The 117,028-nt window shown below is 39.2% G+C and overlaps 1 protein-coding gene and 2 long non-coding RNA genes across 4 annotated transcripts; 2 read left to right on the top strand and 1 right to left on the bottom strand.

The window, feature by feature from the left end:
- The first annotated feature begins 4,200 nt into the window (after nt 1-4,200).
- Nucleotides 4,201-5,174, top strand: LOC125265655. The gene is made up of 3 exons (XR_007184326.1): nt 4,201-4,257; nt 4,416-4,548; nt 5,026-5,174. It is a non-coding gene; the product is annotated as an uncharacterized LOC125265655 (long non-coding RNA).
- Nucleotides 5,175-9,786: 4,612 nt separating this feature from the next.
- LOC125265639 (sialoadhesin-like) lies at nt 9,787-96,045 on the top strand. Its single transcript, XM_048186002.1, has 13 exons — nt 9,787-9,814; nt 18,258-18,542; nt 35,432-35,713; nt 39,750-40,034; nt 52,323-52,604; nt 52,988-53,263; nt 53,425-53,703; nt 53,799-54,065; nt 54,141-54,419; nt 54,908-55,165; nt 58,158-58,403; nt 88,080-88,190; nt 92,613-96,045. Exons 2-13 carry the CDS (start codon nt 18,386-18,388, stop codon nt 92,669-92,671), a joined length of 2,781 nt encoding a protein of 926 aa, XP_048041959.1. The 5' UTR covers nt 9,787-9,814; nt 18,258-18,385; the 3' UTR covers nt 92,672-96,045.
- On the bottom strand, nt 16,970-52,402 carry LOC125265656. 2 transcript variants are annotated; one of them, XR_007184328.1, is made up of 4 exons: nt 51,416-52,402; nt 51,268-51,345; nt 17,922-18,066; nt 16,970-17,544 (listed from the first exon to the last, which is right to left on the bottom strand). It is a non-coding gene; the product is annotated as an uncharacterized LOC125265656 (long non-coding RNA). The 2 variants fall into 2 exon arrangements; XR_007184327.1 differs by having other exon boundaries at nt 51,268-51,336; nt 51,416-52,398.
- Nucleotides 96,046-117,028: the final 20,983 nt, after the last annotated feature.

Here is a 117,028-nt window from a genome sequence, read left to right as displayed (position 1 = left end):
TTATAATTGAGTCATTGAATCATTTATTCAAACCGATTTTTATAAGATAATTCATTCAAAATAATTAATGTTTTTTTTGTAAATAGACTGCAGCAACTAACATGATGTCAGAATCAGTAAATTACATTTTTTTTTTTTTTTTTTTTTAAATTCGGAATCGTGGGAGAATTGTGAACACTATTTAAAAAAAAAAAAATGGAAATGATTCTCAATTTCCAGAATCTTGCAGCTTATTGAGTAAAAATCAGCAGTTGAAATTATTTCAGCGAATATTAGAATAAAACTGCATGTTCAGGTAGCAATGTCTTTTTTTTTTTTTTTTAAACTCCATGTCTATGGTAACATCCTCAAAAAGTTTTATAAAATGATAAACATCAAATTTAAACCCTTTTAACCATGTTTAAGAAAAGGGATGAGTGAATATTAGTATATTTACATTATTATCCAAATTATTTTGCTTTTTAGAATGCACATCAGCTTCCTTTTGCATTAAAACTGGATTCCCTTTTAAATGTGTAATTGTTGATTTTCAAAGTATACTAAACTGAGTAGCCATCCAAAACATTCAGTTTTTAACCTGAGGACAAATGTATTTAAAACATTTGTGACCTGTTCAATTCAGTCTGCACCACATATGCAAATTCCTAGACAATGTATCTTTAATTTGGCCAAAATCAAACAGGTTATTTTCTCCAAGCAAAGATTCTGTTGAATTAACATGTTTGTGCCACACACAATTCATAAATGTTGTTCATTGTCCTTTCAATGTGCTTGCTTGATAATTAAGAAAATATTGTTGGGAGGAAACATGAAATAGGCCTGTTTAATGTTAGCATATTATATAATTGTATAATATTTTATATTTAAATATATCTGAAAAAAAAAACAATCCTTCCCATATAGAGTCCCCCCAGTGAATCTCAGCCATTTCCAGCCCTGTATGTACACCCACAAGCCATTCACCTAGGAACAGACGGCAATAGAAAAGACAGGTATGCACAGTACATCCCTCTTAAGAAAACTTTGAAAGCTTTGTTAAAAGATCCTATGGTGTGGCAGCAATGTGTGAAAACTCAAAATGTCCCTCCTACTGGTGTGTTAACTGATGTGTGTGATGGATCAGTGTTTAAGACCAATGTTCTGTGTATCCAGTCAGGTGTGAGTCTAAAGCTTATTCTGTACCAGGATGCTTTTGAAGTAGTCAACACTCTTGGCTCAGCAAAGAAGAAGCATAAGATTGTGGGAGTGTACTTTACACTTGCTAACTTTGAGCCATTCTATCAGTCAAGTGTTGATCACCTGCAGCTTTTGCTTTTGTGCACACTGCACAGAGCAGGACATGAAATACTTTGGACATGAGAAATTGTTTTCAAGAATGCTGTCGGACATGAGAGATCTAGAGAACAACGGTCTAGTCACTTCTTCAGGTCATACTGTACGCGCAACTGTCTTGTACATCGTTGGGGACAATTTGGGATCCCAGTGTATTGGAGGTTATGCTGTAAATTTCAGTACTTCTCATTTTTGTAGGTACTGCTTGGTACCCAGAGAGGAAATTGACAATGTGAATGTCGGTTTTCCAGTGAGGGCAGTTGAGAACTACAAAGAGGCAGTGCAGCTACTGAAAGACAGTAAGGAAACAACTGTAAATGGAGTGAAGTTTGATTCACTTTTCAATGGTCTTCAGTGTTTTCATGTGTCAGCCAGGCCTTCCACCATGCATAGGCCATGACTTATTTGAAGGAGTAGTTGCGTATGATCTTTCCACTTGCAGAAGTCAGTGAACGTGTTAATAAAATTGGTGGGTAGGCAGTCCAGAATTAGTGTTTGCAGAGACTCCTTCCCATCATTATTGGTGACAAAATCAAAGACATTCAGGACCCGGTATAGCAGCTAGTGATCATGCTAAAAGAAGTAGTTAAGCTAGTCTGTTCCCCCAAAATATCTGTTGCCCAAGTTAGTTTTCTTCTGGTCCACATTCAAGAATATCTTGAAAAAAGGAAGCATCTGTTTCTCTCTGACAAAGTGAAACCAAAGCATCACTACTTCCTCCACTATCCATCACTCATCATGAGGCTTGGCCCACTTGTTCACTTATGGACTTTGAGGTTTGAAAGCAAACATTCATATTTCAAGTGGTGTGTGAGGAGAACACAAAACTTCACAAATGTTTTCAAGAGTCGTGCAAACAATCACCAATTACTTCAGTCCTACATGAACTCCAGCTCCTTCTTTCCTCCAGTTTTGCAAGTGAAAGACTCCTCCCCTTACCATGCTGAGCTGTATAGCAGTAAGGTACGCAGTGCTATTGAGACAGGCTCGGTCACACCTGACTTTGTGTCCACAGAAGTGAACTTTAGGGGAACTCTATATAAAAAGGGGTCCATTCTATGCCTTAAGAATGATGAGTCTCTGGAATTTGGACAACTTGACCTTGTTCTGATGAAAGAAAACAAAGATGTGTATTTTCTTGTGATGCCACACTCATCATCTTGCATGCCAGAGTATGGGCTCCATAAAATTGGTGAAGCTGCAAAAGATATTATTTGCATTAATGTTGATCAGTGTCTCGATTTTTATCCACTGCCAGCATACGGTCTGTTTTCAATGAAAGTAATATCCCTGAAACATGGTGTTTTGGACCTGTAGCTACACAGCAAATGTCATGTTAAATTATCACTGCTCAGAGTTTATATGAGTAACTAACTCTGAAGCAGTGTTGAAGTTGATTAGTTAGTTAAGTGATGATTGAGCATTATTGAAGACACATGATGATAACAAGCAGAATCTGAAGGAAAGAGAAACACAAGAACTTCAGCTGACTTCAGCCACAGCATTAGATTAAATCAACTGAAGATGTTCATTTAACACTGAGGATTTTGCTGTGTATGATTCATTTTCACCGATCATTAATTTTCCCTTTTAGCCATGGATGATATAGCCGCTCTTATTAAAGAAGCACTTAAAAAGTTTAGCACACCAGAATTTAAGTAGTGTATTTACTTAGTCAGAATGTAATCTGACATTGATCTTTTTTAATGGATGTGCCTCTGTGCTTTTTAGATGTCTTCTCAGCTTCAAGCCACTCAAACATGGAGGAATATTTCCCAGTCTCACCCCAAACAATTATGACAACACCTCGGGTTAGTTCAAGCCCAAGCCCAAACTCAAGCCTACCTGTTACTTCACCAGGCTCATTTTCAACACCGACCTCCTCTCTGTCTGATACTGACAGCACAAGTTCTGCTACAAGACTGAGCAGTGAATTTTAAAATCCCTTGTAACATGTTGCCAGCTGTTTTGAGGAATAAATTGGACAATCAGGAGCAGCCAACAGCCAGGGAAAGGAGGGAAATGATTAGCATAATTTCAGGTGAAATCCTTGCCATTTGCAAAAAACCATCAAAGAAGCACCTTAATGAAATTGCACAAAAGATGGTCCTAGGATATCCAAAGTCTTTAAAAGATGTGATAGAAATTCTTGGAAGTGGCCATGATTCTTTAACACAACTACTTCAGTGCAGAGTTGATAACTACAAGCGAAATGAAATGCTGAACAGCGCAACAATACTCCTACAGAGGACACAAGCACTGTTCCAGAAAATAAGAAGAAACGGAAAGACTCCTATGGCTGTATTATGTTGGAGTCTGTGCCTGTGAATATGGATGCACAGATAAAGGGAAAAAAAAGAGATGCAAGAAATGTTCATGACAAATGACAGGAATGAAAAATGTATACAAGAGTTTTGACTGGTGTCCAGTTAATTGAGGAATTTGAAGAGGCCACGACAACTAAATTTGCAAGAGTTCTTGACTACTTTCAGTCTCTTCCAATTGAGAAGCCAGTCATAGCTGCAAAAGACAGAGCTGAAATCCGAGTGAGTGGTGGACCTTCAGGGGCAGTGTTGATGCTACTTTCACACTTCAAAGAGGATCGCACAAAAATGTGCCGCGTCATTGACAAAACATGCATTGCAGATGAGGTTGAGACCGAACTCCTGCCACCCACACCATGCATTATTGTATGTGGTAAGTGAGAGGCAACAGAATTTGTGTGCCATACATGGAAATAGACACATTTAAAGTAATGGATTTGCCTGTATGACTTTTTTCACACAAGTCCACTATCTGCAGCAGATTTCATGGTGGCAGCAGACCAGGAGGTGATAATAGAACATTTGACAAGCTTCACTGGTCAGCATGTTCAACATGCACTACCCTGTGGAACTTGGGGCCTTCGCTGGAGTTTCTTCAAAGGTAAATATGCCCTAATTCTCTTTTGATTGGGAATGTTTTTGGTTCTTTAAGCTAGATTCTTGATGGTCTCTGTATTTATGCTGTAATTTATTACTGTGAGTTGACATTTTGTTGATATCAAACAGTGTTTGTATTTTGTACTACTCCTTTACCAACAGGTGCATATTTAAGATCAATCCCGACAAGGGCTCCAAAGTTGAGCGTCTGGAAAAGAAGAAGAGCCATGTAGTGAACCCCAAAGTCCTGACCCTTATCACCCGCATTTCCGAGTTTGAATGGAGTTCTTAATTGGTAAGTTGCTTATTGTCACTTTGCATACACTTTGCATCATGACCTACTTTATTGTACATATGTAGTACATACATTTTTGAAAAATGAACGCTGAGTGTAGACGGCACAAGTGGCACAAATTTCATTTGAATTGGTATTATTAAATATGGATTACTATATCTGTCTCTGCAGTGTAGTTCATAGAAATGTAATGATCAGTACAATACAGACTGAAATAAAATATACACAACTAGTTTTCACTATCACTATTACTTTTGTTAATGCTAACTTCCTTGTCACACTACAATACTACAAACTACAATAGCTTACAAGCATTACAATAACTTCCAACTGCCATATAGAGAAAAATAGCCATTATGAAGGGTAACATGGCATAATACAGAAAAAAAAAAACAGATGATTAATTCAACTTGTGTACACCCATCTTGGTAAGATTAAAGTACCTCTAACATGTAACAACAAGCATATGTTCTCTAGATCCAAGGAGGATAATGTGCATGGGAACTGTCTAGGAGAACCTGTGGAAGTGATCCAAAATTCAAGAGATCCAAAATTCAAGATCCCCATAGACCAAGTCTTTTACAGGTTGGCACTTTTTTTTGTGCAGGTTGTAATGTTAGAAAAGTTCATTTCTGAATCTGGATTTTGAACGTAACAAAAGTGATTAAGCGGACCACTCCTGAAAGACTTGAAGCGGCGCTACACGCAGACTCAAAGACTTGCAGTGATAATGATAGGTTACACTTACAAATTTCTTGTTATCCTCTTGGACATCGATGTCCTCATGTTAAGACACTTTTTCTGTTCTGCGCCCCAGACCGCTTCCCTCCTCTGTCCATTTTGGACATGTGACTGTCCGTAACAGAGCACTCTTGTCGAAATGGTGAGCGGTTGATATCACTTAATATAATAATAATAATAAAGATTTTCAAAGAAGTTTTGGCACAATGGCGCCCCCCTCCGTGTGGCGCCCCTATGCACTGCATATATTGCATGCCCCATTTTTGCGCCACTGGAGCTCATAGTTGTGGTTTTTCTCTTCTGCTCTGTTTCTGCTCTGTGGTTTTAACCAGATTAGAGGAAATATTTATGCTTTTTTCCGCATCCTCACTTTCATAAGCTCAAAATACTCTAACAGCAAAAGATTCATTGCAACAAGTACATGTCATTTTCATTAACTTCCCATTTTTAGAAATCCATCTGTATTCAGGAAGGCCTGAATGATGCGCTTTTCACTTCTGAATGTAATCGCTGTCATGTTCTACCCTCCTTTTAGAAAAGAAATAAACATTTTACATGTTGTTGTAGTGAATCATCAGTCCATCTAATCTGAATCACTTTAGATCTTGTGTGTGACAGTATGCAATTCACTTTAAGTCATTTCTCTGTGTTGGTGTTCTGAGTCTCTGGCAATTTGAATGTACTAAAAGAGAAATGCAATATGATTCCTGTTTGTTTTCTTCATATTTCTATAGCAATCAAACTGTTGACAAATTGCAAAGTCTTCCATGTGAAATATGGTGATGCAATTTAGCAACAGAAAAGCGGTTGCAGATTTTTAACTGATCCTAGGCTATTACAGATGTCAAGTTTTTAACAAACGTAAAATAGATGGAAAATATGCAGACATTGGCGAAATGTAAAATGCTAACAGATTGGATCACGTGTCCGTTATATCAATCATCTGGCTATTCTCAAACACCCTTGCTTGTGGCCACCTACTGTCGTCTACATCAGTGGTTTTCAACCTGTTGCCTCAGCCCACTAGGGGTCCTCAGTGATCCTCCAGGGGGGGCCGCGAGATAACTTTAAAATTAATTTAAATATATTAATATAATTTATTAAATTTATTACGTTACATTTAAAAAATACATTTAAAACAAGGCACCATCTCTCTCGTATGTATTCTGTGATTGTTTCGGATCAGCAGGCCGTTTCTGTGAACAGACTGAACGGTGGCTCAAAACGCCCAACTGCTTCATACGCAAACTCTCTCAGTTGGAAAAAGAAAACCAGTGTCGCTAAAAAGGTTTTGATGGATGACGATTGTAATGAAGGTAAAGACAATTAGGCTACAGTGACATACAGGAGTTGTTCATAAGGCATGCATGAGTCCGTTATGCACAAACAAACCGCACATTTGATCGCTATAACATCGTATAACAACATTTCTGCACAGTTCAATATATTCGGCAAGTTGTCAAAATGAATGTACTGTGAATGTTTTATAACAGATGCTCGCCGAACAAGCGTGTTTTGGAGAAGTTTGAGAGGATCAGTGGTGTTATATGTTTATAATTTTGAATTGATCCGCATAGTATTTAAATTCAGTCCTTTAGTATATCCCCGTGGTCTTGTTTGGTATTGCAGGTTGACGGTGCTTATTTGTTTAAGTTAAAGGGTTAGTTCACCCAAAAATGAAAATTCTGTCATTTATTACTTACCCTCATGCCGTTCCACACCCGTAAGACCTTTGTTAATATTCGTAACACAAATTAAGATATTTTAGTTGAAATCCATTGGCTCTTTTTTTTTTTTTTTTTTTTTTTTTTTGCCGCACCAAAAATTTTCTCGTCGCTTTATAATATTCATATTGAACCACTGTGCTTATATGAAGAGATTTAAATATGTTTTTAGTACCTTTATGGATCTTGAGAGAGGAAATGTCATTGCTCCCTATGCAGGCCTCACGGAGCCAATGGATTTCAACTAAAATATCCTAATTTGTGTTCCGAACATTAACAAAGGTCTTACGGGTGTGGAACGGCATGAGGGTAAGTAATAAATGACAGAATTTTCATTTTTGGGTGAACTAACCCTTTAACTTACTACTGAGCAGAGTAAGTAGGCTACTTTTAAGTTTAGAATGTCTGCTATGTTCACAAAAAGAACTCTGAAGGTTTAAATCTATCTTGAGTTTCTTCTTTAAAGAAATAATAACATAGGGTTAAAACGTGATAACACTACAATACAAATGTTTTTGTGAATTAAAAAAAGGGGGTGGGGGGGTGGTGGGCTGTGCAGTCTGTTGATTCGAAGAGGAGGGGGGCCTTGGCGTAAAAAAGGTTGGGGACCAAAAGCGAGGCTTTTGGCATCTCAAACAAGCCTAATAACAATGGCTGAAGTGGAGCGATACTGAAACCAGAGAGCTACTCACAATCTGTGCAAATGCCTAAATTAACCACCAGCTCAGCCGCCGCCAGGAATCAGGCGCTGCAACTGTTTGTGAGAGAATAACTCAAATAAGAGCAGTCGAGCATACATGAATAGGCCTACATGCCTTGTCATGGATTCACTTTGTATTCACTGGACTGTCCGTGTGTGGCAGTGAGAACAGTGTGAGGAATACCTGAAGAACTAAGTCATTTAAAGAAGGCCTAGATGACAGAGCTTTACTTGCATGCATTATTACAGAGATCTCGTTGTCTCTTTCTTCGTGTTGTCTCTTTCTTCGTGTATTTCTGTGTCTCCTCCTCCCTTGTCTCTTCTTGAAGTGTTAATGACTGTTTAACAGGAAGTCTCTGTTTTAGCACTTACAGCACTGTTAAAACAGTGCATTAATGTGACAGTATGGGGTCCAGTGCACTGCCTCTCATACTCTGTGAGTATTTTAATCATATTCTATACTATGTTTCTGTTTTCTGCATTTAGCTAAAGATAAAATAATGGTTGTGCTCTAGGAGTGTCTGAATTCACAGTCTCACTTTTTATTGTTGTTTATTGTTTAAATTCAGTGTGATGTCACATGTTGATCAGATTAAGAGTTTTAGAAAACATGCATTTATCTGTGCTGCATGTGAAAGATGGAGGTGCCCTGTACAAAATGTTGCTTCCATGTACTTTGGCTTGTTTTTGTAACTCTTGTTCTTCCTATTTCAATTAGTTCAGATAAAGTTGTGTTAATATGCATTTGTATTGTATGTTTCTGTATCTTTAAATAAACTCTCCATTAGAGGCTCAGAGAGACTGAGAACAGTGATCGAATACACAATCAGCTTCTCTATCACTTTTTATTCTCTCTGCCTCACTTACTGCAAAAAAAAAAAAAAAAAAAAAAAAAAAAAATATATATATATATATATATATATATATATATATATATACATACACACAGACAGAAGTATTTGGACACTTAAATCACACTTAAAACAAAGTGGCTTCTGCCAAGAAATGATGCTCAAGATTTTCTCAGAAGTATAACTTCTCTTTTTTATGAGACACTTTTTCAGTTACTTTTAACCAGTTGATCTTAGTGTCATATTTATTGGATGTATGAAGTCAGGTCTTCTCAAGATCATACAGGACTCAGAATAACCACAGGTTTACATCAACATATGAGCATGTTCTACTAACACTTGACAGCCAGACAGTGTTCCATTTCTATGACATTTCCATTAATTATTTTGAGAAATGCTTTAATTGAAAACTTTGATTCTGCTATATTTCTTTAAAATGCCTCTACTTTTGATATATAATGCAAATATATTTATGCATTTTTTAGATTTAAAGGTGTTTTCAAAGACTGATGTAACATGCATGTCCACTTAAATGATCTCAGTGCTATAAAATAACTATACTTAGACCTTGTTTTGGGTCCTTTTGGTCCCTTTTCTGGTTCACTTTAAGAGAACTGGGGTTGGTTCATTTAAGTTGCACAAAATCACACTAAATGTCCAAATTATTTTGGGGCCACTATAGTCACAGTTAATTTGATGGTTCAATGTGAAACAGGAAATTATGTTGTGTGTCTCAAACACTTTGACCTGATAGTGAGGCAGTATGACAATTTTGTAAACTTCATTATCCTGAATGGTAAAATATTTATTCACAAATGTCAATTATCCAAATCTCCTCTTTTATATAAGGTTTTCTGTAACAAATTCATTCTTTTAATAGTCTCTTTAACTTGTGAAAACTGTAAAAGGTAATTCTATTGTTACATATTATGAGTCTGTATTTGGCGTCATGTGAATGTCCTTTTTTTAATTTACTCTCCCATTAATCTTTGGAACTTTGTCGTTGGTGCCTGTTTTTTGTACTGTTAATAAGTTCTTAATAAAAAAAAAAAAAAAAAAAAAAAAAAAAGATAGTGAGGCAGTAGTCTGGGGTGGAGTGCCCTCTGGTAGCTATCAAGGGCACTCCCACTGGTAATCTGGTAAAACACTTTACATTGTGTTGAATGAATGGAAATGTTTCATATCTGTGTTTCTTCTGCTTTTAGTGCTGGTGTCCCTCATCCACTCTGGACTCAATCAAGATGATGGAGGTACTGTGCATTACTATATATATATATATATATATATATATATATATATGTTGTAGTATTTATTTGTCTACATGATACATCAAGATCCCACATTTTTCTCTGCTGTTTTATGTTCTTATTTTGCTGTCATATTCACAGCATCTGTTTGTATAGGAGGTCCTTGGGCTGCTAAAACACTGAAAATCTCTGAAATCCAATCAATCAATCAATCAATCAGACCAGTGGTTCAGTAATGAATCTCAACTTTGTCTGATGCCCATTTAGTTAATTTAGTTTTTGTTGTTGTTGTTGTTGTTGTCTTTCTGATTATTCTGAAAACATGCAGACAGGTGAGTCACCTTCTGCCAGTGAGTTAATTTTATTTATTTATTTTTACATTTAATTATATTTTATTTATTATAAAAGTTACATTTAGAAATACAAGCAGTTTAATTCAACAATTTACACTGTAATTTATGACTGTGCCATTAAGATCTTGTGACCAACTATGCTTCGCTTTATTCATTCAGTATGGCTTTGGTTGTAAGAGATAAGAGGCTGTAAAACAAACACCTGTAGAAGTTAGACATAAGTTCTCTGTATTATTATTACCTCATCAGCTCTTAAAATAAGTGCTGATTTATTCTTACTCAAACCTTCGACTGAAAACAAGCCCCACCTGCCGGTCAGAACAGGAACTGTTCAACAGCTTTATAAACAGTAACACAAACCACACAAAACAATGGCTTTAAACACAGACTTTATAAGATAATTTCAGACAGATTATTTTTATTCTGATCAGTTAAACAATGTTTGAATTGTGTTCTCTTTCCATTGAGATACTTATATTGTTTATGATGTTTGCCAGGATAGTTTTCCATTGACTCTTCAGACTATGATGATGATGATGATGATGTCAAATTTTACTTTTAAATCTGCTGTTTTAATTTATTTCAGTAATATAGGGACATTTAGCCCTCCTAAAATGTTCATTAGCTGCCCATAAATTCATTTCCCACAAATAAATTAGAATATTAGTCAATATTGGCTATATACTGTAATTATTATTATTATTATTTTTTTTTTTTTTTGTCTACCATTGCTTCTTAACATCGAAAGTTGTTATCTTTTTACTTCCATATTGTGCTGTAAAGCAGCTTCTGGAATGAACAAATGTTGGAAAGGACTTGATTTTGTCCATAGACAATTGATTGCATTGTTGTGGTTTGCTATTGGTGGATCTCATGTGAGTAGCATGTTGTCCTGCCCTCGAGACAGTAAAAAAAAAATAAAAATAAAAATAAAAAAAAAATTAAATTTGCTGTTTCTGAAAAGTATGTGAAACACATTATGCAATGATAAACGAAATGTAACATGCATTGGTGTCACATGACCTCATAACACTTGTTTAATTCAGTGATTAGTGTTCAGTTATCAGCTCAAAAATTAAACCCCATCCATCAAATGAGCTCTATATCAGCAAACTTACTAAGAATACTTGACTAGTATTGAATGTTAAACATTACCAGGTGAAAAAAATAAAATAAAACATATGCATGGATCATCAATCATTCACAATGGGGTCAATAATATGCATTTAGTAAATAGACTGACAAAGTTTTTTTTTATGGTGTGATACAGCAAGACAGTAACTTTGCACTGCATTAGACTTGTGGTTGTTGCATGTGTTTGTGGGGGTTCTTGTTTATTATAATGTTCTTATGTTCTTGCAGTAACATTAATAGAATGTTTGTTTAACATTATCTGGTCTTTAGTTAAGTCCCGTCCTTCCCAGGCTTGGTACCAGGTCTTCTTCTTGCCCTCTAAGAGGTGTCTGGCTGTTGTTCTAGCATCTTTATCTGTTGGCGTTGTACACTTTGTTTGCGTTAGTCCGCCAAGATCCAATCAAAATGTATCAAGAGAAGGGTCCGGCCATAAACTGGGACCTTGATTGTGCTGTTTACCACAAGTGTTTCCTGTAGTTGGGCTCGTGACCCTTGATTGAGTTAGTTTTTCACCAGCTGTGTTGTGAAGGAAAGTATTCACTTTCTTGTAAATGGGAAGAGAAAAGAAGAAAAAAATTTTTTTTGGATAAAGCATAGATGCCTGCAGGACATCTAATCTGTCTCTGACCAGGTCTCCATCTTTATACACTTTTCTTATCAGCTGTTAACCAATGGGATTACAGCTCAATTTCTAAGTAATTTTCTAAGTTTCACCACCTGTTTCACACAATTAACTCCCACTCCCGTTGTCTTTCATCTAATTATGGAATCCTGCCAATTGACCATATGCATGCTTACTTCCTGCACTCTAAAAAAATCTGGGTTAAAAACACCACAAGTTGGGTTGAAAATGGAAAAACCCAGCAGTTGGGTTAAATGTTTGCCCAATGTGCTGGCCAGTTTTATTTAACCCAACTATTGTTTAAAAAGTACTATATGGTTGGCTTAAAATAAACCCTAAAAGGTTGAAAATTAAAAATCAGACAGATAATTACTAGAGACAACAATAATAACGAAATGGTGAACATTTATTAATAAGCAATTCAATAAATGTTTAAAATTTTCATTTTAAAGTGAAGTAATCCTTTAACAGTTGTCATGTGACCAACATCTCTTTACCACATTTAACATTCAACAATACATTTTATTTCCAAATCAAAAACACCACTTCAAATATCAATGACCAAATAAATAAATAAATAAATAAATGAACAAAAACAAGAAAGGAGTAAAATTAAGAGTTCAGTCAATCCTCAATATATATTAGTCTTTAGTTTATAAATCCAAAATGTCTCTGATTCAGTTTAAGTTCTCTGTTCCCTTTCCTAATAGTACTATTCACATGATCAGTACTTGTATTCTAAGGATAGATGGGTTACTATTATGCATTAGTTTAAAATGTTTTGCCATTGGATATTCTTCATTACCCCTCCTGATGGCATATTTATGTTCAGTCAGTTGATCCAGTAATTGTCTTTTTGTTCTCCCAATATAAAACACCTTACATTCCAATCTATAAGTAACATGAGTTTGACAAATAATAATAAAAAAAAAAAAAGTTTAATAAAATAGATATTGTGTGTTTGTACATCTAAAAACATTTTACCTTGTACATTACCACAGTTATTACAATGGTGGCAACTTATCATTGGAGGATCTGGGAATATATTCCTCAGATTGAACACTTTAAAAAAGTTTTTTAATAATTCCTTTATTTTTTTTTCCATCAATTGTACTGTATTTTGTCACAAAATAGACTTTGTTAGAACTTTTTTTTAAAATATCATAATTTGTATATAACAGATAGGATTATTTATGTATGTATAAGATTAAAATGAATGATAAATTAATAGCATTAATCTGTCAACTAATGTCTAAAAATACAATGATTATCTGCCTAACCTAACCTAACCAGCTTGGATAGTGTATGGAATATTATATAAATAGATTACCCAAATTGTATAAGCATGGATGTGTCTGCCACTGTCACAGTCCTGGTTGCAGCATGAAAGAGAAACATCAGGATCTTAATGCAGCAGTTACTTTAATCCACAAACTCTAAATACAGAAACACTTGACTTGGAAATCAAACAGAACAACCAAGTAAAGACAACACAGAACTCACAACTGGGGGGTATTCCAGAAAGCAGGTTATGTGACATACCTGGGTATGTTTAAGAGTAAGTAAGCGGATAACCTCAACTTTCGGTTCCAAAAACGGAGGTAACTTTTAGGGTATGTAAGTAACCATAGCAACTTGCTCTCTGAACATAACCTGCTCCGGAGCAGGTTATGTTCAAGGGTTAGTTAGCTTAAGAGGAATTTAGATGTGTGTTATATTATCAATATGGTTATATTAATGTATCTAAATTTGTTATATAGTTACAGTTATATACACAATGTTATATTATACAATATATAAATGTTTATTCAATTCTAATATATGAATTTTATTGTCATAGCACACATGGATCTACTTCTTCATCTTTATAACAGGACATTTTCTATGCTATAATTTCTATAATAAAATACATATCATATATGTGATATTTTATTAAATAATTAGCATCAAACAAACAATATTAAGATTAAAAATTATTGCACAACCACCCAATAGGTGGTGATGTGCACCAAGTAGGTTATGTAAATCGCCATTAAACAAAAGAAGAAGAATGAAGTAGAATGGCGCGCTTTTTCTTAGCGTCTTTTTCCATGGTGAATCATCGATTCGTCGCTCTGTTGAGAATGTCTTGTGTGTTAACCGGGAACATACTCTGGGTTGGCTGAACTTATTCCCGGATGCATTTTTGGAACCAGCATACCTCGAGTAAGCAAGGTTTGGGTTAATCAACCGAGAGTTCAGGGTATATGTGACAGTAAGTTAACCCTGCTTTCTGGAATACACCCCTGAACGGAACAAACAAGGGGTTTAAATACACAGAGAACAGAGGATCTAATGAGACTAAACAGACACAGCTGGGACAAATGAACTCAAATGAGGGTAACCATGGGAACAAAGGAGAACATGTGACTAAGGATAAAATAAACTCATACCAGAACAGAACAGGGAAACAAACTCAAAACTAAACACAACCCTGACAGCCACCACATGCTGCTTTAACTGTGCATTTTGCTTTGAGTTCATCATAACCCAGCTAACAGAATTTTGATACAAGAACATATTCAATGAAAATATTCAATGTTGGTTCTGGGAATGTAAAAAATGTCCAGTTTTCTTGACATTAGGTTTAAAATTCAACATTCTAGGAATATTGATTAGTAACATTCCAATAACATAAAAATGTCCAGTTTTCTTAATGTTAGTAAAATGTTATTTAAAGGTTAGTATGATGGTCCTAAAACATTCTTTCAATCATTCAATCACCTGCTGTGAACCAGCCCTGAACGAAAGAGAAAGAACACAAACTACGACTTTCTTCAGTCACAGCCTTAGATGAACTGAAGATAAAAGACATGAAATCTCTCAAGATCTGATTAAACAACTCCAGAAACAGCATTACCAGCTTCACTTATATTACTAAACACACTGACTTTATTTCTGTCACACGTCAACAGATGTTCTTATTGAGAATTAACAGAGGTTTAGATGTTGATGTTTTATTGAAAATGGTTTGAGGTCACCACCATGGTGATCAGTGTTTGCTTTAGTTGAGCTCTTGACCCTTGACTTTTGTTAAGTTGCTTTTTTTTATCAGCAATTGCAGGGGGTTATGGAAAATGTTTCTTCATTGATAAAGTTGATCAACATGTTTGCTTTAACAGTCAAACTGGACATTTTTATTTTCTTGGAATGTTACAAATCAATGTTCCTAGAATGATGAATTTTAAATCAAAATTAAGTTGAAAGAACGTTTGAGGAACATCCTTTCAAAAAAGTTTCTCTAACTTCAAGAAAATTGGACATTTTTTACATTCCCAGAACCAACACTGAATATTTAGAGAACGTTCTTATAACAAAATTCTGTTAGCTGGGAAGTTACTGAAAGACCCAAGTGATTACTTTTTACCCATTCAGCCATATGCCCGGAGAGTGTTTATTTATTTTTTAAAAACACAGATTTACGGTGAATGTTTGAGATTCTATTGCTATAGAAACAAAGATCTAATATGCAATCCGTGCAAATGTGAGGTTCTCTGCTGTTTCTTGTGAAATTTATTTAATTATTATAGCTATTAGTATTATCCACACAGCAAAAATGCTTGTTTGTTTAATTATTCAAGTATGTGTGGTGGGCCTACGTAAAATACGGGATGCATCATTTAACCTTTAAATCCCGTATTTTATGGGATGGGTGGCATTGTGGCAACCCTACGATAGAGGCCCTGTCCCAAATGGCACACTCCGGACTTGTGGACTTCCTCAGAGTCCACACTTTGGTGACGTCATGTAGTGCAGACCTATAGGGCCCTTGGCGTGAGTCCACGAGGGAGCATTGAGAGGTATTTTTGGGACAGACTCGATCGTCACGCCAGATTTGGGACAGGGCCAGAAGCAGTCCATTACTGAGGACCAGGCACGTGCACATAGACATAAAAGGGGGCTTGAGCACCTGCCCTTTTTCCTCCGCGAGAGAATGTGCCCTTTTTTCTGGGGTGTTTTTTTTTTTTTTTAATAAATGAATATATATTCCTGTTTACACACAGCTTCCCTGTTAAACAAATATATTTGCCCTCCCTCCGCGACACGCCATTCATTCCCGAACGCGCACACGTCCTGCCTCACCTCATGTTTGCTGCTGGCTGAAAACTTGTGACAACTATGCCCGGGAAAATACAAATGCTGTCTGGCGATGCGAAGCGAAAAAGAAAAAAAGCCCTAGATAGATCCATCCCGTGCATTTCTTTCAGGTAGCCTATATGTTCACAAACGTGAAATTTTTGGCTATTTAAGGGAGAGATTATTTATATGTTTAACGCCGCGTTAATAGTTGATCACCATCAACATATCTGCGTGATTTGACACTAATGCAATTTATATCATATTATCATTTAAATTATTTGAATGTGCTTTGCATTGCGTTTTGAACCATGGTAAAGATATCTGTAGGTCTGTCAATACCAGAAGAGGAGCTTTCCAAGGATGCACATCCATGATCCGCTTTATTAGACAGTTAAGGAGAAGAATGCACAATTTATTAAAACTATCATAATACAGCATTGCATAATGCTATTCTTAAATCTATGCTTACACATGATAATACATATAAAAGTTTAAACCCTCGCTCTGTCTTTGCATGTTTGATGTATGCCATATTCTTGTTAAAGAAATTACAGTGGCATTTCTATCACAAAAAAAAAAAAAAGGTGGCCGAGTATTATTATTTAACTAATGATATATTTTTAATTATGGTTGTTGGCTTTGATCGTGGATTTGATTGTGCTGTGCTGTGTAACTACAAAAATCAGCAGGCTTTTGGTGCCCTCTGCAGGCATTTGTTATAATATATAATGTATTTATAACATTTCAGGGGGGAAAACTCTTGATGTGTTTAAATATACAGATTAGCTTGTTTTGGTTAATTTAGAAGAAATCTACAGATGCAAACAGATGGATGGTAGTAGGCTTAAAACAAACACCATCTAAATGTGTAGAGTTAGGGTTAAGTTTTCTTTCCATTAGAGTAAAAGACATGGCAGCAAAAATTAACCAAAATCTTAAAATTGTCCCCTACATGAAAGAAGTATTCCAATAACACCAAAAGAATTAAAACGATTTATTGATTTGTGCAAAATAAACAAATTATTAGTGAAACTATGTCCCTCTCCTTGGTGCATCATTTATATAGCTACTTGAAAATAGTTGCTGTTGCCTGCTCTTGTGATAAACCTAGTGAATACTAAAGAAGAACATGGTCTCTGTGTGAACTAATTATTTTGTAGAAATCTGTGGAGTATAAAACAATTGTGTGAGTGTAAGGGAATTAAATAAATTGTCAGAGTTGTCTTAATATATTTAAGGGTTTATTATTTTTTAAAATAAATAATTATGAGAAGTGCCCTTTTTTCCACTTGAGCCCCTGCCCCCCAAAATGTCTGTGCACGTCCCTGCTGAGGACGCTCAGGGTTTGTGGGGATATTGTAAAACATTAATCCATTTCTTTGTGATTTGCTGTTATCACAGCCCACAGCACAGCAGATAGACGGCTTGTTGTAATTCAGTCCTACAAATGGCGCCCGTACCACTGTGTGACGTCACATGAAATCCATGAATAAGGGGCTTTCCCACTAGAAAAACGAGAGATTATTAGTGCATTCCAGTCATTATGTGATATATTGTAAGTTAAATCAGGAAAGCAGAGAAGAGCTCTTGCCGTAGATATCCTTGTTATACCACTTCACATTAAAATACCAAGTGTTACGTCATTCTCTTGAAGTCTGTACATGAGAACATGAAGGACATTTTATAGCTTATTCAGTCAAACTGACGGATAATGATTATTTGTAGTGAAACCTTATGATTTGAAATAATTTGTTTGTCTTTTTGAGTGTTATCTTCCCAAACCGGTCACTACAGGTTATATTCATTGAATACAAAAGGACTTGAGCGAGAGAGTTCAGTACAGATGAGTTTTGTACTGAAGTCAGAGAATGATGTGACTTACAATGATGTTAAATGAGTTCATGAAGTCTTCAGATAGTTTGTTGAAGATGATTCAGATTCAGTTGCTCCTCATATGAAGTTGTAGTTGGAGTCTTCATCTCTCCTTCACCAGGAGCTTCATTCTGAGGCAAGTCTGAGGTGTTTGTCTGAGGATGTACAGAGCCAGAGCTTCCTCAAAACAACTGACATGACAAAACTAATGAACAGCAAAACAGAACAAATACTATGAAATATGAGATAATGTATTAACTGTATAGTTTTGTAACACATTTACAAAATATGATTCTTTTAAATTCTTCTACTTTGAGTCACTTTATGTTTTCATCTTTTTTCACAGATTTGCCCACATCTACACTGACTGTGACACCAAACAGTCCTGTATTCACTGGAGAGACAGTCAATCTGAAGTGTGAGATAAACTCTGATCACAGTGACTGGAAATATGAGTGGTATAAAGACAGTTCAATGTTACAGACGTCTGAGCGTTACACTGTAAACAGAGACACTCTCAGTATTGTTGGAGCTGTTAAGACTGATAAGGGTCAGTACATGTGTAAAGGACATATAGATGGAAGACCAGTTTCATCACAATCAAGCTCTGCTGTTTCTCTCTCTGTGAAGGGTGAGTTGAACATCATTGTCCTCATACACTCACATGTACAAAAAATCCCCAGTGTTAAATTAACACTGCTCAGTGTTCAAATGTCCACAATACAGAGTGTTAAAATAACACTGAAGCAGTGTTGAAGTTAATGAGATAATTAAGTGATTTAATTAGGTGATGATTGACCATTATTGTAGACGGCTGATGTTAATAAGCAGAATCACTGAAGGAAAGAGAAAAAACAGCAGAAAAAAAAAGATGAGCAGAAACACAAGAACAAAAACTGACCATTCCAGCATTAACAGCTTCACTTATTACTAACCAGATTGACTTTATTTCTGTCACACGTCTATGGTTCTTTTTGAGAATTAACAGAGGTTTCGATTCTTAATTATTTAAGGGCACCTATTATGCCCATTTGTATAAGATGTAATTTAAGTCTCTTTTGTCCCCAGAATATGTCTGTGGAATTTGAGCTTAAAAACTTCACAGATCATTTATAAATCCATGTTGTAAATACCCATTTCTGACTAGTCAAGAACAGGCATGTGCCTTTATATCCAAATGAGCTGCTGTGCCCTGCTCCCTCTCCACGATCACAGTTCCTGCCTTACTCTGCCAAACACTTTCAAGACATCTGCTTGGTTTTGATTATCATCTATATTGCGATCATCACTCTCACGAATAGCATAGTTCTTCGTTCATCATTAAAGTTTATTATGTCCACACGTTTTAAAGCTGTATCAGTTTAAACTTCTAATGGATCATTTTCTGAGCACTTATCTGAAGCACATGCACACAGACAGCTCGCTGTTATACGTCAAGTCTCGTGAGTAACTTCTCTTTCTAGAGATGCACCGATTGCAATTTTCTTGGCCGATTCCGATTTCCGATTTTTTGTTAGTGTGATCTGCCGATACCGATTTTTGCCGATTCCAATTTTCTTTCTAAGAACAATAATTGACAACATATACAAACAAAAATCTACTTTTCTTCAACGCAAAGTTTTATTTTCATTAAACAAAAAACACAAGTAAAAAGTCAGTAATAAAATATAAAGCTCAAATAAATGCAGTAGAATTGTCATGAATGGGAAGCTCAGGCTGGAGATCCAAGTGCAGCGTTTTATTTACAGTGAGAATGGTCGTACAGGCAGAGTCAATCAGGAACAAACAGGAGCAGCAAAGGACAGGCAGGGTCGTAGTCAGAGTACAGGCGGTAGGTCAAAAGGCAGGCAGATATCACTCACAGAACAGTATGCAAGGCAAGGATCAGGACAGGCAGCAACGGATCAATAAACAGGAACAGACAAGGTCGAGAACAGACAGGCAAACAGGGAATAAACGCTCGGAAATTGCAACAGGATGTTAACAATACTTCGCGGTGAGGTGGTGTGTTTGGAAGTCCTTTATAGTCCTGTTAATGAGCTGCAGCTGGGTGTGGTAATCAGTGTGGTGTGCTAGGGTGGATGTGGCAACAGGTGATTGGTGTGAAGTGAACATGTGACTGGCAGGGAGGATTATGGGAAGTGTAGTCCGGGAACTGACAGGAGCAGACTGTGATCATGACATAACGCCCCCCTCCCGGAAGGCGCGTCCTCGCGACGTAAAGAAACAGCTAGGGAGGGGGGGTGGGTGCATTGGAGATCTAACAGCAGCGGGGAACGGGATCTCCAATGCAGCCCCAGGGACTCAGGCAGCCACGGCGGGTCAGGTGGCCTGGGCGGCCACGGCGGGTCAGGTGGCCTGGGCGGCCACGGCGGGTCAGGTGGCCTGGGCGGCCACGGCGGGTCAGGTGGCCTGGGCGGCCACGGCGGGTCAGGTGGCCTGGGCGGCCACGGCGGGTCAGGTGGCCTGGGCGGCCACGGCGGGTCAGGTGGCCTGGGCGGCCACGGCAGGTCAGGTGGTTCGGACGGCCACGGCAGGTCAGGTGGCTTGGACGGCCACGGCAGGACAGAGTCCATACATGGCCCTAGTGGCCTACAGTCCATGAATGGCCATAGTAGTTCAGAGGCCCTTAAAGGCCATGGTTGAGCAGGGTCCCCACCCACAAGCTCCCCACCCCTAGGTATACTGCCCCCCCCCAAAAAGTTCTTAGGGAAATCAACGGAGTGTGTAGCGGGTTGATGGGCAAGGAGCTCGGACGACGCCGGCAGGGCGAGGAGCTCGGGCGGCGCCGGCAGGGCGAGGAGCTCGGGTGGCGCCGGCAGGCCGAGGAGCTCGGGTGGCGCCGGCAGGGCAAGGCGCTTGGGCGGAGCAGGAGAGACCTCTGGAATGGTCTCCAGGCCCACAGCGGCCTCTTGAAGGGCGTCTGTGTCTTGAGGAGAGGAGGACGCCTTCTTCCTCCTCCTCCTCCTCCTCTTCTGAGGGTGAGGCGATGGTTCACTGGTTGGAGCGGATTCTGGAGCGGACTCAGTGGCTGGAGCGCCCCCTGCATCCTTACGCACCGCAGGGTGGCCATCTTGCCCGAGGGCACTGGCAAAGCAGCCCTTTTGTCCATCGTGTCCAGAGCGTTTGAACGCGTCGCAACCGGCGAGCTTGAGAGCGTTGCAACCGGCGAGCTTGAGAGCGTTGCAACCGGCGAGCTTGAGAGCGTTGCAACCGGCGAGCTTGAGAGCGTTGCAACCGGCGAGCTTGAGAGCGTTGCAACCGGCGAGCTTGAGAGCGTTGCAACCGGCGAGCTTGAGAGCGTTGCAACCGACGTGCTTGAGAGCGTTGCAACCGACGTGCTTGAGAGCGTTGCAACCGACGTGCTTGAGAGCGTTGCAACCGACGTGCTTGAGAGCGAGGCGGCCGCCGGGCTTGAGTGCGAAGCGGCCGCCGGGCTTGAGTGCGAAGCGGCCGCCGGGCTTGAGGGCGAAGCGGCCGGCTGACTTGAGAGCGAAGCGGTCGGCTGACTTGAGAGCGAAGCGGCCACCGGGCTTGAGAGCGAAGCGGCCGACTGATGCTTAGGAATTCCAGCCGCACGCGTTGAAATCAGCGGTGGATCAACCACACTGGAACGTAATCCTCGCCGTTCTCTGACTGATCCAGAGACGTGACGTGGCTCTGGGCGATCAGCGGCGACGTGACATTGCTCTGGGCGATCAGCGAAGGCGTGACGTTGCTCTGGGCGATCTGCGAAAGCGTGACGTTGCTCTGGGCGATCAGCGAAGGCGTGACGTTGCTCTGGGCGATCAGCGGAGACATGATGGGGCGTTGTAGCATCCGCCATTTTATGTGCACAGTCTGTAGCGGCCGCCATTATGTGGTTCAGCGTGGTGTCGCGTTCCTCCGCGACCCCCACAGTAAAAGTTGAACCAGCTGTGAGCAGGGCAAAGTCCAAGAACTCCACGAACGACCCTCGTGGACCATTGGTGAATACATAGTCCTTAAGTGGTTCGTTTAATCCATAAATAAAAAAGTCAATGAGGGCACAGTCAGGTAGATCAGATAGGTGGGCAATATCCAGAAACTTTTGAATATGTGCCTCCAGGGTACAGTTACCTTGACGAAGGCTGACAAGACATATGGCTGGGTCCATGCTGAGGCTGGAAACGCTTGTGGAAGCTGCTGGATCGTAGATGGCGAAGTATTCTGTCATGAATGGGAAGCTCAGGCTGGAGATCCAAGTGCAGCGTTTTATTTACAGTGAGAATGGTCGTACAGGCAGAGTCAATCAGGAACAAACAGGAGCAGCAAAGGACAGGCAGGGTCGTAGTCAGAGTACAGGCGGTAGGTCAAAAGGCAGGCAGATATCACTCACAGAACAGTATGCAAGGCAAGGATCAGGACAGGCAGCAACGGATCAATAAACAGGAACAGACAAGGTCGAGAACAGACAGGCAAACAGGGAATAAACGCTCGGAAATTGCAACAGGATGTTAACAATACTTCGCAGTGAGGTGGTGTGTTTGGAAGTCCTTTATAGTCCTGTTAATGAGCTGCAGCTGGGTGTGGTAATCAGTGTGGTGTGCTAGGGTGGATGTGGCAACAGGTGATTGGTGTGAAGTGAACATGTGACTGGCAGGGAGGATTATGGGAAGTGTAGTCCGGGAACTGACAGGAGCAGACTGTGATCATGACAAGAATAAAGAGAGCTATGAAACTAAGTTTTTCAGGTTAGCTGGGTTTTTATTCAGTTAAGAAACTACAGAAATTAAAGTAATCAAATGTAAAATAACACATTTAGTGTTATTGTACATTGGTTACCTTAAGTTCTGTAGTCTTTATTGTAAATATTAATACAGATCAATTCTTACCATTAAAGTTATAAAACGTATTCAGTCAAGAGCAGAAAGTGATTTTCTTTGTCTTTTGTTCCATGGATCGCAGAACCGGGGGGGGCCGGGTAACTTTTGAGGTTTGGTACAAATATGATACAGAAAAATACATAGGCTACAGGTCAGGTCATTAATCATTAAAATATTGCTATCGCGATTCAATACATCGTTTTAGTCCAAAAGTGTGCAAATTTGTAGAAATACACATTTACCTCAGATTTCATTATGGTTTCATAATTACCGAGGTCATAAAATATAGTTTGCTATGGGGGTTCGGGGGCATGCTCCCCCGAGAAAATTTAGATTTCTCTGGTGTACATATGTGCATTTTTAAGACGTTTTAAGGCCAACAAATTGGATAACAATAGCTTTAAAACCATGTTAACAAATACATGCATGCACAGTTTTGAGGCAGCTTTGTGGTAATTTCATGACTTAACTTACAACAGAGCAATGACGGTCATTGCTCGTATTCTTTTGGGCTTTATTTAAGCTATAATAAAGTAATTATGCAGCGAGCACAGAATAACGGCTGATCCTTTTTCTGAATTTTACTGACATAGTCTGACAACATCTCATCTGACCGCAGTTCACTGTTGTTCAACTGAAGCTCCATCATCGTCACTTGTAGCCTATCTTTTCCAATTTTCATTGATTCAACTTATTCGTTCAAAAAGCTGATTCATTCAGTAAAGAAACAGCGCCATTGGTTGCTCAGGGACGCAATACAATGCTCTGGATTTGATCTGAACTATATTCGTTGGCGAAATTGTGCAAAAACAGGCAATGATGTCTAAAATGTAAACATGAATAAAGTTTATATAACATTTGTTATGCTGATATCTGGAGAAAAACGGCACTCTTCATGTGATATTTGTTAACACAGTGAAAGCGTGCACTCTAAATGCCCACCGACACTCAGAGCCGGCCCGTTATATAGGCAGTATAGGCAAATGCTAAGGGCGCAATCTCGCTAGGGGGCGCCAAAGAGGCCGGATGCGTGGACAGGGGCGGATCTACTGGGGTGGCACGGGGTGGCATCTGCCACCCTAAGAAAAAGCTGCCACCCCAAAATTATCACAGAATAACATAAACAGTGTTTCAAGTATTGCTTTTCAGGAGCGGCGCTTCAAATGATGAGATGACTAAAAAAACACGTCTTTCAATAAACTGTGCATGATGGTTGCACGCAGTGCGCCCAGTGTGCTTCATTAACAAATGACTCTTATGAACCGGTTCTTTGAGAGTCAAAAACACAGTGCAGCCAAGTTCACTTACGATTTTTTCCCATATTTGTACGTGAATCGGAAAATTACTGCTTCCCGGCTAACTCAGAAGTCCTGTGAGAAATGTAGTCCCATCCGAATATGTCTGAGATTTTCGTAATTTTTTGGCGAGCTGATTCAGCGACCGCCCGCTCCACTTTCATCATGGATAAAGGTATTTTTGCCATCCGACGAACCAATAACATGAAATCAATACGGAGATCCCGATCACAGAAACTAATAGCAGAGTTGGGGTAAGAATCTAAACGTATTTTAGCTTTTCTCGATTGCTAACACATTAGAAGTGATTCAGTTGGCCCAGTTTCTCAAACCATTCCTTCAGTTTTCAAAACAAAGACACACGTTTAACAATGACAACATTAGGCAGTGCCGGCCCTAGCCTCTTTGGCGCCCTAGGCAAGATTTTTTTTTTGGCGCCCCCTTATATTGCGATTTATCTAAAGGGGCGAATCTAGAAAATTATTTATAGGGTGGCAAAGGGGTGGCATGAGGTCTATGAGGGGTGGCAACACCTAAGCAAGCGCCCATGCATACATACACAATTGTGTTCACAAACATTGCATTATCAGAAAGTATCTATATACTGTTTAAAATTAATAAATAAACAAAATTTCAATATCCATCATGGCACCAAGTAAATACACTATATGAAAAACTTCTAAATGAGTCTGAACTTGTATCACTAAAGGAGATGAGCAGTTTTATTAATATTACACAGGCTACTTCAATGGTATAAATCACATGTTTTACTGCAAGTTAAAGAGCAACAAAACAATTTTTGAGTTTCTGTTATTAGCAGAGGTGGGAATGTCTGTGTGTGTTCACCCAGAACACCCTATCAACTACATACTCTAGCAACACCCCAGCAACTGCATAACAAGAGCCTAGCAACCACCTAGCAACACTTTAGCAATCACCCAGAACATCTATTTTCTGGACTAACTGACCAAAGTTTTTACATTTTTTAAACAAGACTTGAAGTTGGGTTTATGACAAGCCAACATAAATTTGTCCTTCAAACTTTTCAGTCTCTATTGTTCTTCTTGATTGCTAATGCACAATTCATGAAACAATTCAACATTTTCTCACAACTAAACACAATATCAAAACTATTCACCAACTTGCACAAACCTCAAACGTCCAGGTCAAAATAAAATGTTCTAGTCAAAAACTTATTCTTGTCTGACAAAATCAAACTTTGGTATCAGATGACACACAAAACAAATACGCAGACTACTGCACTGCCTAGTGAACACTAGTGAGATCAATTCATATAACATGGTAACAAAAATACCTCTTTTTCATTTTACTATTATAAATTGATCTTGCAGTAGATGAAAAGCATGAGCAAAATAAGTATGAACTTGGTATGCACCACAATGCAGTATACTGTCAATTGCAGTAAAAGTAAATTCAGCATCCTCTGCACATTTGGCTAAATTGCATTACAGTACAGTACTATAGCAGTGTATTGGTCTTCTGACACAAGACTATATCACTAGGCAATCATTTCTCAGCGCTGCAAAAAAAAAAAAAAAAAATACGTACAACAAATGGCTACAAAGAAAGTTGACAATCACAACATTGAGGGTGTACAACGTGAAATTTCCCTCATCTAAAGTAGCCTACTGGTACTGTGTAAGTTTAAAACCCCTGTAAATTATTCATTCAGCTCTCTCAGATTTTTACTGGTGTGTGTCATCGGTTTTGCTACCTAATGTTGTCATTGTTAAACGTGTGTCTTTGTTTTGAAAACTGAAGGAATGGTTTGAGAAACTGGGCCAACTGAATCACTTCTAATGTGTTAGCAATCGAGAAAAGCTAAAATACGTTTAGATTCTTACCCCAACTCTGCTATTAGTTTCTGTGATCGGGATCTCCGTATTGATTTCATGTTATTGGTTCGTCGGATGGCAAAAATACCTTTATCCATGATGAAAGTGGAGCGGGCGGTCGCTGAATCAGCTCGCCAAAAAATTACGAAAATCTCAGACATATTCGGATGGGACTACATTTCTCACAGGACTTCTGAGTTAGCCGGGAAGCAGTAATTTTCCGATTCACGTACAAATATGGGAAAAAATCGTAAGTGAACTTGGCTGCGCTGTGTTTTTGACTCTCAAAGAACCGGTTCATAAGAGTCATTTGTTAATGAAGCACACTGGGCGCACTGCGTGCAACCATCATGCACAGTTTATTGAAAGACGTGTTTTCTTGCCATCACTTTGCGTTACGCAATTTTTTTAGTCATCTCATCATATTGAAGCGCCGCTCCTGAAAAGCAATACTTGAAACACTGCTTATATATTTTTATTCTGTGATAATTTTGGGGTGGCAGCTTTTTCTTAGGGTGGCAGATGCCACCCCGTGCCACCCCGGTAGATCCGCCCCTGTCCACGCATCCGGCCTCTTTGGCGCCCCCTAGCGAGATTGCACCCTTAGCATTTGCCTCTACTGCCTATATAACAGGCCGGCTCTGCGTTGAATATGGAAGACGGTCTGGCAGAAGCTCAACATTTGACTTCATAACTTGTTTAAATATTGATATTTTTTACACAAACGCATCGCTTCACTTCAGAAGGCCTTTATTATTTATTATTGCTCTGGGCCCGAACGGGCTGGCCCACACTGGGCCATCATGGGCTTAATGTGGTGACAAGAGAAATGGAGTGTTCTCTTCCAAACAATTTGATAAAGATTTTAAAAGATATAATAAAAAGCAGAAAATTGCTGAACTTGGAGAATCTCTGGGGTCTATGAAGTTTTCATAGATGAGACATACAAAAACACATGCTGTGGGCTTGAGTGAAGTGTATACCACATCCTGTGAAGATGACAAATGTTGCATTATGTGTGTAAGTGAACATGGGTTCTGGGGGATAGAAGCATTGTCGTGTGTAACTGATAAGAATGAAGACAGTTAGGAAATAAATGTCTAGCAAGGTAGAAATCTGATAAAAATGTATAATAAAAATTGACACAAATAGGAAACGCATTGACGCAAGTAAAAAAAGGTGATAGACAAGTAACCTAGCAATTGACGTAAGTAGAAAATGAAAATGAATGAAAATGAAAAGATAAAGTACATCAAAAGAGAATATAAATACAGGGGCCTTTATAGCTCTCTGTGTAGTTGGAGTAGTAGTAGTAGTTGTGTAGTTTTTGCTGAAGAAAGAAAGAGCATACAAGCAAGCAGCAAGCGGAAGCCATCGTCAGACCACAACCCTCAGAAGATTAAAGAAGACACCTGATTTTCTTAGAGAGAACATATATTGAATAGAGAAGAGGGTAAGCTTTAAAATGTAATTATTTATCTGGCCAATGGAACTTCCAGCTTAGCTGGCATAGAGTGGTGTATTTAGCTTTTTGCCTTTGCAAGAAATAATAAAATGAGAATGGGGACTGCCCTCAAACTCTGATAGTATTGTCTCAGTCTGTTTATTGTTGTAGAGTGAGAATCCATTTGGGGTATCAGAAGTTGACTGTCTGAAAAAGATATATTTTTATAAAGATATCCCGACGGACTTTACAAAGTCAGTCAAGGTTGCCAACCAGTTGCAACAGAGTGGGCCGTGGGAGTGCATTAGCAGGCATAGCTGTCCTCTGAGGGTGAAGAGCCAGCTGTGGTGCACTGAACGGAAGGCTAACCCACCCCACCCAGGTAGGCTTGGTTGATATCTGAACTGTAGGCCTAGGAGGTACGGTAGTGATCAGAAGTAGACCCTGAGATAATATAATCTAAGAAGAAAATATTATACACCTACCTGACTCCTCCTGAATCTATAAAGGTTAACCTTTTACAGGAGTTGAGTAATATGAATAGAGGAAGTGGCTCGTGACCAAGAAAGTGTTACGTGGTCGTGGCAGAAACCACCCAGGGGGTGACGCGGCACAGTGGGCAGTCCACTAGAGTGGGCTGCTCACAGAGAGCCCGCAGTGAGCCCAAAGCTGTGGGCCTTGCCTGGGCAAGCCCACACTGGGCCTGTTCAGGTTTAGTATGGGCTGGCCCTAGCCCACTGTGCCCGCAAAAAGCCAGCATGGGCCCCGCAGGGGCATGTTTGCAAGGACAGCATCTACATTTGCAATCAGGGGCAAGAAGACAGCAGGGGATACTTGGACTGACATGACAAGAGGCCTTCAACGTCCCATCAAAGGCTCCAAAAAGCATTCCAGAGGAGGTGTTTTGCATTGTGGAACACTTCACAATTCTCCTCTATAATGCACCAGCAGCCAACTCAACATCGATCAAGCTCGTCTTGAGTTGTTCACAAAGAAAGGAAGAGGAATGGAACAAATCCTCCCATCTAAGGATGCACTGGTGCAACACCTCAAAAGAGCAGTGTACCAAGGAGGACACTGTTGGGGACAAACACTTGAGGTGGCACCAAATATGCCATCTCAGTCTGGGGTTGGATGGACCCAAGCGGTTGGAGACCACTGCTGTGTCTCATTTCGAAGGCTGCATCCACCAGAGGTCGCATTCGAAGGTTGCATACGTTATTGAGGCTGTATCATTTCAGAAAAGTAAGTAGGACTCTCCGAATGCAACCTTCGAATGCGTGTGTCCTTCACTACTGCAGATAGCACACAATTCTTTGCGTCACTGTTAACAACCGTGCAGTAGACTCTGGGTTCCTCCTTGTGCATGATAATGCCCTGCCTCATGTGGCTAGAGTGTGTAGACAGTTTTTTAATGAAGAAGGAATATATGCCATTGACTGGCCCTGGCGTTCCTTAGACCTGAATCCAATTGAGAACCTCTTGGACATTATGTATTGGAGCACCTAAGGTCTGATCGAAGGTCTGTTCTGACATAATTAGGGTTGTACCGGTATGAGATTTCCACGGTATGATAACAGTCTGCGTAAATATCACGGTTTCACGGTATACGGTATTTAACAATCAATTTTTATTTATATCATCAATTAAAATGACCAATACATTTTTCTCAAATAAAATGATGAAATGCTCATTAAGCGCTATCTCAGAGCAACCGTGGATATGTTTGTGTTCATGTCCTCTGATAACGAGACGGCAAAAACTCAAAAAAACATTAAGAGCGCCGCGCATACTTAAGTATGTAGTACACGAAACAGCGCAGCTCATTCACACAGGTAGACACGTTAAACAGACAGATATATTTATACAGCAGTCTGTTTGCGTTTAATATTCAAAGACCCCGCCTAGACCATGTCGCGATCTGATTTATTGTACAGCTCTGCTTTCATTTTATTCATCAGTCCAACAAATCGCGCGTTTTTACCTGACATCGCTGCGTTATACCGTACATTCCATTTTCATGACTGGATTCCGGGAGACCCTCTCCATCACGCATATCATACGACCTAAGTTATAAACGGAACATACCTGCATCTAAAGTATTCCCATACTGCAAATTGTAACTTATTTTTCAACGGGAAACAGAGAATAGAGATAGCAACTTCTGTCTCTGACATTGTCTGCTGTATGTGTGGGTGTGGAGCAAGTTTAGTGAAGTGGAAAGTTGTTGTCTATGCGCAAGTGAAATTCTGCGTCTTGATTTTTTTTTTTTTTTTTTTTTTTTTACCATACCGTAAGTAAGCAAATGTACACGATATGATAACCGTGATATATCGCCATACCGGTATATCGTTACAACCCTAGACATAACGCTGTCTTTAATTATATCTATATTTTCACTCTAATTCATGTATATAATGTTATTTTACTTATCTTTGTGGTTATTTTTGTCATTTTGCACTTTTTGATTTATATTTTTGTCTAATATATGGAAATGAGCACATGGTGATCACATGGTGACTAGTGGAGGGGAGTGCGGGGCACAAACTAACACGGTGTTAGTTGTAACATACATGGTTTAAATACTTCCACACATGCTAGCATTAAGAAACTTAGCGTATTTACTCGTTGCCATATCAACAATATATAGAGAAAAAATTGCGCCAAAATTCTAAAATCTTTAGAAGATATCACTGAACATTTATTTAACAATAGCAAAAGTAAATTTCTTACTTAAGCTAATTTTTCATCTATATTTTTGTTTTTATTTAAAATTAGACAAATGTGATATTATTTTAATCTCCAATCTGTTGTTTAGCAGTTTGGGTAGTTCTTATAATGCTTCACTAACTATCAGACGACACTAATCAGGTTTAAATTCCAGGTGCGCAGATAGGGTTCCTTGTAACACTGTGTTAGTGTGCCCCGCTATTAGAACTATACTATTCTATACAGTTTCGATATAACTGGCATAATCAACTTTTATGAATTTCTGTTGAGAAACTATGGGGAAAAAAGGTGAATAAAGACTGAGAGGAAGAATCTGAACGTCCAGAAAATATTATTGCAAGAAATGTTCAGCATTTGTACTGGCTCGTCTATTTGTCTCGTGTTCTGTGTGAGTATTTTGTTCATCTCTGTGTTTTTCTGAATGTCTGAATATGTTTCTTCATCTGTTTGCCTGTATTGTTTTGACCAGTGCTGTATAGCTGTGTTTTGCAGAGTGTTCATTATCAAACTACAAAATTATTTAAATTTGAATTTCTAAAAAAATGCTTTTATTTTATATGAAAAAAAATAAATAATAATAATTATTGTCTTTAATTGACAAAATATTTTAGTTTGTCATGTATATATTTTTAATTATGTCAGATAACATTTTTAGCTGTCATATGGTCATGTTACAATGTGCCCCACCCATGGGGCATGTTGTCACATTTCACTTCCCTTCTTTCGGGGTAAATAAAGAAAAAAGTATACACTGTATTAATGAAACAAAGCCACATATTTGTACCAGACATGTGTGAAATGAATGTGGAACAAAAGAAATTCCCTGAAACCTAAGTACATTTACACAAATTGAGAAAGTCAAAAAGCGTTAGGTTGTGCCTGTCATGATCATGAGTTGGAGTGCCCCGTTTAGCTACCTGAGGGCACTCCAACATGGACTTTTGTCACTTGTCTGAACTGCAATTCCCATAATTCACTCCTGGACTCATTAACCTCGTTCATTGCACTCAGCTGTTTTGTGTTTGTTCATTAGTGTCTGTCTATTTAGTCTCAGTTGTTTCTGTCCTCAGTTGTGGTTTGTTGTATTTGTTGCGTGCACTTTTTGTTACCTCTGGCGTTCTGTTTTTTGTGGACCGTTATATGGATTTTGACCCTTGCCTGTTCTCTGGATTTTGACCTTGGATTACCCTATAATAAATGCTGCAACTGGATCCTAACATCTTGTTCTTGTGTGCACCGTGACAGAACAAACCACCTTTTACAGGATCCAGCAGCATGAAGGTTCTACCGCCAGCCACGGGCAGGGAACGTGTGGCTTTGCATGGGGCGCTGATGGCTCTACGCCAGGAGGGAGAGGAGGTTTGGGACTTCTCCCTGAGGTTTTGGACGGTGGCGGTGGGGCTGAAATCTAATGATGATGCGCTTAAGGAGATTTTTAATAATGGTCTCGATGATCCTCTGCCTCAATGGGATATGGAGGGGCTGCAGGTTTTTGACTTCTGGGGCTTTGTGAATTATCTCTCCCATAGAGTCCAGTGGGCAATACCTGCTCAGCCAGAATGCGCTCTAGCCCGTGAGTCCGCTCCAGAGGCCGTTCCAGCCCGTGAATCCGCTCCCGAATCCACAGAGGAGGTGGGCACAGAGTCACCGCCCCACTCACGTAAGAGGAGGAAGAGGAGGAGGAAGGCTTCAGTCATCCCTCAAGGCTTGGAGGCTTTCCCAGAGCCCGCCCCAGCCAGTGAGTCCGCTCCAGAGCCCGCTCCAGCCAGTGAGTCCGCTCCAGCCAGTGAGTCCGTGAATCGAACTCCTATAACCTCCTGTACCCATTCTGTGACGTCAAAGAACTTCCCTGTGCAAAGGATCATGGGGGCCCAAAGTGTCCATCAGTTGTACCCTTCGAAATCCTTCATTCCGAAGGGCCCTTTGAAGTGGCCAGTTTTGAGCACTTCGGTTTGGAACGACTCTTCAACGTGGCGGCTATGATTATTTTCACTCCGAAGTGCCCTTCGGAGGGCGATATATCCCGTTTGGAACGCACCGCAAACCATGAATGCGCGCGGATGACCAAGTTCAACACATGCGCAGTACAATTTTTCTATACTCTTTACCAGACATCGTGTCAACAACTGGACATTTGCTGGGCAGGATCAGAGATGAGAAATAGTGCATCTACCATTGCAACATAGTTCAGAAGATAAACCAAGAGAACAGGAATCAAAAACGATGGAGAAGGCATGCTTCTGAGTTTACTCGTCTTGTTTCAGAATTGCTCTTTACACACTCTTCTTCGACGACTGCACATTGTGCTCAGTACTGTGCGTATTGCCACCTAGTGGACTCTTCTGTCCTGCTTGCGCATGCGCTGTTGCACGTGCACCGACCACGCGGTCTCGGAATTTGGACTGCACACGGACAGGGTGTGCGACAGGTGTTAAGTCCAGGGATCAGAAAGTAAAAGTCCTGCCATATTTTTTATTCCACCCACTGAAGCAGTGTTAAAGTTAATGAGATAATGAAGTGATTAATTGAGTGATGATTGACCATTATTGAAGACACCTGATGATAACAAGCAGAATCACCAAAGGAGAAAATCACAATTTTTAAGCCAGCATGGAGATGAGTGTTTGCTTTAGTTGAGCTCTTGACCCTTGACTTTTTAATATTAGATCTTGTTTGGGCTGTTAACTCAGTCGTAACAGCCAGACAAGTAAATAAAAAAGATGGTCAGGTGGTGTTGGTTATGTTTTCACATAATCATTATTTGACCTGAATCACTGAACTCATTTAGAGTTAGATTTACATTATTGATTACAGCAGCACTGTGATTCTACAGCAGAAGATCAGCATTTACAATATAATCTGAAGGATTTCACAAAAGTTTTTCTGAATAAAACAAAAAAACTTTCTTTTAGGCACAGGCACACGCAGACATCAAGAATCAGCCTGTGAATCTCAACAACGGTGACAAACTCTGAACATTAGAAAACAAGCTACTAAAAAGTCACATAAAAACAGAAAAAAAATAAAAATAAAATGAGTGACAATAAAGAAAATTACTAAGACAATTAAGCTAATAATTTATTCATGCAGCAATGCATGATGGGAGCCATGGATGAATTTTGATTGGTGGCTCCCAGAATGCACTGCAACATGCTTTTTGATGGTCACCACTGTTGAGATTCACGGGCTGATTCTTGATGTGTGTGTCTCTAAATGAATGACCTTTTTTTTTTATCATTAGATAAAAAATTTATTAGAACACCTTTTGCAAAATCATTCAGATTATATTGATAAAGCTGATCTTCTGCAGTAGAATCACTGCTTCAGTGGGTGGAATAAAAAAAAAATGGCAGGACTTTTACTTTCTGACCCCTGGACTTTACACCTCTGGAAAACAGTGGGTTGCAAAATCTGACAGTGAAAAATGCTACCTGTCGTGCTTCCAGCGTGATATTAACTTGGTTTAGGGCTTTATTAACATCTACACCTACACCTATCCCAACCCTAAACCTACCCTTATAATAATGCAAGTACAGTAGTGGTAGCACAATATGATATAGCATTAATCGTTAAAACAAGTATAAATCAATAGAAAATAATGCTTTTTATCAGATTGTGCTTTATTTATTGTCTACACCTACCCCAACACTAAACCTACCCTTACAATAATGCAATTACAGTAATTTTGTGTTATTTATCATGACAAAAATTATGTAATATTGATGTGCGCTCATGCAGTATGCCCGGGTAATCTGACAGGTAGGATAAAATGTCAGGACACCAGCCGCGAGCCCTCCGCATGACGAAAATTACATCATGCAGGTGGTGCACGAATGCGGACAGCCGAAGTATACCCGGGGCTTTAGGGCGAGTCACTTATAGAGGCTGTGTTTTTGTTTTTATATATCAGAAGATCAGAGAAACTGCCGCTTGCTGTCCAGTTATTCATAACACAACGCAGACAAAACACAATGCAGAAACAGTTACACTATCACTATTAGAAATTTGATACATTGTGCAGCCCTACACACTACTGACTGCAATGAACTTTATGCAGGTTGTATCAGCTTGCAACAGTTTTTACATTGATTTTTGGTGTGATTTTTGAACCCAGCCCTCAGTGTGTTGTTGATTTTTGTTTCCATTGACTATTGTCAAATAATTTTGTTATTAACAAATTACAGAATGTATATGAATAAAGATTTTAAAAATTGAATATTTCATTCATTGATTAATTGAATCATCATTTATTTAAGGGTTCCCTTTTTTTTTTTTTTTACAGCAGTGTAGTTTTTTTTTATTTTTTTTTATTTTTTTTTTTATATAAAGTAAATCTTTGTCCGTGACATTCTTTTAAAGCCCATGGTCTCAAACTCAATTCCTGGAGGGCCACAGCTCTGCACAGTTTTGCTCCAACCCTAATCGAACACACCTAATCCAGCTATAATCAACGTCTTGCAGTATTACTAGAAGCTTCCAAGCATGTGTGAGTTTGAGCTGGTTGGAGCTAGAGCTGTGGCCCTCGAGGAATTGAGTTTGAGACCACTGCTTTAAACTATGTTGCTAAGGCCATATTGAATATTCTACTCTTCACAGTCACTGTATTGTCAGGGTTAATGAACAAAAGGATTTTGAAACTCTACACAACATGCATGCAACAGTCATGCTATTAAAAAGTCTAGCCTAGGTTCTCAGATACAGTGAGTTCCTTCTCACGTCACTGAATTCCTCATTAACTATTCACCTGAACAGTTTATGATGTTTTATATGGTATCATTGTAATAATTGACCATCAACACATAGGGGTAGCCCTCAACTTTTCTGTGTTATCATGTTTGATGTAATGATACAAAATACATAATTTGCGATTGCTCAATTTCTGAAAATGTTCAGGGTCCCAAACTGTACAAGTGTACCAAATTTCCTGCTTTTATGAAAAAGTAAACATTATTTTCACAAATCACCTGGACTATAACTCAATGAGATTTATTATAACCAGGTAAATTTGAGTTTAGTTTGTCTCACCTATCATAATCTATGTTGAGAGTTTGCAAACAGCTGTGAGTGACAGAGAATACAAGGCTCAGTCTACAGTACATGTTGCCCAATATAGTCCAGACATTTTCAATTAATTCCAGTGACCTGCTGCCCTTCAGAGTATCTGCAGATGAATCTAACCGGAGCCTCCTCAAAACACATGAGAAAACTAAAAACAGTACAACAGCAAACCAGAATATATGATATGAAAATGAGATAAAATAATGTATAAACTAGTTTTGTAAAACATGTACAAAATAGTTTTCCCTGAAAGAGCTGTTTGAATCACTTTGTGTTTTTGTGTTTCTTCACAGATTTACCCTCATCTACACTGAGTGTGAAACCAGACAGATCTGTATTCACTGGAGAGACAGTCAATCTGAAGTGTGTGATAAACTCTGATCACAGTAACTGGAGCTATCAGTGGTATAAAGACAGTTCAATGTTACGGACTTCTGGGCATTACACTGTAAAAAGAGACACTCTCAGTATTGTTAAAGCTGTTAAGTCTGATAAGGGGAAGTACTGGTGTAAAGGACACATAGATGGAAGATCAGTTTTATCACGATCAAGCTCTGTTTCTCTCTCTGTGAAGGGTGAGTTGAACATCATTGTCCTCCTAAACTCTCTCTACTACATGATCATGATCACAACCAGTCAAGAGTCTTTCACTCTCAATTTCACTCACACTGATGGATAAATACAGTTTGTCACTCCTCTTTTGAAGGTTTGATTCAGTTTAATTAGTGGTGCTTTCCTATAAAGTAAAGCATCACTATTGTTCTCTTAAATACTTATTTTCTTCCACACAAAACTTAGGTGCGTAGCTAACTTGTCCCACACCGTTTGTCATAGACCAATGAATGAGGCATCAAATTGTGCAGCTTACTGAGGAGAGGTGTGCTGTATCTTTTATAAGTGATCGGGTGTATGATTTTGCACAGTGGGGTCCCATAGACTTTGCATTACGACAAACTAATGAGCCATAGCTCCAAGCAAGGATTTCAAAAATGCCCCATAGACATCCTATGGTGAAGGAACGGCCCATGAAACAGGGATATTGCGAATACATGTTTTTCTTACTATGATAAATTACATAGGAATTTCATATTGAACATAACTCTCGATCACAATGTTATAGAGACAAGGGGCTCATTTTACTCAGGCAACCAATCAGTCTCTCAGGATCACCGTTGAAGCTATCAACCCTAGCAACCACATAGAGCACCCTAGCATCACATTCCATAGACTTCCATTCAAAGGCCACACACTGCAGCTAAATTCGGTTGTCAGTTCACCTTTTAGAGCTTATTAACCGCATTCTGTGCACACACAGTTCAGTAAAATAAGGGAGTAACAACTGCATTCAACAACCAAATAAACTCCTGAAAAATATAGGGAGTAACAAGCACATTTACAGAAATTCTATGCAGTCTGTACAGAACCGAACTGAAGTTGTTGATGACGTTTTTAACGTGCATCGGAGATGTGTCTCTCTTCTGTGTGTGAGGTGAAGAAATCACAGGGAAAGCAGCGCGAGCACTGAATGTTGCCAGATCTTTCTAGAAAACCAGCAAACAAGAACAAGCCCACGATAAACTGAAATAAATCCAATCCTTTATGCTAAACATAAGACCAAAATATTGCGACATGCGTCTGCTCACTTTAATAACTCTGTAAGCTCGATCACTTTATAAGCCAAGCTTAAACAACAAGCTCAAAAACTCTTGAAATAAGTTAACATGGCAACTGTGAAGCAGCCTTTACAAGCATAAACAAAATATGACACCTCCGTCTACTCTGCTTTGGTTAAAATTGCTGAAAATAACAAGTATTTTGTCACTGTAATATTACTTTGGTGACAATAACACACTCCAAACACAGGTGCCAGAACGTTGCTATGGTTTCCAAGCTGTCAATCATCAGTTTCAAGAGTGAGTCGTGTTCTGGACACACATGTGACGATAATTTCGGGGATTCACTCCCAATATTTAAATGCGGTTGTAACTTCAGAAACTTACAGTGTGTACATGGCCAAAGAGACAAAGAATATACACTAACAAGAAGCGACACTCAATAGAACGTTCCATCGCAACACTGGCGCCCAGCAGCAGTTTCTGCCATTTTGTGGTGAAAGCGAGTCGGCAGTCCACCAGTTTCTATGGCAATATCAGCTACTTGGTTTAAAAAAAACATACATTAATGCTGAAATCAAACTTGAATGATTGAATGATTGAACACAGAATAAAATACTATCACTAGTGATCATCAAATCCTTTTAACAGTTTATTTTACAGACTTTGTGTTTAAGTCTTCCAGGCCATTCCACCGAATGGGTGACATTTGCTTGTTGTATCTCTTCAAAATTAAACTTTATTTTTTTATCTTTTATCAACACTGAATCTAATACTACATACATTTAACTATTTGAAATGTGTATTGGTCAATCTCAGGCAACTTTATTAAATTTTTTACAAGGTTTCAAAGCAGAAGATAGATGCATGTTTTCTCAGTCCTGTTACCAAAACTCATGTGCCATTTAAAAAGCTTGTTTAAAAGCATGCCAATTAATTCCTTTGTTTTCACCTCAAGAAAGTGTTTATTTTGAAGAAAAGTTTGGTTATTTGTTCAAATAATTGATATTTGTGACAACAAAATAATATTATTTTTATTTATATTAAGGCAAGGTGTATTTTAATAAAAAATGCAAAACATTGTTTTCCATTTAAAAGAAGACAGAAGCTTCAAGTTTATAATTTTTTAAATGTAATTTATTTAACAATTGTGTAAATGATGGATCAAACAAAACTGATAAAAACAGTGGTTTAACTTTATTTATTTATTTTTTTTAGAAAAAAAATGAAGGATGAAGGGTGTAGGGGTCAAAAAAAACTCTTCTTTTGGAACGCACTTCTGCATCATCTTAACGAGACAATCAAAGAGGAGTAAATTGTGCAAGCTGCACCATTTGTTTAGCGTTAGTCTATTTATTTATTTATTTTAGGATTATAGCATGTAGGCTATATTGTGTCTATGTATTTTAAACATTTGAATGGACTGATAAAGGGAGCTGTAAAGTATTTGTGTTTAAGTACAATGTCGTTTTGACCATAATAATGTACCAAATCCTACTTGTATAAATATTACAGTAGTATAGAAAAATACTATATATATACATTTATAGGTAAAATCGAACTCCTATAACCTCCTGTACCCCTTCTGTGACGTCAAAGAACTTCCCTGTGCAAAGGATCATGGGGGCGCAAAGTGTCCATTAGTTGTACCCTTTGAAACCCGTCATTCCGAAGGGCCCTTTGAAGTAGCCAGTTTTGAGCACTTCAGTTTGGAACGACCCTTCAACATGGCGGCCATGATTTTTTTCATTATTAAGTGTTCGGAGGGCGATATATCCCGTTTGGAACGCACCGCAAACCACGAATGCTCGCGGATGACCAAGTTCGACACATGCGCAGTACAATTTTTCTATACTCTTTATAAGACATTGTGTCATCAACTGGACATTTGCTGGGCAGGATCAGAGATGAAAAATAGTGCATCTACCATTGCAACATAGTTCAGAAGATAAACCAAGAGAACAGGAATCAAAAACGATGGAGAAGGCATGCTTCTGAGTTTACTCGTCTTGTTTCAGAATTGCTCTTTACACACTCTTCTTCGACGACTGCACATTGTGCTCAGTACTGTGCATATTGCCACCTAGTGGACTCTTCTGTCCTGCTTTCGCATGCACTGTTGCACGTGCACCGACCACGCGGTCTCGAAATTTGGGCTGCATGCGGACAGGGTGTGCGACAGAAGCTCTGACAATTTGTCAGAAACAGAAAACAGTGGGTAGCAAAATCTGACAGCGAAAAATGCTACCTATCGTGCTTCCAGCATATTAACGTGGTTTATGGCTTTATTATCATTTACACCTACACCTACCCCAACCCTAAACCTACCCTTATATTAAGGCAAGTACAGTAGTGGTAGCACAATATGATATAGCATTAACCGTTAAAACAAGTATAAATCAATAGAAAATAATGCTTCTTATCAGATTGTGCTTTATTTATTGTCTACACCTACCCCAACACTAAACCTACCCTTACAATAATGCAAATACAGTAATTTTGTGTTATTTATCATGACAAAAATTATGTAATATTGATGTGCGCTCATGCAGTATGCCTGGGTAATCTGACAGGTAGGATGAAATGTCAGGACACCAGCCGCGAGCCCTCCGCATGACGAAAATTACATCATGCAGGTGGTGCACGAATGCGGACAGCCGAAGTATACCCGGGGCTTTAGGGCGAGTCACTTATAGAGGCTGTGTTTTTGTTTTTATATATCAGAAGATCAGCGAAACTGCCGCTTGCTGTCCAGTTATTCATAACACAACGCAGACAAAACACAATGCAGAAACAGAACAGTTACACTATCACTATTAGAAATTTGATACATTGTGCAGCCCTACACACTACTGACTGCAATGAACTTTATGCAAGTTGTATCAGCTTGCAACAGTTTTATAAAATAATGTATAAACTACTTTTGTAAAACATGTACAAATTAGTTTTCCCTGAAAGAGCTGTTTGAATCACTTTGTGTTTTTGTGTTTCTTCACAGATTTACCCTCATCTACACTGAGTGTGACACCAGACAGATCTGTTTTCACTGGAGAGACAGTCAATCTGAAGTGTGTGATAAACTCTGATCACAGTAACTGGGGATATCAGTGGTATAAAGACAGTTCAATGTTACGGACTTCTGGGCATTACACTGTAAAAAGAGACACTCTCAGTATTGTTAAAGCTGTTAAGACTGATGAGGGTCAGTACACGTGTAGAGGTCACATATATGGAAGACCAGTTTTATCACGATCAAGCTCTGATGTTTCTCTCTCTGTGAAGGGTGAGTTTAACATCATTGTCCTCCTAAACTCTCTCTACTACATGATCATGATCACAACCAGTCAAGAGTCTTTCACTCTCAATTTCACTCACACTGATGGATAAATACAGTTTGTCACTCCTCTTTTGAAGGTTTGATAAAGTTTAATTAGTGGTGCTTTCCTATAAAGTAAAGCATCACTATTGTTCTCTTGAATACTTATTTTCTTCCACACAAAACTTAGGTGCGTAGCTAACTTGTCCCACACCGTTTGTCATAGACCAATGAGTGAGGCATCAAATTGTGCAGCTTACTGAGGAGAGGTGTGCTGTATCTTTTATAAGTGATCGGGTGTATGATTTTGCACAGTGGGGTCCCATAGACTTTGCATTACGACAAACTATGATGAGTCATAGCTCCAAGCAAGGATTTCAAAAATGCCCCATAGACATCCTATGGTGAAGGAACGGCCCATGAAACAGGGATATTGCGAATACATGTTTTTCTTACTATGATAAATTACATAGGAATTTCATATTGAACATAACTCTCGATCACAATGTCATAGAGACAAGGGGCTCATTTTACTCAGGCAACCAATCAGTCTCTCAGGATCACCGTTGAAGCTATCAACCCTAGCAACCACATAGAGCACCCTAGCATCACATTCCATAGACTTCCATTCAAAGGCCACACACTGCAGCTAAATTCGGTTGTCAGTTCACCTTTTAGAGCTTATTAAACGCATTCTGTGCACACACAGTTCAGTAAAATAAGGGAGTAACAACTGCATTCAACAACCAAATTAACTCCTGAAAAATATAGGGAGTAACAAGCACATTTACAGAAATTCTATGCAGTCTGTACAGAACCGAACTGAAGTTGTTGATGACGTTTTTAACATGCATCGGAGATGTGTCTCTCTTCTGTGTGTGAGGTGAAGAAATCACAGGGAAAGCAGCGCGAGCACTGAATGTTGCCAGATCTTTCTAGAAAACCAGCAAACAAGAACAAGCCCACGATAAACTGAAATAAATCCAATACTTTATGCTAAACTTAAGACAAAAATATTGTGACATGCGTCTGCTTACTTTATTTTAAGTGCTCACTTTATTTTTTACTGCTCACTCATTTTAATAACTCTGTAAGCTCGATCACTTTATAAGCCAAGCTTAAACAACAAGCTCAAAAACTCTTGAAATAAGTTAACATGGCAACTGTGAAGTAGCCTTACAAGCATAAACAAAATATGACACCTCCGTCTACTCTGCTTTGGTTAAAATTGCTGAAAATAACAAGTATTTTGTCACTGTAATTTTACTTTGGTGACAATAACATACTCCAAACACAGGTGCCAGAACGTTGCTATGGTTTCCAAGCTGTCAATCATCAGAGTTTCAAGAGTGAGTCGTGTTCTGGACACACATGTGACGATAATTTTGGGGATTCACTCCCATATTTAAATGCGGTTGTAACTTCAGAAACTTACAGTGTGTACATGGCCAAAGAGACAAAGAATATACACTAACAAGAAGCGACACTCAATAGAACGTTCCATCGCAACACTGGCGCCCAGCAGCAGCCCTGCGTTTCCTCCATTTTGTGGTGAAAGCGAGTCGGCAGTCCACTAGTTTCTATGGCAATATCAGCTACTGAATGATTGAATGATTGAACACAGAATAAATCACTAGTGATCATCAAATCCTTTTAACAGTTTATTTTACAGACTTTGTGTTCAAGTCTTCCGGGCCATTCCACTGAATGGGTGACATTTGCTTGTTGTATCTCTTCAAAATTAAACTTTATTTTTTATCTTTTTTCAACACTGAATCTAATACTACATACATTTAACTATTCGAAATGTGTATTGGTCAATCTCAGGCAACTTTATTTAATATTTTACAAGGTTTCAAAAATGAAGATTAGATGCATGCTTTCTCAGTCCTGTTACCAAAACTCATGTGCCATTTAAAAAGCTTGTTTAAAAGCATGTCAGTTAATTCCTTTGTTTTCACCTCAAGAAAGTGTTTATTTTGAAGAAAAGTTTGGTTATTTGTTCAAATAATTGATATTTGTGACAAAAAAAATATATATATTATTTTTATTTATATTAAGGCAAGGTGTATTTTAATAAAAACGCAAAACATTTTTTCCATTTAAAAGAAGACAGAAGCTTCAAGTTTATAATTTTTTTAATGTAATTTATTTAACAATTGTGTAAATGATGGATCAAACAAAACTGATAAAAACAGTGGTTTAACTTTATTTTTTTTAGAAAAATATATACATTTAGTAACAGGAATGAACACTGGGTAACAGGAATGAGTGTCCATATGTGTGTGCATGTGTGTGAGAAAGAGAGTGTGTACATGGCTGTGTGTGCATGTGTGTGAGTGAGATTTCTGTGTTGAAGGTATATGCTGTGTGAAGGAGGTGGAAAGAGAAAGATGGAAGGTGAGGAAAAGAGAGAGGGGGAGAGGGAGGGAAAAGAGAGAGGGGGAGAGGGAGGGAAAAGAGAGAGGGGGGAGAGGGAGGGAAGGAAAGACAAAAAAGTGGGGAAAAAGAGAGGGTTGCAGGTGTGTTTCACACCTTCGCAGCATGCCATGGGTGGGTGTTTCTTGCACCTGCAAAGTATAGGTTCTCTCCATCTTCTACAAAAGATAAGAAAGAGAAAGACAAAAAGATTAAGTCACATTGTGGAGGACTGGCTCCCTGCAAGTATGGCATTCACACTGTAAAAATAATCCTAAAAATCTAAAATTTAAGTAATTTCAACTGTAAAACTCATGATACAGGTGAATAGTATTATATCAACTAATATTCACACAATTAAATCAACAAAACAGAGGACTCTCCTGTTACTCTTAACTCACTCCTGTTCCCTTTCGATACTTCACTCGTACTGCGTATGGGGAAAGGTCTCCTTTTTCCCCGTTACTGAAGCCTTTTTCAATAACGCAGTGTAACTGCAGCGGCCTATGGCGACAGAGCGCGTGAATATTCCCGCCGAAATGGGCGGGGTTTAGGGCTATATAAGCGGGCGTTTCGCCATAGGATTTCAGTTCTCTCTCCTTCAGCGACGACTTCACATCGCTCCTCGCTGATCTCCGGCTGAAGTCTTCGCCGCCTGGAAAGAAGCTCTCGCTGCCGTCGAAGAGGCTCCCGCAGCGGACTGCTGAGCTCGCCGAGGAAGAAGCGCCGGCGAGCCTCCCGCTTCCCGCTTTCGGCCGCCTGCCAGCCCGTCTCCTGCTGCCATCCGGCGCGCCTAAAAGAGCAATTTCCCCGCGGTTTATTGCCGCTCTAAAAGAGCGGTTTTCACCGCTCTAGCGGCCCTCGCTTTTCACGGCGGCGGCGTTGTTACAAATGCCGCGCCACTCGTTTGGCACATGCAGAGCCCCTCTGCATGACGACGACGGACACGGTGAGTGCGTCGGTTGCCTGGGCAGACCCCATGCAGAGGCCGCGCTCACCGGGACCTCGTGTTCTCACTGTGAGAACATGAGTCTCGCCTCTCTGCGCTCGCGGATCGCCTTCTTCAGTGGCGCCCTCCCGTCTTCTTCCTCCCGCGAGCCGGCTAGGAAGAGACAGCAGGGCAGAGCGGCCCAGCGCACGGAGTTGGATGACGTCACGCCAGCTTCCCCGCGTGCCTCACCCTCTCCCCCGAGAGAGCAGTCCCCCGTCCTGTTCTCCCGCCCTGAGCTGCGTCCCTCAGCAGATGTGAGCGACCTCATCTCTTTTGGCGGTTCTGAGGACGAGCCGCTTGATGACTCCATGTCTTTCGCGGCCTCTGAAACCGAAGGTTGGGCCGGTGATTCTGACCCCGCCCGCCTTCCCTCGCTGGAGCCCATTGACTGCAAGCCGGGTATGGATGCCGAGTTCTTCAGCATCCTCTCAAAAGCAGTAGAGGTTTTGAACCTCGAATGGGCTCCGCCAGAGGAGCCATCATGGAGCAGGCTCGACGAGTGGTTCCTGCCGGGTTCCCGCCAGGCCCCTGGTCGTGGCACGCCCCGTATTCTGCCCGCCTACGTACTACACATTATTCAGCTCTCACCTCTGTGGATGGCTCTGAAGAGAAGGGTTACGAGCATCTACCGCCCCTGGACGAAGCGGTGGCGGCTCACCTCTGTCCCCCCACAGCTGTGGGTTGGAAAACTAAGAGGGCCCTTCCATCCAAGCCCTGCAGGACCACTTCTGCCCTGGCTGGCAGAGCATATACGTCCGCGGGCCAGGCTGCCTCAGCGCTGCACACCATGGCTATTCTCCAGGTGTTTCAAGCGAAGCGCCTCCGTTCTCTGGATGAGTCCGGCGTCGATGCACCTGCCTTCCGTGACCTCCGCAGCGCCACTGACGTAGCCCTGCGTGCCACAAAGGCCACAGCTCAGGCCATTGGACGATCCATGGCCAGCCTGGTCGTGCTTGAGCGCCATTTGTGGCTCAACCTGACCGGGATTAAGGAGATGGACAAGACGGCCTTTTTGGATGCCCCGGTCTCTCCTTCTGGTCTCTTCGGGCCAGCAGTAGAGGGCTTTACGGAGCGTTTTACTGCAGCACAAAAGTCGTCCCAGGCTATGCGACACTTCCTGCCTAAATGCTCTAGCTCCACGTCTGCTTCCAGCCGCCCCAAGTCTGCGCCGGCTCAGCAGAACAAACCTGCCCCCTCTACCTCTCAGGCAGCACCACCCAAGGAACAGCACCATCGTAAGAGCTCCTCCTTCCCGAGGCAACGTCAGGGACCCCGGCCTAAGATTACGCTGGACCCGACGCCTCCTAAGCCCTCCTGATTTTTCAGGAAGGAAGAGGATGGGGCAAAGTCTCGCCACGGCCGGACCACCCCAAAAGCTCTTTCGTTCCACCCCCTCCGCCTCGTTCAGCTCTGGGCGTGGGAGATATGTTCAGTGTTGTGCTAACTGGGCCCAGTGCTGCGTCCATGCAAAACGCCATTCTTATGGCGAACACTATGAATATTCTACCTTCTCTAAGAAAGAGCGAAGTTCCTCTTCCACTCTCTCCGGTGCACGGGCCCCCGATTGGCGGCCTGTCACCCGATACCATTCAGCCCCTTGTCACGCGGGCCGAGGCCTGGCGGGCCATCCCCGGAGTGTCAAGCTGGGTTCTGGGAACCATAAGTCGAGGCTACTCGCTTCAGTTCGCCCGAAGGCCCCCGCGCTTCAGCGGGGTGCTTCAGACTTCAGTCAACACGGACGACGTTCATGTCCTCCGAGCCGAAGTCACGTCTCTTCTGAGGAAAGGAGCTATAGAAATAGTCTCCCCCTCAGAGAGCAATTCAGGGTTCTACAGTCGTTATTTTCTAGTTCCCAAAAAAGATGGCAGTCTCAGACCCATCCTAGATCTCAGGCTCTTGAACCTCTTCAAGTTCAAGATGCTAACGCTGAAGCAGATCCTCGCGCAGGTTTGCCCCGGGGACTGGTTCTGCTCGCTGGACCTGAAAGATGCATACTTTCACATCCAGATATCCCCCATCACAGGCGATTCTTGAGATTCGCGTTCGAGGGTGTGGCTTACCAATATACGGTCCTTCCATTCGGACTGTCCCTAGCTCCTCGCACTTTTACCAAATGCATGAACGCGGCGCTTTCCCCACTGAGACAGATGGGAATCCGGGTTCTCAATTACCTCGACGACTGGCTCATCCTAGCCCAGTCACGAGCCGAGCTGGAGCATCACAGATCCGTGTTACTCAGCCACTTGGAGTGCCTGGGTCTCAGGGTCAACTTTGCCAAGAGCTCACTGCTCCCCAGCCAGTGTATAACGTTCCTGTGTGCGGTTTTCGACTCAGTCCGTATGGCGGCTGTAGTCTCTCCAGAGCGCGCTCTGGCCATTCAGCAGCTCGCGGCATCGGTCAGGAACAGAGCCTATTTCCCTCTGAAGTTTTTCCAGAGGATGCTAGGGCTGATGGTTTCCGCCTCCCCGGTTCTGCAGCTTGGCCTTCTTCGGATGCCAACCAGTACTGGTTGAAGTTCCGGGTCCCTCCTCACGCCTGGTGGCACGGCCGCCTGCGTCTCAGGGTCAATCAGGCCTGTTTGGCAGCTCTGAAACCCTGGATGAACCCTGTATGGTTCAGCCAAGGGGTACCCCTACAGGCGGTGTCCAGAAGGACGGTGCTCTCAATGGATGCGTCCAACACAGGTTGGGGCGCTCTTTGCGAGGGCAGACCGGCCTTCGGCTCGTGGTCTCACGAGGAATGCCATCTGCACATCAACTGCCTCGAGATGTTGGCAGTGATTCGAGCCCTTCATGCGTTCCAGGCACACCTGACAGGGCGCCACGTCTTAGTCTAGTCGGACAGCATGACAGTGGTGTCATACATAAATCACCAGGGCGGTCTTTCGTCCAGCCGCTTATGCGCTCTGGCGAAGCGTCTTCTGGAATGGGCATCACCGAGGTTTCAGTCGCTCAGGGCGACTCACATACCCGGGAGAACATAATTGGGAGCAGACATGCTATCTCGGAGCAATGTCCCCTCAGACGAGTGGATGCTCCACCCCCAGACGGTTCTCATGATCTGGGAGTTTTTCGGAAAGGCAGAGGTAGACCTCTTGTCTGGCCCAGCACCCTCCTTTACGCTTTTCCCCCGATTGCTCTGATCCCACAGGTCATCAGACGAATCAGGGAAGACAAGCACAGAGTCCTCCTGGTGGCCCCGCTCTGGAGGAGCCAAGTTTGGTCCTCAGAGCTGTTCAGGCTTTCCACAAAAGCTCCGTGGCCAATCCCCCTGAGACGGGACCTCCTCTCTCAGGCGAACAGGACGATTTGGCATCCCCAGCCAGAACTCTGGGCTCTGCACCTCTGGTCCCTCGACGGGAGCCTGCTAACCTCCCTGGGGACGTGCTGAATACCATTTCTCAGGCGAGAGCTCCGTCCACGAGACGCCTCTACGCCCAGAAATGGTCGGTCTTTGTTGACTGGTGTTCTACACGCAACATAGACCCAGTGGAGTGTGACGTATCTCCGATACTGTCTTTTCTCCAGGAGCGTTTGGATCTGGGTCGCACCCCTTCAACGCTCAAAGTTTACGTAGCAGCCATTGCAGCGTTTCATGCTCCTATCGCTGGCCAGTCAGTGGGACGAAATAACCTCGTGGTGCGTTTCTTGAGAGGTTCTAGGCGATTAAATCCTCCTTGTCCTCTCACTGTTCCCACCTGGGACCTCTCTTTGGTCCTCAGAGCTCTTAAAGGGCCTCCCTTTGAGCCACTGCGTTCAGCTGACCTCAGGCCCCTGACGCTCAAAACCGCTCTGCTACTTGCACTAGCATCGGTTAAGCGAGTTGGTGACTTGCAGGCCCTCTCCGTGAGCCCTGCATGCCTTGAGTTCGGGCCCAACGACTCCAAAGTCGTTTTGAAACCTAGGCATGGCTACGTCCCTAAGGTGCTCTCGACTCCATTCTGAGCACAGGTTATTTCCCTCTCAGCGCTTCCTCCCTCGTCGGACGAGCGAGAGCTGGAACTACTCTGCCCTGTCAGGGCATTAAGGACCTACGTTGATCGATCACAGCCTTTTCGGCAATCTGATCAGCTCTTTATCTGCTTTGGTGGCCGCACCAAAGGGTCTTCGGTCTCAAAGCAACGTCTTTCGCGTTGGATAGTCAACGCTATTGCTCTTTGTTACTCCTCTATGGGCCTCGACTGCCCCACTAGAGGAATGGCTTCCTCTTGGGCCTGGTCTAGTGGAGTTTCGATTAAAGACATCTGTGAGGCGGCCAGCTGGTCCTCGCCGTCCACTTTTGTCAGATTTTATCATTTGGACGTCCCAACCTTACAAGCTCGGGTCCTCTCGGTATGATCCAGCGGCCTCTATCGAGCTCCGCTTCATGCCACTCTGGGAGTTAACTCCCTTTTTGTAGTGTAACGAGGGTTCGACGGCTCCGGCCTTCTCACTTGTCCTCTGGTTCCCTCACGGTGCCCAAGAGAAGTCCAGTCGTTCCCTGCCGTGGCACGGCGCGGTTTAATTAGTTCCCCATACGCAGTACGAGTGAAGTATCGAAAGGGAACGTACTCGGTTACTAACGTAACCTCGGTTCCCTGAGATACGGAACGAGTACTGCGTTACATGCCGTGCCACGAGGCTGCGGCTTCAGTGTCGTCGCTTCAGTCGAATGACCTGAAATCCTATGGCGAAATGCCCGCTTATATAGCCCTAAACCCCGCCCATTTCGGCGGGAATATTCGCACGCTCTGTCGCCATAGGCCGCGCAGCTATGCCGCGCCGTCATTGGTTCAACAACTTGTCTATGAGTGAACCAATGACGATGCAGTTACACTGCGTTATTGAAAAAGGCTTCAGTAACGGGGAAAAAGGAGACCTTTCCCCATACGCAGTACTCGTTCCGTATCTCAGGGAACCGAGGTTACGTTAGTAACCGAGTACGTTATTTTTCAAATGAGTAACAGGACTGAAAGTAACAGGATTGAGTTTTTAAGCAAAAATTATCAAATACATGATATATGGCCACATGGCGTACATGCTAATAGCATGAGGACACTGAGCAAATTCTAGTGACTTACCTAAAGTTAATATTTTTAAAATAAATAAACAACATCTAATAAATAATTTGGGTAACAGGACAGTACGTTGAGATTGACCCTCTCATTCATAATTACAGTTTCATCAAATATACAGAAATTAAAATGAGAGGACTTACTTTTGGTCTTTTCATGGCCTGCATAAGATCCAGATGATGCAACTTCCTGTTGAAAATGTGTCTTGTGGAATGTTCCAAGTGTTTTAGAGGGGGAAATGCGTGAGGGTAACAGGACTGAGTGAAAACATGGGGACACGACTAAAATGTGTATTTTATATAACATATTATGGATTTCTTATGAAATGTCTTTAGTAACACAACAATGCAAAATTAAGAAGATTTCTAAAAGATTTTAATGATTATATTTCATGATAAAGTTTAGGTTTAGATAGGGGACATGTAACAAATGCTATTCTTTTAGTATAATGTTTTAAATTAATATTTTAAATTTGCAGTTAGATTAATGTTCAGGACACTTTGCTTAATAATAAAATATATTTTAGAGTTAATTTTCATGCATATTTATACATAAAATGTCCTGGGGACAGAAATGGCACAGATTCGGTGGAATGGCCCTTCCACTTTTTTTCACAAAACCTTTTTGCTCTCTAGAAACCCAGTCAGTTTGGGTTAAAATTCTTTAAAAGATTTAATATTAGCATTATAAACACTGAATTAATACCAACATATGAAATTAAATTAAGGACATGCATCAGAAAAAATGGGAATGTTGGACAATAAATATATGAATATAACAGCTTGATTTTGCAGTGTTGTCTGATGTCCGTTAAAGCAAAAGTGTCCAAAAGTGGGAACTATGCAATATGTCACGGAGTCACAGCCAACACCCACCAACACACCGATGCATCTTAACCAGGTCTGCGTTCAGCCCCGACAAAACGTTGCAAATCGTTTTTTAAACAGAAACGGTGGTGCGTTGAACACCCTGTTCTGATGACGCAAGAGTTGCAACTATGGCAGCTGAGAAGGCCATTCTTTGTGTTCTTTTTGAAGAATTTTTGGAGCCTGATTAAATCCGTGTTTAAATCCGTGTATAAATTCGTGTTTAATACTGCAAAATGCGCTCAATGTTACAGTCACTGCCCTTGCCGTTCGGGATAAAAGAGAACATCCCAATCGAGTGAAGGGATAGGCCAATTTCACACGTCCGGGTTTTTGGCTTCCGGAACGATCCACGCAGTGTAAAAGTTTTTCCGGTTACAGTGATAGATAGATAGCCTCGATGAGAACCAGCTCGGGAATCAAAGTCGTTTTACGAATTAAATGTCATGAAAATGTTTGAACGTTCTTGGTGAATTATTGGTGAGACTACAGAGCTCTCATTAAGAGCTAAATTTAATAAATAATTTGAAGTGATGGCGGTTAAACTTGTTATATTCTCCGTGTCTGTTTGGTGCGGCTGTGCATTATCGCACTCCATGTGCTGTAAAGACAGTGCCTGCGTCTCAAAGTGCATACTATCCATCCTAAATAGTAGTCTATGTGTAATAGTCAGTGCTATTTAGGGTGGATAGTAGCCTATGCACATTGGGATGTATAGAGTGCTTTTAGCGACGTGCTGGGGAAATTATCAGCTGGAAGCTCCCTTATCATGCAAGATCCTCTGATCTTGGACCGCTCGCACCCTGATATTTCTGGATATAAACACTTCAGTCTCTCACTCATTTTCCTGTCGTCATCATCTTAAAGTGTGTATTATGCGCAGTATTATTGCAACATTAATGCAAAGACTGATAGTTGTACAGTGTGGTGTTGGAAATTAATTATGTCTTAGTTTAATCATTTTAATCGATCAGGATTAGTTATAACATATGCTTGAATGTGGGATGTGATGCCATATGAGATTACATGCTATATATTTTTTAAAACATTAACTCACGACAATATTATGTATATTTTATATCCCCCATTAAAGTATATTGGGAGTTTTTTTTTTTTTTTTTCAATATTATGTATCTCGATTTTATATCCCCCATTAAAGTATATATTGGGAGTTTTTTTTTTTTTTTTTAATGAATAAATTATATAAATAATGTTCGTGGTACTTAATACGATCGGGGAAATTGCTGAATGAGCTGCGTATCCTTTACTGTATGACAGCTGGTAAATCCACCTGCCGGTAAATTCGAGCAACGGTCTGAGCGGCCGTACAAGCTACAAACCAGTCGAAAATAATTTCTTTGTAGATTATACAAAAACGACTTGGAAAACAGACAAAACAGAAAAGGTAAGAAGCGATATTTGAGAAAAGAGCATATCAATCTAATAGCCGTAGACGCATAGCGGAACTAACTTTACCCTGCGTCACCTGATTTCCGATTCTTGTGAAAAAGGCCTATTTGTGGAAACTTCTAATTATTGTGATACAACAATAGCATAGCAATAGCAAAATATATAAGTATAGTATTTTATGTTACATTAATACCCATTGTGCAAGCTGTCTCTTTAATACCGCGTGGTTTATATACAGGTTGCTGCTGATTGGGCTAACATTTCTGACACACCCCCCAAACGAGAGAAAACGTATCTCAAACCCGTTGCACACCGTTGCGCACCGTTTCCAGGAAACATGTAGTTCAACCCGGAAAACGTAGCAAAACGTTGCGCACCGGTTTGAACTTGAACTTGCCCCTGATCATCACGGGGGGTTCGGACGCAGCCCCTCCGCTTCATTGTCTGATCACCTGAACTCACCTGAGTTCCCGTGTCTCCATTCCTGTCGTCATCCGTCTCCTGTTCTCCGTTCCACGTTGATCTCTCCATCTGCAAAGACTATACTCGGTTAGCTAAGTGACTGTTCTGAAAGTGCTTGATCATTTACTCCCCTACTTCCACCGTTTACCTGTGTTCGTGCCTCTGTCTAAATGAACATCTGTGTTCACTTACTTCTCTTCTTCCGTCTGTGTCCTGAGTAAGGCTTGTTCGAGATGCATCGGAGCAGCGCGGACCGATTCGGCGGGTGACATCGGACTGCCGCAGGTCCGCGGGAGCGTTTGTAGAGCATACGACTCCTTGTGCTTTTGGATCGTTCTCGCGATGCTTTTATGTCACGCACCGAACGCTCTTCGAGAAGCCGATGCATCTCGAACAAGCGTGGTGTGTTTGGCGCTGCAGCACTAGCTTTGCTGTGATATGAGATGTAGGCTATGTAAAACCTGGCTCTGTGCTGCTCTCTAGCCCGTGGAAAGGCAAACCGGTTCTTAGAAGGCTTATCAGTTGAACCAACTCCGAACTGACACCAGTACTAGCTCTGAACTAGCACCCGAACTAGGACTCTCAGAAAAAGTCAGTCTGCATCATCCTGACATCACAGAACATCAGTCTTTCTGAGCACAACCCAAACATTACTGTCCAGAGACAACGCTTTACAAACAAAACATTCAACCTCTGTTTACAGACCGTTTACTGTCATGGCTGATCACTAATGTTATGAAAAAAACAAAAACAAAACCGAACAATTCATAGAAACACACCCCTGTCAAAACTCTGTGCTTTGTACATGACCAGAAGAAGACATTAAAGCTCTGATCATTTTACTGAGTGCAGAAAATAAACTCCAGATGTTTGGAGAAAAAAAAAAAAAAAAATCACACATCAAAAACAAAGGAACAGATGAATTTACCTTTACTAGTGGAAATAAAGTGAATTTATACAGAATCTACAAGATTTTAAAGTGATCAGCAGAATTCACATGAAATCGTTTTGTTGATATAAACAAAATATTAACACATTTGTGTCATTCTTTACAGATTTACCCACATCTACACTGACTGTGACACCAAACAATCCTGTATTCACTGGAGAGAGAGTCAATCTGAAATGTGTGATAAACTCTGATCACAGTAACTGGAGATATGACTGGATTAAATACAGTTCAATGTTACAGAAGTCTGGGCGTTACACTGTAAACGGAGACACTCTCAGTATTGTTGGAGCTGTTACATCTGATCAGGATCAGTACTGGTGTAGAGGACTGAGAGATGGAAGACCAAACTCATCACAGTCAAGCTCTGTTTCTCTCACTGTGATCCGTAAGTTGAATATCATTGTCCTCCTAAAAAGACTGATCACAATATTCAACAATAAACAATTTGAGCTGTCACATGACCTCATCACATTTCAAATTTAATTGAGAACAATTTTTTTAAACTTTTAAATTATGTAAATATTTGTATAATCCACATTTGTATGAAATGTGAACACAAATACACACACCTGTAGAGATGAACATCAATGTTTTTACTAGTTTTGACTAATAATTAGAAACATTTTTGATGTAATCAACAAAAACTACAAACTAGATCTTTACATAATGAACTGTTTTTCTCATGAGGATGTTTTGAGTTGATAACAGTGATTATGAAACTGTGATGCTGTTTGAATCAATATTTAACTCATATGTTTATTAATACAGAGAGACCAAAACCTGTAGTGAAGATGACGCCAGATCAGCCTGTGTTCAGAGGAGAGACAGTTACTCTCACATGTGACATACAGGGAGGAGGAAACATTCAGTGGACATACAGCTGGATTAAAGATGGAAAACCTTTCTATACAACAACAACAACAACAGCAGCAGAGTTCAGTTTCACAGCTGATGTGTCTTACAGTGGTGAATACAGCTGTAGAGGAGAGAGATCAGACTCACAGAAATCAGACATCAGTGATGCTGTTACAGTGACTGTATCAGGTGAGTGTTCATATTCAGATTTGTTTAATGATCATTTAAAATCAATATTTCAACACCTATTCTCATCTGTATCAACTGTTGCAGATAAATACTCAATGATTTGTCAAACACAGGTGAACTCTGACTCTTGAGGATCTGAATCTGTTCTTGTTCTCCTGCAGGTCTAAACCCAAAGCCTGAACTCACATCAGATCCTGCAGGAGCTGCACTGACAGGAAACACAGTGAATTTGACCTGTCGCATGGATCCGTCCACTGGATACTGGGACTTTTACTGGTACAAACACACACTGAACCCTGAGACAGAGAAGACAGAAACAAACTCCTACAGACTGAAGATTGATTCAGTGTCTGATGGAGGCCAGTACTGGTGTAGAGCTGGAAGAGGGAAACCAGTCTATTACACAAACTACAGTGATGCACTGTGGGTCAATGTTACAGGTGAGAGAGAACATGTGATTCAACATACAGATCAGAGGCAATATCTACAGAACTTCTAAAACTTTAAATAAATGTAATAATCTGTGTTTGCGCAGAGAGTCCTAAAGCTGTGCTGACGGTACGACCCGATGAACGAGTGTTTAGAGGAGAAACAGTCACTCTCAGATGTGATATGAAGTGGGGAGGAGACACTGAATGGACATACAGATGGGAAAGAGAGGGAGACACTGTCAACCAAACCTCAACACAAGAGTTGAACATCAGCAGTGTTGATCACTTTCACAGCGGTAAATACACCTGTACAGGACTGATAAACACTCAGATCTCTCAGCGCAGTGATGCTGTTACATTGACTGTATCAGGTAAGTTTGTGTTTGTTGTGATCAGCTTCTCCATCAGTTTCTCTATGGCTCTGTAACTCATGATGTTTTGTTCAGATGAAGTTCAGGCAGCAATGCGAGTGTCTCCACAGCCGTGGCTGACTGAAGGAGAATCAGTGACTCTGATCTGTGAGGTTTCAGGCTCCTCTACAGGCTGGACGTTCAGCTGGTTCAGAGATCATGATCTTCTGTCAGACAGCAGCAGAGGAGCTGGAGGATCTTACACTCTCAGTCCTGCTGCTCTACAGCACACAGGAGTTTATACGTGCAGAGCAGTGAGAGGACGACCAGCCTATTACACACGACACAGCAGCACACAGCCACTGTGGGTCACTGGTGAGTGTTTATGATTGTGCACATCCATAGTTCTATTTCATTGATGTCTCTACATTCATATTCAAGTGTAAAAACAATCCTAAACTAATGACAACCTCAAAAACCTAATTTCACTTTCCTCCAAATGTCAGTCTAAACCAGATCAGACACACTATCAAATACACACTCATAATAATGTCCTTCTTATTTCAAAATTTAGTGCAAAATAAAGTTTTGTGCTTATGATGAATCATTTTGTCATATTCATCTTTTAGGGATAAAGGCATCTGCTAAATGAACAAGTTTAACCAGAAAGGTCAAGAGATCATCTGTAATTCAACACTTGTGATATGAAGCTTGCGACTGATGTTAGCAGTCAGCTGTTTGGCTACTATCACTTCTGATTAGTGCTAATATTCATCTTAATTGTACTCCATTACCTGTTAGAGATGATTTTATTACACAATCACATCATCTGTCAGTTTTTAATGAGATTTTCCTCTCTTCAGGTGTTTCAATGTCTCTGGTGGTACGTCCCAGCAGAAGTCAACATTTCTCATCTCACTCTCTTTCTCTGAGTTGTGAGGATCAGAGTAACTCTGCTGTATGGACAGTGAGAAGATACACAGACAAAGACACAAAAACTTGTTCAAAACAAACAGGATCTCCATGTGTAATCGAGTCTCTCAGCACATCTGACACTGGAGTGTACTGGTGTCAGTCTGAATCTGGAGAGAAACGTCATACTCGAAACATCACTGTACATGGTGAGGCCAATCACGCTTACATCTAGATAAAACATAATAAAAATAATCTGTTCAAGATTAAAAATTAATATAATTAAGAATTCAGTCGTGATTATGTATTAAACTAAAAATATATGAATTATTATTTTTTCCATGGACACTGAATATCAAGATTTCAACTCTGTAATAAAATATACTACAATATCATTCAGAAGTTTGGGATCAGTAAGGTTCTTTTTTTTTTTTTTTTTGTAATGTTTTGTAATGTAATGGTAATGTTTGTTCACCAAGGCTGCATTTAATTGATCAAATACAGTAAAAGAAAACACTAATATTCTGAAATATTACAATTCAAAATAACTGTTTATATTGTAATATATTTTAAAATGTGTTTTTTTCTGTGATCAAATCTGAATTTTCAGCATCATTACTCTACAGTCTTCAGTGTCACATGATCCTTCAGAAATCATTCTAATATGCTGATTTGCTGATCAAGAAATATTTCTGATTATTACAGGGTATCCGCGGGGCATTAAAAAGCATTAAAAGACATTAAATGGATTTTGTGAAAATTAAGGCCTTAAATGGCATTAAAAAGCATTAAATTTTATTTCTACAAGCATTAATTTTTTTTAGATAGTTTTGAAGAAAAATAATAATACTGTGTTTAATACACTAATAATAGTGTTTTAAATTTTCTTTTTTTTTTTGTCTTTTTTTCCCTCTTGAAAATAATCATAAACCATAGTGGAGCTATATACTATTTTTTGGCAGAAACATTTTTACAATAAATCTTCTGATTTAACCTTGGGATTTGAAGTATTAGATTAGATAGCATCCATACTTGCACCACTATTACAATAAAACTAATAATACTTAATTTCTGATAGGAATGCAAAATCAATCGGTATTGATTTTTTTTTTTTTTTTTATAGAATACAAGATAAAAACCTCTACATTCAATCGCGTTTGGTCCCATTTATTTTTGATCAGAAAGAACCAGGGCCGTATGCAGGGTTTCATAATTACTGAGGTCACAAAATATAGTTTGCTAGGGGGGTTGGGGGCCATGCTCCCCCGAGAAAATTTAGATTTCCCTGGTGTACATATGTGCATTTTCAGATGTTTTAAGGCGAACAAATTGGATAACAATAGCTTTAAATCCATGTCAACAAATACATACTACATGCATGCACAGTTTTGAGGCAGCTTTAATCGCATGTTTGGTAATTTCATGACTTTATTTACAACAGAACAACGACGGTGCATGCTCGTAGTTTCTTTTGCGCTTTAAGCTATAATAAAGTAAAATGCAGCACTCGCATGCAATTCTTGAGTGCGCGCCGCAAGCACAGTATAACGGCTGATTGGAGTTTTACCGACATAGTCTGACAACATCTCATCTGACCACAGTTTACTGTTGTTCAACTGAAGCTCCCTCATCGTCACCTACCTTTTCCACACTCGTTTGACTTGCGCCTGGCGCTGAGGCGAATTTGGAATGCGCGTCTGAAAAGTGTCCCATTTGTTGTATGCATAAAGAGACAGTTCTATATAAACACAGCGTTTTACTTGGCGATGTTTTAAAAAAATATTTTTATTTTTGGTATGTATATGCTTTGTTGGTGGTTTGTGGAGTAGCATCACCCAGGAGGGATAAAAATAATTCAGCAGAGGCAGGGATACATAGACCAGAAGGGGGGAAATCCCTCTCACCCCCCCCCCCCCCCTACAAATCGCACCCTGCTTGTTAACCTGATCTAGGTTCTGAGACCCCCCGGTACTGCCACACGAGCGCAATATTTTGCTTGCTTTCACCTCTCTCTCTCTGCATCTGCTATTCAGTGAGTGGCTGAGAGGAGCAGCGCATTCAGTTGAGGATGTCAGAGAACAAATAAAATATACTATTGCTTCTAACCTGAGTGATCATTTTACATGTATATAGAGCCAAAATCACAGCAAATGTCTTTATATTATGTGTATGGTGATTTTGCCAGACAACGTCTCGATTATAAATCAGGATTTTAGTGCTGGTTTAACATGTCAGGGCTTGAAAGTAACGCTTGTCAAATAGTCCGGGTTAAGTTGTTTTTTTTGAAGGGGCACAAATCTGTCACAAATCTATCACAAATATGCAGATTTAAATATGTCAAAGCTGCAATATTCTGAAAGGATATTGCTTCAGAAATTTTAAATTTATATTTACACCACCAAAAAAATCCTTTTTTTTTTTTTTTCGGATAAGCAACTGTTTTACTCGTATGTGAATGACAAGGTTTAATGTCGAGCCCTGCTTGTAGTCTTAATGGGCCGCGTTTCAGTCATCATTTCATGTTGTCTGACAAGAAAAACAGAAAAATATATAGATGAAACAATTTTATTTGGAATTTGGCTGTATTTAAATATATTATGTGAGCAAAAAGGGTAGCAACAGAGAAGCAAACTAATGTAAAGGGCTAACACTTGGCAGAATGCAAATGCAACAATGACATGATGAATATTCTAATTGCCTTGTGTCGCCATCTATCGACATTTAGCAACATATATATGGCATTAAAAAATAAAAAAATTGGCATAAAAAAAAATTGGCATTAAAAAGGCATTAAACAGCATTAAATTAGATGTGATGAAACCTGCAGAAACCCTGTATTATCAATGTTGATAAAACAGTTGTGCTGCTTCATATTGTTGTGGTAAATGTGATGCATTTTTTCTTTGATGTATAGAAGAAGTTTTAAGTACAGCATTTAATTTAAAAAGAAATATTTTTGTAACAGTATAAATGTCATTTTTGATCAATGCATCACATTTTCACATTTAATAAATGCATCCTTGCTGAATAAAAGTATCAATTTCTCAGATTTACATTTTGACCCTCCACATTTTAATAATAATTTAAGTATGGCTCTGATTTTATATATATATATATATATATATATATATATATATATACACATATATATATAGCCTGTATCATCACTACCATCTGTTGATGTTTTTCTTGTGTTTGTAGATGGCGAAGTGATTCTGGTGAGTTCTGTTGATCCTGTGATTGAGGGAGAGACTCTGACTCTACACTGTTTACATCGATCTACAAACTCCTCGATCCTCAGCGCTGATTTCTATAAAGACGGATCACTGGTCCAGAATCAGACGACAGGAGAGATGAACATCCCTACTGTCTCAAAGTCACATGAGGGTTTCTACTACTGTAAAACAGAGAGAGGACAGTCACTCCACAGCTGGATCTCAGTCAGAGGTGAGAGTCACTGGAGTCTGTAACTGTGAGATGATTTGATTCATGAGCATCTGATGAGATTTGCCACACGATTATTATATACGAGTCTCTGGCTCTTATTTGTATGGTATCCTTGTGTGTTTTGAAAGGCCCCTTTAAATAAAATGTATTATTATTAATTACTATTATTATTGTTTCTGCTGGAGAACAATAAATTATTGACATCAGTGTTTATTGTTCCGCATAACTCAAATAATTAAAAGTATAACTATCAAATCACAAGCAAATTATACTGAAATATAGTGAAATCAACATTTTAGCTACAGCATTAGAATATCAAATCAAACATGTTAGTGACTTTCCTGTCAAAATATGAATTTTCATTTATTTAATTTAAATTTATTTTATTTTATTTTTGATTATTTTCATTTGAAGCAGCAAGGAATGGATATGTGGTCAGTGTCAAACCCCTTAAACACTATAATGAATAACGTAACCTCGGTTCCCTTAGATACGGAACGAGTACTGCGTCATACGTCTTATTATACATAAGACAAGACGCATGTGGGGAAAACTCCTTTTTTCTCAGATTTCTGAAGCCTTTATTCAATCACACAGTGTAACTGCACGGCCATTGGTTCATGGAGTTAAAGTAAATGAACCAATGACGGCACAGCGTGAGCTAATGGTCAAAAGGGGTGGGGTATCGGGCTATACAAGCGGCCGTCTCACCATGGCAAAACGATTTAATTCGACTGAAGCAACGGCATGAGGCATCCCACGAGTAGCGTGGCAAAGTACGCAGTACTTGTTCTGTATCTAAGGGAATTGAGGTTACGTTAGTAACCGAGTACGTTCCCTTTCGATACTACACTCGTACTACATAGTACGTCTTATTATACATAAGACAAGACGCATATGGGGACAGTTCAATCATGCCATGCTACTGTGGTAGATTTTTCCCTATGCACCTGACTTAGTTAAACCTGGGTATCCCTGACACCATAAACAAATAAACCTGGGTGTCCCTGACACCATCAACCAATAAATTTATACTCTACTGAGCGTACTTCAGTACCTGTTCGAGTCGGCCAACGTCTCGGCCTGTTTTGGGGGCCTATCACCTGATATTAAGCTCTTTAGTGCTCACCACCGGCACTATCACCTGATAATAAGCTCTTTAGTGCTCCTCACCACTAAACACTATCACTATAGTATAGAAAAAGATCTCTAGTGCTTAGGTTTGCTGCAGCCTAAAAACCAGACAGACTCCAGTCTATGCCTCAGAATATGCTTTAATCACGGCCGGGAGAGTTCTCATCATTCCAGAGAATCTCTCTCCGAACAAAGGAATACAACAGGTTTTATAGGATTTCAGGTACACTTCACAGTCAGCATGGCATGATCTATTACTCATTATCATCAGTCTCAATATGATTAGTTCAGATTTAAGAAAAACATCTCAGTTCCTCTGTCCCGCTTACTGCCGGAGTAAATTTAGATTAGAACAACTGAATCACAAGATCATCAAAAAATATCATTGGGTTAATAGTTCAGATTACTCAATAGGTTAAAACAACCTCTCAAAGACTATTTTTTTATCCCCAAAAGGGATGCTGTCTAGCCAGCACAGCAGAATGTTTCTGAATCACAACACTCAGTCCTAGTGACTGTTTCTCTATTTCTAAGTTAGATTATTATTATTAGGCCTGTAGAAGAAAAGAAATGTTAGTTCATTATTAATTAGTTCAAAAATTCCATCACACTACGCAGAGGGACGACCAAGCACTTAAAAACGGCTCGTGACAGATACCCATAGGACATGATAGCCCAGACAACAGGGACTGAAACACTGTAGTCATACTCCCAAGCCCATAAGCCAAGGCACCAGCATATAGGATGCATATAGGGGGATCAGAATATAGTTAGAATATAGTAGAGGGAGTACGGCCTCTATCCATTAAGTCTAATAAGGACAATATCTGAGATATGTCACAAGTCAATGGGACCTCGCCCCAGGCTGTGCACCAGGCGGCAAAGACGGACCATTTAAGAGAGTAGAGACGTCTCGCTGACGGAGCTCTAGCTTGTGAGATAGTGTTTAAGACATTCTCTGGGAGGCTTGCAGGCTCCCATTGAGAAACCACACATGAAGATCCCACAGCTCAGGGGTCTCATTTATAAAGCGTGCGTACGCACAAAACGGGGCTGGAAGCGTGCGTAGCTACGCCAGTTCCCGCGCAAAGGTTGTGATCTATAAAAACAAACTTGACGGGAGAATGTGCGCACCTTTAAGCAAACTTTGAGCCGTGCGTACGCACATTCTGGAGACAAAAGTGATATGAATTGAGATAGTAGATGTGCTACTTTCGATCACTTTTCCAGTACACGCTGTTTTATGTTCCTCTTTAAACTAAACTAAAGATGTTATGACAAAATATTTTTTTGAGAATGACGATCAGTGATGCACACTTAACTTCGATATTATGGAAGACACTGCTGGATTCGGTGGTCGAACGGTCCGTTGTCCAGTTTGAATAGGTCCAATGATATCTTACTGTACAGCCACAGCTGCAGGAGGTGTTGATGTCGTGTAGGATCTTCAAACAATTACCATTTGAAGGATATAATTTGAGGAAAACGGTAAGATTTGCATGTTTTCTTTTTAAAATCCTTTGTCAGTGACGCGCCGAGTCAGACAATTGTATTTACACTGCAATAAATAAGTAGGCCAATCTGTTTCCACTAAAAATAGCCTATAAACTTCCTAAAAGATATGTTCACCTCATCAGCAAAACTGCATAAATTTGATTTGAATTGTTTAAAACTATTCAAATACTATTTGGCCAGTGGAAATGAATGAATCAACTCTATTCTAAAACCTTTATCTGAAGTATTTTATACAATTTTGTTTTTATGGATATTTTGACATATTTATTCTAAAACATAAAGAGGATACTGGATGATCTTTATCAATATAATGTGTGGCACAAATGGCATTTATAGTCCATATCTAATATTTTCCAATGTCTTGTACCTTTGACGGTGTTAACCATGGTGTCACGTGGTTGGGAACGTGTATGGAAATGATATGCAGATGAGGTTATGCATAGTAAAACTAGGCGTCGTAAGCTCCATATATGGTGATTTCGGGGAGGAGACAGGGTGGAGATGCACGTACGCACAATCTTCCGCTGACTGGGATTTATAAAGGGATTTGTGCGCAGGTTCTGGCGTACGCATGGTTTTATAAATCTGATTTTTTTTGTGCGTACGCAGAATCTAGCTTTTGCGCGTACGTACACTTTTAGTAGGGATCCTACGCACAGTTTTATAAATGAGACCCCAGGTCTGGGATGCCATATTGTTCCTCTCACTTGAGAGAGGAGGCCCTGTCTCAGAGGAATCGGCCATGGCTCCGAGAACCATGGTTGGGTCCTCCACAGTGGAGCCACAAGGAGGACCTTGTGTGCACCCTCCCTGATGTGTCTGATAACCTGGGGATTCAGAGCAATCGGGGGGGGGAAGCATAGAGGAGGAGGCTGGGCCAGTCTGATGTGTCTGATAACCTGGGGAATCAGAGCAATCGGGGGGGAAAGCATAAAGGAGGAGACTGGGCCAGTCTGATGTGTCTGATTACCTGGGGAATCAGAGCGATCGGGGGTCGCTCTGTCTGATCTGACCAAGACATGGTGACATTAAACTTACTAATAAATGCTAATTTATTAAACATTAAATAAAGGTTAATTTCCAACATACTTTGGGTTCATTTTAAGTGAGCAGTACAGTACTCTTTAAACAATTGTTGAGTTAAATAAATCTGCCCAGCAGGTTGGGCAAACATTTAACCCAACTGCTGGGTTTGTCCATTTTCAACCCAACTTTTTGGGTTGTTTTTAAGAGTGTAACTCTTAAAACATTTCTATAAATAGACTAAAATGAATAAATCTGTCAAAAGGAGGAGATGAGAGGGCAATCTTTCCACAGCTACTGTCCCACCCCCATATTCTTCATTCTATTTATTTTTTATTTATTTATTTTCATTTAACTTTTTGATACATACTGCCCTGCTGGGGCAACTTAATGGCTGCACTTTGTTCTGCACTATATATTCCACCACTTTAGAACAAATGGATTCGTTGTTTGTTGTTTTTTCATATTCAAGAGATTATAAGATAGATGCAGCTTTTTTGTGTTCACATTGAATGTTCTTCGACTTTTATACATAATAAATCTGTTTATGAATAAAGATAGATCAGTTGAAAGCAGTTATTTTGAGTTAGATCCCAAATTTTCTCCTCCTATTAAATTTTACATTGAGGGGGTGCATACAACATATTTGCCCACCTGCAACTATAGTTGCCACACATTCAAATGTGATTTTCAAAAAAAAAAAAAAAAACTGGGGAAAATAAATGCAGAACATGTTCAAATAGGACACTATTAACACAACTATATGCATGAAAACTTTCAGAAAAATTTGGACACAAATGGGTTAATTACAATGCCTGATATGTAATGATTCATGTACAGTCAGATGTTCTTTGTCCGTGTGTCAGTAAATCAAACCCGTGACTAAACCTCAACTTGCGTTGTTTCTCTTAGTAGGATGAAAATAATCTGTTATTTAACAGTGATTAAATTATATAAAGAAAGCCCCCTTTGCAATCGTTGGAGCAGCACGCGCTGAAGCTGTCAATCAAACAGTGCGAGTTTATCATGACTGACATGCGCAAAACTCCCGTTTAATTCATTTAATTCCTGTTATATCGCGTTTGCACTGTTAGTGAAGATGAAAGCATTTGTTAGTGTACAGAAATTGAGTTACAATGACAAGATCACTGCTTTCATTCGCTCAGCATGTCTGTGATCGGCTACACAGTGTTCATCTCTGTAACCTTTCATGCCACTATCTAAATATAATGCCATTGATCTAAATGTAATGCAACACTTTTCACGATTAGTTAACCTTGAGAGCTGTAATAGTAAAAACGCATTAAAAAAGAGAGTAATACTTATTTCAAATGGAAAGATGTTAGCCAATCACAGCAATGGGCGTTTACACTGAAGTCTCATAGCAGACACGCCCCTTAAAACAGAGCGTTCAAATCAGAGGGCTAAAATCAGGGTATAGGAAAAATGCCTTTTATTTATAAATTATGACAATTTTGGATGTAAAAAGCATACTAACATTATAAGTGCACCCCAGGAAACATTATAAAACAATAAAACAACGCAGTTCATGACCCCTTTAACAAAACTGCTTTATCTGTGAATGGAAATCTTAGAATGCTTTTGTTAGAGACAACATATATTTACTCATCAGCAGTGACACTGTAGTAACCTGTGAAAAAATTCATGTGGGGTGAGGGCTGTCCATTCTTTCATCACCAAAAATACATTGAGCAGGGCTTGAATCCATGTCATTCCAATTTCTGTCAATACCATACATTGGTTTTTGTTTTCTGATTTTCTCTTCATTATTTGTGATATACAGTGCATTTCAAAATGATTAACCAATGCTTTTCTACTTGGACAACACTCATACCACTTTTAATGTTAACAATCACAATGTATTTCATACACCTGTCACAGAATTAGCTTGAGGGAATTCTGCAAATGGAATTCATCATGACATTCTGAAAAGAGAGAGTTAGGTGTGCGCTGCGCAGGTGTGGCACTGCCACAACAACAACCCAGGCCAGGATCGTTAACCCAAATTCATCCATGGCCATTATTTTATTGGTCATAATCCAATGTGTGTGCCCACTTCGCAAAAAATGGATACAGCTGTTAATGGCATTTTGTTTGCCTTGGTGCACCATCACTCACACACACTTTCACACATTTTCACACCCCCTTTTCCTGACCAGAGAATCGTCTCTTTTTGTCACTGTCTCCGCAGACAGTGAACTGAATAGGGAATGTATATGGTTACTGATGAAATATCACCAAGTCCAATCGAATAACACCACTTCGATTTCGACGGAAACTACTGAACATAGGCACTGTGGAATTCCCTGTGTGACAGTGTCTAAGCACTTGGACTCATACAGTCAGACGATGACAGCCGCAATGGGTTTGAGATTTCTTAATATCTAATTGATCGAATAATCTTTTAGACCTAGGTATGACACAGTTAGAAGAACCAATTCTAATTTCTTGAATGCAATTTTTTTCATTCATTTGTCTAATATAATTTCATCTTCATTACACTGTAAATTCTAACAAGTTCAGTTTACTTAAAAAAAGTTTGGAAACCGATTGCCTTATTTTTGTAACGCAAACTTAAAGGGAAAACTGAAGTTAATAATCTATTAAAAGTAAAGAAATCTAACTCTTCCCAAGTAAATTAAGTAATAAATATCAAGTTAATTTAATGTCAGTTCTAGTTAACATACTCTAGAATATTTACTAATCTTACTTAAGATTTAATAGTAAGATTACACGAGAAATTCCATTTAACTAACAGTGTTATATTGTGTTCTGCAAACATCTTAAATACTATTATTCTCAACATGGCTTTAATCTGCCATTTTATGCTACGTAGACTTAAAAAACTATGTGCAATCGGTTTCCACATTTTCTTCAAGTAAAGTGAAAGAAGAATAGTATGTTGTACTGACAAAAGCTTTGTTAGTATAGTTCACTTACACGAGAGTACTACTAACTAAAAGACGAACTGTAGAGAGTACTTAATTTACTTTAAATACAATTTTATTGTCACCATTGTTGTGGTTTGCATGCTGAATGTTGAGATCTGTGTGTTGCGGATACTCAATTAAAAGTTTAACAAGATGTTGATAACATAGTTAGTTAGCACAAACATTTTTAAAACATTACTACTGAATACGAAAATTAAACCTCTAACTAAACAACATTCAGTTAGAAATCAGATCATCTCTTAAAAATTATCTTTTTATTACTTCTCTTCCTTTGAAACCACAAACAATGATTTCTTGATGCATGGCTGCACCAAAATGGAAAGAATTATAAAATCTTTAACAAAGTTCCAAGTGACCAACCAAAGGGAACATGCATCACCATCATGGTAAGTAAAAAAAAAAAAAAAAAAAAAAAAAACTTTTTAGGAAAATCAACATCAAACTAATTGATCTTAACTTGGGTTTTCTGAGTAAACAAGCCATTAATAGACAGCAAGAATAGCTTTTACTTTTATTTCACCGAAGTAGATCCACTTTGCAAACATAACGTTGAATCCTCAGTCCGTGTGATTCTGCACTGTGTGGAGGGATGTCTTGGCATGTCTTGAAAATCTTTTGTAATTTTACTCAAATTACATTAGTTATGAGAACTATCTGTTCTAAAATTTCAGCAACAATTACAAATTTGTAGTAAAGTCAACATTTTGGTTAAAATCAAGTAAACATACTAGTGTTTTTATAGTAAGGAATACTATTTGAATTTACAGTGTATCAGTTTGGTGTTGCTCATGAGCTGCTCTTATAAAAGTTTGGAGATCTCCACATATTCTTGGATCCATGGCCAAGCCACTAACATCATGTAATTGTAATCCCTGTTAATGACAGCATCTGTAATTTCATGAGTTAGAAATAAGGCTATTAGTTCAATTTATCCCTAAAAATATAAATAAACCAAGATGGGGTGACCTATATTATGGCTTTACCATCCACAGTTTGTTCTTGGACACTTTGTCCCCCATTTGTCCACTTTTTTTTTTTTTTTAAGAGAACTCTGTAACGTGCTTATCGGCTTTCTAGGAAACTCTGTTGTGCAAGCAGATTCTACACTCTCTCTCTACACTTCACAGCATCACAAATTATCTAATTTATCAGTTTACCCCTGGATGGTATGGAATCTCTCCTCACTATACTAAGTCCAGTCCAAAGTTTGGATGATTTATGAATCGGATCAAACACTTAGGCACCAGTTCAACCTTATAAAATGAAGCTATCAAAAGAAAGCAGAGTGTTGTTAGTTTATCAATTACATAAAGAACTGTTATGAGACCAGTAAATAACCAAGTTACAAATTGATGTGACAAATAAAAATTTGATGCGGTCTCTGTAGTGCTCCTCGAATATGCAGTACCTGCACATGAGGGAAGAGATAGAAAGTCTTGCTCAGGTGTGTCCAAACTACAGCCCGTGGGCCAACTGCAGCCCGGGGATGAATTTCAAATGGCCCGTAGCCTGTCTATTAAAATATATTATATGTGGCCCACCATGCATAATTTACAAATCATACAGCACAAGGTGGCAGCACTAGAATTTAGGCCAGGGAAACATTAACGCGCCAAAAGCGGAACAAAACGGCACAGGGCGCGACTCAGGAGCTCACAAATGTGTTTACGTGCTGAGTGTCTCGATCACACGGCCACTAAACAGCCAGTGAGAAGTGTTCGAGTTAAGCGTAGAGGTCTCAGGTACAAGCTGCAAATCTCTCTGTGATTTATTTCAGTTTAAAGCCAGTTGAAACAGCGCTGACTGAATCAACAACACTAACGTGCAAATCAGGAGAAACATTGAGACTGTAACGCCTGGATGGATCCGTTCAGAGTCAATAAACTTTGGAGTTTTCAGAACGCTTTTAACCTGGTGAACTTTGTTTATAAATCACTAAATCGGCGCCGGACGGCTGTGACTTTCGGCAGGTTTGTGGGCCTGCGATGGTAAACAGAAAAGTCCAACTTCCTCACTTTGGTGACTTCAAAAGGAGCACCCCCCCCAGAGACTGACCAGATCCACATTCCAACACCCCACACAGACAGGGACACACAAAAACACACACACAGACACATATAGAAACACAAAATCATACATTTTTGACTGTATGTGTAAAATACAACTACGCTGACGTATACCCATCCTGTATTTTGAAGCGTATGCATGTTTCCTAGTGTTTAAAGGAGTGTATTTGTGCTAGTGTGCATGGTAATAGTGGAATTCTGTCTGTAAACCATAACTTCTTCCCTATGCCTTTCCGACCTATCGAGTTTGATCTCGTTTTAAAGCTCCGGACTTGAGCTATTCATTGAGACATGTCACAAAACGGACAAATGCATTTTTCTATGTGTTTAATGATCCTGTGAAGAACGTACTCCATCTCGAAATCCGATCGGATAATCATCAAGTATGCAAATTCAGCTAGGAGACCAAACAAAGCAACTTTGCCCGCCAAATAGTGCTGCGCATCTATTGGTCGCTACAATTCAGGAGGTGTGTTAGCTTGGGTTTCCATAAAGACAACGACACACACCTCTTCGCTCTCTCTTCTTCTTCTCCTTTGTCTCCCGACTGACTCACGAGCACCTCGTGCACGGACGCCTCAGGTGACCGCGCTTCCCAACCACGCGCGCAGTTCGGGAGGACCACTTCCTTAGACTTTCTCTCTCTTCGGCTAAGTTACTTAAGCTTAAACCTCTTTTGAAAACCCCGCCGGAGAAACCCTCTCTGAAAGGACCAACCCAGCCAGGCGCATTGAAACTGCTACACACGGACTTGAACCAATAAGCAAGTATTATCATTTATCTGAATTTGTCTAAACTGATTTCTGTGCTGGCTCTCTCTCAAAAAGGTTTAACAAAGAATTTGCCATCCTTTGATCATCTTTCTTTCCATGTCTTTTCTTCATTTTCACTCTTGTGTATATATATGTGTATACCTTCTGTATATATTTTAGACCTATAATCTCAGTCATAGCTGCATATATTAAACACTTTAATTCATGCTCGATTGTTCTGTTCGTTCTTTCAACTGAAGACCAAGTCACTTTAACGTTTTTCGATCGCTTTATGCTTTAGTTATTTTCATGGCCAGAGAATAACTCTGTTTATAATATTCTGTGAGGGACTTAGTTTGCTGGACAAACGAACAGTTTCTCTAAATAATTATTAAACCAGAACTAATCATATATGTAATTGATTATAATTCGTTGTAATTGATTCACAATATATGTTTAATTCCCCGTTGGGTCGATATATGAATCATAATTTATTCATAACCTTATGAATTATTATATTCATATTTCATCCATAAATTTAGTAATAACCGCTACATTTGTTACATATTTATTTGGTGGAGAATGCGGGCACGTTTTAAACTTGGTTTTCGGTAAAAGAGCAATGTAGAATAATTTTGTATGATTTAATGTACATGCGCGCTTTATTCAGTGAGAAGACGCACGGGTCCTCACTCTACGCGTTAACAAGCTGCTGTTTGTGTCTAAAAACACTGCAGGCCTAGCCTTGGTTGACCGTGAAATACACTGCAGTCCATTAATATTTCAAGCTCGTATCTGTGAAGGACGACAATCTTTGCAGTAAGTTACAGTTTTGAATATTAATTTCCGCTTGAATAAACAAATTGAGTCGTATTCAGCGCTTTGAAAGATTTGTGGGACGAGTTTCTCCCACCTATCTCTAAAAAGGCCTTATTATTATCTGCCACTATTAAATCTGAATTAATTGTGTCGTCCAAATAATTCACAATAGTTGGCGCTCCTGGGTTACGTCGTTCGGCCTAGCTAACCAAACCACGTGATCCCCCTTACAAATCTAATCGGAGAGCAGTCATCTGCTTTAACGATTGATGTGTGAGAGTTTGGAGCTATATCAGCATCCTGATCCAATGTTGATTTGTAACCCGCGGCGAAGGAATCCCGCAAAAGTTACATATTCGCGTGCACTAAAGTTTGCACCAAAGGGACTGATTCCCAGAGTTGTGTACCCGTGAGTAAAACGGTACACATATATTTATGAAGGTATAGTGTAATCGTGATCGTGCAGTTAAAACAGCGTAAGGGCCAGAACCCCACAAGCGCGTTGGTTTTTATATCACGAATTAAAGAAAGGGGATGCAGTAACTCTGACCAGACGCCAGAGGGCAGTCTGCTCAGGTGTGCCACCCCTCCCTACTTATTGGTTGTGTGGACTCAGTGACGCCACCGCGTGGACGTTCTGAGTTAAAGCCGCTCCATACTTTGAACTGAAATTATCTCCAAGTTGTCTTTTGCTTCTCTATACTGCGGGGAGTTGTAAAAGTAATTTGCTTTTGGTGGTTATGCTTTCCAATCATTGTTGGAATGTGGTTTACTGATTTAAATTTAATTTAAACACGTTTAAATTTTTAATTTAAATTAAGTTTCCCTTCCAACAAGGGAATTCACTTTCTGAGAGTGCGCCCCCTGGTGGACACTACCAGATAAGTCAATTCTCTTTTCCTTGCATTCTTGTCCTGTGTTCACAGATCTACTCTATTTTATTCTATTTTAGTTTATTTTAGTTTATGTATTTTATTTTTATTCTACTTTGTTTTATTTCATCTATTCCCTTTTTGTCTGTTCTCTCTCTTCCTCTCAAGTTATTTCTTTATTTTTACTTTGGAAATTCATTCCCTTTTATTACTTAATGTTTTATTTTATTCACTCTTAGCCCTGTGTCCTGTTTGTTATTGCCTAAGTAATAACATTCACACACACCCAAGCCTCCCTTATTTCATACACTTATTTTAAATTTAATTAAATAACATTTAATTGAATTTTAAAATTAAGTAGTGTCAATCAGTTGGCATTTTGCTCATAAAAGAAGCAATTCTCTTCAAGGAAACTTACAAATAGGGAAGACTTTCTCCTTTCTTTTTCCCGTTCTGTTATTCTATGCACTCATTTAAACTTGACTGAAAAAGATTTCCTTCAAATTTGAATCAAATGCATCTGAATTATCCTCGTTGCTTTCTCTTTTCCCATTCGGCTATTCGGCGCACTCGTTTAATGCAAATTTGAATCAAGTGCATCTGAACTATTTTGTTTTTGTTTTACCCCCTCTGCTCATTTCAGTTCTAGTTTAACTAGTTCATTCTGACTGTCATTGTAGGCTCATTTTCTTTTGTCATACACACTTAATTATTTAAATTCTATTTAAACAAGATTTAAATTGAGATTTAAATTTACAATTAAGTCGTGTTTACCTGACTGTTTGTGCTAAGGCCCTTTAGCGCCCTGTGGTGAGCTGACGGTTGCTCCAGTGAGTTCCAGTGAGTGGAACTGCCTAGCCTAGCGGGTCTTACACTAACCGTGTGTGAATCGGGGACATTCTGACCTCGTATCACGGGCAACACGCAAGGACAATCAGCGAGTTGTGTATCAGGTACAGGGAGGCAACGAGACCCGGGGTGACAACAAACGGCAATTTTGTTTAATTTCCCTGCTCAGGCTTCTGCACGACAGAACCGCCCGTTTGGAGTAACTGCCCGTAAAGGGGACAGACTCTGAGTTCAGGGAAAACTCAATTTTGACTGGTCACTCGGGCCGTTGGCGCAAATACCTTACCGAATTGCGCAATTGTGCTGATGTTCCCTGTTTGAGAGGTTGCACCGTGTTACAAAGGGGACAGGTGACCACGGACACCGCAGTGGAGTGTTTGAACATCGAGGAAAGGTTGCCTGCCATTGAGTTCTTGTCTGAGCACCCACAATTCACCCAGGCCTAAATTAGTGACATACAGTCACTTCACCTAATTGAAAGCCACAGAATATTACATATTCTTTGATTATTCAGGTGCGGGCCAACCCTTATACTCTTGAGCCATACCATCCCTCTAGGTTTTATGACACAACAGTGCACTCGCCTGGCCCCGTCATAAACCCAGCTGTGATAGGAAGTTTAAGTTCACTTCTCCCCTCTAGCCCTTCTGTTTGATTTTATTGTTTTATCCTCTCTATTTGTTTACCAGTCTATTTCATTTAACTGCATCCATCCTGTTCTGTTCTGTTCTGTTTTGCTTTTCCACTGTGTTTGTTTCTTTCAGTTCATGTAAAAGCAGAGCCTGTGAGAGCCATCACGGAAAACTGAGTAATAGATAGACGACCGAGCAGCGAGAGTCATCAAAGGACTCTTAGGGCTACCGCCTGTCAAATTCTTTGTTTAAATCCGGCACTCACTCACACAAATTGACCCGCGTGGTCCTTTTGGCTATTGACAATTAAGTGTCTAGCCTACATTCCACTAACTGTCTGCACAAGTTAACTGGAACCAAACCAAAGAATTATATAATCATGCATTATTATAAGTCGTTAGTTCTGCGCGTGCTTGCATTGGTTCTGTTTGTGCTGTCTTTCTCTCGCCAACAGCAAGCTAACATGTTCAGAGCCGCCAGTCCCAGCACCCACGGGGACCGACTCAAGACCTGGTTGGGCTCCCTGACCAGCACGATCCTGCCCAATGACGCTGTGGATCCCCAGCACCTAAGCCACGAGCAGCTGGACGACAACCTGAATCGACTAATGGCCCACGATCCAACGCCGAGCTACAAAGAATGGGCGAAAGTCATCCGAGCCATCGCCCACCACCTCAAGCTCCAGGCGGAGGATGCCCGGAGGAATCAGGCCCAGATTCATCGTCACCACGATCAGCGACTCGTTGAGACCCAGGACCAGCGTTGGACAGCGGACGAATCCAAACCCGAGCTGCAGGAGGAGCTGCAAAGACTTCAAAAAGCCCTTGCAGAGCTCCACCTGGAGGTGGAGCGTAGAAAACTGACTGGAAAACTCCAACACAGCGAAGCTCCCCTAGCCAAAGCAGAGACTAAGCGGAAAGACAGACACACTAAAGCCCTGACCTGTGAAAATCATCTCAAACAGGCCCAGAAAGGAGCTATGGCTCTGAAACGACAAAGAGACTATGTGAATGAACTTGACACTGGTTACAGAGTACTGAAAGGTGGCATGGGAGGGGAAACACACATCACAGAGTTTCCCCTAACCAGTCAAGAAGCCCTAATTCCAAATGGGGTTAAAAGTCCACTGCCCAAAACGTCCAGCGGCCAGGAAACTCTGCCAGCAGCTGTCACGTCCAACTGCCAGCACCTGCGACAGGCTCTGATCCAAAAGCTTCCTGACCCTGCATCAGATCAAGGGCTCCCTGCTGCCATGGACCTAAAACGGGGCAGACTGAAAAACCCATACACTTGCTACAGCCGACTGCAAACGGCCTACTTCAGAGCACGTGGTCAGCCAGCAATGGAGGAAGATTTCATCTTCAAAACTCTGTTTCTCCGAGAACTGCACCCTGCGGTGAGTGATCATCTGGCAGCCTTGGCCTGCTCATGCAGTATGTCTATTCAGCAGCTGCAAAACTTGGTCGATGAAGCTCACTCCAAGCAGAACACTGCTCCTGAAAAGACTGTAGAAAATCAAACCAGTTACACAGTCTCTGATCACTGCCCAGAAACCTGTCCTTACCTTGTTGAAAGACTGAGAAATGAAGCTGAAAGCCAAAATCAGACTCTCAAGTCACAAAGATGTGAGCTGAATGTGCAGTCGCACAGTCCAAATGAGGTCCACCTTGAACACACAGCTCCCACGCACCACACCATTGGTCGAGTGAGCCTGGTACCTCCTGTGTGCGTAGCGCAAATGGACACGTTTCTCTGTTTCACCCACAAAGACCCGCTAGACTGTTTTGAGCCCTTATTGAACGCCAGACCGCTGAAAATCTGGGCTCAAGTGTGTGAACTTCTGCCTTCCCAGTCACCCAGGCTACCTGAGCCAGACGGTCAGGTCACAGAGGTCGCGGGAAATCTCCCAGCTAACCGCGGGAACCCCGTCTCAGAGCACAGTTCAAGTTCGCTACCCGGCGTACTTCAACTCACCATAGACTGTAACTCCCTCTGCTCCAAGGTCACGACAGACTCACAGCTGAATGATGTAACTACAGCAGACATTATTCTCACACCGTGGGCAGACAACTCAGCCTTCCGCCACACGCTGTTAAGTGCTCTCATTGAAGGAACACCGGACCTCCCATTTGTCAACATGCAAACACGCTTCCCATTGGACTTGCGTCTGTCAACCATGATGACTGTCAAGGACATCTGCGTTGTGAACTTCAAATGGAACAACCGGCATTTAACCCATCACTTCCTGGTCCTTCCAAACCTCCTGATGCACTCTAATGCTCATACGGACAATGCAAATGAGTTGTTGTGGGCCCCAATGACTGTACAGCTTCCTGTTGTTCCTGTCAACACTGCCAACTTCCTGTCAGGCCAGACCACCCAAGAGGTCTGCATCCTGATCCACATACAGGAAACTGTGGTACCACCTTACACCAAAGGGGGTGCTGTTTGGCTCCACACACAGGAAACTGTAGTACCACCTTACACCAAAGGGGGTGCTGTTTGGCTCAACAGGCAATGTGGTCAAACCCTAAGCCACACGCTGGGCTCCTTCACACTTTCACCTGAAGGCGTGGAACTTGGACTCACTCTAAAAGCCACACCCCTAACTGAAGTGTCACCCTATGCAGTTCACAGTTGGCTCAACAAATGCATGGTCACAGACATCAGCATTCCCAAAGCCTACCATCTAGAATGGATAGTGGACCACGGCCCCTATGACTTTAAACTCAGGTTAACAGTCATTAACTTAATACCAGCTGCCATGGTCCCAGAAGGAAGCTTAAGCAACACAAGTTTCACGGCATCCTTGAAGAGCATCTCCATCACTCCCATCAAACTGGTACCCACAGCACAGGTGCGCAGAACGGAGCTGATGGAGGACAAACACCTTGCAGTACCCACAGTCTCTGACCAGCCTGCCTGTGAAACTCAAAAAGGCGCTGCACCTCTGACAGCCAACCGGACAGCTAACACCACAACAACAGAGCCATTCCCAAGGTTTGAGCCTAAAGGCCAACAGATCCAGAAAGATGCAAGTGCCCTAAAGAATGACGCAGACTGTCAAAGACTCAGAAACGTCTTGAACAAATTCAAAGTGACATTTGACAAAGACTTTTTAGGCTGTGGTCCCACTAAACTTCACACAGTGCATAGTGCAACACACCCAAATGCTCCTCCCACCTTCATCAAACAGTACAATGGTCCTATTGCCTCACAGGAACCAGTGCAGGAAACTATTCGTTTCATGGAAGAAAAAGGTGTTAGCTGCCCATGCAACAGCACCTATTCAGTCTCCATCTGGTCCATTGTCAAACCAGACAGCAAGTGGCGACCCACCATCGACTTCAGGATGTCAAACCAGCAAGTGCCACTGCCACGACGTGCCAGAAAGCACAAGTCTGCACAGAGCGGAGATTCAGCTGCCTGCCAAAACTGCTATAACAGCACACCAGCGTTGACACTTGTGATACTGGTACCCCAACAACAGCGACCAGCCTGTCACAGATACCTCAAAGAGAATGCGTGCCAAGGAATGCCCACGGCCTACGTCAATGGACGTTTCTACACCCATAAGGGCATCCCACAGGCAAATGCAGGGGTACGATGGTTAAGAAACCAACCATGCCAACCACAGAACAGCAGGTGGGGTCCCCAGTCATGTCAGTATAGTGAAGCAGCAGCTACCCTCAAAACCCTTCACGTCTCCTCAGCTCATAACATCAGAGAACTCATGTGCACCAACTACCCGCAGCCAGCGGACTGTTCCCGCAACATTTCCCGCCTTACTGCCACTGCCACTGACAACCAAACTTGCCAACACTTCCATGCGAAATGCTTTGCACCACCACTCATACCCCTCCAACCTCCCGTTCACGGCATCTGGTCCCACGGCGGCCCCTGGCCACAAACAACTACATGAAACCAACCACATGCTGCGTGTGGGAGTGAACTTTCTAAAATATGTCCCTGATGCCCTCACAGCGCCAAAGCTTATACTGCCACAGGGCCAAAAGGGGGGTGAACGGATATACACCCACAACACACCATGTGCCAAACACCATGGCACCAGAACTGTTTATGAGACTTTGAAACAAGTGGTGTACTGGCCCAGCATGCAGAAAGATGTGGCAGAGTATGTCAGAGAATGTCAGGTTTGCTGTCAAGTCCAAACTGCAAACGCAAGTCACAGAGCTCCACTGCAAAACCGAGGAGTCACGTTTCCACGGTCAGTCGACCAGAAAGACTGGACTGTAAAACCTCCTCTGATGCTCATGGCCATCACAGACACCATACAGGAGTCAACTCAGGTGTTCCCCACAGAACTACTGATGACACGGCAGGTGCCACTGCCGCTGCACCTGTACCAACCAGGAGGCTCGGGTCTCATCCCAGCCTACCCCACTCATCAGCATCGCAACAAGCTCCACCTACAGCTGAGAGAACCACTCGCAACACAGAGCCAAACTCTGCAAATCACCTGCAAATCCCGGAAAGGTATTGTGATGGTCCTCTGTAATCACAGCTTCCTGCTGATCCAAACGGCGAACTCAATGAAGCAACTGTTTACAGCCTTCCCAAATGACTTTGCCCAAAAGCAGCTGGTCATAGCTCTGATGACAGACCTGCTGCGAGAAGTTAGCTTCTCTATGGACAGAGTGGCTATGAATAGGATCCCTCAGTATCCTACACAAAGTGTGCTGGACTTTGCTACTGGCAGACCCACCAAGACTGTTCCAGCCCACCTCACTGACTCCCTGGGTGCTGCCATCCTACTGCACGTCGACCCTGAGCAGAATGAGTTGGCTGTCCTTCTCAATCTACCCAGCGGTGAACGAGATAACATCTCCAGACCCAAAGACAAGGTCAATATCAGGTGGTGGCAATGTAACACCCATGCCAAGAAACACACCTCAGATGTGGTAGCCCACCACAACAGCAACCCACGGCTGTGCCTGGCTCCCCACTTTAGCAGGTGTAGTTTCACCAAAGACTTTCAGTACTTCTGCCCAAACCAGCTCTTCCTCAGAAACCACACTGAAGGAATGGGCCGGTTGCAGCCCATGACCAGCGACACACGCTGCCCGGCCAAACCTCACACCCCAGTCATCGGAACACAAGCCGAGATGGTGGGTGATCAACTGCTCATCCACACCCCCACTCATGCTGCCACCCTAACCTACAATCAGCACAGCACCGCCACTCGTGTCAGCCTGCCCAATCCAAGTAAGAGGATCCAGGTACCCCTGGGTTCCATCCTTCATCGCAGCCATCTGGCAGCGTACTGTCTCTCAAGCAAAGAGGACCAGTCAGAACTGGAAATCCCATCCTCCTCCAGGAATCACCATAACGCCTTAGATCCAGGACTGGAACTGAGGATTGACAAAAGGGGGTCCCAGCTAAGTGACAGTACTCCCATCGATGCAACCCTCCAAGCACTCTCACGACTGCCTGTCCTGACCAGCTCACCTAGAGCCCGAGCTTGGACTGCTGCCAACACAGTCCGTTGCCTCCCCATGGCAATCAAGTACGCACTCGCCCTGGGCCTGGCCTTCATCCTATCCAAAGCGACCAAAGGGATGCAAGAGTCCACAGACAAGTGCCCATCCGCCCTTCCTCAAGGACCAGTAGGAACCACCTGCTGTGTGACCATCTGGATCCATGTGCCATCAAACTTGGTTAACGTCCAACGAAGTCCACACAGGAACTTCGTTGGCCGAAAGGGGGACTGTAACGCCTGGATGGATCCGTTCAGAGTCAATAAACTTTGGAGTTTTCAGAACGCTTTTAACCTGGTGAACTTTGTTTATAAATCACTAAATCGGCGCCGGACGGCTGTGACTTTCGGCAGGTTTGTGGGCCTGCGATGGTAAACAGAAAAGTCCAACTTCCTCACTTTGGTGACTTCAAAAGGAGCACCCCCCCCCAGAGACTGACCAGATCCACATTCCAACACCCCACACACACAGGGACACACAAAAACACACACACAGACACATATAGAAACACACAATCATACATTTTTGACTGTATGTGTAAAATACAACTACGCTGACGTATACCCATCCTGTATTTTGAAGCGTATGCATGTTTCCTAGTGTTTAAAGGAGTGTATTTGTGCTAGTGTGCATGGTAATAGTGGAATTCTGTCTGTAAACCATAACTTCTTCCCTATGCCTTTCCGACCTATCGAGTTTGATCTCGTTTTAAAGCTCCGGACTTGAGCTATTCATTGAGACATGTCACAAAACGGACAAATGCATTTTTCTATGTGTTTAATGATCCTGTGAAGAACGTACTCCATCTCGAAATCCGATCGGATAATCATCAAGTATGCAAATTCAGCTAGGAGACCAAACAAAGCAACTTTGCCCGCCAAATAGTGCTGCGCATCTATTGGTCGCTACAATTCAGGAGGTGTGTTAGCTTGGGTTTCCATAAAGACAACGACACACACCTCTTCACTCTCTCTTCTTCTTCTCCTTTGTCTCCCGACTGACTCACGAGCACCTCGTGCACGGACGCCTCAGGTGACCGCGCTTCCCAACCACGCGCGCAGTTCGGGAGGACCACTTCCTTAGACTTTCTCTCTCTTCGGCTAAGTTACTTAAGCTTAAACCTCTTTTGAAAACCCCGCCGGAGAAACCCTCTCTGAAAGGACCAACCCAGCCAGGCGCATTGAAACTGCTACACACGGACTTGAACCAATAAGCAAGTATTATCATTTATCTGAATTTGTCTAAACTGATTTCTGTGCTGGCTCTCTCTCAAAAAGGTTTAACAAAGAATTTGCCATCCTTTGATCATCTTTCTTTCCATGTCTTTTCTTCATTTTCACTCTTGTGTATATATATGTGTATACCTTCTGTATATATTTTAGACCTATAATCTCAGTCATAGCTGCATATATTAAACACTTTAATTCATGCTCGATTGTTCTGTTCGTTCTTTCAACTGAAGACCAAGTCACTTTAACGTTTTTCGATCGCTTTATGCTTTAGTTATTTTCATGGCCAGAGAATAACTCTGTTTATAATATTCTGTGAGGGACTTAGTTTGCTGGACAAACGAACAGTTTCTCTAAATAATTATTAAACCAGAACTAATCATATATGTAATTGATTATAATTCGTTGTAATTGATTCACAATATATGTTTAATTCCCCGTTGGGTCGATATATGAATCATAATTTATTCATAACCTTATGAATTATTATATTCATATTTCATCCATAAATTTAGTAATAACCGCTACATTCGTTACAAGCCTATCCATTTGGCATACTTTTAAACCAACAATTCAACAACATTTATCATGGAATTACAGTGGTAACACTACCTGTAACTGTGGTATTTTGTCAGAAATGTTGGTTAAATGTTGGTTAAGTACTCTAGATCAGCGGTGATCTAGAGTACTTTTTAATTTAAATAAGAATAGAGTTCTAACTCAGTAATAATATTTAAATTTCACCATTTAAAAACAAGTCTGTTAAAAGTTTTACAGATATTGTTTGTGTGTGTATATGTGTGTGTGTGTGTGTGTGTGTGTATATATAATATATATACACACACACACACACACACACACACACACACACACACACTGTGCACAGCACACTCAGTGCACAGCATAGTTGCTCTAAGCCACATGTAAATTCCAACCACAATTGTATATGAGCACTCTGATTTTGAGTTTCCGTCACCTCTTTCAGATGTCTCCTATTTTTATCATCTGGTTGACAATAGCAGTTCCTCATTTTTATTTTAATAAAGCAAGTTCTTCTTTTCAGAAAAAGCAAGCAATTTCTTCTTTTCAAAGTGCAGAAAAGAGCAGTAAGCTACTCACTACAACTGAATAATTATAACAAATGCATCAGCATAATGTATTCTGTTATAAAGTCAGACTTCAATCTCAATCTAATAATAGTAAATAAAAGTTGGCAACCGTCAAATATTTGTTCTTTTTATGTTGAGCTCAAAACATCCAATTAAATTAGTCACCCAATCTTGATCTTATTCAGCACAATGCAGAAGTTATTCTTCACATAACAAACTCTTAAAATCTCTGCCATAGATCAAATTTCATACTGTCTCCCAGGGATAACGAGTACAAATTACAGACATCTTTAAATAACAGAATTATACTATATCTTTGATAACTTTCATTTAATATTGTCCTATTTATTTGTTTCTCTATTAACTCTAGAAGTTATTTCATTTAAAGTATGGTCTTTAACCTATATCTAAGCTGAGACTCATAAATCAAAATCTCATAAATCTATTCAGCCAAATTATCTAAATACAGTTGCACATATCTGCGCTATCCCCCATTGTCATACATCTAATATACAGAATTTTGATATTTGACTCCTAATTCATCATGGATTTCATATACAACTGCTTTTAATATCAGCAGCCCCTTGATCTAACACAGCAGAGACAGAACAGGATCTGCTTCATAACTTCACTAAATCAAAGTGAACTTACGATTACGATAATCTGCTTATTAATAGCTCTAATGTTCTGTCTCCTGTCCAGAACGATTTTGTAGGCAATTTAAAAAAAAAATAATTTAGCAGTTTAAGTTTTAATGCCTTGCAAGGACTTCACAATTCCAATTCTTTAAAATATTTTAAATTCTTTAAAAAAAAAAAAAATTAATTCAATTGTGGAAAAAGGACTGAGAGATATCCTAAGGAATAGGAAAATAAAGAAATCTCTTCACACATATAATCATCTATTCCTCCTTCCCACGCTCAAAAATCATGTGGATAACACCAGTGACAAAAAGGGTGATCAATCCTCTTTTTGTCCTTCCCATATTTATTCAAATACGAGGGTAACCGATTTTACCAAATATGGCAAAAATCCCAGAAATTTAAGGATTAATTTCTCAACAGGCAGTAAGATGCACTTAAGCATTTATTTCTTACCTGTCTGGAGAAATCCCGGACGAGCCCCCAAAACTGTAAGATTATTTTAATCTCTGTTTATTGTCCCTAGTCATGCCTCATTCTCAGTTTGTCTTTTTCACTCATTGAATGCATAGGCCTATGGGAAAAGAGTCATGAACATGAAGCCAATCCGTTCACAAAACCTTCTCCCAATCTTACTGTACATGGCTTTTATACATGTTCAAGGGGTGGTGTAGCAACTGTCCAATGAGAATATACTGTGGTGTATGTGGTGTATATATAGAAAAACAAGTCTAAATATGGTCAACTTCTGGTCAAGTAACCATTCTTCCCAGAGCACATTATGGCTCTCTTTCATAGCCTTGGCTGCTTTCCAAGAAAAACACACACATATACATATTGTACATTAAAAACAGATGTGTGATGAAACAATAACAACTCTTCTCCGTTCTACCTTTGCAGGGTAGTAGGAATAGGAGTTTTCTAAGAGTAGGAGACTTTTATAAAGAAGCTAAAAGCAACTTTTAGTAAAGTGTAAGATGGATTCTTAAGTGCTGACTTAAGTGTTGTAAACTAAGGACTGCAATGATGTCAACTCAAAATGGCCACCCTTAACCTCTGAATCAGGCAATAGCGAGTTTGCAAGAGTGAAGTCACAGCAGGACAGCACCAATAATTCCATGTTATTATAAAAAAAAAATCATTGAAAAAGACACTGAAACGTTTTAATATTTAAATTTATTTTTAAAAATTGCTTTGCATTGTGCAAAATTATCACAAATTGATGGTGTATTGATGGTGTGGAATCTTTTTCTATTGATATATGTCTCATTTACAGTTAGAGCATTTACAGTTAGAGCAATGATGTGTCATGTGTCATGGCTCCAACAACTCCACTATCAACATAAAAGTGGCTTTCTTTTGCTGCATGGTTTGATTGTCAGTTGGAAAGTCAATGAACTGCCATAGAGTAGCGGCCAAATGTGATGTCCAGCCATATGAAAACTGACATCTTCAACCTTAATTCAAATATTTTTAAAAATGTGTTAAAAGATGTAAGCATATCGTGTAGCTGTGTTTGGAGTCAATTGTTTCATGTGTGATAATGAAATAATATTTCAAATATTTTTAGCCAGGCTGTCATACAAAGAAATAATGAACACATGCAAAAACAAGAGAGAACCAATTAAATATCAAAAACTGATTATGTTGTAGTCAATGTCATATTTGAAAACATTTAAATAATATATTTAAAAAAATATTTTCCTCATATATTGATGGTTTAAGCAAAATTGTTTGCGATTAACAAGAAACTCTTGTTTGTATTGTGTACTGTTTGTTAATTTTTTTGTGCTTCCTTGTCATTCGTTCATCAACTGCGCTTTATTTTATGTTAAGCATTTTGTTGCGCGTCAACTGTGGAGCAGGGTGGTTAGTATTGGAGTGTGAGTTTTGGAGGCGGCGCAATGAAGAGAGTGGGTTTGTTTGGGTTGATTTCAAATATCAACAGTGTTCAACAACGAATTTGAGAAATCACATACAGCACCTTTAAATGTAGGCTATTAAAATGCATTAAAAATTAATTATTTTTTAAGTAGGCCTAATATTTATTAAATTTATTACATTCATTTAAAGTTATTATATTTCTTATTAGGTCATAGTTACAAAAATAATTGACAATCAAGTTTATATCATTTTATCAACTCCATCCGTCATCATATAACTCCAATACATCATATCTTCATTGGAAAGCGTGTGTCTTGTTACTCTTAATTAGGTTAAGAGACCTCTCCAGCTCTCTTAAATAATTTAGGAGCTAAGACCTAGTCTTGACACTTAGGAACCTTTATGAATCACACTTATTCTTAAGTCTAAGAATAAGAGTAAAATTACGTCATTCTTAGAATTTTGACACACTTAAGACTAAAATTTTACTCTGAGCGACTTTATACATGCGGGCCCAGGAGAGAGGAAACAGGGAGAAACAGGGAAAGAAAAGTTAGGCTGATAAGATTATCGTACACATGGTGTCCCACCAGGAGAGGAAGGAAGGCTTGGAGAGCTTGATATACCACCATCATTTCCAGACGGTTGATACGAAGCTTGATTTCTGGGCCATTCCAAGTGCCAAAGGCCAGACTGTTGTCGCACAGAGCTCCCCAACCCATCTTGGAGGCATCTGTGAAGACGACCATCCTCTTGTTCATCGTCCTAAGTGCCACGCCCTGCTCAAACCAGCAGGGATTCGTCCAAGGAGCCAGGGTTGCGACGCACACCTGCCTCACCTTGAGCAAGCAACGACCAGGTCACCAGGCTTGGGACGGGATGAAAAGAAGCCCCGGGCATAAAGGTTTTCATGAGCTGCTGAATGGCTAGATATCGTTCTGGAGTGACCACGGCCCTCATGTGCGTCAAGTCTAAAATTATCCCCAGGAACGAGACACGTTGGCTGGGAGATAACGAGCTCTTTGGAAAATTGATCCTGAGCCCCAAGCACTCCAAGTGGTTTGTCAAAGTGCGGGGAGCTAGAGATAGCCCGAACGGAAGGACCATGTATTGATATGCCACCCCTTCGAAGGCAAATCTCAAGAATTGTCTGTGATGGGGGACTATCTGGATGTGAAAATAAGCGTCTTTCTGATCCAGGGTAAAGAACCAGTCTCCCAGGGCTTATTTGCAGGAAGATCTGCTTCAAAGTGATCATTCTGAATGAGCACTTTATCAGGGCCCTGTTCAGATGTCTGAGATCGAGAATGGGTCTGAGACCGCCATCCTTTTTGGGAACAAGGAAGTACCTGCTGTAGAAACCTGACTCGCTCAGTGCTGGGGGAACCACCTCTATGGCTCCTTTCACCAGCATAATGTTTACCTCGGAATGCAGGACGTGCGCAGGTTTAGACACCGTTGAATAACGGGGCCCATTGAGCGAATTGGAGTACATAACCTTGTTTTACTATGTTCAGCACCCAAGCTGACACTCCGGGGATGGTCTGCGTGGCGAGGGGCTGGATTGGTTCTAGCACTGAGTCACCGTGATGGACTGTGGTGCACACATGGGGTGGAAGAGGAATTTTGCGCTCTTTTTTTGAGTATGTTTGTGTTTTATCTTGTCCGCTACCACAGCGGTTATACACTTGGGCTAGAACGGGCCCTTTGCGTGCAATAAACACATTTTCCCAGCACCTGGAATTGAACGGGGCAACTGGGAACACATACGAGGCTGTCTGGGTCAGTAAACGCAGCTTGCGGGGTGGGGCCAGCAAGTGAAGCGCTCAGTGATTTGGCATTTAATAACAAACACCAGAGAAACCTGCTTTCTCTGAATGAATATATTCCATGATTCTCACCTGAGTCAGGGGAGAGCGTTATGTCATATTCAGCTGAGCGCTGTCAGCATTGAACTTGTTCTAGCACTCTTGTAGTGAGAGCACACTCCCTCAGTGAACGCGGCTTGCGGGGGTGGGGCCGGCAAGCGAAGATAACAAAGATAACAGATGACAAACACCAGAGATATGCTCTTTCAGTGTTAATATACCATGAGTCTCACCTGAGTCAGGGGAGAGCGTCATGTCATATTCAGCTGAGCGCTGTCAGCATTGAGCTCGCTCTCGCGCCTTTCTCAATGAACGTGGCTTGTGGGGTGCAACAAACACCAGAAAATGTGCTCTTTTTGGGTGAATATGTATACCAAGAGTCTCGCCTGAGTCAGGGAAGAACGTCATTTCATATTCAGCTGAGCACAGTAGTGAAAACGAGCGCAATGAGCGCGGCTTCTGCTAGGGACTTTCCCAGACATTGCATGCACTCACTGTGCCCGTGACATTTGCATTTTAAAAAATTATCTCATATTTATAACAACTGCGTTGCATAAGGATACACCGTAATGCACACGCTCGACGCTGCAGGCGGCTCGGGAGCGAAGCGCTGACCAGGCTGCTTGAGAGTGGCGTGGGAACAGAGATGTTTGAGAGCGGCGAACTGATCTGGCAGTTGTGAAGTGGCGAGTTGATCAGCGGTGAATTCCAGCTGCTTGCAGATGAAGGCGGCTTCAAGTCTCGTAGGATCAAGTGAAGAGATGATATCTGGGTCGCTGAAGGAGAATTAATCAATTTGCCATGGTGAGACGGCCGCTTGTATAGCCTAATACCCCGCCCCTTTTGGCGGGCTCGCTCACCATTGGCTCACACGGCTCTGGCGTGCCGTCTTTGGTTCGTTTACTGCAGAGCCATAGAGAGAGAGTTGCGACAACGGAAGTTAAAAACGCTTGATCGTCACGTGATTCGCGTAGACTTCAGATAGTTCCAGGAAGTGCTTCGGCAGCAATTCAAAATGATAGGGTTAGAGAGACAGAACCGTGATTTTTGGTCATTTGTAGGCAATAAATGCATCGTTTTACAATATTTATGTAATACACCGACATGTGAATGTAATATGTGTTTGTAGTTACAAAAATTTTGTTTTTAAAACATAAAAACCTGCTAATATTTGAGGATTAGTGTTTTCACCCAGCGTTGCCTGCCTTGTTAACATATTTCTGGCTAACGTTACCTTGGTTAAAGATCGTGTTGCAGTTGTTTTTAAGTATTTTTATATTTTTAAAATTGTATGTTAGTTAAGGGCAATCATGTCATATTCACTATGGTTTCACAGGGACATGAGACCTGCAGGTGACAGGTGATTGCCTTAAAAAAAAAAAAACACTGCAAACAAGTGAAATGTAAAATTTAATTAAGCGAAATTTACTTAATTTTAATGTTTACCATTCTTATGCATTTATTACTATATTTAAATCCATACACAATATATTCAATTCTAAAACAAAACATGATTATACACACACATTGATTCAATACAATGGATTTATAAATTTCTAATAAACTGCATGTCAAGCATTTTGTCTGTCCTTTCCTACATGTTCTTGTAGTCTCTGCTATGGTTTGCAGTGCTGCATGAGGAAGATCCAGTTGTTCAGAGAAAGCAGTATGAATGCATCGTTTACTGACACGGAAAGGAGAAAATATGTTCTAGTCAGCAAGAGTGATCTAAATAGAACTAAAGTTTGTGTGCTAAGTTGTGTGTTAATCATATATAGGTGTATCTGCCCTTCACTGGGAACTTTTATGTTTATTAAAGGTTTATTAAAAATAAGGAGCAAGGAAAAGCTTGCAAAATCCAAGGAGCAGAGACTGGCGGTGAGGGTAAAGCATCATTGCATGGAGTCTTCAGGATATGAATCCCCTTCGTGCTTGTATTGAAAGCAAGATAAAAGGAGACAAAAACGGGAGAAATTAAATACAGAAATAGTATATAATATACAGTTTTGGTATTTAGTATGATTTCCCATTTAGCCTAGTATGATTTTTTTTTTTTTTAAGCATTGTTTTTTTTAATCTCACTTATAAACTTCCCTCTCCCCATCAATACAAAAATCAGCTGAACTGACACATAATAGACAGTCAACAGAATCATAATGTATACATTCTCAAATATAAATTCTAAAATAAGGATTTTTTTTCTTTATTCCCAGGTTAAAAACAATACTGTAGTAATTTATAGTAAATACTATAGTGTTTTTGAACCATACTATAGTAAAGTACTTGAATTAGTTTGTTGTGGTAATTCTATAGTTGCTGTAATAATATAACAACTATAGTAATATAAACAAATTACTTAATAGCCTACTGTACTAAGTTTTTAACTATAGGGTATATTATACTACACTATACACTAGAGTTTAGTATAGTAAAAACTAAAGTATACTACAGTATTTATTATAGTTTATCAGTTCACTATGCAGTATGCTATAGCATTCATTAACAAAGTGTTGCAAATACTATAATATATACATTATACTACAATTTGCTACAGTATATGGTTCAAAAACACTATACTATATATTTACTATATATTTACTGTAGTATTTCAACTGGGTTGTACATTTAATAAGGATATTCTCATTTTACCCACCACAAGCCCCAAAGTTATATTTAACCCCGATTAGAAGCCTTTTTCTCTAATTACAAAACTTCATTAATAGTTTTTACAATAAATAAACTGTTTTAATCTATTATCTAATCTACTATCTGATAACATCCCCTGAAACAATAAAAAAAAAAAAAAAAAAATTTAGTGAGCAATGAGCTAGCATGCTTTAATACACAAGTTAATTTGATTCAGATGTAGGCTACTGATAATATGAAATCTTATAATTTAAACGGCTTACCTTTTAAAAGTACCTGTACATCACAAACGGTTTGTTCTGCTGTAATTCTACGGCGCGGCTGCTACTTCCGGGAAATATTGAGAGGCTGCACGAGCCGCCATTGCTGTAAAAAAACGATCCATTGGAGTCAATGGAGTTGTCGCAACTCTCTCTATATGGCTCTGGTTTACTGTAACTCCACGAACCAATGGTCATGCAGTTACACTGTGATTGAAAAAAGGCTTCAGAAATCGGAGAAAAAGGAGTTTTCCCCATATGCATCTTGTCATCTGTATAAGACGTACGACACAGTACGAGTGTAGTATCAAAAGGGAACTCATATTAATATATACTATATAATTTACTCACCTTCATGTCAAACATGTAGCAAATCGATATGTAAAGTCTTTTTATTTTGTTTTAGAAATGTTGAAAAGTTTGCATCACCATGACAAACTGTTTTTCATTGTAATTCTTTTAGATATAGTCCCCCTAGTTTTATGTAATTCTGAGCGATAGGCCTATTGGAAGTCATCATAAGATGCTGAATCACACATGAATCACACATTCACTACACACTCCTGGAGCAGCACAGACTATTGTGAACACCTCGAGGTGCAGGCAAATTTGATTCTGATTTTCTGCAACAGTTTATCAAAAGTTAATATAAGTTAATATAAGTGACTTATATTTTAGAAAAAAAAAATTGTCTTTTTCACCAACGGAAATAGTTCTAAACAAAACAAGAGCAGAGGTCAGCAACACACCATGGTGTTTCGTTTCTGAATAAATCTACAATTTTGAACGAATCATTTGAGAAAGTGATTCAATGACACTATCATAAACATAGACATAATAAATTATTTTCATTTTCATTATTGTTCATAAAGACCGTCATGTGCTTTGTTTGTAAATGAATTAGCGTTTTGAACGAATCGTCTGAAAGATTGACTAATGACTCACCGTTATTTGCTGCCACCTACTGCCGTTGTTAGTTTAATTTTAAAAGTATCTTTCATTTTTCACTATTCAAAATTGTATTTATTTTAAAACGTTAAACTCATAGCATTATTTATATTGTGATATCTTGTTTGCTTATATTAATACACTAGATTATAATGATTGTTTATATAACTTTATTAAATAGTTTATTATATGAATACATTATAACAATTTAAAGCGGAACTCAGTAAGATTTGCGAAGCTCCCCCTAGTTTCCTTCAGTGAATCACACTGTCGTAAATACTCCAAGCGCAGCTCTGGACTACAACGACTACAACGCTCACCAGCGCAGTAGTTTTGCAAATACAGTACAAGAAAGAGGAGGTGGGTAATTTGCAAATACAGTACACTCGATGGAGGTGGGTAATTTTCGAAATTGTCTTATAAAGTCATAATATATACATTGTTTTTGAATTACTGTAAAGCATTTTGTCACTCTCGCGTGAACGTGAACATGAGGCGAGATTGTATCGGGTCGATGCAGCTCAACTTGCAAGTGCTGTATTCTGGCGTAGACGTGCCAGAGGAGGTTAGTGCACGCCTCAAACACACCACTAAAAGTCAATTAACCATCGTAAGGACTTAGAAAACTATTTATGAAGGTAAAAAAAGTTACTTAGTTCTGCTTTAAGATGAATATGTAAAGTGTGCTTTACAAAAAGGAAAAGACAATGAAGTACAATGACTGAATACTGTCAATAATATAGTAAATAAAATCAAAATTAAAACAATACAGGTTTTATAAGACTTCTGGAAATATATTACTTTAGACCATGAATCTGTGATGCTTCTTTTATTCCCTTTGTAATGAAATTTGAAATGTCCTGGAAAATGATCTCTGAAACAGAGTGGGAACCCTGATAGATAATTGGAAAAATGTATCTGTGTTTACAGTTAAAGTGAAATATCCTTCTGTTTTTCAGTGTCACGTTCTGGTCAGATTTCTGTCTTCAGCATCCTCAGTTTTCTTCTGGCAGCTTGTCCATATCTGGTAGCAACAGTCGTGCTGCTTTACAAATGTTACAGAGCAAGAGGTAAAAATTCTGTCTGTTTCTCTCTCTCTCTCTCTCTCTCAATTTCAGTTTCAATTTCAAATGAGCTTTATTACCATGACTGTGTATTAAAATGTTGCCAAAGCATTAACATATTATATATAATTAAAAAAAAAAATGTTGCATGTAGCATAGTAAATAAATAAACAAAATCTATTTAAATAAATTAATAAATATAGTGGGTCTCTCTATTGAGTTAACTGTCTCTAACATTGTTGAATGGCTAACACATATTTTGCAGTTAGTGCAGCTGTGCTGTCATCTTCTCCAAGTATGAAGGGCATTTTCTCAGTATCACTAAGTTCAATGAATGATGGAACCAGTGCTTCATATCTGGGGAGAAATGTTTCTCTTACATCGTGATATTTAATACAGATGAGTAGAAAGTGTTTCTCATCCTCTATTTGCTGTAGATCACAGTGTCTACAGATCCTCTGCTCTCTCTCTGTCCATGTGTGTTTACATCTTCCTCGCTCTATTTCTAGATCATGGTCACTTAATCTGTATTTGTAGAGGATTTGTCTTTCTTTAAATGTTTAATTAAGAGATAATTTGCCAATTTAGTGGTTCTATTTAGGGTCGAGTAACATGGAGTTTATTTTGGAGGTCAAATGTGTTTTTAGTGATTCATCATGAATGTCTTTATGGGTTTTGTCAATTTCTTTAATAATAGTTTTGGGGTTGTAGCTGTAGTCAATTGGGAATTGAGTTTCATGGAATAGTTGAAGAGCGAGTGTGTTTAGAGGATGAGGTTCTGATGAGGTTTCATTGGCAAGGAGGGCTTATATGGACTGATGGAGGTGATGCCAGAACTGAACACATCTCTTATGACTTCATAGCATAAAAAGCCCTCTAAGTCTTTTCACTCAGTGTTTTGACAACCAGACCAAAGCTTCCCGAAGCGCTGATGTCAATGCCCAGTAACTGTAGCTAGTGCTGTGCTGTAGGACTGTCCATTATAAGTCAACTGGTGTTTGTTTCCCTGAGATCCAGCCTTCTTCTGGAACACTGTGACTCTGGTTTTGTCCAGATTGACTGTTAGAGCACTTGTGAGTATTGTTCCAGTTGAAGCCCTCAGCTGTGCCGGACAGCAGGACCAGATCATCTGCATACAGCTGACCTCTGACCTCTGTGTGGTGTAGAGGCTAGGGACATTACAGCGCTCCAGCACTGATCCCATTTCATTTAGAGTATATAGATGTTAAATCGGACTCAGACTGCAGCTCTGTCTCACTCCAAATCACTCACTTGTCCAAATAATTTCTTTAATTAAAAAATTTTAATATGTTCTATAATTTCAGACATTGTTATACTTTTCTTCAAAGGATTTTGATCATTTTTAATTGTTTTAAGTCTTCCCTTTTTTTTTTACTCTGAGGATGGTTAAGGTCAGTTGGATCAATTTTTTGATAAGAATTTCAAAGTAAGATTTCCAAATAGTGCCTTTCTGGAGTGATATCTCTTAGTTTTTTTTTATATAGGGTCCAGAAAGTGTTTTGATGTACTGATTCATCAATTTCATGGTTTTTAAATATTTTTTCAGTTTTTTTTCACAAATGAGACTTGTAATTTTTCAGACAGTCTGAATAAGTAAGCTGAATGTTTGACTGGATGGATCTTTGTGCTTTTTGTTAGAAAGTCTCTTTAGTTTGTTTCTGAGTCCTGCACATTCATTATCAACCCATAACTTTACATTTGCTTTGCCATTTAATATTAGAGTCACCAATGTTTTGAATATGTAATTATTATTTTTGTTGTTGTTGTTGTTGTTGCTAAATTTATTCCATTAACATCTATGGTGAAATCAGTGGACATAAAATTATCCAGCATTCTTAATATAGTTGGACTGTTCATGTGTTCTTTGAATTATTCCATTTGAGTTTGAGTTTCAAAGGAAAAAGCTTTTCAGATTTGAGTGGAGAAGTTTTGGTCCTTTCACATGGTGGTTTCAGGTAAAGCACTGTTTGGCAGTGATCAGAAATCAGGAGTTGAAGTCTGACAGTGAATCCATTAATAAAGTTTGGATCAATATCTGTTATTGAATAATCAACCACACTGGTTCCTAATCTGGAGCAATAACTCAATCTACCTAATGTATCTCCTTGGTTTTGCCGTTAATGATGTATCGCTCTAAACCTACAGAGTTTTAACATTTGCTTTACATTCATGTTGACTGAACTGTTACAGCTGTTTCTTGTGAAACTTGATGTCATTGAGTATGTGGCCATTATCTACAATATTTACATAATCAGTTTTTACTCCCTGTACTGGCGTTTAAGTCTCTGCATATGAGGATATTTCCTCTGGACTGAAAGTGAAAGATGTCTGTCTGTAACTTTGGAAAACTTTGCTCTTTGCAATAGGGAGAGTCATTAGGTGGAATATAGACAGACAGAGGTACTGTGATATGACTGATTTAATTTCAAGCCAAATAGATTCATTTTCAAATGTTTCAAGTTGTCTTTGTGCCATGTAAGTATTCACAGCCACATTTTTTTTTAATGAAGGAACAACAATTTACAATGTAAAGTCTCATTATGACACCCCATGTCATGAAAGATAAAATGTCCATATCTGTTACACTGCTGAGTAAGTCTTGATCTGCAGTCTTGTTACCAAATGTAGAAAAGTCTAGACCCCGAATAATCTGAACTGATTTTAAATGATTTTAAATGATTTCATGGATAGATTTTTCTGTAATATGTGTGTGTGTGTGTGTGTGTATACATGGGCGTCCGAAGCAAAAAAAATGTGGGTGGGTCCTCCCTCCAATTTATATATATATATATATATATATATATATATATATATATATATATATATATATATATATATATATACATACATACATACATACATACATAGGTAGATAAATAGATAAAAATGCCAATCATTCGGTAGTTATTGATTTTTTTCAATAGAACAACGAGACACAAACCTTTACATTCAATCGCGTTTTTTGATCCCATTTATTTTCACACATTGATCACACAGTGCATACAAAGTTTAGTCCCAAAGTGCGCACAACTGGAGAGTTACACGATTACCTTTGATTTCGCTAGATAGAAAAGAAGCTGGGCCGTACGCAGGGTTTTATATTTATCGAGGTCACAAAATGTATTATGCTAGGGGGGTTCGGGGGCATGCTCCCCCGAGAAAATTTTGATTTCCTTGGTGTACATATGCATTTTAAGACGTTTTAAGGCCAACAAATTGGATAACAATAGCTTTAACCATGTCAACAAATACATAGCCTACATGCATGCACAGTTTTGAGGCAGATTTAATCGCATGTTTGGTAATTCCATGACTATTCACCATCATTATTACCTCAGAATAATGATGGCGCATGCCCGTAGTTTCTTTAGCGCTTTAGTTATCCTATAATAAAGTAATATGCAGCGCGCGCCGGCGCATTTGCGCGAGCAATTCTTGAGTTTGCGCCTCGAGCACAGTAGGCTATAGCCTAACGGCTGATTGGAGTTTTACTGACATAGCCTGACAACATCTCATCTGACCGCAGTTCACTGTTGTTCAGCTGAAGCTACCTTTTCCGCGCTCGTTTGACTTGCGCCTGGCGCTGAGGCGAAGGTGGAATGCGCGTCTGAAAAGTGTCCCGTTTGTTGTGGTCGTAAAGAGACATTTCTTTATAAACGCAGCTTTTTACTTGGCGATGTTTTAAAAAATATTTTTATTTTTGGTATTTTTTATGCTCTGTTGGTGGTTTGTGGAGTAGCATCACCTGAGGGGGATTAGACAAATGCTGAATTAGAGACGGTAAAAGTGAGTGGGTCCAATATCATTGGTCTTAAAAAGTGGGTGGGTCTTGTCCCACCCACATACAATGGTTCCGACGCCCATGTGTGTATATATATGTACATGTGTATAAATGTGTGTGAGTTATGCAGGTTATGTCATCAGTCTGGAGCAGATGATGTTCAGTAGATTTTCAGCAGCTCCAGGGTTTTGTGGTTGTTGAACTGTTGCTGCGTAGCTTGTGTTGTGATGGAGGTCCTGTGGTCGTTCTGGATTCTGCTGGAGGATGGAGGGATCTTGGTGACCGGGAGCTCCTCTTGTCATTGGAGTTTGTGCTACTTCTTGTTGTTTCCAAGGACTGTGCTTTTCAGCACTCTGGTGAAGTCTTTCAATCCTTGCATGTCGAGATGTACATGGTCATAAATATGATGAGGCTGTGTGTCTTTGTGATGGGTGAGATGAACATTAGGAATAAGTGTGCAACTTCTGGCGAGTTCCTCATTATTTCCATGAATCACGTGGACTGGGACATTAGTGTGTGACAGTAGTGAAGACAAGGTTATTTTATTTTCACATGCAGGAGCACATCTCTATTTCTCATTGTATTTCTCTGAGTGGGACATTCATGTTTTTATGTGTATTTCACAGTTCCATCTGATGAAGATCAAAGTCAGTACGCCGTAACAGAGGAAGAAACTTCAATCTGATATTAACCTCTTTAAAAAGACTCATCATACTGATAATTCTGTCAACATGTTTGAATGTTCTGTCAGCATTTATTTGTCCTTAAAAATGGTTTGAAAATATTGTAATTTGTTCTTCTTTTATGAGATTCATATTTTTACAATATATATTTGTCATAACCTTTTTGCCTGAAAGGAGAAATGTTTTTTCATGATTTTATGGAGTGCGATAGACTAGACTGAAGCCTTTATTTTTGGTTTTGCAAACTGTCAAATTACGAATGATACAACTTTTATTTTTGGTTTTAAATATGAAAATATTAAAGGGGTTATTAACTGCATTTTTTATTATTTCATGGTGTTTCCTGAGGTGAACTTATAATGTTAGATTTTTTTCTTCTTTTTTTTTTTACATCAAAAATTGTGATTATTTATTATTGTCATAATTTAAAAAAAAGGCTATTTTTCTACCCTAATTTTAGTCTGAATGATCTGTTTGAAGAGGCGTATCTGCTGTGATTGGCTGACATCTTTGCATATCAAATAAGTCTTACATGATGAACTGGTGCTGCCAGGCATTTAAGGATTGAACTCCCACTTCAAAAACTTTACCACGTTTTTACTATTAGGGCCAACAGCTGTCAAGATTAACTAATCGTGAAAAGTGTTGATTATAGCACTATTTAGGTCTACACCCGTCACATGAAAGCTTGCATCGATGAGCATTGTAGCCGATGACAGCTTGTTGATTATGTGATGGCAGTGATCATGTCATTGGAACTTGGTTTCTGCAGTCTCACAAATGCTTCTATCATTAACAGTGCAAACACATTGTAAATATGACAGTCTGTTGATCGTGTGAATTCAGTGATCTTGTCATTGCAACAAGATTTCAGCACTCTCATGAATGCTTTCACCATAACTAACAATGCAATGATGTAAATAAAGCAAGTGGTTTATTGTGCAGTCACTGATTATAATGGGAGTGTTGGCAAGTGTCCAGATAAACTTGTGTGTGATCGATGGCTTCAGTCATTATAAAGAGATCGTTCTTTGATTGCTTTCTGTATATAATTTAATCAGAATTTAAAAATGCATAAAAACTCAGTACATATCAAACGATCTGTAATAGCAGACAAAGCAATAGTGACCACATAATAAAATAGTTACGTTTGTGTGGTGCGACATTACTGATGTATTCAATATACCGTAGTAAGCACAGCATCGTCTTTTATGGCGCTTTCCCACTGTGTGGTATGACTCGGTTCGGTTCGGCACAGTTCAACTCGCTTTACTTTCAGTTTGCTTTTCCACTGCAGTTTAGTACCGCTTCAAAGTGGGTGGGATTATAGATTGATATAGTTGCACTGCCTTTACTGCCGTGGATCCTCTCCTTGGCTAATAACGAGTCTGCACCTCGTCTACTGACCACAATACAGCCATTTCTTTGTTCAAGTTGCATGCAACATTCGTTTAAAGCAAGTTGTTTAAAAAAAAAAAAAGTTTTGCAACCAAATGATACTGTGGTGGGTGTTACTGACTACTTGAATCTAGTGGGTTTGGTGGTAACGATTCTCTCTGACCAATCAGTGATCTGCAGTGTTTACACGTCACATTTAGTTTTGGTAAGGCACGTTTGGAACCTCAACCGAAGAGGTACTATTTAAGTGAGCCGTATCAAGCTGTACCTAACCATACTATGCAGTGGAGAAGCGTCATTAGTTTTAATCTTGCTGAAAATCCTGTGTTAAATTGTACCTTGTTTGTAAACAAATTGTTGGTGCTCTGAGACTTGTGGGTAAGATCCAACTGCAGCTTTTATTTAGGGATCTCCAGAGTACAATGCCAGACAAAGGGTCAAAATCCATGAAAACAGTCCACAAAAACAAGAAAACAAACTAGAGATAGTGCTCAGACTTGCAAGTAACATTACGCAAAACTTTGATGATCAAGACAAAACCAAACCGGGTATAAGACAGAAACTAATGACAAGAGTGAATACAGCTGAGTGCAATGAGTCCGGGATGTGGGTTATAGGAAATGGAGTCCATGATAGTGGCAGTAGTCTGGGGTGGAGTGCCCTCTGGTGGCTATCAAGGGCACTCCAGCAGGTGATCATGACACAAATCTGCGATAAAATGAAGTGAACAAAGGACCAAGTTCTTACTGATGCGGTCTGAAACTTAAATAAAGTTCATCCATTAAGTTCATCCACTCTTTCCTAATGTTGGGATCAGAAGGAGGGCAATGCAAAGATTGTGTTTTGGCACTGCACAGCATCTTGTTGTCTTTGGAGCCATCTTTATCATTTGGTTTCTGCGTAGACCTGCGTTTGCCTCTCTCGTTATTTACCTACTATGCATGAATCGGACGGTGGGGCTAATCAGGTGATGATGTAGAAGCAGGCGTTGATCTTCTGTGGAGGCGGTGTTTAGCCACACTATTGTCATAAAGTGGCACATTCCAGAACCTGTCGTTTTGGTAGACTGGCTTCAATATAAGTTGCTTTTAGACTAACGAGAAAGTTCTGAAAGAAACTTGAGAAAGAGTTCTGAAACTTACAGCATGTTTTTATAGCACAATGACAGAATTTTGGAATTTTGATTTCTCAGTTAATGACCCCTTTAAAAAGAGGAGTTTCCTTTGTCAGTTGCTGAATTTTATTTTAGGACAGGCCAAACTAGCCATCTATGTGAGCAGGACAAATAAGGTTGAAAGGTTGACAGGGGAAGATGTAGTGTTTATGTTCTTACATGTGGCAAGAGTATTAATTGATTTTTATTTTATAAGGAGTGAAAATGGAGTGTTGTGTTGTTGATGAATAGCTATTTTTTACTTATTTGTTGTATTTTCTTTTCTTCTTTTTTTTTCTTTTGGTGATTTCCTTGATAGCCTACTTATGTGGTAATTGGATAATCTTGGGGGTGGGATTTTATTTTATTACAATAAAATCATCAATAAAAAACGATTTTATTGTAATAAAATCGTTTTTAAAATTCAAATTCTCTTTCTTTCTTTCTTTGAGTGTCTTTCCCCCAATCAATTCACATATTCTCTCACTGCATGACAGACATGCCTTTACTGTCTTTCTTATATTATATAGGCTAAATCAATATTTTCATCAGATGATGGTCATTCATGGAAGTAATAACTGCAGTGAAAATACAATAAATAAAAAAATAACAAGACGTCAATTTAAATGTTAAATGTTTTGTGTGTGTCTATTTCACAGTTCCTGTAGTGTCTTTCCATTAAGTTGCTGTTATTGTTAATAGGAGTGAACAAGTATCTGACACATAGTCCATTCAGATGGATGTAAAATGTAAACAGTGTCTTTCTTTATTGTGCTCAAATGAATAAACATTTCTTCCAGTTAGCTTCCTATGGTGTCATTCTTTCAAGTTTACAAATATCAAGTCCATAGCTTGTAGAACCATAATCCATCTTGGCTTGCCTGCTACTCTGCAGTGTGGTCAAAAACTATATATAATTACATTAAAATGGCTCTTACAGTTCCATCTGTTGAAGATCAGTCAGTAGCTACAAAGGAATAAACTTCAATCTGATTTTAACATGTTTTGAAAGACACAAACTGTTAACATGTTTAAATTTTCTGTCAACATATGGTTTGAAAATATTGTAGTTTGTTCTACTTTTATAGACTTTAACTGTGTAATATAATTGCAGGGGTGTAGGAAGATGATTTGGGTTGGGGTATAGAAATAGTACAAAGAATAAAGAAATAATATATAAAAAAAACAACGCCACGAAGCACAACAAACAATCCCTGAGAACACTGGTTTAAAAAGAGCATACAGTAGGCCTACATTTTTTGACAGAACAAACTTACAGTAATGAAACCAGGAATGTATTTGTGATAGACTGTTACAAACAATGGCTATTGAGGCAATAAACGAGCCTGCAAGCTGACAGGAAATAAACAGTAATGAATAAATAAACAAAAACACTTGTGCCTAGCATTTAAAGCTGCAGTCCGTAACTTTTTTGGGTTAAAAATAATCCAAAATCAATTTTTGAGCAAGTACATAACCAGCCAGTGTTCAAAACTATCTCCTTATCTTAGCTCGATTCACAACGGTAAGCTTGTAATAATGTTTTAAAATAAGAGCGACCTGGTGGATTTCCGTGGGAAATTTGAGCATGCAGCAGTTCGTCTTTGCGTCATTACGTCACGTCCGTAAACAGAAAAAAGGAGTCGGTTTTTATCATGTGAGGATGCTGCTTGTAGCGAATCATTTATCATTTATCTGTTCTCACAGCAGCTGAAATAATGAAACGCCAATCTGACACTGACAATCATCAGTGACAACTGGAGATTCACCCCTAATCAAAAAGCAAAAGACTTTGGACTGTGGAGTGGCTACGGAAATTGAAATCTACAGGTAACACTAATATACACTAAATACACATAGCGTGCGTCTCAATCAGCTCCCTAGTTCAGTAGTCAGGGCACTGATCAGGGAATTGGCCACATTCATTTACATGATATACTGATTCACGACCTAGGGAGCTGATTGAGATGCAGGGATAGTCACCAATGCTGATGTTGTTAACATTAAAAATTTGATAACAAAATATAACAGTAATAATAATTTGTACGGTTTGGCGTGATCCAAGCTAAGCGATCGTTAGATTTAATCACCATTAGCAGCGCGATTTATTGTAGGCCTAATGCTTTTTTCCTCAGTTGGTCAGAACAAAAGTGGCAGAAATGTTACTTACTTGTTCAGCTGACATTTTCCAGTGAAAATCTTATATTGGTCATACTTTCAAGACGTAGAATCTGTGATTCTGAAGTGCAGTATCCACACCGGTGTAGCAAGCATTAGATTCATCCGCGCTGAGCCGTGCCGATGCACAACCCACGTAATGATAACTATTCCGGGCAGGGAGCGATTTTTCTATATAGGAATCCTATCAAAAACTCAAAATTCGTATGTTTTGCGTCGTTTATGGTTGCTCAAATCGATAAAATTGAGAACCCAGAAGGTGTTTATATCGTTTACATAACTTATACCGTTTTTTATAACTTATATCGTTTTTTAACTTTAAAAGTTGTCGCCTTTAATAGCGTTTGCGTCTACTGATACTGAAATGAATGTGGATACCTGCTTACCTTATTTGTTTTTGACTTGGTTAAATATCCACATTCTTCATGGTATCGTTTGCAGGGAAGAGAAGCTATTTTATCCCATTGAATGATAATTTGGTGTTTTAAATTCAGTTTTGTAGTATTCCGTTCACAATGTTGATCTGGTTACCATGAGAACAGTGTTACGCGCTGCTGCTTCAGCCATCATATGGTAGAAAATATCCAAATAAATAAATGTTTAACAAGCTGACAGAAGTCGATTCAACAACAAAGACAACACTTTCAAAAACACTCAGCTATGTGATTATTTTAAGTCTTTCAATTCAGTGGAAAAGTCGCTTATCTTCATAACATAAAGATCACGTCCAACATATGTTGTGATTTTCTGTTTATACCTTTCTAAAACAGCATAGGAAGGACTTTTCTCCATGTCTTCCATTCTAATTTTCACTGCTTGCCCTTCGCGCGTCACCAGAACCACGTGATTGCAAACAACTTATTAATCTGGTTTTGAATCAAAAAGTCTCTCAAAGTAAACAACTTGCTTCAGTTTACATGCAAATGTATTTATTTATGACCCCACATGGTATGAACAGGAATTAACATCACATTAAGGAAAAACAAGTGGCTCTAAAAATGGCATGGTGATATAGACCTGGTTTCACAGACAGGGTTTAGGCCAGGGGTCGGCAACCCAAAATGTTCAAAGAGCCATATTGGACCAAAAAAAACCAAAAAACAAATCTGTCTGGAGCCGCAAAAAATTAAAAGCCTTATATGAAGGCAACACAGGCTGTAAGTGTATATTAGCTATATTAGCCTACTATCAAAATGACTAAGTAGGCTACAAATACATAATGAGGTATTCTCGAGGTATATATTTAAAAACTGCTGAAAACTACAGAAAAAGAAGCAAATGGATCGGTGCAATTCACAGAAACAGCTGGACTCCAGCAGAGAAACATGGATTTGCAGTTATCATTTTGTGTCAAATTGTTGGATTTTGAGGTAAAATCATTCCATATATATTGTATTGTTATATATTATGTTGACAAATCATCTATTAAATATTTTTCATCTTATATTCTGCATAATTGTGTGTTTTAAAATAAACACTGACAAAAACTATACTATAAAACTATATGTTTTAAGGATGGGCAATATGACGATATATATATAACATTGATATAACGTTAAGTGATTACGTGGATTTAAACCTAAGTTACCTATATTGTAGTTATATAAAATATTCACAGGCAGATTTGCTTTATGTATTTCCTCGGCGTCAAATCAGGCACATATATATGTCAGGAAACACGACTCCTGGCTACATGTCAATATCCATGGATTAGGTTTATTTGACAAGTTGTAAGAAACACTATCGAGTCCAACCTTTAGTGTAATTCGTTTGTTTTTACTCGCGTTTTCGCAGTTTCCTCTATAAAATCCAGTCACGCAGCAGGTTCTTTTGCCACTCAGTCCAGCTGAGGGAGCGCGCTTTCGGCGGGAAAGTGACGTCGATGGCTATGACGCAAATCTTCGTTGACAGAAATGTTGAAATTTAATATTTATTATACACATTTTTACAGCGTTGGAAAACGTTAAGAATGTTTGTGTCATGTTTGTCCTCCTACAGAAACCATATGAAAACAAAAAAATATATTTTTTCCATTTTCATACATTTTTGAAAAAGCTCCAGGGAGCCACTAGGGGAGCGCTAAAGAGCCGCGGGTTGCCGACCTCCGGTTTAGGCGAAGACAGGATTAGGCCTTAGTTCAATTAGGACATTTAAGTACCTTTTATAAATGTGCCTTAGTGATGTGCATCTAGAGATGACACTGACACATTTTAAAATATGTTTAAGAACAATTGTTGAGTTTATTAATTAAAACAAATGGCGGTTGAGTAGAAAGTTCAAGACGTTCAAATTTATTATGGGTTTATATGAGGATTGTTTTTAAGTTCACTTAAATTAAAAGTTGTATTTTTGAAGCCTAATAAATGTTAATTTGTTATTTCATTTAAGTGTCAATGAAATTTCATTAAGACATCAGTAGTTGTATTAGTATACTGGCCTTCATTCATAAAAAGATGCCATTAAGCAAGTATTTCTTTATGTTGTTTCTACATTAATTTGGAGATTAACTGTGAAATTATTACATTATAAAATATATTTGAAATGTATAAAAACTTAAGGCCCGGTTTCACAGACAGATTAGACATTGGTTCAATTAGGGCATTTAAGTAGCTTTTATAAACGTGCCTTAGAAACAAAATAACATTACTGGTGTACATCTTGAGATAAAACAATAGCACTGACATATTTTAAAGTATCAGTGCAAGTTGCTTTCAGATAAAACAGCTCAAACATGCATTTTAATCTGGAATTAGCTTAAACCTTGTCTGTGAAGCTGAGTATGTATGCTGGGTATGTGTTTTTAATTGTGTTCACAAATGCTGATATTCAGATGAAATTACAAAATTATAATAGAGCACAGCCATTCATTAAATAATGAGATGAGATTTTGTGCCATCTATGGTCAAAATAAAAAAATCTGGGAAAAAACAAAACAGAACTCTTAGTGCAAGTGCCTATATGTTAGCTTTTTAATATATAAATATTTTTTTTAACCATGATAGATTTAATGTGTGGTACCTGAGAAATGTTGTCGATATGGACATTTCATCTTTACAAGAAAGGGTTTTCAATATCAGTCTTTGTCATCCAGAGGTTGTGTCGAAGTGTGCTTCATCATCCATAACAAATCTTCATGGTGAAACATTGGCAATCATCATATCACAATAACAAATTAGGACTTTAGGCTCTAGATCATGTTTTGCAGTATATGGTTAAGTTTTCGGCACTTAATTGCATTAGGTTGCCTTGAAGCAACATTGTTTTGGTAATTTCATTTACTTTTTAATTTTTGCATTTGATTGCATTTAAGTTGACTTTTGAAGTTGCATGAATTTAGGAAATTACTGTTGTGTGTGGTCTAACTTGCAGAGGGTAATTGGCTTTTAGGAATAATCAAATCATTATACCCTTACATAAAACTTTAATTCATTTGTATGAACCTCAAAGAAACATTTTTGACAGGTTTGAAACAAATGTATATTATGGATTTATCCATGCAGGATTTAATTGCATTGTATTTTATATATATTTGCTCTAAAAAATGAAACATTTTTCTATCTCACTGCAGTGAAAGCCTGTGTTACAGCCTATGTCCCTCAGCACAGGTCCTCCAGCTCCACCTATCCATTCACAATCACCAGAATTCTAATCAGATACACCTGTTACAGCGTTCACAGCATCCATAAATACTCACCTTTCATACTCCCCAGTCGTCCGGTCTCGTCATTCTACCAGAGAGTGATTCTGCCAGACTGCTTACCTGTGTGGACTTAACTTTATCTACTTTATTTATGGTATAGGATCTAATTTGAGGGATTTTTACTATATTGAAATTTGTAAATCTTAAAAAGGCTTAAATATTTTTGAGTGAATAGAATAGAATAATGCTGTCTAAATAAACCCTCAAGTCATTATTATATATGAAGGAAGAATTTTGAGTGTCTATTTATTCTCCACAGAAATAGGCAGCTGTGACTGTCATTAAACTTGTGTGATCCCAGCATTACTATATATTTGTGATTAAAATGATATTATTTGGATACAGTAGGGGTAACGCATTACAAGTAACTTAAGTTACATAATCAGATTACTTTTTCAAGTAACTAATAAAAGTAATGCATTACTTTTTCAATTTACAACAAAATATCTAAGTTACTTTAAATAAGTGATGCAGATTACTTTCACATTATTGACTGACAGCTCTCCTCTCCCCATGTTGAGAGAAATAAAGTGCAGAGGTGTTGTGTGCGCTGTGTGAACATGATGATTATTGTAGTTCTAGACTAAATGTGAACATGCATTTACTCATCTCACTTGCAGAAAAACATTCAGTATTCCTCAAAATGACTAAAAACTGTGAAAAGCAATCTCAGAATATTATGCAAACCTGTAATAAACTATATTAAATTACACAAATATACTTCGTGTTCACGTTCGTCGTCCGACTAAGTTTTCTCAGTGTGTTCCGCACCGTCGGCTGAAGTTGGTCCTCGTCTGCTTTTTTTGGCTGATTCAAAAGGTTGAATTGGCGTTGGAGCTCGTCGGTCCATCGGGACATCTGATCATTCTGATTGGCTGTTCAGATATTGCCACCTGCTGGTTCTGAAAGGCATTTCATCTCACGCAGACGCAGAACTGACGTACTACTTGGCCGTCAGCTGTCTAGCGTTGGTTTCGTGTGTCAGGGCAACTTTGGACACAGACGCTGCCGACGTGAGCCAACCCCGCAGTCTGCTTTTGTCGCCACTAGTTCGTCGGTGTCGGCTTGGTGTGTTCTGGCCTCAAGCAGGATTGAGCCTGGTTAGTACCTGGATGGGAGACGTCCTGGGAAAACTAGGTTGCTGCTGGAAGAGGTGTTAGTGAGGCCAGCAGGGGGTGCTCTCCCTGTGGTCTGTGTGGGTCCTAATGCTCCAGTATAGTGACGGGGACACTATACTGTAACAAGCACCGTCCTTTGGATGAGATGTTAAACCAAAGTCCTGACTCTCTGTGGTCATTAAAAATCTCATGGCTCTTGTAAAGAGTAGGGGTGTTACCCTGGTGTCCTGGCCAAATTCCCTCCATTGGCCCTTACCAATCATGGCCTCCTAATAATTCCCATCCATTGAATTGGATCTATCACTCTCTCTCCTCTCCACCTAAAGCTGGTGTGTAGTGAGCGCACTGGCTCCGTTGTACTGTGGCTGCCATCCATCCAAGTGGATGCTGCACACTGGTGGTGTGATCACCCTGATATGATTGTAAAGCACTTTGGGTGTACAGCAGAACATATGAAAGTGCTATATAAATGCCTTTTTACTTCCTTCCTTCCTTCCACTTTTGGTGTGAAAGGGCCTTAACATTTGCCAAAAATATAACTTTTTTTGTTGTTGTTATTAAAAAACAAACAAGCAAGCCCAGCCCAGGTGAGAAAAAGTAACGCAAAAGTAACGTAACACATTACTTTTCATAAAAGTAACCAATAACGCAATTAGTTACTTTTTTTAAGGGAGTAACACAATATTGTAATCCATTACTTTTAAATGTAACTTTCCCCAACACTGTTTGGATACGGAAATGAGACTGATATAATGTTTATGGTTATTTCAAGCTAATCACAATTATAAATAAGCAAGATTATGTGATTATGCAGTAATCTTCAGAGAAGATTTTTTTTTAAATTAATTGAGTTAAATTTATGCACATTTGCATTGCTTTTTAAATTGATTTATTATTAATAATTGGGCTATTTATTAAAACAAATAGGCTAACAGATTTCCTATTTGTTATAAGTAAATAAAAAAAGTGTTAAAGTGTAATTATGAAACGTTTCAATGAAATTACAAGAAAGAAAATGTAAACTGAATGTGTATTATTTACCAACAGCACAGTCAGGTACGCTAACTTGGTTTTTACTTTTTATTTATTTATTTAGCCTATTTATTTAGATAATATAAGGACGAGGTCATGTTATTCCCATGCCATTGGATGCTTTTGATATTTTGATGGAATATAAAGTCAAGGAGGGCAGTTTATCTGCCAGTGAGTGTTGAATTTGGATTAAAACAAAATTCTATTCTTTTCATAAAGCTATTACAGATTTATTTAAACCTATTTTGCAGGAACTTTAACTTAGAAATTATTAACTGTTGTCCTGCCTCTCGCTTCTCCAATCTGTTATCCTTAAGTCCTTTCATCAATATTGCTCAGGGAAAAGGGAAACAAATTTTTTGCTTGGCGAGTTATCCATCACATGTTCATAAATGGCCCAGCCTCATACACAACCGCCCCAGTGCGACACCCCATAAGCACCATCACACTCACTAGTGCATCTGATCTAAACATGTAATTGAGAGCATTCTGAAAGATTGCTTATGTGTGTGTTATCAACAATAATGAATTTATTATAAGCAACACAAGACTTTAACAGCCAATGATGTTTACAGCTGGAGAGACTGGATTGGTTTTCTTCTGTTTAGTGTCAATCACCATCTAACTCAGCCAGTTAAGATCTACATTTAGCCTAAGATGTTATATGAATATGGTAACTGAAGCATAGGTTTTATCAGCTGGCAATTTTCAAAGCACATTTAAGAGTGCAAGTTGCAACTATTATTAACAATAATGGAAAGATGAGGCTTTTCAGTAGGCCTATGTCACAATATCCCCCTGTTTGGGGCTTTTTCTGTTTTGCACAATTTCCTCCCAGTCTGTCATCATAGTTTTTGGATATCAGGTTCAGTACATGGCAAATTTCCTCAAGAAGAAAAAAAAATCGCTCAAACTAATGCTGTAAAATATACATGGGAATCAGTTGTTATAGGATTCTACATTAATATTGAAAGTTAGAATTAACTGATTTGTATATAAACTTAAATTACACTTAAGGAAATATTTATAAGTAGGGTAGGCCTACTAACTTTACAATTATTTCTACTGCAATTAGTTTTTTGAAATATAAGCATTTTAATGGTGGCTGTCAACTTGACAAATTTATTCAAACATGCACTAGGCTATTGAAGAACATTAAAAATTATAATTAATATGTAATGTTGTGGATATATTTAGCTAAATGCTCCTCTCTAGAGGTTTTTCTTTTTCTTTTTTTTTTCTAGCTGAATAACGAATGTATGGCCACTGAATATGTTTGTTCTGAGGTGACGTTATGTTTGTTTGTTTACAAGCTATTTTATTAACGTCTTTCTGCAGTTGAAACACTGACAGAGCGATTACACGAGACATGATACGGATTTCGGTAAGTTGTACTGTATCTTTTAACATACCTTGAGATGTTCATTCATGTTTATTTTGTGCTGTAACTGTTATTAACCCTTTGATGCACAACATGGGTCAAAAATGACCTGGCTGAGTTTTTATTTTCTATATCTTTGCAAGAAATTAATTTCATCATTCAGTATTCCAGGTATTCCTCAATTAACTTGTTTTTGATCATCACAAATCCTCATTTTAATTTTTTCTTTCTTACTTTTTGAATAAAAGTCATTTTTGTATCACTACCCTTCTAATGCACAACATGGGTCAAAAATGACCCATGGGTCAATTCATTTCCTATGTAATTTCAATCATGGTTGAGTGTTTCTTTGCTGAATCTTTCAAAGAAATGTATTTTATTATTCATTTATTCCATGTATTCTTTAAATATCTTGTTTTTGATTGTCAAAAATCATTATGTTCATTTTTTCTTTCTTACTTTGTAAACAAAAACAGTTTTTGTATGTCTACATCAATTTTACACACATGGGTCAAAAATGACCCGTATTCATGGTATTTCAATCATGACTGAGTGTTTCTTCGCTGAATCTTTGAAAGAAATGTATTTTGTCATTTATTTATTCCAGGTATTCATTAAATATCTTGTTTTTGATTTTCTACAAATAATTGTTTATTTTTTCTTTCTTACTTATAAACAAACACAGTTTCTACATCAATTTTACACACATGGGTTAAAAATGACCCATATAGAAATCTTTAATATTTGCAAATTTTTGCAAGTAGGAACATATTTACTGCATACAACTGTTCATCTGCCACACATTTCATCTTAAAAAAGCTACTTTTGTATATTTGATGGATGTTAGTCTTATTATATTTAATATATTAGGCTACATATTTCATAATTTTTAATTTTTTTGTCATAAATCAATGCAATTGGTGTCACAGACACGTCAGGTTCCAACGTCACCCAATCACAGCGCGCACCTTCTCCAGAGTACTGATCACCGCCACCTGCACCTCATCACTCATCTCATCAACAGCACCATAAAGCACACACGCACACATCACTCCACGTCCGGTCTCGTTCGCATACCCTCAATGCTATGCTTACCTCAAGGACTCCTCTTCGCATACTCACCTGTCTCCAGCGTGTCTCTTCCTTCTGTGTGCCTCGTCTGCTGTGTGAGTGTGTCCCCGTCAGCTCCCAAGTTCTCCAGCGATCTCAAAGCTCCAGCGTGTATCTACCTGCAAAGAAAAGGACAGTAAATATACCTCATATTACCTGCTCAAGTCTATCTGCAACCAGTTCACTCACCTGTGTGTTTCACCCTGCTCTACTGTGGTCTAATAAACAAACTGTTACCCGTTACATCTGTGTCTGTCTCCAGTCTACTGTAACAATTGGCCACCCTATAAGTCTGTCAGTGTTCCTGAAAAGTAACAGTTTTGGACATATACAACATGGGTCTAAAGTGACCTGAATGAGTTATTTTCTATATTGCATATATTACAATAAATTAATTCCATCATTCATTATTCCAGGTATTACTCAAAAAAATCTTTATTTTAATTTTTCCTTTCTTTTTGAATGAATTTTTTTTTTTTGTATCATTACCTTTCTAAAGGCCAAAGTATACTTCACTTATAATGCGTACGTGAGGGTCAGCATACAGATTTTTGTAACTTTTTATAATTTCCGCCTGATTTCTGTAACTGTGTATGTGCAACCTGCACATACACATTTAAATTGCGTTCGACTGTGCGCAAAGTATACTTTCAGCTTTTTTTACAGTGATGTCATCATCCACCTCAGTTCTGTTGAGGACCAGACGCTAACACTCTAGATAAAGAAAATCAAAAGCACAAGAATATTTTCAAATACACATCAAACCGTTGATCGATACACTTATTATATATTTTCACTGTTGGACAGAAACCTTGTTCAAAATTTTACTTTTCAGGAATACTGATAGATGTAAAAGGTGACCAGTAGCATTGGTTTATGACAAAAAAATAAAAATTATGAAATATAATATACAGCCTATGATATGAAATATAATATGACTTTCATCCATCAAATATACAAAAGCAGCCATGTTGAGACATGAAATGTGTGGTAGATGAATAGTTGTCTACAGTAAATATGTTCCTACTTGAGAAAATTTGCAAAGGTTTCTATATGGGTCATTTTTGACCCATGTGGGTAAATTTGCTGTAGAAATACAAAAGGTGTGTTTGTTTATAAAAAAAAGAAAGAAAAAATAAACAATGATTTGTAAAAATCAAAATCAAGATATTTAAGGAATACCTGGAATAAATAAATGACAAAATACATTTCTTTCAAAGATTCAGCGAAGAAACACTCAGTCATGATTGAAATAACACAGGAAATGAATACGGGTCATTTTTGATCCATGTGTGTAAAATTGATGTAGACATACAAAAACTGTGTTTGTTTATAATGTAAGAAAGAAAAAATGAACATAATAATTTTTGACAATCAAAAACAAGATATTTAAGGAATACCTGGAATAAATAAATGATAAAATACTTTTCTTTTAAAGATTCAGCAAAGAATCACTCAGTCATGTTTGAAATAACATATGAAATGAATACGGGTCATTTTTGACCCATGTGTGTAAAATTGATGTAGACATACAAAAACTGTGTTTGTTTATAATGTAAGAAAAAAAAAAATGAACATAATGATTTTTGACAATCAAAAACAAGATATTTAAGGAATACATGGAATAAATGAATGATAAAATACTTTTCTTTTAAAGATTCAGCAAAGAAACACTCAACCCTGATTGAAATTACATAGGAAATGAATATGGGTCATTTTTGACCCATGTTGTGCATTAGAAGGGGTTTTCATAGCTTGTGCATCAAAGGGTTAAAGTGGATGAGAGGATCAGTTCATGTATGCTTCAGGCTGCCTTCTCTTAAACTGAGGCGCTACAGGCACACACCACAATGGTAGGCTATTTATGTTTTATGTTTTTTTTTGTTGTTTTTTTTTTCATAGTAAAGTTATGGAGTCAAACTCACACCATATAGGTTTGCAAAAGAATAAAATATTACAAAATAAAGATTTGCAAAAGAAAAATAAAGTATTGAGCAACAAAAAATTGTTTTGCAAACAAAAATAAAGAATCACAAAAGAAAAATATAGTATTGAGAGAAAAAAAAATAAGTTTTGCAAACAAAATAAAAATGCAAAAAAAGAATTAAAAGAAGCAAACTTTGATCCTGTTTTATCTCTGCAACAGATATTTTCCATGTCACACTTATTCGCAACGCTCCTTTTAATGTGCATTTCAGTCAAGTGTGAGCTTGCGATACTGTTTTCCCTTTGCGCTGCACTTTTCTGTGCGTTTCACTTCATGGCACTGTTTTGACGTGGACTGGAGTCAAGACTTGGGCGTGTTCAGCAGGCCTGGTCACGCCTCCCTCCCAGTGACATCATCTGCGAAGGCAACTTCGCTGAGAGGCATGCGGGTGGACCATTCCGTTGTATTCACACTTTTACTAACATATTTTCCGATTTGTTAATGCTCTTTTCTCAAATATCATTTCACCTTTTTTTCTGTTTTCCAGTTGCTGTTGTTATTCGAAATTATTTTCACTTGTTTGTACTTATATGGCTTATACAGTTTTATTATCCTTAGGCAGTTGCAAAGTCTGTGGCTTTCCCGCGGAATTGCTACTTTTACTTTTTGCCGCGGGTTGTTTTTTTCACGGGTGAAGCGACCCCTAATAAAGATATTTGCCCCTGAGCAAATTTTACCAGGGAATTGCGAAAATACTAGTTTTACTCTCCGGAATGATTTTTACCGTGGGACCCCCCTGTAATGTGATTGGGCTAGTTTTGCTAGTTTTGAGTAGCAATTGCACTTTGAAAACCTGGCAACCCTGAATATGTGCGTTTCACTTCAGCATTCCCCTGCTCGTATCACATATGTTATAACCAACCCTGACCAATTAAAATGATTAAACTAAGACATAATTAATTTCCAAGTCCACACTGTATACAACTATCAGTCTTTGCATTAAGTCAAGCAACAAAACTTGGGTAATACTGTGCTTATTTCAGATTTTAAGATGATGACAACAGTAATATATGAGTGAATGAGATGAAATATCACTGAGAGATGACAGAAGTGTTTATATCCAGAAACATCCAGGGTGCGAGTGGCCTCCCTGATAATGATAATGATAATGGAGCTGCCAGCCCATTATTTCCCCAGCACTTTCTCCCTGCATCCCAATGTGCATACTATCCACCCTATCTGCCATAAAAAACAATGAATAATACTAATGTCACATACTATTTAGGATGGATAGTATACACATTGAGACGCAGACACTGTCTTTACAGCACATGGAGTGCGATAATGCACAGCCACACCAAACAGACACAGAGAATATAAGCAATTTAAGCGGCATCACTTAGAATTAGTTCATAAATTTAGCTCTTAATGAGAGCTCTGTAGTCTCACCGATAAATCACCAAGACTGTTTAAACATTTTCATGACATTTAATTATGCAATTATGACATTTAATAACAATTCTCAGAATTGACTTTACACAGACTTTAAAAATGGGTTGAAAATATTGTAGTTTGTTCCTCTTGCTTTATAATTTTTTGTAATATATATTTGTCAGAAATGCTTTTTCATGGTTTTATGGAGTATGATAGACTTAAGCCTTTATTTTTGGTTTTGCAAAAACTGTCCAATTCCTTTTAACAAAGTGTTTTTTTTATAATACAACATTTATTTTTGGTTTTAAGTTTGTTAAGGGGGTCATAGACTGCATTTTTTTTTTTTTTTTTTTTTTTTTTTTTTTTCATAGTGTTTCTTGAGGTGGACTTATAATGTTAGTATGATTTTTACATCAAAAATTGTCATCATTTAGAAATAAAGGCTATTTTTCTACCCTGATTTTAGTCTGAAAGATCTGTTTGAAGAGGCGTGTCTGCTGTGGCTTCAGTGTAAACACCCACTGCTGTGACTGGCTGACATCTTTGCATATGAAATAAGTCTTACATGATGAACTGGTGCTGCCAGGCATTTAGGGATTGAACCCCCACTGCGAAAACTTTACCACATTTTTACTATTAGGGCTCAGAGCTGTCAAGATTAACTAATCATGTCGCATGAAAGCTTGCAGCAATGAGCATTGTAGCCGATGACGGTCAGCCTGTTGATCGTGTGATCATGTCATTGGAACTTGGTTTCTGCAGTCTCACAAATACTTCTATTATTACTAACAGTGCAAACACATTGTTAAAGATTCATAACGGGAGTTTTGTTGCTGATGACAGTCTGCTGATTGCGTAAATGCAGTGATCTTGTCATTGCAATTTCAGCACAGCATCGTCATTTTTTTTTAATCTTGCTGAAAATCCTGCGTCAAATTGTTTGTCAAAATCTGTGATTAAATTAAGTGAACAAAGGTCCAAGTTCTTACTGACACGGTCTGGAACTTAATCAAAAATAAAATTCATCCACTCTTTCCTAATGTTGGGATCAAGAAAGGCAATGCAAAGATTCTTTTTTGGCACTGCATAGCATCGTCTTGGTCTTGTCTTCAGAGCCATCTTTATCTTTGGTTTCTGCGTAGATGTGCTTGCCTTTCTCGTTATTTACCTACTATGCACAAATCGGTGGGCGGGGCTAAACAGGCGATGATGTAGAAGCAGGCGTTGATCTTCTTCTGTGGAGGCGGTGTTCAGCCACACTGTTATATCATAAAGTGGCACATTCCAGAACCTGTCGTTTTGGCAGACTGGCTTCAATATAAGCTGTTTTTTAGACTAAAAAGACAGTTTTGAGTTCTGAAACTTAAAGGATGTTTTTATAGCACAATGACCTATTATGTCAACAGATCAAGGGAATTTTGATTTCTCACTTCATGACCCCTTAAGAAGAGGAGTTGCCTTTGTCAGTTGCAGAATTTTATTTTAGGACAGGCCAAACTAGCCATCTATGTGAGCAGGACAAATAAGGTTGAAAGGTTGTCAGGGGAAGATGTAATGTTTATGTTTTTAAATGTGGTAAAAGCAAGAGTATTTATTGATTTTTATTTTTATAAGGAGTGTAAATGGAGTGTTGTCTTGTTGATGAATAGCTATTTTTTACTCATCTGTTGTAATTTTCTTTTTTTTTTTTTTTTTTGATGATTTCCTTGGTAGCCTACTTATGTGGTAATTGGATAATTTTGGGAAAAAAAATGTGTGTGATTTATTGTGATAAAATAATTTTTAAAATTCAAATTCTCTTTATTTCTCTCTCTGAGTGTCTTTTCCCCAATTGATTCACATATTCTCTCACTGCATGACTTTTACTTGCCTGTCTTATATATTACATAAATCAATATTTTCAATAGATGATGGTCAGGAAGCAATAACTGCAGTGAAAATACAATAAATAAAAAAATAACATAAGGCATGTCCATTTAAATGTTGAAAATGTTTTGTGTGTTTTGTGACATATCAGGACACACATTTTTATAATGACATGGGTATGGCATAGGTATTACAAGGAGAGGGTGACTTATGAGGACATTACCCCATGTCCCCATTTTTCAAAAGGCATATAAATCATACAGAATGAGTTTTTTTTTTTTTTTTTTTTTGAGAAAGTAAAAATGTGCAGTTTTCTGTGATGGGTAGGTTCAGGTGTAGGGTTGGTGTAGGATGATAGAAAATACAGTTTGCACAGTATAAAAACAATTACACCTATGGAATGTCCCCATAATTCACAAAAACAAACCTGTGTGTGCGTGTATTTCACAGTTCCTGTGGTGGCTTTCCAATAAGTCGCTGTTATTGGTAATAGGAGTGAGCAAGTATCTGATGCATACAAAAATTCCATGCAGACAGATAAAAAATGCAAACAGTGTCTTTCTTTATTGTGCTCCAATGAATAAACATTGCTTTCAGTTAGCTTCCTGTGGTGTCATTCTTTCAAGTTCACAGCATACAAATATCAAGTCCATACCTTGTAGAATCATAATCCACCTTGGCGTGCACACTATTCTGCAGTGTGGTCAAAAACTGTTAGCTTCCCTACTACTAATACACACCTGTTGTCTCATTACTCAGGTGCCATTAATATACCAGTCCAGAGCGCCACCCAATGGACAAATATATTATTATATTAAAGGGCACCTATTATGCAAAATTCACTTTTACATGGTGTTTGACCAAAAATGTGTGTTGGCAGTGTGTGAGCAAAACCACCCTAGAATGAGAAAAATCCACCCAGTGGTTTTTTTACAATCTCAATAATTCATAAGCACTGTCTCAGAACACCCTGTTCTAAGATTGCTCTCACTGTGACGTAGAATTGCGCTAAGCCCCACCCACGTGGTTTGATTGACAATCTGGTTTTGGCATAGACCCCGCCCTCGGTGATCTGTCAACCATCCTCCATTGTTTCAACGACAGCCCGTAATGTCTCCTAAGAAACATAAGTGTTCTGTTGTGGGATGTAATAATGAACATAGTAGTTTTCACTTACTTCCGACATCAGAGCCACTGAAAACGCAGTGGATGGATTTTATTTACGAAGGAAAGGCGCCACTCAAAATTCCAAAATACCTTTATGTTTGCGCGAATCATTTTTTGACTGACTGTTTTGAGAACGAGGGTCAATTCAAAGCAGGTCTTGCTTCAAAGTTAATCCTCAAGTGTGGATCGTTGCCTACTGTTCGCGATCCAACGTCACCTCCAGAAGAAGTAAGTGTATTTAATGTTTTTTGAGCAAATAGTCATTTCAGTAGATGTCAGCTAATTCAATAACAAATGCGTCTAAAGTTGTTGTCGTCGTCGTAGAATGTCTGTGTATATAATTTAAACCTTGTTTGTATAGTGTGTATCCACACGTATATATATATATATATATATATATATATATATATATATATATATATATATATATATATTTTAAAGATATTGTATTAAAAACTGTGTATGTTTTCTGTAAAGACAAGACATCAAAATTGCTATGTTTATACAAAGGCCAGCACATCGACACGAAGCTGTAGAACGAGGGATATTGGCGTGCAGACAGAAACATCACAGCTATGCAGACAGTTTTATGTCACATATTATTTTTTTGCAACAATTACAAATGTAAATAAATTAATACCTGTTCTATCTCCCTGCAGCATATATTTTCTGGTTCTGTAGCCATCTTCTCACATTTGCCACATAAGCACCTGTACGACAAGTAATGTCAACATGACGCAACCGTTCCCTCGCATAAATATAATTTCGTTTGTACTTAGCAAATGTTATCACAGTATTTGTGTTTGTAGTTTCAAAAAATTGCGCGAACGTTATCACAGTGTGTGTGTGTGTGTGTTGCACATCCATAATTGCAAAGGGGACGCGATTAAAACTCTATAAGTACATAAATGTATCAAATAACCATTCAGAGACGTCCTGCTCCATTCTCAATTGTGTTTCTTCTGCCGGAGTCTCTTCATCATCTGGGTCTGATTCCGGTTCAAACATGTACGGCTGAATGCCATACAAAACAGCGGGTCTCTCACTCTCAGCCATTCTGCTTCTACCGACTGTTTATTGCCATAGGTATGCAAGTTACGCCCTCATCCAAAGGCAGGGCGGGGATATGCAGCTCATTTATATTTAAGGTGGTATACACCAAAACAGCTCTTTTTAAAACAGGCCCCAAAAATGACATTTTCAAATGGTTATAATAAATTAACTGTGGGGTATTTTGTGCTGAAACTTCACAAATACATTCTGGGGACACCCAAGACCAATATTACATCTTGTAAAAAGGGGCATAATAGGTGCCCTTTAAAATGGCTCCTACAGCTCCATCTGTTGAAGATCAAAGTCAGTAGCTACAGATGAATAAACTTCAATCTGATTTTAAGGTTTTAAAAGACACAAACTGTTACCTCTGTCAACATGTTTAAACGTTCTGTCAACATATGGTTTGAAAATATTGTAGTTTGTTCTAGATTTCAGCTATGTAATATAATTACAGGGGAGCGGGAAGATGATTTGGGTTGGGTGTAGTATGCATTATATAGAATATAGAAATAATATATAAAACACATCAACGGCACGAAGAACAACAAACAATCCCTGAGAACACTGGTTTAAATAGAGCATACAGGATGCCTACATTTGACAGAACAAACTTATAATAATGAAACCGGAGGGCTGTTTCATAAAACAAGATTAGAAAACAAGCCAGGCTTATTATACTTGTTGTCAGCGAATTCTGTTTCATAAAACAAACTTAAGTTCAAACTCAGTTACTCTGGCAACTTATGCAGGCAGGCTAAGCTGAGCTCCTCTAACACTGACCAATAGGACCACAATGATATTACAGCTCTCTCACATACAATTATTTGACTTTTTTAACACACACACACACACACACACACACACACACACATATATATATATGTGTGTGTGTGTGTGTGTGTGTGTGTGTGTGTGTGTGTGTGTGTGTGTGTGTTAAAAAAGTGAAGTTCACACAGTCCCACTAATTCGATCCAGGTTTACCTAGTCAAGATAATTTCGCGTGCACACTTTTTAAGCAGCCATAGAGGTCGATCATGGATCAAATCGATCCACCATAGGAAACAACATACATTTTGTGCTATTTTATGCGTTTGAGACATGGTGTTTTCCTCAGTGCATAACTTAATTCTCACAAGTTTATTCTCCATCTGTAAATGTTAGAAAGTGATGCAGAAACTTGGGAAAATGAGATCCAGGCAGATGATAAAGTTGATGAAAAATTATTTATTCATTACAATTAAATTTAGCCTCACACGCAAACTTTAATCGATAATGAAAATACTTAATAAAACCAAAAGGTAAAACAACCATCATAAAGTATTAGTCAATAGTTAATAATAAAATTTAGAGTATTGTAAAATTTAGAGTATTGTATCTAATAGATGAAGATCAAAAAGAGCAATAATTAAGACATTATACATTTGCAGATGAGAGAGAGAAGCAGAAGACAAGGAGAACAAAGGAGGGAAAAAGCTGAATTATTAAAGACCCGGTCAGCTTTATACCATGAGCATATAGGGAAATTTACATCCCACTCAAATTGATGTTTTTGTTCTAAAAGAAAAGGTTAATTTCACCCATTACGTCATCTACTGGTCCAGTGTCAAAAATAGTTGTTTTATCCCCTATAGGGAATTTTGCAAATGTCAGCAGACAGATTTTGATCAGATTCAAATGAGCAATAATTCTGAAAAACACCACTTCTGCAGTACTTGGCAGGCGTCCAATGTATAACTACAAACGTGTCAGTGTGACCTGGCTGTCACACTGGAACACTTGAAGAACAATTGAACATAGCAAGCATACTCGTAAATATAAAATAAAAATAACCATGAGGGTACAATAACAAGTAAATACTTGAAAATATGATAAGAATTAATATATAAAGTATTAGTACATAAATATAGGAAATCAAAAGTGAAACTGATAAATCATAAGCCATAAACGATTAACATAAATATTAATAAAAGTGCATGAATATGAATATTGACCATTTCGGATCCATCAGTCCCCCACTTGAGTCTTGAGAGACTCATTACAAAATTGTCAAAAGATACAAAATGGATACCAAATAAATTAAATATAAAAGCATCACATCTAAATGAAGCTGCGGGTACCTCTCTAACCCCAGCTAACTGCATAAAATATTAACTGGAAGCCTTCACCAGGCTGGTCCGACGAGGGCTACTAGAAAAACCCGACCCCGAATGTCCCCTGGACTTTTGCTGGGTTGAGGACTTGCCGCAACTATCAGGCGGATAAAATTTCTTCCATTAGTCTTAAATTGTTAGCCAGTTTTAGTAAAGAATCAAATTAATTTGCCATAATAAATTGTGAATTCAATATCACCTAGACCCAAATAAAAACTAAGAAAAATTACATAACATCAGATGTATCACACAAATAGACAAATTAAACAACTATATATCATTTGATAACCCTAAACAACACAATCCTTCAAAGTCTCAATCTCTCCATTCTGTGCTGCAGCAGTAGGATGATGTAATCAGTTTCAGTCTTTCTGTGGACTTCCCCTTGCGTTGCTAAGCACTGAGGTGCGTGCTCGTCGATCCTTCGATCCTTCCTTGGTTCTGGGACACTCTTGATGAGTTGGAGCAAACATTGGGCTTTCAAGCCACCAGTTGAGTTTACTCATTCTCTTCGTTGACCCTCCTAACGGACACTTCCTTTCCATTGGTCACAATCAGGCGTCACACAGGAAGAAGAACTTGTTTGATGAATATACCACACATAATCTCCTGATTACATCTACTCGTACTGAACCTAGACATGGAGAAGATATAACGGACACAAGGAAAAAAAACAAAAACAACAACCACACAAGACAACAATATTGTCATTTTTCACATGATTAACAATACATTAGCACTCGGATTAGTAGGATGAATTTCAGCAATCAACAGCACGGCTTTGACCTGTGAATGAAGACCCTGAAATGTTTTTGTTAGAGACAACATATATTTACACATCACCCCGTCCAGTCCTCCTTGGGGCAACAAAACCTGTGGAAATTCATTTGGATTTGGTGTGAGGGTTATCCAGGGCTGTTTAGACCATGATATTCCTTTATCTGGCAATATCATACATAATTAATTTATTGTAATATTATTTTCTTTGTTGATTAAATGAGTAAATAATTTCTTATTTTTACCCAGTAATATAAATTCCTCTACCTGGATAACACTCATCCCACCTTCAACATGTTAACAATCACAAAACAATACATTATACATTTAGAACAGAATCAATTCCATTCAGTGGAATCCATCATGACATGCTGAAAAGAAAAGGAAAGTCAGATGTGGGGTAAACAGGACAAGATTGCTTGTTCTGCTTTCCCAAAGTTATTAACCTGCGCAGGTGTGGCATTGTTTCATTCTGCCACAATAACCCAGGTCAGGATTATTAGCCAAATTCATCCATGACCATTATTTCATTAGGCATAATTCATATTATGTGAATCTCAGAAAATTTTAATTCAGCTTGAATACATTTGAACTTGGGAATACAGCATTTTTCTTCACCATGGTGCACCATCACTCACTCTCACACACACACACACTCACATACACATACTTTTATGTCTCTGGCCAGAGTATAATTCTTTTTTTTTGAATGGGGAATAGATATTGTTAAGGGTGGAATACCACCAAGTCCAATCGAATCAAACTCTTTCGACGATGTTGGAAATGATGAAACATAGGCACTGTGGCATTCCCCGTGAAACAGTGTCTAGGTTTTTGAAATTGTTTAGTCAGACGACGTTTGTCGCAATAGAATTGATTTTAACACAGCAAAAACAAACACCAATTTTAAAG

The sequence above is a fragment of the Megalobrama amblycephala genome, linkage group LG3 (assembly GCF_018812025.1).
Source record: "Megalobrama amblycephala isolate DHTTF-2021 linkage group LG3, ASM1881202v1, whole genome shotgun sequence".
Taxonomy (NCBI): domain Eukaryota; kingdom Metazoa; phylum Chordata; class Actinopteri; order Cypriniformes; family Xenocyprididae; genus Megalobrama; species Megalobrama amblycephala.
This window is presented reverse-complemented; position numbering and strand designations above follow the sequence as displayed.

Excerpts from the sequence above, each read along its gene's own strand:
- LOC125265639 (XM_048186002.1), top strand. The coding sequence starts at position 18,386 with ATGTTACAGACGTCTGAGCGTTACACTGTAAACAGAGACACTCTCAGT. Across the intron at positions 35,714-39,749 it reads TGTTTCTCTCTCTGTGAAGG|ATTTACCCTCATCTACACTG; the intron begins GTGAGTTGAACA and ends GTTTCTTCACAG. Across the intron at positions 53,704-53,798 it reads ACTGTGGGTCAATGTTACAG|AGAGTCCTAAAGCTGTGCTG; the intron begins GTGAGAGAGAAC and ends GTGTTTGCGCAG.